The sequence below is a fragment of the Acomys russatus genome, chromosome 32 (genome assembly GCF_903995435.1).
Source record: "Acomys russatus chromosome 32, mAcoRus1.1, whole genome shotgun sequence".
NCBI classification, from domain to species: Eukaryota; Metazoa; Chordata; class Mammalia; order Rodentia; family Muridae; genus Acomys; species Acomys russatus.
Window position 1 is genome coordinate 43,476,919 of NC_067168.1, and position 144,179 is coordinate 43,621,097.

Consider the following 144,179-nt stretch of genomic DNA (forward strand, 5'->3'; position numbering starts at 1 on the left):
GTTCATTGTGTATGGTATCATACTTGTTACATAAGTTCACTTTTATACTACTAAATATTTTGTGCTGAGCATGTCCCACCTCATAACCTTCAACCATTCTCTTCCTTTTCACCCATTCCTCCCTCCTTTTAGCCTCTTTATATTTGTGTCACACATAAATTTATAATCTTACATATCTGCATAAAACCTAGGAACTATGAATCTGAGAAACATATTTTTCTGAGACTGCCTTAATTCACCTGGTATGATTATCTCAGCTACATACATTTTCCTAAAATGATATAACTTCATACTTCTTTATGGATGAAATAATTCCATTGTATATAAATTCCAGATTTTTCTTCTCCATTTCCCCACTGTCTCTCCGTTGCTGGAATCTAGGTTGGCTCCATAACTGAACTATTGCAACCTCTGCTACAATACATATCGCTATGCAAGGATCTCTGTGATATGCTGCCTTGGTGTCCGTAGGGAAAATATCCAGGAGTGGTATAACTAGATCATATGGAAGACTTAATAGTTTTTTTTTTTTAAGAATCAACATACTGATTTCCACAGTGGCTGTACTAATTTACATCCCCCCCCCATGCATTGTACAAGGGGTCACATTGGTCCACATCCTCACTAGAATTTGTTATTTGTTTTCTTAATGACTGGGGTGAGATAGAATCTCAATGCAATTTTAAGTTTCATTTCTCTGATAGATAATGAGGTTGAACATTTTTACATGTGTATACAAAACAACTTTGTGTTTTATTATTTGAGCATTATGTGTTCATTTTGCTAGCCCATTTACCGACTTGATTGGATTCTTAATTTTTTTAGTTCTTTGTATATTCTAGATATTAATAATGTTGCATTTATAGTTATACTAGATTTCCTCCTGTAGGCTATTGGTGAACTTTGTTAATTGTTTCCATAGCTGTGCAGAACCTCTTTGATTTCATGATTTGTCAATCATTGACATTATATCCTAAGTGAGTAGTCTCCTGTTCTGGAAGGTCTTCCACTACCTTTGTCTAGAAATAATTGCTTTTTCTTCTAATGGTTTCAGAGTTTCAGGTCTCACATCCATTTGAAATTTATTTTTTAAACAAGGTAACAAATGGGGATCTAGTTTCATCTTTCTATATTGTGAATATTTACTTTTCCCACACCATTTGCTGTAAGGATGCTATCTTTTTTCCAGTGTACTTTTTTGGTATTGTCAAAAATCACGTGACTATAGATATGGGGCTTTATATCTGGGTCTTTTATTCCATTGATTGACATATCTGGCTTTGTGTTTATACCATGATGCTTTTGTTAATATGGCTCTGCAATATAATTTGAAATTGGTGATACCTTCTGCATTAATCCTTTTGCTCAGGATTGTTTGATGTATATGGAGTCCTTTGTGCTTCTGCATGAATTAAATTTTTATTTTCTATTGCTATGAAGAATAGCATTAGGACTTTGATAGGGATTACATAGATCACTTTCAGTAAGTGCCATTTTCACAATACTAATTCCTTCAATCCCTGAACATGAGTCTTTTCTCTTTTTTCCTTTTCTTTTTATTTTTTTACTTTTACATATACATTTATATTATTACATATATATACAATAAACTACATAAAGAAAGAAGGACCATGAAACAATTAGGAATTATATAAATATTACATTTGTAGTGTTTTGCCTATTTGTATTTGGCAACCTTAGAGAAAACATCTCTCCTAGCTTGGTGAGTCTACAACTCTGAATGTAAATCAGTATCTATCATATCTCATCTCTATCAACCTAAAAACTTCTACCTAGACATAAAAACATCTTAACCCCTAAACAACTAAGCTTAATTGTAAAACTAAACTATATGGTCTTCAACCTCATCAAAGAATTGAGAAGGAATAAAATTAATTATCTGAGTAAACAGAAGTGCAAATCATCAGCTTCCAAAATAAGAAAATGATAGAGACAGTTCGCTGCCTAGACAGTCACCCAAATCTCTCTATAAAGTTGGAGCATCATCTTCAGCCTTCTGGCCCATTATATCTGGCAGACATATTTGTGAAGCAGGAACTATTGAGGACTTGCTTACTCTGCCTTGGCAGAATTTGGCCATCGACTACCTGTGTCCAAGCTTGCCCACTTTTAGGCAGAATTCTGTCTGAAGCAGAAACAAGGGCATTTTCCCCAGTGGCTGCTTTGCCACATTTGAAGCCATTTCCATAAGGAGGTTCTTTGATGGTCATCATCTTCTATGAGGTAGGCTGGGTCTTGCCAGGAGTTAATCTGTTTTATTGTCAAAGGATACTTTAAAATTGTAAAAAGCATCTTTAAATGCCATTTTCTGTATGTATGTGTGTATTCTTCACACATATTAAATATATTGCTACTATATTAGGAAGCAGTGTAGCCATACAACTCAATTATAACACAAAGTTTACTTCCAACACTTTGAAGGTCCAATTGCAGGCTGCTTAGAATAATTAAGTAATACAAGTTAATTGTTAGTTTATCAACTCATGGCCATGTCAATTACTAGTCTATTTTCATCACAAGAATATGCACCTAGATTTAACAGATAGATAGGATTCTATAGATAGATAAGGTAAAATAGTTAGATAAGGTCTTCAAAAACCTCAGAGACCTACAGAATATGGCACTTAAAGAGCATTTTCAATCCGTATCTACTTCAACCATTTTTCTCAGTGTTTCAAGTTTTCATCATAGAGGTTTTTCTATTCCTTGGTTAGGTTTATTCAAAAATTGTTTTGCTTCAGATAAAAGAAAATAGCATAGAGTTTGTTTCCCTAGTTTCTTCCTCCAAATGTTCATTATTGAAAATACAAACTCTATACCCCCAAGCCTCTTCTCTCCATTTCACATTTATGCCTTTTTTACTTAGCAGCCGGTAACAGGCTATCTCTATCCCATAGATGTTCAGCCCTAACCCATAACTTGCCTATTGTGACTAACAGTATGGCAGATATGGGTACACAGGTATTTCTATAGAAACTTGGCTGCATTCCTTTGGATGTACATCCAAAATTATATAATTGGATCAAATGACAGCTCTACTCTTAGTTTTTAGAGGAATCTGCATGATAACTTGTATTTTATAGTATGTTGTAGTTCATATTGCTACCAAGAGAGTACACCAGCATGTGTTGTCAGCTTTTCTTGATAATAGCCATTCTGGTTGGGTGAGATGGATAGATTTTTAATTTGTATTTGCCTGAGTCAATCCAATGTTAAATTCTTGTTATTCTTTCCTGAGATGTTGGAGCCTTATTCAGAAAGTCATTTCCTATGTCTATATTTCAAAATGGTTCCCCTATGCACTCCTCTAGAAGTTTCAAAGTCCCAAGTCTTAAATTTAGGTCATTGCTGAATTTTGTATTGGTTTTCATGGAGGTAGGACATGGTGACCTATTTCTATCTCCTACTCATGGACATACAGTTTTCCCTGCTTCTTTTCCAACCTGTTTCTTGGTTGGTTGGTGTGTTTGTTTGTTTTGGCTTTTTGGTATAAGATTAGATGGGGGTGACTGCAAAGGTTAGTTTCTGGGTCTTCTGTTTTAGGACACCACAGGCTTGGTTTTATTGCCAATATCATACTGTTTCTATCACTGTTTCACTGTGTTAAAGTTTGGTATCAGGCACTGTGGTGCTTCAAGATAGCTTTAGCCTTCAGAGTCATTTTCCCATATTGTTTCTTCCTAGTTCTGTGAAGAATGTCAGTGGAGTTTTAAGGGGGATTATATTGAATCTGTACATCACTTTCAGTAATATGGCCATTTTCTCAAGACTAACTCTGCTAATCCATGAACATGGGATACCTTTTCCATCTTCTACTGTCTTCTCCAATTTATTTCTTCAGAAAAGGACTGTTTGTTTGTTTATTGGGATGTTAATGTGGTTGTTTTTCTTTCAGAAAAAATATATTTAAGAAAATTCTTGATTTTTGTGTGTTGAGTTTGCATCCTGATATTCTAATGAAAGTCTAAAAGTTTTCTTGTAGTGTTTTAGGGTATTTTATATAAGAGACCACATTTTCTGCAAATATAATTTGGCTTCTTTTTTTCCTTTTGTACCCCTCTTATTTCTTTCGCTTGTGTTAATTGTTATGGCTAAGATTTCAAACACTATCCTGAGTGTTTGAGTGAGAATAAATACACTTGTCTTACTCCTGATTTTAAGGGAAATGTTTTCAGTTTATCCACATTCAGTATAATGCTGGTTATATATTTATTGTAAATGACTTTTCTTACATTTAGATATGATCCTTCTATGTCTAGTGATCATTTCTTCAGGCCGGTTGTTGTTGTTGTTGTTTTTCGAGAAAGGGTTTCTCTGTGTAGCCTTGGCTGTCCCAGACTTGCTTTGTAGATCAGGCTGGCCTTGAACACACAGCAATCCACCTGCCTCTGCCTGCTATAAGGGCTTTTTTTTTTTAAATCATGAAGAGACATTAAAATTTGTTACAAGCTTTTTTAATGCATCTATTGAAATGGAATGTGGTTTCTATTCTACTAATGTGCTGTACTTTGTTTACTAATTTGCAATGTAAACCATTCTTGCATTCTTGAATTAAACCAAATTTATCATGAAGAATTCATAAATAAAGGTATTCCTTCATTTACTGTTTTATGGAACATACTGAGGAGCACTGACGTTCCTTCTTTAAAAGCATGAAAGAATTCAACAGACACTCCAAACAGGTGTGGGACAGTATTTGTTGGGACCTTATTATGGCATCAGTATTACTGCTTGTACACATTTGGGGTTTTATACATGCTTGGCTCGATTTTGGTAAGTTACATATGTATAGAATTTTATTCACTTCATCTAGATTTCCATTTTTTAGTATAAATTTTCAAAATATTTCCTGATTATCTTCTGAGTTTCAGAGGCCTCCACTACATATGTTCTCTTTATCTCTAATGTCATTGGTTTGAATGTTCTTTCTTTTGGATAGCTTGGTTAAGGGCTTGTATATCATTTTTATCTTTCCAAAAAGGCAATTCTTTACTTCAGTGAATCTTTGTGTTCTTTGCTTAGTCATCATTTTATACCTGCCCTGCTTTTTGTCTTTTCTCAGCTCTTCAGATGCATGGGTAGTTTATCTGTGTCTTCTCCGTGCAGATGCTCATGTCTATACACGCCCCTCTTAGAACCAACTGTGTTTTCTTTAGCCCAAAGATCTGGGTGTTTCATTCTCATTTGATTCTAGGGGCTTTTATTTTTCCTATGGTTTCTTTAATGACTAATGATTCAAAGGAATATTGCTTAGTTTAGAAGTGTTTGAATATTTTCTATAATTTCTTTTGCTTCTTATAACTAGTTTTATCAAATTATGATCCAATAAGATAAAAGAAATTATTGTCAGTATTTGTTAGTATTTATTCAATAACTCTTATCTTAAGCTTATACTGACCTCTGAGTCGTTTACTTTCACTGCTTTCCCAAAACACTGATTCTGAACTACTGGAAATCATGTCCACCACACTGAAAATCCTAAAGCCCCAAATCAACTCTTTTACATCTTCAGTTTCAGGCAATATAGATTGACAAAATATAAAGTAACCAAAAAGGTGACACCACATTTGTACAATAACTAGAACATTAAGTACATCATCACAACTTCAAACTTTTATAAGCACTGAACTCTGTTTTAAAATATTCTTAATATTTCAGTTTATAGATATTGAAAGAGAAAATTATAGCCATTCAAACTTAGTCCTATTAAGCTGATTCAGCTATAATTAAATGGCTGATATAGCAAAAAGGGCTTTAATACCCTTCTAGTTGCATCCAAATTGCCTTCTGTCTCATTAACTTTGCCTTAATGCTACACTTTTGTTTGTTCTCCTTATTTTTCTTTAGTTTATTGAACATATTTATTTTTTGAATGCCATGTCAATAATAATGGGTCAGAACTGACCAAATACATACCGGAAGGAATACTCAGCTGGTTCTAAAGGAGAGAAGACAGTTTCACTTTGCAATATAATAAAGCTTTCTGAAGAAGTAGCATGGCTTCAAGACTGACTTGGCATTTTTCTGTCCTTCATGGCTTCAATTATTTAAAGGCTTTTATTAACAGCTTCACCTTCCAAACATGATCAAATATTTAATTTTCCTAATTATTGATAAAAATCTTTCTTGTCTTTATGCATCCATGAGCTAAATTACTCACACATACTACATTATCTGCATACTCAGGTTTCTAATAGAGACACAGACTCTTGTGATTATGTTGCTTGGTCTCATAGATCTTCCCTGATGGCAGCATATCAAATCATTTCACTCCTACAGCAAAACATTAAGTCAATGCAGCATGCAAAGTACGACTGACGAGTTTAGTCAGAAGGGCTCTGGCTTGTTTGCTGTTGTTTTTCTTTTCTGTTTTTGGCTAGTAGAAGCAATACTATAGCAAATACCATTGCACAGTTGTCAGTCATGTGTTCAGTCATATATACCGCACAACAACAATACCACATAAAAAGGTAAGCACACTTTTAAGGAGACGATTCTGAAAGAGCCTCTAGAAAGCTATTCTACGTTTCAATTTCCACTAACAGTTTATAAGTACCAATTTCCCCATTTGTGTACCAACAACAGAAATTAACAATGACTGTTTTCAAATCTAATTAACAAAGAGAGTTATCTTACTGTAGTTTTAATCTACACTTCCCTGACCACTAATTAGATTTTATTGATTATTTGTGTTTCCTTTTCTTGGAAAACCTTGTTTCTATTCTATACTCAGGTTTTACTGTTTTCTCTACAGAGACTTGGTAGCACTCATGATGTACTATGGATATTAACTCTGTTTCATCTGTTGGAAACATTTTCATATTGTTAGCCACATTTTTTAACTTTATACATTTAATCCATAAAACTTAAATTTATGTTTATTAAATACTGTGTACTTTCCTCAAAATTTCTAAATAAAAGCTTCTTTGTATTTTTCTCAATTGCTCTATTTCTCACATTTAGAGATTTAAGCCATCAGCAATGTTTGTGTGCTAACAAAACTGAAGTAAAAGACTTTACCTTTGTAGCTAACAAATTATCCCAACAACATACATTTAATTGTGCATTATGTTAATCGTTAATTTGAATTGTTTTATTTTTATATATACATATGAATCAATTTCTGTGCACTGTATTTTATTTCTTTGGTCCATGTGTCTTTCCTTGTGCCAATAAAGACCATCTTTCTTTTTTTCCAATATCTGACAGAACTATTCCACCTTGTTTAGTCTAACTTAAGTCTCTTGTATTTTAAATTGATATATTTTATCATGGCTGGTATAATTTATAATATAAACTGCAACATGCTTTTCATTTTCAAAATAATTCCTTCCATCTTCAACAATGACTTCATTTTGAAAATAAGTTTTTATTCCATCCAGTATAGTTATACAGTCTATTTTCTTTGGTTCTTAATATTTCTAACTGGGTTTTGAAGTCTCTTAAAATTTTCAAACAACATGCCTCCAAATATTGACAATGCTGTTCATGTTTAATACTAACAATGTATTTTAAAGCTTTTTACATTGGCTCAATGAAGAACTTAATAACATCAACACTAGACATGATTTTTCTTGCTGTAACTTTGGGAATACTAGGCATAAATCTGACCATCAAAACTAGAAGATATTAACTTATTTTTGCCAAGATCTTCTTCCAGTTGTAAGTCCAGATGTTACCATCCATCTTTCTTAACCCCTCACAACAAGGTGAAGCAAGGGAATAGAAGGCTACAGTGCTAGAAAGGAGCTGCTAACTCAGAAATCAATATTAAGATAAATACAGAAGAGTCTAGGTGTAAAGCAGATACTAGGAGACATTATGGCTAAGTGAACTGATGGAAACACATTGGGATACAATTCTTGAAGGACTAAAACTATCAAGTTGATTCAAGAGATTTCTGTGTTATTTACTTCATGTGTGTGAATGTTTTGTCTATCTGTATGCATGTGCACCATGTGCGTGTCTGATGCCTCTCATAGGTCATAAGAAGGCAACAGATTCCCTGGAATCAGAGTTATAGATGGCTGTAAGCCATCATGTGAGTGCTATGAGCCAAACCCAGGTCCTCAACAAGAGCATTTAGAGAGATGGCTCAGTGCTTGATCACTGCTTCTCTTGCAGAGGATCTGGGTTCAGTTCCCAGCACCCACATTGTGGCTCACAACCATCTGCAACATCAGTTCCCTTTTCTGGCCTCTGCAGTCCCCAAATCAGTGTGGTACACAGACATATGGGCAGGCAAAACATCCAGATACATACAATAAAAACAAATAAATCTTAGGGAAAACTTTTAAAGAAAAAAAATAGGCCTTTATTAGTATTGAATGTCAATTAATACTTGAATCTTATGTCTTGAAAGAGTTACGATGTCATCCGCCAGCCAGACTGGAAGTGTCCTAACTAACAATGTTCACAGACATCCATCCCTCCGGTCACTCACCTTTTTCACTCTGCAGTGTATTGAGCTGTAGTTGACTGTAGAAGAATGTTAATTCAGAACATGGCTATTCCGCCAAGAGATCACATCCAAAGACCTTCTAGGTCTATGTGATCCAGCGGAAATACAATTATGCCTTTAATCCAGAAGCCAGATGCAAACAGACCTGAGTTCAAGGACAGCCTGGTATAGAGTAAGTATGAGGTACAGAAAAGCTTAGATCCAGGCGTGGTGGTATATGCCTTTAATCCCAAACAATGGTAAAGTTAGTTTGAAGAAGGAAGCACCCATGCTTGAAAGTGATGTCTAATTGTGAGACAGAAAAAGTGACAAATCAGACAAGATTTGACAGAATAGGATATACCCAACTCTCACGAGAAGAAAGTGGAAAGGGAAGCTACTTAAGAGGCAGTTTTTCAGAGAGAGGAGGCATTTTTACCAAGACAGTTATAGAGAGATGGGTTGCAGAGAGAGAACTCAGGTGAAGACAGAATGAGCCCCAAAATAGGAGGAAGCCAGAAGATTAGAGCAGATTGCTGAGTTAGTTTGAGGCCAAACTGAGCAATTCTGGGCCAAGACAGAAGCCAGATTAAATAAGTCAGGGGTTAGGGTTAGGAGAAGAGTTTGAGCCAGAACAGCTGAGCTGAACCAGCTGCCCAGAGCTCAGAAAGATCAAGAAAGGGTGAGCTCATTAAGCAGTAAGTCTCAGAGGCTGAAAACATTCTAGGCCTAGGTTAGATTGTACCGAGGCCAGAACCTTCCAGGATTAGGTCTAGGTTAGCAGAAGGGGGCAGTTAGGCTCCCAGACAACAATTAAGCCAGGAGAATAAAAGTTACTTTTATAATTGACCAGTGAGTTTAACAGAATTATAGACCATATTAGATTAGAACATTCCTCACTAAACAGAATACAAAAAATATTTACAAAGAATCAGCAATATTGGATGAAACTAAATAATATTAATAAGGCAAGCAGAGTGGGGGAGACATGAAAAAGTCATCAGTGTGCTTAGCTGCCTTGGATCCGGCACAGGCAGCCGGTGCCGGAGCAGAGAGCACTCTACTTCTGCAGCAGGACATTACTGCAGAGCTTGTGAAAATCTCTACAATGCCTATTACAAAACGGAAGAGGATTAAAAGATTACTTTTAAATGGTAGATAAAGTTTCTAGATTTTCTTAGGAACTTCAGTCCCATAATGGATAATACTAAGAAGATAAATTAACACTAAGAAAATATCACTATTACTTGGTGGTAGTTTCAATTGCCTCTTGGTAATTTAGATTTGATACATTTTTTATCCAGCCTAATAGAATTCATAATGGCGATTATAAAATTCACCATTTTTTCAAAATATATTCTTACTGTTTCTGTTACCTTTTCTCAGACATTTTGCTTGTTTTCCAACTTACTGCCACATCCAGAATATACAGTGACAGAAAAGAAGATAAAGTCATCACAAGAATGCTAGATACTTTGAAGTCTAAAGTCGTAGCTAAATAATCCACACTTTAGAGACCTTCACAAATGCAAAGCTACACTAATCACCTTTACTTTACCAAACACATTTTTAAAGTTTCATTTCCCATTTTAACATATTGAACTTGATAATTACCAAAAAAAAAAAAAAAAAAAACAAAAAAAAAAAAAAAAAAAACTTACAGTTTAAAAAATAGTAAATACTGAGTGCCTATCAAAGTTCAGCCACAAGGTCAGGTTTCTGTGTAAATTTTTCTACTCAGGGTGCCTTGTAAGCTGACATATTTATAGGGTGTCCCACTGAACCTTGAGGTCTGACTGGGCTAGACAGCCTGGCCAGCAAGCCACAGGGTTCCTGTCTCTGCCTCTCCCTTTCCCGGCCCAGCGCTCATGTGGGCTCTGTGGAACGCAGCTCAGATCCTCATGCCTGGACAGCAGGGACTTCACCAATGGTGCCATCTCCCCAGCTCGAAACTGCTTTTATGAATGAAGATGTTTTAAAAATTCCTTTATTATTGGTTTTCTGGGATTTCAGCTAAAATCAAGTTAATTCCTTACTCAGCTCACTTCATTTCTATTTTCCTTATTATGTATACAAAGAGAGATGTAACACTGTACGCCAAAGACCATTTAAAAGGACTTTTAAATAAGTCTAAAACATTTTTAGAAATTAACACAGTGTGTAGTCCAACTCAGCAATTTTTCTTTTTTGTTAAGGACAGATAAAATAATGGCAAAAAAAATATTGCTATTTTAGTGCTATTTGCTATATGGCCTAGCAGGTGCTAACAACACCTCTACATTTGTTCATGTTTAAATATGATTGTAGTGGGAGGTGGGGTCTTTAGGAACTTGTCGTAAATAGGGTAAAGGCTTCATGATGGAATTAGTGGCCTTACAAATAGAAACAATAGTTTCTTTCCCACTGCCAGCCACCTCACAATGAGGAAACGAGCCCTTGCCAGATAAGGAACCTGCTGCCACCTTACTCATATATTTCCTACTCTCTAGAACTGTACGAAACAAACGTGTGTTGTTTAAGCCACCCCATGGATGGTAATTTTCTACAGCAGGCCAAACCGGATAAGTGTCATATAGTCAAGTTTAGTGTTGCAAACCTGCAGCTCTTGATCAAAAGTCTGTAAAGTACAGAGAAATTAGAAGCTAGCCAATCAGCTGGTAAGATGACTACTGCTAAACTAAGCACAGGTGAACAGTGACAAGAACTCCTCTGAAACACAAGAAACGATGCTGTACACAGAAGCAGTGAGGAACTTGCTAAAGGGACAATGGCGACAAACTGATCGTGCACCACGTGAATGCAGCCTCCACAGAGGTGTGTTTCTCTCGCCGCAGTGTGATTGCTCTGCCTTCCCATCAGGTTCTCACAGCACTCTGCTTTACATGGCTTAGTGTGTCCTACCTCCCCCACACCACCAGGCCACAGGCTGCCTGAGAGCACAGACATTATCTCTCCTATCTCCAGGAAAGAATGGGCTGACATGACAGACATGCTGTTCTCTGTGCCCGGACCCTTAACTACCTTAACAGGGTTTTATATCCTGGGATTCGCCGAGTTTCGTTCTCCCACATTTCAGTGCAGCATCTGGAATTGGCTAAACACTCTGACAGATGGGTAAGAGATCAGGAGCAATTTTTTATGTGTTACAAGCATTATTAGTTAAGCCGAATTTATTAAGGAGACCACCCAAACCTGCAGAGTCACAAAACAACTCAACTTAATCCAGCATATTATAAATATTTACAGCTTTCAAATGAAATTCATGAGCCAAAAATGTCTACATAGATTTTATTTTTTTTAAAAAATCTCCAAAGATTTCTGTATTCCACAAACATTATTTTTAAAGTGTTATATTGCAGCAAATTTGAAAAAAAAAATCAGAAAATACTGTATTCTTGAGGTGAACTATTATACAGTACTATTGTTGAACTGAACAAGGATGTTTTAAGATGGAAACTTGCCAAGAAAATCTAGTGAAGCATCAATTTTTATTACAATATATAGGTATTTTCTGACTGATGTATCCCAGATGGTGAAATTACAACACACCTAAGGAGTTCTGAAAAGCATCAGAATTTAATGAGACAGTGTGAATAAATACATACAGAGTAGGAATGAAGATAAATGGCTGCTCATAATAGAAATAGTTTTATTATTTGCGTGTGAATGAGAAAAATAATGATTGTTCTTTCAAACTGAAAAAAGAAAAGAAAGAAAAGTGTCATTATACTGTCCAGCACTGTGGTTAGAGGAAGTGTAGGTGTTTTAGGTCCGGTTCTTATGGAGAATGCAACTCTTCTGAACTTGAGAAAACTGCAGTGTTCACAGCACTTCAAACTGCGACTGTCTTTTAGTAGAGGCTCCGTATGTAACTCAAGATGCTTACTGCTGAGGTCGCAGACATGTCCTCTCCAAGCACACAACTTTTCTGAATTTTCATTATTTTCATTTTCTGGAAAATATCTTACTTAGAATAAACGCCATAGTTCTAAACACATAATGTGTCTTCAGTCAATCATTCTAAAATATGCAGATCGTGTCATTCAGAAACCACACGCAGTATTAAAGGTTGTCTATTTGTGTCCTGCCTACCTCCAAAGAAAACTTAATATGATGAATAAGATACACTTAATGTTATGCATTAGATTTTATAACACATTAGGGACAGCAGAAAAAGACCAAAGATTTGGGCAAAAGCATAAATCTGACACTGAATAAAGAGAAAAACACCTAAAATATGCAAACTCATAAATATAGAAAGGTCTACAGGACTGCTAGGCCTATAGGCACTGCATAGTACATACAGAAGAGGTCTAAAACAACCAAGAATGTGAGTGGTTGGCATTTAGAAGTCACAGATTCAAGGTCTGCATCCCTCATTGGCGCAAACATTAAGAAACAGGGACCAACAGAGCCAACTAACCAGGGCCCAGAGGGGCTTGCTGAGACTGAAGCACCAACCACGGCCCATACATGGCTTGGACCTAAGCTCCCTACACAGATGTAGCCAATGGGCAGCCTGGGCTTCATGTGGGTTTCCTAGTAAGGGAGCAGGGGCTGTCTCTGACGTGGACTCTGTTGCCTGCTATTTGATCACCTCCCCTTAGTTGGGCTGCCTTGCCAGGCTACAGGGGAAGAAAAGGCACTCAGTCATGATGCTGATGAAACTTGATGTGCTGGGGTGGATGGTTTGTGGGGGTTGGTGCTCCCTTTTTCTGAGGAATAGGAGAGGAGGAGGGGGAGGAGGGAGGGAGGATGGGACTGGGAGGACAGGAGGGAGGGGACTAAGATTGGGACGTAAAGTGAATAAATAATTAATTATAAAAAGAAACAGGGATGATGGCTTTTGTCAAGTTGAAGCAGAGATGGTTGGTGTTGGGTTATGTAGAAAGATTAACCAAGGTCTTCAGAGAAAGCAACAGCTGTAGTTGCTGGAGAACTTTTACATTCAGAAGCAACTGCCTCTGAGAGTTCATGACACAAAGTAAACAAAGAACTCATAGACAGGCTGACAGTGACTCTTAAATACACAGGTGACATCTGGTAATAATAAGTAAAAACAAAACAAGTAATGAAAAAGAGGAAACATGAAAGAACTCACACCCTTTAAAACATGGTTTTAATAGGGAACACTGTAGGATATTCATAATTATATAACCTCAATATAAAAAAAGAATGCAGTATTGTGGAAATTTTAAATCAGAACATTAAAATTGTAAATCTATTTCCATGTTATTGAAAGAGTAAAATAAGCAAAAGTCTTATTAAGGAGCTTAAATTTCAGTTATAGGCCAGCAAAGAGAGATTAAGTAGGTAAAGGCGCTTGCCACTGTTCTATCCTCAGGGCCAAGATGGTTGGAAAGTGAGAACTGACTTTTGCAAGATGTCTCTCTGACTGCCACACATATCCCATGACATACATGTGCCCACACACACATACATGCATGCACATACAAATAAATAAATTTTTAAATGTAATTTTTAAAATGAAATTAAGAATTTTTCACAGGACATATCCCAAACTTGAGAAATGGATTTATGAAAGAAATAGGAAGCAATCAAAATGCAGAGAGCCAATAAGTTTTATCAGTATATTGGCCTATGATGGCCAATGTAACAATCTTCTATAGAGAATGTTACTTCAGTAAGAGAAATGTCCTTTTGACAGTAGTATAGACTAGTCTAAGACACAAGTTCTAACTGGCTGTTTTTCTGGTAAAGATTCTCTTGGCTAGGAGACCGAGACTTGTTAATTTCTCAAATGGCATTTCCTTGGTGGTGGAGGAGCCTGCTTATGAAATACTGACCCTGTAAAAATTTTTGTACTGATCTCAAAGGCTGTTGGAGAATTCATTCACTTTACTAGGTAGTGCATACACATGGTGGTATACAACCTGCCTTTTTTTTAGGTAAATAACTATAAAATTAGAGGTTACAAGTTGGGCGTGATGGCTCATACCTGCAATCCCAGCATGTAGAAACCTGAGGAAGAAAGATTTGCTATGAGATCAGATGAGGCATAATAAATTTCAGGACAGCCTGCACTATAGCATGAAATCCTGTCTCTTAAAACTGAAAAAAAAAAAAAAAAATAACAAGTAATGGCTGCCCATTTTTCAAAAATGAGCAACAAGGCAAAATTTTAGGTAGTATACCAAATATTTTTCCTCCTATTAGATATATCTAAGAGCTGGTGATTTCCCCCCTAAAACTTTAGGAAAGTAGAAATGATGGGTTTTCAGTTGGCCTTTCATAGGAGAGGGCTTTGTGAGGAACCCCAGCACTCAGGATCCACTAGCCACAGAACGTCTGCATGACTAAAGGAAGCAACTCAGCACCAGTACACATCTCCTTGCTTCTAACAGAATTTTCTTTACATATAAGGTGAGGGGAGAAAACAATCCTTTAAAACAAGCCAAAGGCCTGCTTCACTCAGGTCAAATCCTCACAAAGACCAACTGACTCCATAGCTAAACCCAAATCATGCAACTTAAGCATAATCACCAGCTGTAAGACCGTAGGCAGCTATTTACTCACATGGAACGTCATCTAGACACATACCCCAGGAAACACTGTCCACTTCCTTTTCCCAATACTGTAAGCTTTTTAAAGTGTGCACAGCTACAGCATGATTAGTGCTGGGCTCTGTGCACCCAAGACCCTTGACATTCAAAACCTATGACTATATGGTTTGCCACAGTCCCAGGATAAATTCTGGTTTTTCTTTAAATCATCTGTGAATTGAACATGTAATACAATATTACATGAGAAGGGAACATACAATGCCACACCGCCAAGTGACGTGCTTGCTATTTAGGAATTAATTCTCTCCTTTATGGTGTTGGCACTATAGCGCAGTCTGCCCTGGTGAATATTTTGGTAGTCAGAAGAGTGAGTGAGCAGAACTCCAGCAGACCGTAGCTCAAGACTGCCAGCAGCTCCAGGGTGTGGCCCTGCGTTTGAGCTGACTTGTCACTAGGGAGGAAAACAGGCCCCTGAAGGATGCTTCAACAACAGCATCTCATTACAGAAAGTTACACATGGTTTGACATTCAATGGATCCTGTTTCTGCGCCTGAATTTCATTTATTGTCATTCATTAGAAAAGGATTTTAAAAGACTTCAGAGCATTCTACAGCAGCAGCCAGTATTTCTTTAAAAATATTCTATATTTTTAAACTAGACACTAGCTTCATAGATTGTGAAAATGGAGGGGGAGTCAAAACATTGTAGAACTTGTTATTATCAGAATAACAGGCCAGAAGCAAGGAAGCCATGTCTGTGGCCTGAGCTAGACCCCCAACTTCCCATCCGCAGCCACCGAACTCATATATGCTCAGGCACCAATAACTCAGTCAGGGCTTTTAAAGAGCTAATTAAATGTGGGTCATCAGGGTGACCTAGATCTGACTGGTGTCATTACACAGAAGAAATCAGAACACAGACAAAGGCATCAAGAACAAAGTGAGGAACCAGGGCCGAGATGGCCACGCACACCAAGCAAGGTCTCAAAGACATCCGAACCTCCCTGACACCTTCATCTCAGCCTTTCAGTCTGTACAGCTACTTTACATGTCAGCTGGACTGGGCCATTGGATTGGTTGGATGTAGATACATACATGCATACATACACACATGCATTTAGTATGTCTGTGTAAATATTTCAGAGGTCATCAGCATCTCAGCTGGAGGGATGGATAAAGCAGATGGCCCTCCCTAGAAGGGTGCACATTATCTGATCTCAGTAGCTCCAATAGAGCAAAATGTCAAGAAAGGGCTGAATTCAGTCTCTCAGTGTTCGAGCTGGGACACTCACGCTCTGCTCCCATGTCTCCTGATTTGGGGCTTTCCTCACCTAGAATGAAACCTGTAACACTGGCTAAGTGGCCTTCAAGTTACACTACTTCTACACTGGCTTTCCTAGGCTCAGGTAAAAGTTGAACTACAGTCCAGCTAGGCCACGCTAGGTATATAGCTGGAGGAATGTACGTCAGCCTACAACAGAGATATCCACACAGCCATGCCCGCTGCAGCGTTATTCACAACAGCCAAATTACAGTCAGCCTGAGTGCCCACCAACAAATCAGTAGATAAAGGAAAAGAGCTATAAATACATAGTGCAGTATTATTCTTCCATAAAGAAGAATAAAATTATGTCATTTGCAAGATGTTTGGAACTGGAGGTATCTTACAGAGCAAAATGGTTAATAACAAAAACAAATACCATGCTTTCTCTTACATGCAGCATCTACATTTTAGAAAAGAAAACATGAAAGTAGAAACTCAATGGAGACCCTAGAGGGAGGGTGGTTGGGGCCAAAACTGTCTGCTCAAAGTGCACAGCACACATGTGTGAATGTCATGTTGAAGTTCATTGTTTTGCACAAATAATGTTCACCATTCAAAATAAAAACTCTTAACTATTTTGATTAATAAAAAAATAGAGAAAAAATCAAGGAAGACATCTGACATAAACCTTGAGCCTCCAAACACAAATGTGCATACACATCCAAGTGCACCCACCCAGACATTCACAGTTCTCCATGTGAACATGCGCAAACAGATACACACGCAAAAAACACATTTTAGTGCTTGGCACACTGAAAATACAACAGTGTTGAAATTTTTCTTTTTTAGACGCCTTTTAAGTGTAGTTAGATAAGAAAACTGAAATATGCAAGAACAAATGAAGAACGAGAGCACTTTAATTATCTTGTCTTTTATGATTTTTTTCTCAAATGATGAACTTAAATATTTAGTTTGCATCTAATCTTTAAAGTGCATTTACCCTTAATCTCCTCTATGGTGCAAATTTAACATTCACTGTTCATTCATTTACCTAATTAACAAATTTGTGCCTATAAGTCAACTTTTAGATTACACTTAATGATTCAACAAAAGCTTATTAACAGCCTATTATCTGTGTGGGGCTATCATTTAGAGCCTAGTTTATGCAGATGCTGCTGGATAGCTTCGAGCACAGTTCTAAGATGCTTAATAATAATTTTTCATCTTGTTCAATAGTGAAGATCACTGGTGGATTCCATTCTACTTGAGAAATATAAGTAGCAGGGAAATAAATTTTCCTGGCATGATTAAAGGCTAGGGTCTCTTACAACAACTACATTCTGCTGCTTCAGAAGTTGTTAAGGCAGGCTGGAGAGACGCTCGGTGGTTAAGGACATGCGCTGCCTTTGCAGAGGGCTGCAGTTCAGGTCCCAGCACCCACACTGAGCAGCTCCTCGCCGCCAGAATCCCTCTCCTGGCCTCTGTAGGCATCCACACTCATATGCACGTGCTCATGCACACACATCCAGACAACCGCAAAATAAATCTTTCAACTTCTTTTCAAGGAAAAATAAAGACTAATAAAATTAAGAAAATAATCATAGAAATTTTTAAATTTTAGTGATCCATCTCTATATTATAATGTACATGAGACAGCTGTTAATGAGGGACTATTTTGATCTCACATAAATCAAAGCATGTAGGGTTGTCTGTCAGTGCACAGCTTACTTTAAATAACCTAATGTTGCCCATGTTCACCCATTCTGTTGCATCTGACAGGGTTTCCTTTGATAGACTAGACAATATGTCTATTTCTGTATTACACCACATTTTCATTACTCAGTCGCTGTTGGCAGACCGTTAGCTTGTTTCCACATCTCAGCTACCAGAACACCAAATGAAATAAACATATCTCCTAAAGCCCCCATTTTCAGTCTTTTTGGGAAAAACACTGTACAGCAGGATTACCTGACCATGTGTTATTTCTACTTTTGTTTGTTTGTTTGTTTAGTCACTGGTTTATTTATTTAGAACTATGTGGTGGAAGGAGAGTGGGCTGGAATGCACTATGTAGCCCTGGACACGGCTCACCCTTCAGGTCAGCTGGATGGGATTCAATCACAGTGGAAACTGGCAGCTGGCCAGGGAGTCTTCAGATTGGGTTCACTGAGGAGGGAAGACCAACCATGCTTGGCGCCATCTCATAGGTGAGCGTCTTTGACCACAGAAAAATTTAGAAAGTGAGCTAAGTACCAAACTTCACCTCTGTTTCTCTGCCTCCTGACTGTGGACAAAATATGAACAGCTGCCTCAAGCTGCTACTGCTGTGACTTTCTTGACATAATACCCTCAAACTGTGAACTAAAATCTAAAATAAACGTTTTCTTACGTTGCTCTTGTTGGGCACTTTGTCACAGCAGTGCATACAGAGGCTGTTGTGACTGTGGTTCAAGAGGTCAGGTTACATCTTAAGCTGGTAGGAGAATTTTGCAGTGTTTTCCATGTGGTTCTGGTTTCAGAGGCATAAAAGATGCAAAATTGAGGGGGACATCTCAGAGAGCCCCTGAGCACAGCATGAAGCTGCGAAAGTGAAGCCTACACCGCAATGGACACCCGAGGTTGTATGACTGTCAGAGGGTTAGGTTGTCTTTTGAGGAAGGCTGCCAGGGCAAATTAGAGAAGAAGCAACAGAGAGGCCATATTGCTACAGGCAGTAGAACTAGCTGTGAATACTTAAGCCCCGTGGAGCACAAAGGAGTCCATCACCAGACCCAGATACTCGTCATGGAGATGAAGGACCCACTGTTTACCCTACTGGATTCTGTTCTCACTTTGGTGTGACCTGTCCTTATTTTGCCCCATTCCCCACTTTTGGAACTGGACTATTTCTTCTGTACCATTGTATGCGAGATGTTTTGATATAAAGGGGATAGGTATCACAGCTATATGACTCGGCCCCAGAAGAGACTATGTCCTTATATTTTGAATGATGTTGGAACTGCTAAAGATGATGGAGACGTTGGAAGGTAGAATAAGTGTTTTTGTTTGTTTGTTTGTTTGTTTGTTTTCATTATGAAATGAAAAAGAAACACTAGGGGACAGGGATGGAGTGTAATGATTTAAAGTAGCATGTTTGTCAAGTTGGCAAGGAATGTGCTGGTTAATCTTGGTTGTCAACTTAATGGGATTTAAAATCACCATGGAAACAAACCTCTGGATTTGTCTGTGAGGGAACACCTAGACTGAGTTCAACAAGAAGGGAAGACCTGTCCTAAGTGTGTGTTGCACCATCCATCGATGTGCTAGGGTACCAGACGGGATAAACATGGCAAAGGGAGCAAACACCAGCATTCCCCTCTCTCTGATCCCTGACTGTGGACACAATGTGATCATGCCGTCTTTGTGCCTTCCCACATGATGCACTCGCTGCACCCTTAATTCTGAGCCAAAACAAACCCCACCTTCCTGAATTAAAAGTGCTTTGGCAAGGGTTATTTTTTTTTTTTTTCCCAGCCACAGCAATGAGAAAAGCGACGTATACATCAAGTTTTCTTATGTACCAAGTTTTCTACTTTTGGCAATATTTTATAAACTGTTTCAATATTTAGTATTTTTATTAAAATTGTGCCCTCCCTAAAGAACTTGGCCTGTGCATGCGACATGTAGAGAGAACCACACTGATAAAATGACACTGGAGGTAACATTAACACAAAAAGACTGTTATTGCAACAGCCATTTTGACACCTTAATGCTGACTGGATGACATATAAGAATCACATCTAACAAGGTATACTAAGAGTACAGTATTCAGAAAAGTGATTCATGAAATTTCAGGATACAATTTAAATCTAGAAACTTTAAACTTTATTTCTCTAAAACTATATTGTTACTGATTCATACTACAGTATTCTTCACAACGACAGTACTTTAAAAAGCAAAAATAAATAAATAAATTAATTAATTTTAAAAATGCTGGGGCTAGAGAGAAGGCTCAGTGGTTAAGAGCAATGCCTGCTCTTCCCAAGGACCTGGGTTCAATTCCCAGGACCTACAATGAGATCCAGGGATAGGACTCTTCCGGCCTCCTGGGTACTACAAGCACATACATATATATGCAGGCAAAGCACTATACACATTAAAAACAATAATAAGCTTTAAAAGTTTTTCATTGCTCAAATAAGCTAATTAATCACAACAAGAATTGTAATAGCCCTAAAAATAACTATTGTCTCCCAAAGAGAACTGAGCCACAAATTATACCAGGGTCCATCAGTTCTGCTTGTTCAAACCCAAATCTATTCCAGTGAAAAGGGTACCTACACATAGGCAATATTATATATTGAAAGACCTTCCACAGAACACTGACAGAATTTAAGGTTTCAGTTGACAAAATAGTATTGTGCCAAGAAACATGACCTTTCCTAGTTGCCGGTAAATGAATATTAATTTTTCTGTAACTATGACTCTCACATTTAACCAAAAATCATCTAGCGCTTATGGACTTTCTTCTGTCCGTAATCCTCTAAGATTGTAATTAATTCATCTATGCCTAACCATATAGTGCAATGTCTTCAGGAGAGACAGCCAGGCTTGCCCGGGTTCAATCCCAAGCACTGCATAGTTTGGTAACGCGTATAAATCCAGCACATGGGAGACAGAAGCAGGAGGACAAGAAGTTCAAGAGTTTGAGGCTAGCCTGGGCTACTTGAGGCTCTCTCCCGAATTAAAAAAAATATATATATAAATAAAAATAAAGAATTGGTCAGCTATAGACAGCAAGAATTACAGATACTTAGAATTCTTCACCAGGCGATGAAAAAAAAAAGTGTGCTCGTGCCCATGCTGGGATGCATAAGACACTGTCTAAAAAAAAAAAAAGAGGGATTATCGCCTAGAAACAACCAAGAGAGGGGACAACTCTAAGGACACCAGAACCCGTCAAGAGTTGGCCACGCCCCCCTCTTCTCCTGCTACGCTGAAAGAGAATCCCGGAACCCCAACTGAGTCAGTGGGGGGCCTTGGGCAAAACGCAGCGACCTTGCTTCAGAGAATGCCCAAGGCGACCGCCGCCACGCGACCCGAAACACGGGGCCTGTGTGGGTTCCAGGCACCCGAGGCGCGCATCAGCTCTCGGTTAGCAGCCTCCAAGCCGAGCCGCGCACCGACCCACCTCACGGAATCCCAGTGACGCGCTAGAGGGCGCCCGGCACGCGGGCCTCAGCCCTGCAGCCTCCAGCAGCGACGCTTTACACAGCTCCACTCCGCCTCCCCGCGGCCCCGTGCGACGCCTCACCCGCCGCGGAGCCCACTGGGACTGGTAGTACGACCCGCCGCGGAGGCTCACGGGACTGGTAGTACGCCCCGCCCCGCTAGAGCGCCCACTAGCGGCGCCCTCAGCTCCCTCAGGTCCGGCTTCCGGTTTCGTCGTGCTGCGCTGGCGCACAGCCTGTGTGCAGCGCCCGGCACCTTTGTGGGCAGCGAGGCGTTCGCGGACCCTTCTAGAACCCTCTCCGCTCCGCCGTCCCCGAGGAGGGAGGCCCCGGAGCTGGCGCGCGTGCTGCTGGGTAACGGGCCTGGCCGCCCCTGCTTGGCTCATCTGTGACCTCCAGGGCCCCTGATCCTGGCCCGCGGGAGCCGCGGCCGAAGACATGGGACTCCCTCGGAGCACCTGTGACGGCCACCTTGACGGGGGAAGCGACGGTGTCTTCGAGGAAACCGGAAGCCCATGGTGACCCCTGGCGACCCGGTTTGTTTTCAGTGGGTTTCCAAACACTGGGGAAGCGAAACCCGGTGGCCTTGGGGACGGCCCTACGTAGCCAGGGCTCAGGGTGAGTGGATCGCTCGCGCTCGCCTGGAGGGTGCAGACATCCGGTGGTGGCTGTCGCCAGGCCAGACGCGTCCCCGGCGCCCCTCTGCGGTCCCTCGCCCCTGCCATCCCCACAGCCTCCCTGCTCCGGGATTGCTCAAGTGCTCTTCCGTGCTCTGATTCACTGGGAACGCTTTCAGTTTTATTTCCTGCACTGAGATGGCGTTTATATCAGAAAGGCCGAGAGGGACGTGGGTAGTGTCGGTGGCGTCTGGGCAGTAGCCGCCAGTCTTACATGTTCAACCCCGTTTCTCAGCTGTGTGGCAAGGAAGGTCCTGCTCATGAGGAATGCGAATGCTCAAAAGTGAGATAAAATACCAATGGAAGCTACTAAAAATCGTAACACAAATTGCTCAGAACAAAGTATTGTGTGATGCTCAAAAATATTGGCGACCTGGGGTTGAAATTGCCCTCTATTCTTTAAATACAGAAGACAACACACACACACAACCATTTGAATTTTAAGTTGAGCTGAAGAACATCTTAAAGTGTAGTTTCATTTCTAGTTCGCAGAAAAAAAGTTCACGTCACCCGGTCCGTGGTGATCACTCCATCTTCTTAAATTGGGAGATTGGGACTATTCGCTGAATAGCTGCAAAATGCTGAATGCCCTAAGGTTTGTAAGTGGTCGTTTTCATGCAGTTGTAGTAGTTTAATATCTAAAAGCCAGCAAGCTGTCATGGGACGTGGCAGTGGATTAGATCAAAAGCACTGGATGTAAGCACTGACTTTTCCATTTATCCACTTAACACGTGTAAAAGGTTAAGTCTCTTACTCTTGCATTCTCCCTTCCCCCTTTCCTGAAGTACAGTGCTAACTTACTTTCTAAGGCACCCAGATAGTTTCTAAGACCTGTGCTGGCTCCCAAGTTGGCAACCTATTTGCATGTTTAATTACTTTACCTGTAAAATGAGGCATGCTTACCCATCTCACTGTTTTTACATTGATTTAATGAATTCTTAAGAACTACCTAGTCTCTTCAGAGGTGAAACACAAGTAGGGAATGGCGGCGCTTTGCCTTTAATCATCCCAGCACTATGGAGACAGGCAGGCTGATGTCTGAGTTCCGGGTAAGCCTCTGCTACACAGAGAGACCTCTTCAAGTAAAAAATAAGGTGAATCACACAGTGTCTAGTATGTAAGCGCCTACCAGAAGTGCTTCTATAATGGTAACACAGAGCACTGCCACGATTGCTGAGTAAAATAGTAAGATTAAAAAATACAAAAATACTGAATAGTATCAGCATAACTTTAAAACGGCACTTACATTCCAAATTAAAGTTGTTTTTCATTGCCAGGAAATAATTATTAATAACATTTAACGTAGGTGTTTGGATGCATTGAGATACGTTCTTTTAGAGAAGGAAAAAAAAAAAAAAAAAAGATGCTCTTTTTACTGTGCTGCTGTACTTGAGCCTTAGAGTTCCTTGGCCATAGAACCTGATCTCTAGACTTACTGCAGCCTGTGAGTCAAGATCATAAAACTGAAAGGGACATTTTTCATATTACATACCTGATACTGATATGGACACTTAATGAATCACAGAGCATTTGGTTGCTGAGGCACATGGATTTAAGTGTTGGCATCTTTTTTGAAAGGGCACTTACAAATCCCTTTAAAGAAGCAGAAGCTATTCCTGCCCCTAATTATTTAAAGTGAAAAAAAGAAAAGGAAAAACTTGGTATTCCTGGTTCTCTGTAAGCTTTACTCTTCCCCCCCCCCCACTATTTCATAACTGACCTTTATGAAGTGGGCTCTTGCATATCCTGGCTTTCAGAGATAGAAAGCCAGTAGAATTTCTAAACAAGATTCACCTCAGAAGGTAAAACACAATACACCTTAATTCAAAGCCCAGCTCTGTCACATGCCACAGGTGTGGTTAGACACCAATACACGCACCTCTTTAAGCCTTAGTTTCCCAAATGTGATGTTGACAGTGCCTTTCTTGCCAAGTTTGGTGTAGATAAGAGGTACTGAACTTACCCAGTTCCTGGTGTATGTAACTGTGAGTTTCATTGTTCAGGTTCCCATTCTGTGTTTGTATTAAAATTTTGCCTTTACAGTACCTGGAGATGGAATCTTAGTGAACGCCACTATCCAACTCTTTCATGCATACATGAAAATCAAGATTCAGAGAGCTGAAGTGAACTAGTGTGTAACCAAGGTGGCAGATCATAGACTAGCATTTGAGTTTCTGAAAACCAGACCATGTACCATAGACTTCTGCCTTGTCTAGATTCTTATTAGGAACGATTATAATTACAACATTCAGAGTATTCTATGAAGAGCCTAGATTTGACCTGACCACCGGGTTCAACTCCCACCTCCTGCCAAATTCCTAGTACAGGCAGGTAAGGACTTCACAATTCTAATCCGGCCCAGAACACTCAACTCAAACTTTCCCAGTCAACCCTGATGCTGGCGTGGACAGATCTGGTCTGATCTCAATCTTGGTCAGAGAAACTTCCTTTTACAGGGGTCAACAGTCACTGGAGAGACGTGTACTGGGTCAGAGTGATAAGAATAAGAGACTGAATGCTCAGCCCTGAATGGGACATTTATATTAATCTCAGCACCAACAAGGTGCAGAGAACATCACAACAGACAAGGTGAAAAGAATCTAAGATACACAGGAAGGGGACAGTGCTGTGGAATGCTGCCTTCTGGGTACAACATGGCCTTCACCGTCAGCTTTTCTGACCTTACAAGACTGTTATAGAAAACAAATATGACATTAGACTCAAGGGCTTCTCCACACTGCCTAGCTTCCACATAACTCCTTTTGGAATTATAAAAGCTTTAAGACACAGTAACTGGGCAGATATCAACTTTCTAAGCTTTTTGCCACTTCTCAACTACACCCCCAAGTTACTTGCCGTAATAGTTCCTGCCTCATTCACTTCTGTTCCATCAGTCTGTCGTCGTGGCCACGTGTTCATGGTCCTTGCTGCCCCATGACAACTCTTTCTCTCCAGCTTCCTCTCCTCCTGCTACATCTTCTGCTTCCTCTTTCTCTCCCTCCTCTGCACCCCTCCAGCCTCATGGTCTCTCCCAGAACCCAAGTCCAGGAACCTAAACTTCTCTCTGCCCAGCCCAGGCTGTCAGCTGCTTTATTAACCAATCAACTTTAAATCAGGTAGAGCCTCTTTTTCTACATATGCCACTCCATCAGTCATAGACACTACCCACCTTGTCTGACCAACTGCTGTGATGTCATTGCTGGAATTTTTCTGTTTCAGCAGTAGTAGGCAGTATTATTTACCTCTATCCTATTTCTGTTTTACTTTATATTTAATTTATACTTTTATAAATTCTTTTGATCTATATTCTAAGGTATGACATTGTCAAACAGATGGAATATTTGTACACACACCTATTTTTGTAGCATTTAAATATTATTAATGAAATGATAAAGTTGAAATACTTCCTGAACTGCTATCATCTTCATTCAAAAATTAGGTGGCTACTAGTTGATAACATAAAATGCACTTTGCCTGTAGATGGTCAAGAACACAAGTCATAATTTAAATTTTATGAATCATGTAATACACTTTAGCTCTGTTGTATCTTGTTAATGGTTCTCAAGTAAGAGTGGGACTCAAGGGCTGGAGAGATGGCTCAGCGGTTAAGAGAACTGGCTGCTTTTCCAGAGGCCTGAGTTCAATTCCCAGCAACCACATGGTGGCTCACAACCATCTATATGTGATCTGATACCCTCTTCTGGCATGTGAGTGTATATGCAGATAGAGCACTCAATAAATAAATAAATAAATAAATAAAGGGGGGACTCAAAGTAACTTGGAATGCTTATTGTAAAGTGCAGTTTTCTGCCCAGATATTCTGATTCACATGGATCGACAGTAAAGCTACAATGACTATTCTTAACAGGACTACCAGTAATTCTAGGCAGTAAGTCTCCACTTTGTCAAACACAGGGTTAGACTGTCTCTGCCATACTCTTGCTCTTGAAAAAAAAAAAAAAAACTAAACTTATTTATAACATTCTCTGAAAAATATTACTGCTTTTATGATTGAGAGGGGCCCACTTAAACTTGTCTTTGGAGAATATGTTTATATTGGCTAAGTTTTAAAAGTGAATATAAACCAATTCTTGCTAGGGCGTATTCATTCAAAACATCATTGAGTCTTTCAGTTAATCTTTTTTTTTTTTTTTCCTTGCTGGGAGGGGTGTCTCTTTTGTAGCAGTGGGGATTAAAGCTAGGGCCTTCTATGTGTTAGAAAAAAATGCTCTACCATTGAGCTTCAGCAGCAGTCCAATAATTTCCAGTGACTATATTTTCTATTAGTGAGTAGGTAGGAATAAAATGGTACATGTTTTCCTTGGCTTGGTCTATTTAAGTATAGTACATTTACCAGATGAAGATCAAACTGGCCGGCCAGCTGTCTAGTTTTGTGAATGCATTTGTCACAGGGCTCCATACTGTAGCTAGCACAAGATTGCGTGCAACTCACTCTATAGCCCAAGCAGCCTTGAGCTGGTAGCAATCCTTCTGCCTCAGCCTTCCAAGTGCTGCGATTACAGAGTGAGCTACTTCACCCATTCTCTAAGGTCTTGATGAATGTAAGGTTTTCTAAAGAAAAGTTCACTGTGGAGGGAAAATATTAGTAATTCTGGTCCTAAAATCAAACAGCCTTTGCTGCACACTAATCTGACCTGGCTACATTTATGGCCCAGTTTTCTTGTCTGTAAAAAGGCGTTAATAAGATTTTATACTTCCTAGGGTAGTATAAAATGGATGTTTCTAAGAGGCACAGTGCCAAGTAGTTCATTGGTGATTGTATAAATTGGTTTTGTATTGCCAAGGGAAATGCCTATGAATGGGCTATTTATGAAGAAAAGGAAAGCCTTTAGGTCACAATTTTAGAAGTTCAAGTCTTAAGATTTGGACCCTGACTTTGGGCCAGCTAGCAAGGCTAAGTGGCCCATCATGGCAGGTCACTTAGGGATAAACTGCTCATATCGCAAGTTAGGAAGAGAGGTAGAGGACAGACCAGGGTCCAAGAGTCTCCTTTGTAGACATTCCTCCAATGACCTAAGGACCTTAATGTCCCATCTCTGAAAGGTTCACAGCAGCAACATTACCACTGTGAGCACAAGACTATTCATTGTGAATATTCTTAATAATACTCCTAGTAAGTTCAAGTGTCCTGTCCGGGCTATCTTTTAAAAGGTTTTATATAATAAAGGCCAAAATTGATACCCTCTTCATCATAAAGGATCGTCTCGCTCAGTCTCCAGTTACACCTTTACCTCCTGTCATTTCCCTCCAGCTCCTCCCTCCCCACACTTTCTCGGGTCTTTAAAGGTGTTCTCCTGCTAGACGTTAGCAGACTGGAAAGGTCTAAGTGTGATGGAGTCAGACTGCCCTCCTCACTTACTAGAGTGAGCTGATGTCATGCCAGTACCTAACTGGAAACCACCCTTGTACTGTTTCACACCTATGCAGTATAATTGTTTTTCTGGACACCTGTCTCCTACACTGCATTATGGAGGTTTTAATTTTTATTTTTGCTTAGACAATGATTAATGCTAAAAATGATACCGAAGGGATCCAGCCCAGGACCTGATAAATGCTTGGCAAATGAATACCGCTGAGCCATACTCAAAGTCTTATTTTACACTTTGATAGAACTCTATAGTGATGAGTTATGGGTCTAAGTGTTCTATCCATAGTTGTTTTTCATTATTTAGACTACAAAAGTAGTAATTAGTTTTCCCACTAAGTCACACAGACACTGAACCTTGGATTAGAGCCTGGGTAGCTATACTTATACCAACTCTGCTGTGTTGCCTCTGAAAGAAAATAGTTTTAAAGTTGTTTTCAGTGTTTACATTGTACCCTGCTTACTAACCAAGTGTGACCCTCACCCTGTTTGTTCTCCATAGCTGCCATGGACACACTAGTGGAAGATGACATCTGCATTCTGAATCACGAAAAGGCGCACAGAAGAGAGGCAGTCACCCCACTCCCAGCCTACCCCGGCGATGAGTCTGTCGCCTCACATTTTGCCCTGGTCACTGCGTATGAGGACATCAAGAAGAGACTTAAGGATTCCGAGAAAGAAAACTCCTTCCTAAAAAAAAGAATAAGGGCTTTGGAAGAAAAGGTAAGTTTTTTCTCTCTTTATTATATTTTTGACATAAAGAATTTTAAATATTTGAAAGTCAAAATATTTTCTACTCTGTCTTCCAAGAATAAGTAAGAATTTCTAAATTCCTCTGCATTAAACTAACTATACTGCACCAGCCATAGCACATTTTCAGTGATACATAAAGGTTTTGTGGTCCAGATTTTTCTTTTCCTGTTTTTCAGATTGCCTACTGTCTTTGCAATGGGTTACCAGTTTTTTTCCTTGCTTTTTTGCTTTGTTTTTCATTTGTTTTGTTTTTCATTTGTTTGTGAGGCACACCTGCATATATTTAAAGTCCAGATGTCAACTCAGGAAGTTCTCTTCAGAAGCACCTTCTGGTTTAAGACAGGATCTCACACTAGGTCATAGAGCTTACTAATTGGACTCGGTTGCCTGGCTAGGAAGCCTCAGGGATCTTCAGGTCCCTACGACCCTATTACTGGGGTACAAGTACACATTACCACACCTGGTTTTGATGTGAGGATTGAACTCAGGGGTTGCAACAAGCAATTTACCAACTTCTCTGTCAGCCAGCCCCATATTTGTACAAAACTTAGAATTTCCAAGTCGGTTCAAAAGAATGAGATACCAGTAAAGGAACGTGTCAGAGGGGCCGTCTCTGATACTGCTTCACTGTGTTAACGAGCTCTTCACCAGGACTGAAGCCTTCACTTCTGCGTTCTTTTTTATTTTTTTCACAGAGTGGAAATAACATTTTGAGCTAATAATGACATGTATTTCTCCATTGTAAGCGTTGCATTTCTGAATTCTATATACATAGCTAAAATACAATCTAAATAATCAGATTTAACTAATTTTATATGTTCACATTTTTTCTTGGTTGCCCATTTATTTATGGCATTTCAAGGTTTTAATTAGTTTGTTTATATTTCTTCAACTCAAATTTTTATTTATATCTTACAAAAACAAGAGCTTCCACAAATGGCAAAAGAAATGAGTTTTTATCAGTCAAAGAAAGAAAATTTCCTGTACTTAAAACCTTAAGGATGGGGATTGGTAGAATTTAATTTATTTGTTGGAATGGTAAAACAAGGAAAGTTGTTTATTAATATTGTCATAATTTCTTCTCATTAAGTTTAACTTACTAAGAAAATTCTTATATATTGGGATAAATTACTAATAGTTACACTTTTAAAATTAGATAGAAACATGGAATTTAGTTCATAGTTAACATACAAAATCTGTACTTTGTGATCATCAATCCTATTAATTCCTGGAATAATGCAGGGTTTAACGAAGTGGCATGTCTAGTCCTTAAGGAATTAACTAAGTCTGATTGGATACGTTTCTGATATTAGATACTGTAGACTTGGAAAATACTCAAACATGTCACAAGACAATATACTGAACTGCAGTGTGATGACTTAAGTCTTATTACAAAGCAGATAGTACAGAGCACAGGTGACTGATGAGTTTGTGTGTGTGTGTGTGTGTGTGTGTGTGTGTGTGTGTGTGTTTACTGTCTGTCTCCGTAATGAAGATTGTGTGGCAATAAATATTCACTTAATTATAGGGAAAAGCAGGCTTTATCCTTGTGCTGCAGTGGTTAGGGTAAGATGGAGAGCCATCTGAAGGTGGACATACTCAGTTCTACACAACACTCGCTGAGGATTTCTCCCCTGATTTCATACTAGCTTGTTGGAGCTCGAGCAGATGAAGAAACCAGTCCTGTGGGACGAGAACAAGTGAATAAGGCCTATCATGCATACCGAGAGGTCTGCATCGACAGAGACAATTTGAAGAACAAATTGGAAAAAATAGTAAGTTGATTTGAAAATAATACTTTATATTTTAATTGTTTGTCATATAAGAGGTTTAGAATTAAGGGGTTAAACAATTGTTAATTAAAATATAGAGACTCATGGCATATGGAAAATTTTAATAATTATATTTTCCACTAATATACAAAAACAAATACTTAGTATTTAATGATGTTAAGGACTTAAAGCCATGTCAGCGCCACTAACTTACTTTGACAATGTCATGGCAAAGTTGAATTACTACTCATTGTAGGCTTTTGTTTTGTTTCACTTTTAATACAGTGAGCAATGATGTCCTAAGAAAGAAACAAGACAGTGAGAATCAGGCTCCTTTCTCCATCTGGCTTTTAACAATTAGAATGAGTTTTATTCGGTGTTGACCTAAAAATTAAGATATGACAAACCTAGAGATTTATTGACGGTAATTTGGCATTTTCCCTACTTAACTAGAATAAAGACAACTCTGAATCTTTGAAAGTATTGAATGAACAGCTACAGTCTAAAGAAGTAGAACTTCTGCAGCTCAGAACAGAGGTGGAAACTCAGCAGGGTATGCCACTTACTTGTTATGAATATTCTAATAGAATTAATCAATCTTTCCATTTATGTGATATCTATAATCAGTTTCCTGTATCTGTATGATAAAGCCTTAATTTTTTTCTGTTCTTTTTTATACAGTACACTGTTAAACTTTTCTTTAGCTGAAAATTTTATTGTTCCTACAGAAGATGTGATGTTTTTATTAAAGGGGTAATGTGTGATGGAATAGAGGAGAAACAACATAAAACCTCATCTCCACTAAAACTCTTACCCACTCCATCTCCTGACCTTATCTTTCATACTAAACTTTTGCCCACAGCTAAACACACTGTCATGGGGTAGCTTCAATCACTGTTAATTTTTTTTTTCTTCCTTAAAATTAATAAAATCTACAGATGAGATGCTCAAATTGAAAGTTTTTCTGGGAGTTATAGAATATAGTCTTGTTCCCATCAACAGTCTCATGCGATAAGTAGATGAATCAGCTATGGAGAGACCTTTTAATAGAGAATTAACATGAGATCTTTCCAAGACATTGGTCGGAGCTTTTTGGAGATGGAGAAATGAAGGAAGGAAGGACTAAGTCAGAGACGATGTAGGATCCAGCTGTATTGTTTCCACAGTCAGATGTTTATGAATAAAATTGTTTTGACATGCATTGTAGACCTTAAGTCACATTTCAAACTTTGATGAAGTACATGGCATTGAGCCTTAGTATTTTTGCATGTTTTGTACTAGTTATTTATTGGCATTTTCTAGTGTCACCTGGGAACTATGACTAGTATAAAAAGCACAGATGTTTGTTCTGTGTCTGTCCTTCCTAGTGATGAGGAACTTAAACCCACCCTCATCCAGCTGGGAGGTGGAAAAGCTAAGCTGTGACTTGAAGATCCACGGCTTAGAACAAGAGCTGGAACTGAAGAAGCAAGAATGCAACGGCCTCAGAATGGAGCTGCAGAGAGCTAAACAGACGGTACCTGAGCCTTATTAAATTGAGAACATCTGTGTACTCTGTGATCATATATAGGGTGTGTGACGAAATACTAAATCATAAATTCATTATAAACATAGAACATTCTCATTTCCTGAAAAATCCATGTTTACCTTGTAATCATTGCTGCTAATATTTCATGTACCCTATACGTTCACTCTCACACCAGAATATAGTTTTAAGACTTGATTTAAAATGTATATTGGGTTATGTCTCAGTTACTTTTCTGTTTTTATGACAAAACACCATGACCAAGGCAATTTATAAAAGAAAGCATTTAATTTGGGCTTACGGTTCCAGAAGGTTTGAGTCCATGATTGTCGTGTTTGGGAACATGGCAGTGGGCAGGCAGGCCTGGTGCTGGAGCAGTAGGTGAGCATTTACATTTGAATCACAAGTACAAGGTAGAACTACTGGAAATGCCATGGGCTTGTTAAGCTTCAGAACCTACCCCTCGGTGGCACACCTCCTCCAGCAAGGCCACATCTTCCAGGCCTTCCCAGGGAGTTCTACCCACTGCAGACTGAGCATGCAAATGCATGAGCCTATGGGGACATTCACACTGACACCACAGCAGGTTATTTCAATTATTTCTCAACCTTCCTTTCCTTCTGGTTCCTCTTGTTGTGAATGTGTCTGAAAATTTTAAAGAGAACTTAGTTTTAACTTTTCCATTTATTTACTGTATCAATTTGGTTAGTTTAGACACAAGAGACAACATTATAGAATTATTTAGAAAACAACAAACCTGTCATTAACAAAGGAAGCCTGACATAGCCTGTTTCTTTTCAGAAGACTGATTTTTTTTTAGCCAGCTTGAGAATGAATTAGGAAAATCAGCGACAAAAACATCTGCAAAATGTGCCACGGCATGATTAGCCTGATGTCATCCATTCACACAGACTGCCTCTCGGTTCCTCTCTAAGAGTCTGTTTACCACTACTCTACTCTGGATTTAAAAGAAAAAAGAAAAAAAGCTGAGCTTTCAGATGAAGCAGGGGAGTATGAGAACGTGGCACCAAAATACTTTATAGTCATGTAATGTAACCTAGTTATAACAGGAACTCAACCATTCGCCCATCAAAGCCTTGCACACTGCTGAGGGCTCCTCCACGTCCCTCTGGAAGCCACCATTTGAAAGTGGAGCCACTTGCCATCCTCTTACTGCCGGCCAGGACTGTGTACCTATATCCCAGACAACTCAAATGCGGTTATACTTTTCTCTACTGTAGTCTTTATCAGTGAGCACCTGCTGAGAATGAGCTACATGTACGAATACCACAGCAGTCTGCTTCCATCTTCCTAGTTCACCTGCACTGGAAACCCATATTAGAAACCCTGGACCTCGTAAAAGAAAACACCACAAAAATTGCTGTCTGGTTGGGCTAAAGCCTAAGTGATTTTTGTTTCTTTGTTACTTGACTGCAGAACTCCACTCCCTGTCTTCAAGCGTGTAGTTGGCCACACACCACCATTTCTTCAGACTTCCAGTATCCTATTCCATAAGCCCAGTTATCATAGACACCAACAAAACAGCTGTTTGCACGAAAAGATTTGTGCTGCAAAGTTCTGAGTAACTGTCAATGTACATACTCTTCTTGAAATAACGGTACCTTTTATATATAATGTAGTTTACATTCTTTGTATGTTTACATTTTCTGCATAGAATATTTCACTGTAGAGTGAGAAACAGTACAATGTGATTATGGGAATCTATTTCATCAGTGTGTGTGTGTGTGTGTGTGTGTGTGTGTTGTTTGTTTTTTGTTGCTGTTGGGTTGTTGTGGTTTATTTTTTGGAGGGAGGGGGGTCTGAGACAAGATTATTTGTCCTAGACTTGCTTTGTAGACCAGGCTGGCCTTGAACTCACAGCAATCCACCTGCCTCTGCCTCCCTGTGTGTTGGGATTTCATCATTGTGGTTTTTATTAAATTTGAACATTAGGACCATCATTTAACTTTCAGGGAATTTAATTCTATGGACGTTAAGTGCTTCTCCTTTCATAAACACTGGTATCTGGAGAGAGTATATTCAGTGCATCATTAAAGTGAGCACACTTGTTTAGAGCAGTCCAGAAAGGCAGCGCTGCTGGATGTGCCCAGGAGCTGGTGGGGATGGCGGGTCAAGTTGTGGTTCTTACTACTTACTCTTTTCCACTAGGTGGTGCTAGGGAACAATTATGCTTTTAGTGTACCTCTATCATAGGCCAGCCGTTCATAGAAACAGATTATTGGAAGAACCATCATTTAAGAGTTTTATGTGACATAAGGGAGGAACATAGAAAGAGTGAGAAAACTGAGTTCTACCTACTGTTATAATCATGTATTACTGATAGCAGGAGGCTGAGAAATGCCCACAATAGATACTAAGAAACAAACTAAAAAGAATTACAATGGCATTTTTTTCAAGGTTTCTAAGTTAAAACCATGGTGTTTTACCTACTCTTAAATCTGGTTAGAAGTCTGTGTTCATATTAATAATTCATCTGGATCTACTCTGGCCATATTTTAAAATACTAAGACATTACTTTATATACTGGAGTGTGTAACAGCATCCCTTGTGGTCATATTGGTGGCATTCTGGTTTTGACTATTAGCAAACTTGTCTGCTAGTGTTGTTGTTGGTAGTGTCCACATTGCAGAGGCATTTCTGCCAGGCTTTCCAAGTCCATATCTTAGCCTTTTACATTCAGATTGATTGATTTTGAGAGTTCAAACTCAGCCCAAGTGGTGTAAGAAACAGTGACTCAAGGTAAATAGCCCGGTCCTGGTGCTGTGCAGTGCATGTCCAGGGAGGCTGCAGTGCAGGCCCTGTAGAACCTGAGTCAACTCTAATATACAGCCTTCAGCACAGTGCGGCCTGCTTACTTGCCGTGAGGAATTTTTACATGTTGGGGACAATCCTTTGAGGACTTATATTTTTGATGATTTACATTCAGCTTTTCTGAACTATCAGTAGGTGTAAAACATTTTCTTATTCTAACAAGATTTATTTTCATAGTTGGCTTTTAAGAGATTTCTAAAGGTGGCCTGGATAACTTTGGAAAACAGTAAAGAACAGTACCAAAGATGCCTAGAGGGTAGTTTTTAAAGCACAATATTACTCTCTAGCCTGGGTTGGCCCAGAACTCACTCTATAGCCCAGGCTGTCCTGACTTGTGGCAGTCCTCCTCAGTCTCCCACTTATTGTGATTAGGGGAGTGATTCTATGCCCAGGATATAATTTAGGTAATGCTGAATAGTAAAATTTTGTTTTTTCAGCTTATACCAGCAGTTCCCACTTGTAGAGTAATTCTTACCTGTGAGATTAATGCTACAGACTCTCAAGTAAGCCTGCATTGTGAGCAGATGTGATACAAAGGATCTTGAATATATTAGATGTAAAAGTATCTTTCACAGGTATGGGGGTTGGCTTTTTTGTTTTGTTTTGTGATTTGAGGGAGTTGTTTTTGTCAAGGCCACACCTTGCAATTAACTCCCATTTCCCCATGGAATTCATGCAGATGTATTTTAAGCAATAATATGATGGATATGTTCAAAATGTTTTATGGGACTCCAAACTTGTGAGAACATGTTTTAACGGAAAATTGAAAGTGTGAGCACTCCACATAACTGAAAGTAATTTAGACATTGCAGTGATAGGTGGCAGTATTTCATTAAAATTGAGTCTGAAATCTAGTCTTATACTTAATACAATTGTAGATATTGTCCAAGAATGTTGAAACATCTGTAATAAATAAAGAACTGAAAACACTGAAATAACTCCTGTCTTTTCCTTTTTAAACACATGACAGGGTCCATCTCAGGAAGACTTTCTGCAGGACAGAGATGTCGTGAAGCTGAGCTTGTCCAGGAAGGAGCATGCTCCACACCAGGGCCTTCTCCACAGGTCTCCTGCGCACTTACACCTTTTTGATGTGGTTTAACTTTAGGAGCAGCAAATACTCTGCCTGCGGCTGTAATCTCTGGTTATTGTGTGTGTGTGTGTGTGTGTGTGTGTGTATGATTTAACAGTTACTTACCAGCAGTCTTAACCTCCTTTCAAAAATATTTGAAAGACATTTGTTTTAGAGATATCACAGTTGTCAAGGTGTGCACATCTTCTAGTTCTGTAACAAGTCACATGTTTTTATTCTCGTTCCTTCAAAGCAGTGGTTCTCAGCTTCCTAATTCTGCGAACCTTTAATACAGTTCCTCATGTTGTGGGGTGACCCCCAACCATAAAATTATTTTGTTGGTAATTCATAACTGAAATTTTGCTACTGTTATGAATTGTAAAATAAATATGATATGCAGGAAATCTGATGTCAGAACCACGGCTTTAAGGGAATATAGTAATTTTTCAAATGCTAAAGAAAATTATGTCTGGAGTGGAATCCTAGATAGGTAGATTTTTCTTTCACAAAAAGGCTGGTGCACAGCATCAGTCAAGAAGACTGCACAGTACTTTCTAATGCTTTCTCAAGATGCAAAAGAATTCCACAACAAAGTATGAAAATGTATGCTGGTACTAAGCACATTTGTGTGGCCATCATTCACAGTAATGATGAGGTGTGGATATGATGACAGTGCCCATGAAACGTTATCCTCCCCTAAGATGGCAGTGTGGCCCATACAGAGTGGACTGGTAGCAGAGTTTTGAAAAAGCAACCTGTGTGACTTTTGAACTTGTCTCCTCATGTGCAAGATGTGATATCCCGTTGTCCTGGTTCCTCTGATGAAACATCATGACCACAAAGCAAGTTGGGGAGAAAAGGGTTTGTTTGGTCTACATTTCCTTATTGCTCTTCATCATTAAAGAAAGTCAAAACGGGAACTCAGACAGGGCAGAAACTGAAGGCAGGAGCTTATTTGTTTGCTTCCCACGGCTTGCTCAGCGTGCTTCCTCTTTAGAACTCAGGACCTAGGGATGGTCCCACCTCAATGGGCTGGGCCCTCTCACATCAACCACTAATTAAGAAAATACCCTACAGGCTTACCTACAGCCCAGTCTTACAGAGGCATTTTCTCAACTGAGTTTCTTTTCTTTCCAATGATAGTAGCTTGTGTCAAGTTGACATAAAACCATCCAGCACAGCCATTTTGCCAGGCTGGTGTGAGAATATGGGTATCGTGCCTAACACATAATGAATGATCAGCCAAAATTATTGTTTTTTCAGGGCTCACAATTGGATTAGGATAATTTTAGTACTCAAGAAACTGCTATAAGAGTTGTTTGGAGGCAACCATATACATGAAATATATTTTATGTCATTTAAAACAAGTTTAGGTTTACACTCCCACTTAAGAAAGAAGGGGAAAGTGGTTGGTATGTGTGATCTGCGTTGAGTTGATGGGGATGGGGGTGCAGGAGCCCATGGGAGCCAGAGGAGGGTATTAGACCCCTGGTACTGGAGTTACAGGAGTTGGGTGCTAGGAACTGAATCCCGTCCTCTGCAAGAGCAGAGTCCAGTCTTGAACTACTGAGCCATTTTTCCTGCTCAATTGCAGGTGTTTTTTAATCTGTAGATGACACTAAGAGCAAAGGACAAAAAGGTAATTTTGATGATGTAGTTTTGTCTTACCTTAATTCTTAAGCAATCTTCATTAAATTGAACTTTTAAAATGCACATTAGATATTGATACTACTTAATCATATTTTACTTGACTTACCTAGCTATTTTGAGTGACTACATGTAGTTGGTGTTTGAGCACCCAAGTATTCCTATGAGTAGTTTCTTTTTTGTAAGTCAAGTATAGATTCACCATTTTATAACAATAATAAACTATTTACAAACTGTATTCATCCCCGTGTGCATGAATTACCATATGTACAGTGCTCATACTTGCTGCTTTATAATTTGAGTGACCCTTTGAAAAACATTGAATTCTCAGAATTGTATCATGAAACCAGCAATTTTCTTCACACTGAAAACCAGTTTAATTATGAAAAAGTCATTGTAAAAAGCATCTCCAGCGTTTACTGGGTCTGAAGTAGAGCTGGCTAAATACACCAAAGGTTATCAAAGTATTTAAAATACTACCTTTATCTCCAAAGCAATATAGTTTGCAGTACTGTTTATAAGAATTACAGTCCAAATAGGGTAGAAACACTTTCAAAAGAGGTAAAATTTTACATCATAATTTAACCTACTTGTTTTTAAATATTTATTGCTTCTGTAATTAGATACTAGATTCAGATTTCAGGGTTACCCCTTTGAAGTTTCAATTTTATTTTTTGGAGAGGTTAAAAACTGAAGCATGAGGTAGCATGTTTAGTTTTATTTCCATACCACTTAGTTAGTTCTCTGACAACAGTGATGGTTCTAATACTATGGAGTCAGCTCTTATACTGGCTATTTCATGTATTGCTGCACAGCAGGACAGCAAAGTGTGCTGAAGACTTCAGTTTATTTAGTTGACAATTAAGAACCTAAAGAAAATCATGAGCCTGAGAGGATTTAATGGAAAATAAAAACTTTTAAAATTAGATATAAAAAGTTTCAGATTCTGAAGTAAAATCCTTTTAATTATAAAACTATGGAAAGGCATTTGGAAGTTTTGTTCCCTGTAATCTGCTTTTCTAGCTGCTGCTTCGTTATGAAGAAATCATGTGACTCCTTCTGACTTGCGCTGTCATGTCACATTGGTTTAGAACCAACAGTATGAGACAGCCCAGTCAGACATAAAAAATGGAATGCATGAAACCTCCATTTTGTCTTAATGTGGTCTTGGGTATCTCCTCATCACTTCATTTCACAGTGTCGGAACAATCCAGAAAGACTACATGAATGAGTGCAATTTTATTCTTGATCAGATTGACAAAGGAAGAATATATTCCTTACTAGTTACTAATTAATATTAACAGTACTGTACATTATTGGCTAAAAGCAACCCTTGGTTCTGAGAAGAGCCAGTAAAAAATTCACAGTATTTATCACAATCTGCTTAATACAGTAGTTACTGTTTGAAATCAGGGCAGTGCTATCCCTAGGTTATTCACTTATAACATTCCAATTAAATACCTTTTAGTTTCACTGATATTGTCATAAAAAAAAAATAAACTGGCTTGTTTGTAAAGTTATTCCCCTTTACCCATAAAAAGGGCCAGTATAACTTGTTTTTAAAATTCTATTTCAGTGATAATATGCAACATGCATACTGGGAACTGAAGAGGGAGATGTCTAACTTACATCTGGTGACTCAAGTGCAAGCAGAACTACTAAGAAAACTGAAAACCTCAGCTGCAATCAAGAAAGGCAAGTCACTGCTAGCGGGAAATGCTGACTCCAGCCACACTGTGTGAAGAACAGCTAGCTGCTCTGTCTTATCCAACTCTTAGAGATGACGTTGATAAGCCAGGCTGTGTGCAGTGTATCCGCTTGCTGCTTTGGCTTGGGTCTCTAGCTGGTCAGTGTCACACATAAGGTGTTGCTGGTGGTTTTTCTTCAGCGCTGTGTTCTTTTCCCCTTGTGGCTTTTCTCAGCCAAGTGTTGCTTGTGTGTGTAAGGCCAAGGTGTTAGGTTTGTGCTAGGGGGCCTTTTACCACAATAATATAGTTATATATTTAAAAAGAGCTCCAAAGTTTCATTTCAATGTGATGAAATGTACCAAAGACCTAGCTTTTTATTTTCAAAACAACAGTTCTTATTCTTTTAGTTCCTGATATCTTTATAAACTTTTCACTTCCATACAGGGTAACTAAATTGAAAGCAGACTCAACCCAAATTTTCCATTGATTTCTTTTTATATCCAGTGAGTTTTATGTTAGCAAGTAGGGAGTGCTTTTGTCAATGCTATTTTTATATCTTAAAAAACCGTCTGTATGACCTTAACATTATATGATATGTTTACATCCAAAACATACAGTGTACATTTTAATGCCTTAAATTTTACTTTTCAAAGGAATATGATTGACTTTGAAAGGTGATCAGCATCTAATTTAAAAGTGTTACTTGCATTTCTTATTGTCCTAAAGGAGAGCAAGAAAATTGTGTTATAAATATTCTCAGGAGTGCTTATAAGAGAAAATGTTTCACATTGGGGGAAAAATTGAAGTCGATGTGTCTTTTAATTTCTGTGGAGTCCAGTACTGAAGAAGCCAGGCAAACGATGTGAGCAGACACAGCTGGATTTACGGCTCACCTTGCCCTCATTCCCAGTAGTCAGGGTTATGTAAGATGCCATGGGGATGGCAGAAATAAGACTTCTCCTTAAAGGGACTCAGCTCCTGTGGAGTAAGCTGTCAGTACAACTACCTGCATCATAAATAGTATGTCCCAAAGAAAATAAAGGGGAAGAGCACTTTTCACTCCTGTGTTCCTTCGTAGTTGGCCGGTAATACAGCCTTTGGATGTCTTTATATCAGTTTCTAGAACATTTCCTTGGAATGTTAAGCAGTCACCAGTCCCTACAGCTCATTGCTTTAGTAGACAAGGTTATGGCTCACTTATCCCTAGCCTGCACATCTTTGTAATCAAGAAGAATTAATTACTTCCAGTTCCTTGGTTCTAGCCACCCACTACTCCCACTACCCAAATGTTTCTATTTGTTTCCTCTAAAATTACATGAGTTGGTTGGCCTAGCAGGATGATGGCTCAGTTAAGAGGAAGGGCTCACCGGCAAGCTTAAAGACCTGTGTGACCTGAACTCACAGTTGTCCTCTAACCTTATGCTCGTGTGTGTATGTGTGTGAGTGTGCGCACGCACATACATACACACACATAAAAATAAAATATTAGGTTATATGGAGCCAAGCTTTAGATAATACTTGGTCATCTTTATTATATTTTTTATAGCTTTCAGTTTTGGCAGATTGAAGAGAATAAAAGATGCTACTGTTGCCAATATGCTGGCTGTAGCTAAGTAATAACTTCATAGTAGTCTTTTCTCAGCTACTATATGTATGAAACACCTTTTTATTTACTAAGCTGACCTGCTTGTTGACCAAAGCAGAATTGTGTTTACCATTGTATTTATTATAAGAAACTGAACTTACAGCTTCTATTTTAACTATTTTATCCACAAAAGCTTTTGAATACATGTCAAAATTTCATTGACTCTTAAGAATTCAAAGTATATTTGTAAAAATAAGTTACTTTTGGACCCTCTCCCATGGAGAAGTTTCAGTAAGCAAAAGAATATGTTTTATACCTGCTAAGTCTTCATGACTTTCTTGATCTCCACTAAATATGGCCTAAAATCTTCACTAGCCACATTAAAGGTCAAGAAATTTACTTGTCTTTGCCTTGTAAAAAGGTCATACATTTTTACAACACGTCGATTCTTCATCAGCAGGACGACACTGGCGGGAAAGGATTTCTACATCCATTTTGCAAACAAAGCAGTTGAATGAATGACCTTAAGTCAGTGTCCATAAGTAAGTTATCTCAGAACTCAGGTCTGTTAAGTATCTCTAAGTCAGTTTCAAATGATCGTACTAAATTGAAAATACTAATTTTATTGTCAGTTGCAGATTTGGTCTATAACTTGTTTACAGTCTCAAATGCTAGAAGACTGACACATAGCTCTGCTTTCTTTTTAGCCTGTACCCCAGTAGGATGTGTTGAAGACCTTGGGAGAGACAGCACGAAATTGCACTTGACAAATTTCACTGCAACTTACAAAAGACATCCCCCTTTGTCACCAAATGGCAAAGCTACTTGTTATGTTCCGTCTTCCCCTTTGCCAGGAGATAGAAAGGCTTTATCAGACAAAGCAGTTCTTCCGCCATGGACAGATAACGAGAGGTTGACTCCTAATGACGGTGCAGACTTTCAGGAGCACAACTCCTATGGCAGAGACTCTCTGGAAGATAACTCCTGGGTATTCCCAAGCCCTCCTAAATCCAGTGAGACAGCATTTGGTGAAAAGAAAGCCAAAATCTTACCTTTACCCAACATGCCACCACTGCATTACTGATCAACATAGTCAGAATTGCCTTTACAAAAGTTAATTTGATTTGATCAGGAGGACACTAACTCACTGGTTCTCTCAAGACATTGTTCAAACGTGAAGTGGACTTGATTAAAATCCTCAGAGTTCTCCAATATGTAGATTTGTACATTCTGTACAACATGATGTCTGTAGTTGATTTTCCAGTATGAGAACGTTCATTTGTACCTTTGATAAAAATTACAAAGTTTTGCTTCTTGGATAAAGGATGGAAAAGGAAAATTTGACATGGTTTTATAAAAATATGTGACCTGCCTAAATACCCATTCATTAAATAAACAGCAGTCTTTAATAAGAGAAAAACCATGTCTGCTGGTTCCAGTTGTATCAAGAAGCAAATGGCAGTGTGAATAGGTTGTGCTATTGTGACTTCCTGATGCATAAGGATTTGAAATATCATGATATAGAAGTAGGTTATTACATCTCTATGCTATTGTGTTTCAAGTTTTAAGATTTAAAATAATTTTTAAGTAAAATGTTTGTGTATACAATTTTAAAGTACAATTTGAATTCTAAAACTTGAACTAATGACTAATGAAGCCGACTTTCCCCCAATATATTCAAATCCTAAATAGCTAAACATGATGTGGAGTGTGAATACACTATGATAACCTTACATAAAACCCAGCTGAAGCAGGAAGGGCATTTCACAGGGCAGTGAACTCACTGATCCATAGTGAACTCACTATATGGTCATTTTCAGCAGAACAGGTATTTGTTTTACACAGAGCAGCTTATCCACAGTTAGATATGGCATTTGAGAAAGTAACGTTTAATTAACTGTATCTAGAACTAAATTTTGTGCTGTATAATTATAAAATATCCCCAAACTTATTCTAAGTGGCCAGTCACTTGTAAATAAGTAAAGAAATAAAGAAGATGGCTTTATGTGGAGATTGGTCTAAACTCTTTCAGGGTCAAAGCATTAAAAGTATTAGTAATCATGTATTGCCTGTTTGGTGTAAGAAGACGTTATCCTTCTACGTGGCGTCTCATATATCCTGAGTTTAAAGGGTCTCTGACTTCTATGACTGAACACCATACGTAGTCCAGCAGCGTACACTATTCTGTTGTCTCACTCACTTACTCATGCCTGCCCGTGATTAATGGAATTGATCTCAGATACTGGATTGTGTTCTGAGCAATGAGCACAGCTGACTCAAGGGAGTACGGACTCCTGCCAAGTAATACAAGAAGACCCAATATGCATAAAACAAATATGAGACTCCAGGCTGTAGCTGAAGGAACCAACTACCTGTGTAATAAGAAAGCAGAAACATTTCTCATGTGGCTGTGGAGGCTGCTGTCTATCATTTCATGTCTAATGTAGCTTACTGGTTTGCCTTTTTTAAAACCAAGATTAGAAGTTTTCTTTTGTAAAGAGAATCTTAATAATGTTTTGCACAATACCAAGAAATTGTTTTAATTAAATTATTTTTATTTTTAAAATGGAATTGGATGTGAAATACTGTCCTTGCCTATGTATATTTCCAAAGTCTGGTTTTAATTTTATTTCTCAAATATACTCTGATTGGAGCAAATTTCTTGTAACTAGTAGTGACAGTTATCAAAAAGGATTACTAGAACAGTCTGATTGATGTTCTTAACAGTTGAAATTGAAAAAAAAAAAAACAGTTGAAAGTGTTAATGACTTGTGTAAGACTCCTTAGCTAAAAAAAAAAAAATGAACCCTAAAATATTTTTACGTAGTCAGAAAATATTTAAGTATATACACTTAGTCACTGGTTGAAGAGATGGCATGGTACCATCTGTATTTGTTAATTCATTAAAATTGACATTTTTGTTGGTCCTTTTATACTAGCTAACACTCCAAAGAGATTCCCTTGAAATTTCCTGTAATTGGTGTATTTGTTTTTGTAAGAAAATCCAGTTAACCGCACCTGTAACTCAATAATACAAGGACACAACTTACAAGACACCTGCTCCTTCCTCTTGATCTCTCATTGTATTGAGGCCAAAGTAGAGACACCTGCCCTATGAACAAGCCACCACAGAAGCACAGAACACCAAAGGCACATCTGCAGCAGGTACACTAATCAGATAGGAGGTGAATTTGAACATCGTTTGTCCAGAACCTATTGGTTGTGTGACACAAAAGAAAAATCTTGTTACTGTGTCACTGACTTCTGCACCTTTTCTTTGAGTCACTGAAAACAGCTGTCACCTGTGCATTATGAACTGCAGCAGTGCCAACAGGCCAGTGCAGGGATAATAGGCTGCTGCCCCCTCCCCACGCTACAGTCTCTAGACTTACTTTTGCTGTTTGCTCTGCTGTGGCCTGTGGCCACCTTTTATTAATAGGTGGTCTGGGAGCATGGGTTCTTTCCTGAGTACACTGAAACTTCAACATGAATTCAGTGGCAAGGTTCATTTCATTTGAATGAAAAATTTTCTTTCATGAGATTGGAGCCAAAGTTAAATCTTGCCTTCCTGTTTAAGAAAACTGCCTTTAATACAAAAAGCTCAGCCTAGGCCCAAATTAACACACTGGAGCAGAACCTTACCACAGTTCCTCCCAAATCTCCAGTGTTACAAAACAGAAGTTCACACTTACCAATGACAACTTCTTAAAATTAAAGATTATACAGTGTTTTTAGTAGCCAAGGTGAAAAGACCAAGAAACAGTGCAGAAACTTTTCCAGCAAAGGTTTCAGTAAAACTAGTTCACCTAACCTCACCCATGCTTTCAAATATGCCCACAGAATGTCTGAAGCCGTCTGGCATGCCTATACTGGCAGTGCTGGGTGAGCCGGCATAGTAACAGACTGACCGCCACAGAGGCAAGGAAGTGGTAAAGGAGCGCTCTAGTTCACAGCTGCTGCTGCCAGTATTGAGGCTGTCCCGTCCTTCTTTGCTTTAGTACTCTTCATCCCACACCTGCCATCAGCCTACATAATCAGAAGGTAATGGACATAGGAAACTCTGAGACAATTAGCACTGGGACTGCAGTTAAGAGTTATAAAAGAAGAAAAAAAAAAAAAGAGTTATAAAAGAAACTGGGTTTTTGTTTAACAAAGAAAAGGGGCCAGGAAAAGGATATGTTTAGTGTTTTCCCTATCCCATAATTAATAAACCAGAACTCTGAAATAAGGATTTTATTTCATTTTTTTAAAAAATCAGTATCTTCATGATTAGGCTGAGCAAACATTGTTTCAGTTCATCACTTCTGGTTTATATTACAAATGGTTTCGATAAGACATGACTTCCTGACTCACTGTTAGCCTACATGCTTGTAGGAAGCTTCTGTAGCCTTTTCTTGGCAGGAATTCCGGTTTTTCTGAATTCTTCCCTTTCCTTGAGATACTCCAGTTTGCATTCTTCATAGAAGGCTGGATCGTTATAGCTATAAGGAATAAATTAATATATTTCAAAATAGATACAATATAAGCCTATAAAAGCGTTAATAGTATTCAGATATTCATGAGGTTCAATCTTGGAAAGTTTACTTTCAATAATAATTAACACAATAAATATTAACAAACTAGTGAGAAAACCAGAATTAAAGTTTTTTAAAATTTTGTAATTAATAAAGTATTGCATAGTAATATAAAGTCTTGAGTTTAGTCTTATCACAGGATGGAACGATGAGTGATGCTACAGTCCAGGAGCCCATGGTTCAACAGGTAAGGGCTGGACTAGACCAAAATATAAGAAGTTTAAGGATGGACACAGAAACATGAGGAAGTGGAGGTGTCACTGGGACTTTGCAGGGCCACAGAAACCCACTGAAAAGGCAGCTGAAAGGCACATGTGAGGGGAAAGTGGGGTGCATGAGACACTGCAGGTGGGCTGATACTCCCAGAGTGGATTATGCACACAGCAGAAAGAACCCAGGAAACACTGAATGCACAGGGACCGACCAAATCATTACGGGCCACTTACACCACACTACAAGAGTCTGAATGACTGGCAGTGTGTGGCAGATAGACTGAAAGGGAACAGCAAGGTTTTTAAAGTTGGAATCTCTAATAATATTATTCAGGCAAGAAAACGATGAGGGCCTAAACTAGCCCAAAGGAAGAGATGTAGGATGCAAAGGGAAAAGGCTGATTTGATAGCTAACTAGAGTTAGGACACAGATGACTCTAGATCATAGAAAACTAATTCAAGCCACATGACACAGACTGAACAAAAACATTCCCTCTAGAACATGAAGAAAAGCAGAGAAACGGGGTCTGTAGTGATTTAAGCTATGGGTATAAGCTACACTTAGAGTTAAAAATTGTAATAGAACCCAAAGAAACCAACTTTAAGGAATAGCTTAAGGGAGACAATGTTGAGGAGAGGAGAAGCACTGCCAGGGGAATCAGAGCTGTAGCTATCAGGCAGGTTGAGCCAAAGAGAAGGGGATGCTTTTTGAGTTTGGCCATCACCAAGCCCATTAGTCTTTGGCAGTTTGGGAGGGACCAGAAGCAGGTCACAGTATAGGAATGAAAGTGACAGGCAGAAATAGAGGAGCACAAACCACTACTGCTTCAACATGTTCCTAAAAGGAAGCAGCACTTGCATGCATGTAATTAACCTGCCTGCCACAGTAATTAACAACACTTCTAGGACTTTATGTCAAAGAACAATTCCATAGCTTTCCATTATTCTTCAGCGAATGTCAAATCCATCTTATTTCTTTGGTTGTTTTTCTCTCTTCTAAACCCACAGCAACAGTTTGTGTCCTCCTCCCCCACTTATTTCTAGAGGGTAGGAAAAGGATATTCAAATAGTAACAGTAAGCACCAGTCAAGTAAGAGTAGATCAGAACATGTCAATGTTGACTTACTCTACGGTGCACCAGGCACTCTGGTCAATGTGTTCACACAGTGCATCACAAACCACTTCCAGAAGAACTGTCCCTTCTCACAGAAGGACAGCCCAAGGTTGCTAGGCTAGCTAAGTGCTCACTGGTCCAGGTGAGCCTAGGCTGCCCTCTCTGTAGACTGTTCCTGCCACTCTACTCTAGGGCTACCCCACCTAGAGAAGGCTCATGTCCAACTAAAAACATACTATTTTAATTAGTGAGTAGAGGTAAGCAATCATGCATAGCATTATAAGTAGAAATCATAGACATTTGGGGCAAATCTTCGTGAAACTTGCTTCTGTCTTCAGGACCAGCTTGGGCCAAATCCTATATATATAAAACAGTCCATGTGATAATGGATTGCTGCTGTGTGTGTATTACCTTGTGGCTTGGAGGGTCAGATCATGTTGCCTAGTTCATGATGGCCAGATCAGGTTGCATGGTAACTTGGTGGCCCGTTATCAAACATTCAGTGTCCAGTAAGGCCCAATAGCAGATCAAGAGCTGTCCCTCAGTGGGAGAGTAAGTGTCTTCAAATGATAGTAGAACCTTGCTCCCAAATTCCAACAGGGCCTGCCAAAGGATCCAAACAGCATCCCTATATGCCACTGACAACTCAAGTACCATCAGGTCTGCTGGATCATACGGTCCAAGTGGGAGAGCTGCCTGCAACAGGACCTGTTGAAGAGCCTTCTGTCCCGGCCCTACACAAAGCTAGCAGCTTTCTGTGTTCCTTGGTATATGGGCAGGAGTAACACACCCAAGTGAGGAGTGTGCTGTCTCCAGAATCCAAATAGGCCCACTGAACACTGGGCTTCTTTCTGGGTAGTAGGAGGGGCCATGCGCAATAACTTGTCCTTCACCTTAGAAGGAATGTCTCTGTATGCCCCCACACCACTGGACTCCTAAAAAGTCTACTGAAGTAGAAAGCCCTTAAATTTGGTTGGATTTATTTCCCATGCTCTGATGCACATACGGTTACCAAAAAGTCCAAAGTGGTTGCTACCTCCTGTTTACATGGTCCAAAAAGCATAATGTCATCAATTTAGTGTGCAGTGTGCTATTTGTATTAGAAACATATGATCAAAATCCCTTCTAAGTTATGACACAGGGCTGGAGTTAATATGCTGTTGAAGTAAAACTATAAAGGTATACTGCAGGCTTTGGCCAACTGAACACAAGCTGCTTCTAGTGGTCCCTGTGGACAGGTACAGGAAAAAGGCATTGCTAGAACAGCAGCTGTGTACCATGTACCAGAAGGTACAATCACTACTTGTGGTGGTTCGAATGAAAACAGCCCCCATAGACCCATGTATTTGAATGCTAGATCCCTAATTGGTAGAACTGTTTGGGAAGGATTAGGTGTGGCCTTGGAAAAGGTATGTTAATGGGGGTGGGCTTTGAGGCTTCAAAATCCCATGGCAGGCCCTATCTGTCCCTGACTTGTTTATTTGTCTCTCAGCCTCCAACTTGCAGATGAGATGTAAGCGCTCAGCTACTGCTCCAGTACATGCCTGCCTGCCTGTGCCCCTCACCTCTGAAATGATAAACAAGCCCCCTAATTAAATGGTTTCTTGTATGAGGTGCCTTGGTCAAGGTGTCTCTTCACAGCAATACAAAAGTAACTAAGACACTGCTTGACTACGTTTTTGTAGCTAATTGTCACTCCCCACTACCCATCAGTTCAGGCCAGAGAGCAGAGTCCTGTCACTATCCACAGTCCAGACAGGAGAGTTGGAGGACAAGGGGGTGAAAACCACCACCCCTTCATCTTTCAAGCCTTTGATGGTGACACTCATTCCTGCCATTCTTCCAGGGATGTGATGCTGTCTATGGCACGCTACTTTCCGTGGTAGAGGCAACTTAATGGTTTCCATTTAGCCTTTCTAACAATAATAGCTCTCACTCCACAGTTACAAACCAACGTGGAAATTCCTGCAATTTCTAAGTTATCTATCCCAATTATACACTCTGGAGCTGGGAAATAACTACAGGATGATTCTGGGAACCCACTGTACCTACTATGATTTGGGTGTCAGCCAAATCACCAGCCTTCCACAAGTCTGTTCTTTAACTGGAGGGCCACAGTGCTTCTTGGCTCCCCAAATCAGTGTCAACTCAGAACCTATATCCAATAGACCCTTGAAAGCTTGATTATTTCCTTTCGCCAGTCAACAGTTACCCTTTTAAAAGGCTGTACATACATGTGGAAAAGGATGTGAGAAAGGCTAACAGTAAAACTCTTAGGTATTTCAAAATCTATAATGTATTTGCTGTTGTACATGGGATAGTTACATCATGTTAAATGTAATTATGACTTGTTTTTGTTTTCATGTGGAAACTAAAAATTACACAAGGAGATGTGACTATGTGTCAAGTTGACAAGAGGGGGACTTACGAAGGCTAATCTAGGTTGTCAACTCATATAGACTCATTCCATCAGTTCTGTTCCTCTAGAAAACCCATACTAACATAAATATGTGAACAATATGGGAATTTCAAATTTGAGTAACAGAGTTTAAGACATGTACCTATTCATCATACGTCTCTACCATGGTCAAGTAGAAGCCCCCACTTTACTAAACCGCAAGTCTCATAACTAAGATGTGGCAAGCTTGTTTTGTCTTAATCAACAGTGTTTCCAACAGCTATTCTAACCCCACCTGCTCTCCATTTTTCTGTCACCATGGCTATCCAAGTAGCACTCAGAGTGGTTTTGTAGTAGTCAAAACAACTCCTGAGGTAAATACTCATTTTTGTAATTTCCAGAATAAATGTGTCTCATGACTGGCTTTCCACATACCTTTTTTTTTTTTTTCCCCTTTTTGCCCTCCTCCTCCCCCTCCCCCCATGAATCTCTATATGTAGCCTGGACCAAGCTTGAACTAGCAGTGATCCTACCGCAGACCTCTGAATGCTGTGATTACAAGCATGCATCATCATGTTCCACTCTCCAGCATTCTTAGTGTACTTTTGAAAAAAATCAGAGATTCTAGGCTGATCAGGCAAGATGGGATGACTTCAAACATGGTTCCTTCTCTCCAATGGCTCACAGCAGAGATACTCCAGGGATCACAAGCATCATGTGTCCAAGGCAATGTCACACTCCTTCCATATTCGCAGCATACCTAGAACGGGCACTGTGAGAGACCGGGCAACTTACAGTCCTATGTGACATGAGGAAGAATGGTCTCATGGCCAAGGCAAAACTTTCATGACGGGAGCAGATCTTTAGTTTTAATTTCCCGTAAAAATTCTGGATTGGTTAGCTAAGGCTTTCAGGGGCTGGCTTGTTCTGTGACTGCCGTCACCTGTGAAAACTGGCAGAGGAGAAAAGTGGTCCTTGACTCTCACATTGCTGTGCATATCATCTGAGGGAGTCTAAGAAAGGCAGCTGCAGTTTGGAGAAAAACTGTTGGTTTTCACAGGCATCACCTGCAGACTTAAGAAGGTGGTCTGCTACTGCAGGAGAGGTTTTTAATGTGCTCCTCAACACCTCTTCCCTCCCAAGTAAAGGACTCTGATGACTTTTATAAGGCCACACAGGAAGCATATTCTGGCATTGGCAGTCACCAGAGCAAGGGAAATTGAGGTTCAGAGAAGGAATTCCAGCTGGCTTGTGACCAAAGTTCTGTGCTCAGACACAGTGCTGAGCAGATGGTCTCCGATACACAAGAGTGGTAGTGTGCTTGTCACCAGGACTCCACACGTTTCAGTTTTCTCCAACACTGCTCAACAGCTTCCTGTACACAGGAAGAGCCACAGTTTCTCTCAATGACCAGCAGATGAATCAGGCTAGGTCAGGATGCTTTCTAGGCTCTACAGATAAGCAGATGTCTCATCTGTCCAGGAACTTTCCAGGTTGGGAATTCAGCCTGAGAGCCTAGGCCTGCCCCCCAGGCAGAGAGCACAAACCTGCAGGCTGTTGTGGCCACTGAAAGCCTGGGTGGGCTGAACTTCAGTCATTTCAGGAGGACTTCTGTCACCCTCAAGGACAGTGCAAAGCAATGAGGGATTTAGGTATGCATGCAGTATGTGGCTCTGGCCCCTGAGCTATGACAGGAGGTGGCTGTGTTTTGAGGAAGAAGAGACACAAAGATCTCCCTGTCCCAGGTTTCCTAAAGATTCAAGCTGGACAGTAAAGCATCAGGGGCAATAGAATTCAAAACAGTCACCTGTCTCCCATCCCCAGAGCCTCTGTGGGTCTGGGTGGCTGGGAAGGAAAGAACTATGCACTTTGCTGGATGTGATGCAGAAAGGCAAAGCTGTACCCCTCTTGCAAAACTGAGGCACTCAGGATGGGGAGGGGCGGGTTGCTTACTGCACTGGCTGATTTTATGTCAATTTGACTTAAGCTAGAGTCCTCAGAGAGGAGGGAGTCTCAGTGGAGGAAATGGCCCATGACATTCAGCTGTGGGGCACATGGAGGGCGGTACCATCCCTGGACTGGTGGTCCTGCATACTAGAAGAAAGCAGGCTAAGCAAGCCATGGAAAGCAAGCCAAGAAGCAGCAGCCTAGACAGCTTCAGCAGCAGCTCCAGCCTCCAAGTCCTGTTTAAGTTCCTGTCCTGACTTCCTGTCACAGGGCAATGAGGAAGAGTAGGCCAAATAAACTCTTTCCTCCCAACTTTTTTGACCACAGTGTTTGTCACAACAATAAAAACCCTAACTAAGACACTTATTTTCGTCTGCCCAGAAGCTGTGGGTTTGTGTGCTAGTGAAGGCTGTGTCTGTAGAACTCTGGGCAGGTAGCCCTCCACACTCTAGATGTAGCACACTTTGTTCTTCGGTTGGTTGGTTGGTTGGTTTCTTTGAGACAGGGTTTCTCTGTGTAACAGAGCCTTGGCTGTCCTGGACTCACTTTGTCATCCATCCTGGCCTTGAGAGCTCCACCTACCTCTGCCTCTAGGATTAAAGGTGTGTGCTACCACACCCAGCGCACAATTTGTTCTTACAGGAAAAAGGCACCAGTCTCAGACTAACTGGTCTGTTTAGCTGGTACTTTTTCTGTGAGGCTTCCCCCACACCCTGCTGTGTTCTGGAGGACTCAGTAGGCTGGCCAGAGCAGACCCTACTTGATACTCATGGAGTCTCATGTGAGAGACTATGGAGCTTCATTAACACTTTTATCAGGCACCCCAAAAAACTGGGACAAGTCTCACTCTGCACCTGGGGTCCCTCCTAGCACTTCTCACTGGACCCCTATGGGGGCTGGGCTTTCACTTCCCTCCCTATAAACTCAGTCATTTTGGCTGCGTGCTATTTAGGCTCCTGGCTTGCTCCTCTCCTGGATCTCTCTTGGTCCACTCTCAGCCACAACCCTCCTCCCATGGCCCAGTTCAGTCTGAACCCTTTCAGATGCCTTATGGCTGTGCTGGCGCTCCTGAACTACATTCATTTCTATTTGTTCAAATGTGTTTGTTGCTTTATCATGTTTCTGTAAAATACGTGCATTCCTACAAAAGCCTATGTTTAAGAGGAAGAGAGACTTATCTGAGGCTCACTAGGGAGCAGGGCCAGAAGCCATCCTCCACAGGGAAGAAGGGCTTGGGCAGCTCCTGGCCAGCAACCTCCTGAAGCTGAGGCTGCCTCAGAGAAAAGCATGCATGCTCGCTCATGGTGGGTTTCCTCATTTTAACTCCCCACTGTGATACTCTAGCCTGTAAGCTTACATATACACCACTGTTCTTATAAACACATAAGGAAGTCATAAAAGCGTTACTTTTTAGTTTACTCTCCTAAGAAATATCACACCACAGTCACATTTATGTTTTACCGGCTGCATTTGGAAAAACATAAGAGGGAACAACAGCTTGGCAAAATTAAAATCTCATAACTACCAATTAACAACATACTAAAATATTTTGTGATATTATCTGTCAATAATGTATATAATAAACACATATGGAGGTGAAAACAAAAGCACCTGCATTCAATTAAATCTGCTTACTTTCTTCATCTTTTGTTTTTTCCTAGACAAAGTTTCACTATGTGGCTCTGGCTGTCCTGGAACTCACTATGTTGACCAGCAGGCCTTGAACGCACAGAGGTTTCCTGTCCCAGCCTCCTAAGGGCTGGAATTAAGGTGTGTGCCACTACATCCGTATACTTTCATTTAAAGAATTAAGGGACTAAGCTGGGACTAATGGCTCCTAAATGTAAATTCCAGCCCTCAGGAGGCAGAGGCAAGAAGATCAGGCCAAGCTCAAGCCCAGCCTATACTGCACAGTAAATTCCAGGTTAGCTAGAGCTACATATCCAGACCCCATCTCAAAACCAGCAACAAAAAGAGTTGAGGAACTACAATGCTCATCACTATAATATTAAAAAGAATGATTAGGTACCGCCAATTTGGAATCAATATGGCGTTTTCTCATAAAATTGGGAATTGATCTACCTCAAGACGCAGCTATACCTCTACTAGGCATAGACCAAAAGGACTCTCCGTCATATTACAAGGACACTTGCTCAACTCTGCTCACAACAGCTTTATTCACAATAGCCAGAAACTGGAAACAACCTAGGTGTCCCCCAACCAAAGGATGGGTAAAGAAAATGTGGCATTAGCACTTGTAGTCGTGGCCAAGTGGTTAAGGCAATAGACTAAAAAATGCGGCATGTTTACAAAATGAAGTATTACTCAGCTGTTAAAAACAATAACATCGGCCAGGCTCAGTGGCGCACGCCTGTAATCCCAGCACTCCGGGAAGCAGAGGCAGGCAGATCTCTGGAAGTCCGAGGCCAGCCTGGTCTACAAAGTGAGTCCAGGACAGCCAAAGCTATACAGAGAAACCTTGTCTCTGAAAAAATAAAAATAAAATAACAAAAAAACAAAAACAGTGACATCATGAACTTTTCAGGCAAATGGATGAAACTAGAAAAAGATCATCCTGAGTGAGGTAACCCAGACCCAGAAAGACACACATGATATGTACTCTCTTAAAGTACAGGATAACCATGCTACAATGCACATGCCCAGAGAAGCTAAGTAACAAGGAGGAGGGCTTGAGGGCACTATAAATCTCCCCGGGAAGGGGACTAGAACAGATGCCGTTGGTTGGGAGTGAGTAGTGGGGTGAACAGGAGCAGGAGGGATCAGGTGAGAGGACTGGAACTGGGGGGAGGTGTGCATCTCCAGAACGAGCTATACAGCTAGCACAATGGAAACTCCCAGGAATCTGTAAGGGTGACCCTAGCTAAGGTTCCCAGCAATGGGGGATACAGAGCCTGAAATAATCATCTCCTGTAACCTCCCTTCTAGTGGAGGGACTGGGACACCAACCCAACCACAATGCCTTCAACCTATAATCTGAACTGTCTACAAAATATGCTTGGGAAAAGGGAGTGGCCAAGCAATGACTGGTCCAGCTTGAGACCCACTGCCACGAGAGGAACCCACCCCTGACACTGCCTGGAGAACCAGGACCCAGTGGCTGGATAGCCAGAGACCCGGGACAGAACCAAACGTGAGCAATGGAGTGATTCCTGATATTCTGCTATACTCACAGACTGGTACCTAACCCAACTGTCCTCACAGAGGCTTCAGGCGGCAACTGATAGAAACAGACAAAGAGACCCATAGCCAAACATTAGGTGGCGCTTCGGGAACCCTGCAGAAGAGGCGGAGAAAGGCCTGTAAAAGCCAGAAGGGTAAAGGACACAAGAAAACACACAGAATTAACCAACCTGGGCTCATAGAGGCTCTCAGAGGCCGAAATGACAACCAGGGAGCCTGCACGGGCCTGGTCTAGGCCCCCTGCACACATGCTATGGTTGTATAGTTTGGTCTTCTTGTGCGATGCCTAACAGTGAGAGAAGGGGCTGTCTCTACTTCTGCCTGCTCTTGGGACCCTTTCCTCCTCCGGCTTGCCTCACCTAGCCTTAATAAAATATAAAGGGAGGTGTCTTACTGCAACTCAATATGCCGTGTTTGGTTGATGTCCACGGGAGGCCTACCCTTTTCTAAATAGAAACAGAGGAGGAGTAGATGGAGGTGGGGGAGGTGGGAAGGAGGAACTGGAAGGAGGGGAAACTTCAGACAGGGTATTAAATATATATATAATTTTTTTAATGAATTGATTAGGCAGACAAGATTGCTCAGGAAGTAAAGGTACTTGCTGTACAAACCTATGACCGCAGTTCAGTCTCTGGGTCCCACAGAAGAAGGAGGGAAAGAACTAATTCCTGAGAGATATCCTCTGAACTCCACATACATGTTGTGACATGCATGTACAGGAAAACACATATCATAAACATACAATAATATTTTTTAATTTGACAAACCGTCAAAAATCAAATTTCCTAGAAGGATCCAGAGGGTCCTAGAAACCTACAAGAAGAACATTATGACGGGCAGATCTGGGCCCAGGGATCCTGCTCAAACTATGGCACCAGCCAAAGACAATACATGCAGTAAACATCAAACCCCTACCCAGATCCAGCCAATGGACAGGACATTCTCCACAGTTGAGTGGAGAGTGGGGTCTGACTTTCACACGAACTCTGGTGCCCCATATTTGACCACGTCCCCTGGATGGGGAGGCCCGGTGGCACTCAGGGGAAGGATAGCAGGCTACCAAGAAGAGACTGGATACCCTATGATCATATACAGGGGAAGGGGGTCCCCCTCAGTCACAGTCATAGGGGAGGGGAATAGAGAAAGTGGGAGGGAGGGAGGAATGGGAAGATACAAGGGATGAGATAGCAATTGAGATGTAATATGAATAAATTAATAAATAATAAAAAAGAAAGTAAAAAAAATTTTTAAAAATCAAATGTTACTTTTATAGCTTTCATATCATATTATTCGCAACAACTTTTCTAGGAGTTGAAGCAACAATTCAGCAAGTGGCCAGGCTGACAAGTTCCTGGGGAAGGTCTAGCTGAGCTGCTGGTCACTAGAAGATCCAAAAAGCAGACTCTACTACATTCTATAAACCAACCTGTAGCAGGAAAAGAATATGTTACACCATATGTGAAAGCATACGTACAAGTCTGCCAGAACTAGCTTTCTTAAAAATCCCTTCCTAAACGTCTTTCCTTTGGAATAATCTGTAGCATACTGATGTCTTAGGCAGCGACGTGAGCCCTGTGGCTGGGGCAGGTACAAGCCCACTGCAGGTCCTGAGCTACTAGCGGTCTATCACTCTACCCCTGTGTGTCACTCACTAGGCGGTCAGGCAGTCTTTCAGTGCAGAGTTCTCTCTCCGGCATTTCACTACCATAAGGATTCCAGCGTCCTTGCAACATCGGGTAAAGTCTAAAAATGAGAAAGAAAGACATGATATTAGCATGATTTTAAAAGCCTAACAGTCTTTCACTGAGAATCCATTATCCAGCCTGTGCACGCCCCATGTTCGATAAACTGCACTGCTGAAGGGCCGCCTACAAGCAGTGCTCATTCTGTAGACACGGACCTGAGAGGAGGCAGGAAAGCTGCCTGCAGACACGCAGACCAGCGAGCTCACAGCATTTCTAGTGGGAAAGAATGCATTTCAAGGCAGGTAAGTAACAAGATGTGTGGTTTGAATGAAACAGACCTCATAGGCCCATAGGGAGTGGCACTATTGGGAGGTGTGGCCTAGATGGAGAAAATATGTCACTGGGGGTGGGTTTTGAGGTTTCAGATGTTCAAGTCAGGCCCAGTGTCTGTTCCTGCTCATCTGGATACAGAACTGTCAGCTCTCTCTCCAGCACCATGTCTGCCTGCATGCAGCTATGCCTCCTGCCATGACAGTGATGGACTGAACCTCTGAACCTCTAAAACAGCTTTCCTTGTAAGAGTTGCATGGTTAAGGTTTTCTTCACAGCAAGAGAAACCCTAAGACAGAAGTGGGGTACTGTTGTGATAGGCACTGACCATGCTTTTGTTTGGAGGAGTGAGGACTTTGGGACTTTGGATTAGGAGAGCAGCTTATGTTTTGAGTGGATCTTAACGGGTCACACTAGTAGGAGCATGGAAGACAGTGGGGCCGGGGATGATTGGACTACAAGCACCCAGGCTCAAAAGGTCTCAGAATTATGTGGCCTAGAGACTGTTCTTGTGGTATTTTTTCAAAGGATGTGGCTGCTGTCTACTCTTGTCCACAAAATCTGCCTGACACTAAATTGAAATGTTATAGATTAGCAGCTTTGACAAAGGAGATCTCCAGACAGCCTCGTATTGACTGTGTTGCTTGGTTATTGGTGACCACGTTTACGCAGATTTATAATGAAAAGAAGCAAACTAAACAAGCAGAAATATAAAATACAGTTTGTGGAGAAAGGGGGTACCAGGAAGGGTAAGCAGATTTCTAAAAGACTGAGGGTAAGTGAGTCGTGACTGAAGAGCAGGACTCCACCCAGCAAAGCGTCAAATTTGTGAAAAGGAATCAAAGAAAAGTGAAAAAAAACTGAAGAAAAGCTTAGAACCTGCCATGCTGGTGCACATCTTTAATCTAGCACTCAAAAGGCAGAGGCTGGTGGATCTCTGAGTTCAAGGCCAGCCTCACCTACAGAACAAGTTTCCTGACAGGCAAATTTGGGCAGTGAAGGAAAACAGAAAGCTAAGTAAAGATATAATTGAAGGAGAAGGCGCCATGTTTCAGCCTCTACAAGCAGCCGAACTTGACAGCTTCGGCCATGTGGTTCTAGCTTTAAAGTCAAGAAGAGACTAAAGAGGTTATGAAATCTCCCTCCATAGCAAAGGAAAGCTGCTGGGGCCAGGCATGTGTCAAGGGTGTTCCTGCACGGAGGCCTGAAAAGGCCATCGTGTGAAGTCTGGATTGCCTCTGAGACTGAAAGATGTTGGAAATGCCAGCACTGTTGGATTCCTGCCAAAGAGAGCTACTAACAGGAAGTGGGACCAGTCCAAGAAAAGAAGTGTGCTACAGTCAACAAAGCTGAAAGGAGTTGGAGGTCTGAAGAGCACTGTGACATCTGATACGGGGATGCAGAGTTTGGAGTGTGCCCAGCTGTTTTCTGGTCTTGTTTGGTCCAATATGTCCTCACTATGCTCCCTTTCCTCCCTTTTGGAATGCTAAGGTTATATGTTAGGGGTATGTGATCTGATTTTATTTTGATTTTATAAAGCATCACAGTTAAGAGATCGTGTCAGTCTCTGAGATGATTAAGTCTGAACAGTGCTGATACTGTGATAGACTGTGAGGACTTTTGAAGTTGGACTAAGATATGGCTATAAGCCCATGGGAGCCAGGGAGTAGAATGTGGTGGTTTGAATGAAAATGGCCCCAACAGGCCCATATACAAGAGTGGTACTATTAAGTGGCCTTGTCGAAGGAAGTGTGTCACTGGAGGTGGGTTTTGAGGTTTCAGATGCTCAAGCCAGGCCCAGTGTCACTCTCTTCCTGTCGCCTGGAGATCCGGATAGAGAGCTCTCAGTTCCTTCTCCAGCACCATGTCTGCCTGCATGCTGCCATGCTCCCCACCATGAGGGTAATGGACTAATCACTGAACCTGTAAGCCAGCCCCAGTTATACCTTTTCCTTATGATAGTTGTTACGGTCATGGTCACGGTCATGGTGTCTCTTCACAGCAATAGAAACCCTAAGTGCTAAAACTGTTCCCAGGCCCAGTTATCTGGCATCCATCTCTGTTTCCTCTCAGCACATGACAGAGCTAAAGACGTCCCTCTGGTGGCAGAAAAGCCCCCCCCCCCCTTTTCTGAAGAACCTTGCAATGTGCTTTAACTGCTGGTGACAGGGCTCTCATTCTTTACCAAGTCTTAAGATGCCAAAAAATTACAGCAAGTTTCCTGTTATGCTTCCATCCTGCGAGCTCACCTTTTACTCTGCACGTTTAGTCTCTGGTGCCACGTTCCATGTGCAGGCAGGCTGCTGGCACTGCCTTGCACTTGCTCGGGGTCAGGTCCAGCTGCACCGTGTCCTCCCCACAGCCCAGTGTGCATCCGGGCATCTTTGCAGCCATCCTCCCAGCCACTCTGCTGCTCAATTCTAGTAGTCCCAGGCTATGCTCAAGTAACCAGCCACTGCCCCCCCCCCGCCAGGTGTTAAACACGACGCCAGCCTCACAAAGAAGCTGTAGGGCACAGTCTCAATGCTTTTATAGTTTGTGTAATAGAAACGATCATGGATCCCTCTTCCCTGGAGCATGTGCTGCATTCCAACCACTAAGGAATATGCTACTCATAATTTGCTTAAAGCAAGCAGTAATTTCACGAGTCTCCATACAGCTACACACCGTAACGTGACAAAATACTTTTACATCACAGCAATCAAAAATGATTGAAATAAATTAAATGTGTACAAAATTTACTAGGAGAGATTTGGCCACAGCAGACAAACCTGTATCCTCCACACAGCATGGCTTCAGTCTACAGAGAGCTGGCAGACTAGGAGCAATGGTGAGAGATGAGATGAACTTAACTCACGCATGGGACGTGGTCTCACTAAGATGCGCTGTCATGCTCCATCACAGCCCATGGACCGAGTGGTTTGTAGCTCTCAGCCTTCCCACCATCCCAACTCCACCTGTTTAGTCTGAACAGTATCCAGTGTTTGCTTCATTCCAACTACAAATACTTCTATTCTCTATACCGATGAGCTGGGCATGGGGTCCCAGTCAAGCCCAGTGAATTTAGTTTGTGTCCCTTGGCCAAGAACTTCCAACTCAAAACACAGAGTTCAGGTTAGCCTACTATCAGGGGGTACACTGAAGGGCAGCCACATGGATAACAAGACAGCCTTTATTTTTGATTTTGGAATGCCTATTTTTCTTACACATTTGTTCTTGTGCTTGGAACCTTGTGTTAACAAATGATCACAAATAAAAAGACATGGGCAACCCTCAAAGGGAATGTGTCCATAAAGTTAATGCAGAATTGACCACCTTCACTTCAGGGTTCTTTAAGAGACCTGCCATGTTCAATAGTGGTGATGAGGAATGAGCTCGAAACCGTCCACTGTGCCCGACGGTGACCTCATTACACCTGTGCCAGACTGGTCCCCTCAGATAATGGCTGGAAGAAGATCACTGTCATCCTGAGTTCTGCCTGAAGACAGCATGCTGGTTGGCAAATTCCCAGACCCTCCTGCAAAACACAGCAGCTACTATCAAAAGCCTAACTATAAACTCAGCAAGCCCAGCATTCTACTGCCTTTAGTTCAGCACATGGGCACAGCACTGTTTAACATCCATTTGCCCCACAGCAGCAGAAGTGTACTGCATGGAGAACTGACGGAAACAGTGCTTCTACGTTCCGCTCACATAAGAGGTGCAGTCCCCAGTCGTCTTCTCCTGGCCCACATCTCTTCTGGAGTAACTGCCACTGCCCTGAAGCCTCAAGGTATTCTGTAAGGTTCTGTCACACACCTAGAACATGATTTCAGGGAGGACCCTTCTCTCCACCTGCATTAGCATTCAGCACGGAAGAATAATGCTGCTAATCCTGCAAACTGCAAATATCTAAAGGATATTCTGAAAGTATTAAAAGTAAATAGCTTCTACCTATCAATTTTATGCTAAATGTTAGAATTTGCAGAGCCAATTCTATCAATCTTTGGATATTAATGAGCATTATAAAAATAGTTATAAGACCCAAAAAAGAACTAATAATTAAAAACTATTAAAATAAAAGTATGAACTACAAAAATAAAACTTCATTTCATTACATTTGTGTTAAGGTAATACAAATACAAATGAACAATGAAAGATTGAAAAGACTAAATTATTCCAAAGTTTAATGAGATGTGTATTCAAGACCATTTTCTAGAAAAATACCAAGAACATGAAACTTTTTAATCTCAGTACTCAGAAAGCAGAAGCAGACAGACCTCTGGAAGTCTAGAGTCAGCCTGGTCTATCGAGCAAGTTCCAGGACAGCCAGGGCTACATAGAGAGACCTTGTCAAAAACAAACAAACAAAACAAAAAATAAAACAAGACAACAAAAAAACCAACAACTTGGAAACCCTGTTTTGTACAACTTTCATTCTTCCCAAGAAACTACCTAGCATCAAACTAGAACACATTTCTGATGAAACAGTTTTGTGTATGATAAAGAATGCATCAAAAATATCTAGGAAGATGCAGAAGCTTCAGCCTTAGCGGACAAAGCAATAAGTCAAACTGGAGCTAATTATTAGTAGGTACAGTTTCTAGTTACTGTGAGCTGAACAAACTCTGAGGGGGCTTCTAATAAGTCATCCAGTGGGAGGAACTAAAAATAGAAGACACTTGCTCTTTTACATTTTTCTCTTCACTTAGTGAGTTTCATGGAACATAATATTTTACAAATACAGTTATGCAGTTACAGGTATTTACTGAGAGATAGAATCATTTTAAAAGATACATTTTTTAAAAATCTGTTATTGGTGGCTGGAGAGACGGCTCAGCAGTTAAGAATACGTGGTGTTCCTGCAAAGGGTTCAGTTCCCAGCACCACACAGTAGATTGCAATCGCCTGTAACTCCAGTTCCAAAGGAATCCGTGCGCTCTTCTGACTTTTTTTTTTTTAAGATTTATTTATTTATTATTGTGTATACAATGCTCTGCCTGCATGTACACTTGCAGGCCAGAAGAGTGTCAGATCACATCATAGATGGTTGTGAGCCACCATGTGGTTGCTGGGAATTGAACTCATGACTTTTGAAAGAACAGTCAGTGCTCTTAACTGCAGAACCATCTCTCCAGCCCTGATCTGACTTCTGGAGGAAGCAAGCAGTCACAGAGACATGCACAATATTATAGTGTAATAATAATAACAATTATTTTATAATCTCTCTTAAAGATTTTTTTAAAAATATACTTTATCTTTAAAGTGTGTGTGTGTGTGTGTGTGTGTGTGTGTGTGTGTGTGTGTGTGTGTGTGATGGTCACAGAAGTGCTGGTACCCATGAAAACCACAAGAGAGCAACAGATTCCTCAAAGCGTGAGTTAAAGGAGACTGTATGTCGCTCAGTGAGTGCTTTTTGTCTGTTGATATTGTTAATCATCACCTCTTCAGTTTAGTTAGAAACAGATATATAACCAGAAACTCAGTTTTGTGGAAATTACAAAATTCGAGGGGAATATTCACATTTACTTATCTGTTTGCCAGACTATAAACATCATGAGATGGTAATGTGACTTGTAGAAGAAGCACTGAGTGTGTGCTGCTGGTAACACATATGGTCTGCATTTACGGGAGGGCACAGGTCAAAGCTGTATTTGTGGTATTAAGTAGGGGCTTCAAATCATCCTTAATTCATTTCTCCATTAAAATAAACTGTATGACCTTAGGTGGCTCTTCCACATACTTTCATCATTATTTTCCTGCCAAGCACTTAAAGTTACTGATCCGCAAACAATGGCTCTCCGTGTAGCTGATCAGACACATCTACACCAACTCCACCAAATCCGCACCACTGCTACTTTCAGTGGCCAGTTGGGAAAACTGAGCTTTAAACAGGTGATGTCACATCTTTAAGACCATACAGTGTGGCACAGACTAGATTAGAACCAGGCTTTTTTTATCTTTAACTCCCAGACATCACTTACTCCTTTCTATGATCAAAACAAGAGTTGAGGAGGCTCGCTGTACTAGAGGAACGTTTATGTTTAGGCCAACAGAACAGACTCACAGGCCAGGGTTCTTAAATGGACTCAGAAGACCTGAAAATGGAGGAGCAATGACCTAGTACAACATGTGCCACGGCCACATGAGCAGTCAGTCGGGGCTGCTTGCTGGGTTCTTACTGAATGGCAACTTAGTAGCCACCAATAATAAAACAGCATCAGGTACTTCAATTCCCAAATCCATATCCTAGTCTGTAAAATTCTTATAAATATTTTAAGTGAGAATTTTACACATTAAAAAGAAGCTTCTCCAATGTGACTATAATGAATGAGCTACTTTTTTTATTTAATTACTTTTCCCATGATGTGATGAGTTTAATTAGAGCTCCTGATAGAAGCGCGGGTGAAGGGTTATTCATAGGAACCGTGGCAGATACTTTTATTGTCTATTTGAAGAGGCCACTGAGAATAAATTCACACATGCAATAATAAAGCCTCTTTTCCCTTCCATAAGCTTCTCACAACAACTACAGAAAACAATAAATTCTGCATTTTAGATTTGAAGCATGTCATGCACACACTATGCTACAAATACAGGTGTATTTGTGTCTTTCCACAATGCCAAAACCATTATTTTAAAGAATAATGACAAATTTACAAGCTATATCATCAGTATATTGACCACATTTGCCAACTGGTCTCAATTTCCCTAGATAGCTGGCTGATGATGAGAGATTAATTTCAATCTTAATTACTCATATGAACTCTCAGATCACACATCATATAGTAATTATGTATGTCTCCCTCTCTCTCTCTCTCTCTCTCTCTCTCTCTCTCTCTCTCTCTCTCCCTCTCTCTCTCTCTCTCTCTCTCTCTCTCTCTCTCTCTCTCTCTCCCTCCCTCCCTCTCTCTCTCTCTCTCTCTCTCTCTCTCTCTCTCTCTCTCCCACCCTCCTTCCCTTCCTCCTTTCTTCCCTCCCTCCCTCCTTCCCTCCCTCTCTCTCTCTCTCTCTCTCTCTGGGTATGTTTATATGTGGGTGTGGAGTGGGGGTTACAAAAGGGCTAAAGAGGGAACAAAGCTCAAAAGAGGTGGCTGTGGACTCAGACACCAACAAGCTCAGAGTCACTGCAGGTAGACCACTAACCAAATCAGTTGAAAACCTAGCTCAGAGGCTCGGGGTTGAGTGGAGCTGCAGAGGTAAGGTACATACGACCCTGGAGCCCATACTGCTGAGGTGCACAGCCAGGTCTGAACACACCAACAGACACAATCACTGGGCAAGTTAAGATGGCCCTATCAAGTGAGCTGGCCACACACTGGGTTCTCAGGTGACAGATAGGCTCCCGTGTCCACTCCAGTGTTAAGAAGCCTCCTGTCTGTGGAATGAAAGTGAGGCCGTACCTTCCTACCATCTGATCTGCTCAGGAAGTGCTTGGCCTGGTATGTGTTTAATATGTCTGTGTGCCCACGTGGCCCCTTTTATTTTCAGGAGTAAGGTATTAGCAACCTGTGCTTCACAGGCGGTGCTGGTACCGGGACACACAGTGACATGCGTAGTCATCCTTTCTCTGTGTTTGACTTAAAATGGAACCAAATGCTTTGTGAATGGAGTCACCAGAGCAAGACACAATCTGAAAGCCAATGTTCCACACGATTTGGAGTAACTCAGCACAGTGCAGGGCAGCCAAATCTCAGCAAAGTGCTACGAGAATCTGAAAGGAAGGTCTGAGAACATGCAGTGTGACCAGGAAGGCGCCTGGCCACCAGCTCGTCCCTTCCAGGGTCACAGGTGGGAGACGCTCAAATGGCTGCATCCATGATGAGCACTAATGATGAGAGGTAGAGGGCTGAGAGAGTAGCCAACAACAGTCTCTTTCCCTTTCCTTACATAGCCCATTTCAGGGCCTGACACACAGTCCACTGACAAATCAGGATGGCCACAACTTCTGCAATGTGCTGGTGTGAAAAACACAACACGAGCTGCTTCTAGCCAGTTCAGTGCGCATAAAGAACCTCCCAGTTAACCACAGGAGCAGTTCCATTCACCTCGTATTAAAATAACTACTACAAAGCAGGGTGCCTCAGAGGGGTAGAGACAGGGTTTCTCTGTGTAGCCTTGGCTGTCCTGGACTTGCTTTGTAGACCAGGCTGGCCTCAAACTCACAGAAATCACCTGCCTCTGCCTCTCCCAGTATTAGAATTACAGGTGTGGGCCCCCGCACCCAGCCAGATCTAACTCTTATACCGCCTGCCAAAATGAAAATACAACACAACAAAATAGCGCGCTGTTACAAACAGCACACTGGTAGGTGTTGGTCTTTTCTTTTTTGAGGGGTGTTACCATCCTCCTTTTGCTGGGCTCAAATGATCTCCCGCCTTTGCCCTGCCCCAGGAGCTGTGACCGCAGTATGGGTGGGTCATATACTAGCAGTCCCCAGGCCTCAGAGGGATGCCAGTAAAGCACCTCAGAGCAGGCTGCAGAGTATTAGTGCTCAGAACACAAGCACAAGCGGAACGTGCAGGACAAAGCTGTGGTCCTCTCCCAGGAGGGACAATGACGGTCTGGGGGACAAGAACTGAAAATTCTTTGTCTGGGGTTCTGGCACTCTATAAGCATGCAACAAAATGTTCACTTAAAATAAGAAAAAGAGGGAAGAAAAGAAGTAGCTGTAGGCTGGGAGAAGAGGAAATGGAAGCGCGGCTGAGGGAGTGGCTCGAGGAAGCCAGCCATCTCTCCGCACTCTTCTCCCCGGCTCAGTGTAGCAACAACTGGTGAGAACCCACTGATCCACTAAGCTCTCCCCGCTCACCATGTCCCAGGGCTGTTTCAGGTATAGCTTCTTAATTCCCTTAAATACTAATGGTTCTCAACCACAAACCTAGAAATTCATTTTTATGAAATGTATGTCTACATAGTCACGTCAAGCGAAAGCTTTATCTCAGGGTAAAAAGACACTCTCAGGAGTCACCTGTAGGCTTTCTTCTAATCTAACACGGTCACACCAGCTGCCAAACTGAAAGAGACCAGACAATAATATGTGCTACCTTCCTGGTAAATAGATCCAAATTCTCAGTTTTAAAGAGGGGGAAAAATGGGGGGAAGGGGCTAAAAGACATGGTGCCCTAAATTTAATTAGTCATTAATAAGTATACTGTCCCTGGTTAACAAGGCAAATGGATCCTTTCAGTTCTAGCTGCAGTTTATTTAAAGACTTTACAATGTTACTACTTAAGATCGGGTCCTATGGAGGTGTTATCTCACCATTTATATTTTCACAACACTTATGATATTGCTATCACACTCTTAAAATAAATGAAAAGCCCATGCCACATTTCAGAGCAACAAAATGCTGCTGACTCTATTTTTATTTCAGGACATAAACATTAAAATAATTCTATACACTGCTCACTTCTTTCAATGTTGAACAATTATATAAAATGATGTTTGGGTTTTTCTTTTTTATGTTACAAGCATACTTCAAAAATAGGTATTTAATCACTTGGCTTTAAAATTCAGTTCTAGATAATGTATTACAAAGTGTGACAACAAAAGCATTTTGTGACAAAATTATTATGCTTTTAATTTTCTATTAAATTATGGTTTATTAACATTCTACACTTTAAAGATTAGTCTGTGTATAGAATGAATTTAGTGGTGCATTTAATGAGACAAGAAGATAGAAGGATGAACATGAAAAGATTATTCTATATTGTAGTGCATGAGCTGTTTGACAATTCCAACACAGTCCAACAGAAAGCTTCTCCCTAAATTGATCACGGCTCAGTTAACAGCACTGAATATCTAATACCTCCAACTCAATTAATTCTCACCTGATTAACATCAGACTGGTATTCAAACTAAATCATCTCTCCAGTCAAGCAGAAATCAATATTTCTGATTTTACTTTTAAATTACAATAGAAAATAAAATGCATGCATCTTCAATATGCCAAGAGTAGCTTTCCTAGTCTACCATGGCATGGGTAGCACAGTTGATTAAAGTATTATTCTAATTTGAGCTCCACTATGTAGCAGGATCTGATTAATCTGAACACAGAGATGGAGTGAAGTAATTAAATATATCTTATATGGGGCAAATAGAAAATTGACATAGAATAAACTTGACTTCTTTAAAACAAACCTTGCTGTTTATCAGCTCAAGTAGTTAAGAATATAGTTTTATTAGAGATTGATTACTCTCAGAAATTTTTAAAAAAGACATGTCAGACATATTTACACTGGGCTAAGAAACAGCGCCTCTTTTCTAGACCACAATCTTTCTATAACTATCCTCTCTAAAAGGCAGTCACATACTTGAAACCAAGCCAATTATCTCTAAGTGCTCTTTGCAGAGAAAAGAAAACATAGTGGCTCAAGCTTGTTGAGTAGAGAAATCACTAAATCCCCAAATAAGAAAATCCTTATGCATTTGTAACTGTTATTATTAAAGAGAAGGCAGAATTGACTTTGACCTTCATTTCCTTTAAATTTAACATGAATACAAACTGTAAAGCCTCATTATTTGTTGTGTTAATTGACCAGAAATGACTGTTTTGCTTGTCAGCAAACTAAAAAATTTAAAAGAAAATTAGAAAAACTTAAAATTTTTGGAACAAAAATTGCAGCTAAATGTATAGTTTACTGGAGTTGAGAATAATATAGTTCCAAGAAATAAATGTAAGCCAAAATTTTGCTGTATATACAATACAGATATATAACTTTGTGTCATAATATAACAATAGTGTGCATTTTACATATAAACAATCTTATATATAATGTAAAAATATACATTTTTTGTTTCTATGCTTCACAAACTTATATTTGTAGATGGGGAATTCAAAGTACCACAAAACAACAAGCTTTACATTTTTATTCTATTAGTCTATCAAACATCATCATGCTAAGATCTAATAAGTCAAGATTCAGTGCCAAGGAAAATCTTGAATACCTAGAGACAGACACTACAGAGAAATATTTTATTTTTATTCTGTTTTATTAAGAACTTTATTAGAAAACTAAGAAGGAGCAAAACTATGGTTTACCATAGACTAGGGTAGAGAAAGCAGCTGTCACAAAGTCTTGTTTTGTTAGACTCCACAAAGAATATTTTTAATTTTAAACCAGAATGTCAAAAGGGTCGATTGAAATAAAGAGAAATAAATTAATGCTAAATAATTACTAAGGAAGTTTTGTTTATGGAAATGAATAATTCAGTGTTTCACAAACTAAATTCAAGCAGCAGCTGCTTTGCTGACATTAAGCTAAAAAGAGCTTCCTTAAGATGTACAAGCTCGAACACCATAGGATCACCCGTTTCTCATGTGAAGCAGAGCATGCTGTTCCCAGGACTTCTGGGTTTGGTGTAAACTATTCCACAGTTGCAGTACTAGCCAGCCAATCATCGAGGACTCTCAGCATCACCGTTTTCATGGGAAGACTCTGTCACATCCTACTTAACTGAATGTATGCATAATTTTTGGCCTGTTACATCTTATAACAGCTGGGAAGAGAGACTAATTCGGATTTCTAACAATCTGTTCCCGGCCTACTTGGTCCTAGATTTTATTGTAATCCCAAGATGAGCCCTTGACTGCCTTTCAACCCAACACAGCTCCAGTCTGTCTCCTATTCACCAAAAAATAAAAAAGCAAAGAAGTGGACTGAAGTTAGCCTTCTGGGGACACTGCATGCTTTATTCTCATTACATAACTCCGTGAGTCCTGTAGGTCTTACATGTGAGCAGTCACATGTGAAAATGTTTAAACAGTTAAAATTAGCACCCAAAATCAATCTGATGTCATAATAAGACACCAACGGTCACAATGGAAACTAGAGCTCATGCTTATGTAATTTTTTTATCTGTTGTACTTGGCAACTAAAGCCTGCAACTCTTTAGTGATCATAAAAATGTGGTGGACTGGCCTGGAGGTGGCACTCAGAGGAGGCAGAGATAAGCTGATCTCTGTGAGTTCAAGGCCAGCCTGGTGTACAAAGCAAATCCAGGGCAGCCAGGGTTACACAGGCATCTCCTCTAACCCTGTCATGTCTTTGTAATGAACCCACTTTTCTCTATGTCTCCCCCTTTGGTTTTATGAGACAATCTGACTACATCGTCCATGTTGGCTTGAACCTTGCTGTCGGGTCAAGATCCAAGGGAGTCAAGATCCGAGAAGACACTGGTCTAGTGCACGCTACTACTTCTTGTCTTCTTCAAACTCTACTTTCTTAACTAATTCTTTTGTTAAATATGTACTGAGCATATCTCTCCATCAAGCTGTATGCTAGCTATTTGGAATGTACATGTGAAACAAAAGCAGACAAGAACAAAACACTATTGAACTGTTACAGTGTCTTATGGGAGATGGGGTTACAGAAGTAGGGACAATATGCCCAATATGATGCATTTCAGTAGGGCTGTCAAGGGTAGGATCTTATGAGGGAACTGTCAAGGGAAAGACTTAAAGAAGCAAGAAAACCAACAAGATAACTTCATAGTCCATGATAAAATGTCTAATTATGTACATGACAATCCAAAAAGTAAAATATTTACCTCCCCCCCAAAAAAACATGGGCATCAAGAAAGAAGAACAGTAGAGGAGACTACCAGGTCCCTAAGCATGGCACAGGCCACTCTACCAACCTTCTCAAAGGCCCAGCTGCTAATGTTAGTAACGCCTTGGTCATTCTTATGGGAACCAGCCAGAGTTTGAGTTTGAGCTCAAGTGCAAAAAACGAAAGTAAAAGGGGAAGACAAGAGACTCACATTAAAGACGCCACATGGTCAGCCCTGAGATCACACACAAAGAGGCAGCATTATACACAACAAGCAGGTTTTGTGTATGTATTTAGGAATGTATGAGGGGACACACACACACACACACACACACACACACACACACACACTGCTATAATTTTGAGAGAGAACAAATGAGATACATGGGAAGTGTTGGAGGAAAGAAATGCATGGAGGAATGATGTAATTATGCTATAATTTCAAAAAATAAAAAATTATTATTAAAAATTAAAAGTTTGTAATAAAAGCAATCAGTTGGAAAAACATTATTCACTAAGGATATTTCTGGAGTAGAAGAATGCAGAAACTGAATCTTATTTTGCTTTAATTTTCTGAACAAAAAGCAACAAAACCTAAACATCAATGCAACTTCTCCGTGGGAACAGAAGAACTAAGAGCTAGGTTCAGAGCCGTAGCAGCAGCGCCCGACCCCTAACTAGGTGCTGGCTGATGGGCTGGAATCTAATAGGTACAGTCTATTCTAAGAACCTCTGTTTTACCCAAACCAATGATCACAAATATATTTTCTAAAGAGAAGTCGAGGGCTGGAAACAGCTCAGTGATAGAACACTTGTCTAGCAAGCATGACGTCATGGATGATACTTGCCAGCACTGCAGAACAGAGATGGGTGGTAGATGATAGATTTATAATAGACAGTATAGAAGATGGATGGAAAATTCTGATTCAGAGACTTAAGGCTAAAGTGATTTGTTAAATGTCTAAAAGCAACTGGAATGTTCTTAACAAACCCAGGGTTTCTGGTATTGTTGCTTTATGCTTTAGCTTGTTTAACTCCAGTAATTTCTTAACTTGCAATTAAAATTTTTCCTTGTACTTATTAAATAAAAGCAGATTAAGTCCTAATTTCCAGTCCTCAGTGTCTATATACAGCCCCTTAGTTACCTTTCAGTTTGTTCATGTTAAATAAGTACTTCAGAAAACACCACATCTGTGAAGCATCGCGTAGCCATGTGACTTCAGAGCCACTGAGGGATTATTTGGTAAACAGCACACTCACTATTATGAAACAGGGTTCTGCACATTGGCTGTGTTTCCTTTTACACCTGATGTTCAGCCTTTAATGTGTAGGTATAAAACTGAGACTGAGAAACATTCCCAGCATATTCCCACTAGATTTAGCTGATTCCAACTCCAAACAGTGCTAGGCTGAGTACTACCATTGCTTTAAACATCTAAACTTCTCCACAAGTCTTAACTTCCATACATACAAATTAGGAAATCTGGTGCACATACTAAGTGCCCAAACTACTTTAAAAACTAAATGCTTTCTCTTATAAAGTGTATCAGAAGGAATGTTTTCTAGACTCAAGAGTCAAAATACACATATAATAAGACATATAATTCAACCTAACCCAGTACAACATAAGCCCAGTTATACGCATAAAGGATACAAGTTCAGGTTTATAATGAGAAGAGCAACTGAGCACTCTACACAGCCAGGAGCAACAGAAGGGAATATTTCAGGGTTAGACCGCAGAGGAAACCAAAGTTACTGGAGCTGTAAATAAGGGCTTCATGAGCATGAGCACTGTAGCAGAGCACGGGGCCTCTGCAAACAAAGCGTGTGAGGCGTAAGTCGCATCCACCAGCCAAGAACAGCTAGGAGTTCAGAATCATTTTCACAGGAAAGGTTTTCTACGCCGTGTTGTGTAGTAGCATATGCATCATATCCTTAACTATGATGCAATCTTCAAATTTCTAGCAAATTCAGCTTGTCGTGTTTTCAGCCTTTAGAACTTGGATTGCCACGTGGTGTCCCTGAATATCCAATGTTCAAGCTTCTGGGTTAATTCCTCGTTCTCAACAGTGTACAAAGACAGTTTCAATTCCTAACTTAGCATCTAAAGTTCTTAAAATCTCAAGCACAAGCTACCCTGACCACTGCTCCAGGTTCTCCCTCTTATTTGTAAATCCCATTAAAACATTCACCATGCCGGGCCTGGTGGCACACGCCTTTAATCCCAGCACTCAGGAAAGCAGAGCCAGGTGGACCACTGTGAGTACAAGGCCAACCTGGTCTACAAAAGTGAGTCCAGACACCCAAGCTACACAGAGAAACCCTGGCTTGGAAAATAAAGAAAAACAATAACTCCAAATCTACCTAATGACACAAAGCATTCACTACTCTGTGAGCAAATAAAGCAACTGAACAAAATTGCATACACAATAAGAAAGGAAGAACATTTTCTCTCTTCTATGTCCACAGCCACTAAGACTCATGCTGCAATGCTGCCCACCTCACTATGGACAGCTTTGGTTCCTCCCACAGATGATCCTGACATCACTGTTTCAATGCACACACACTGAGTTATGACAGAGGAAAGTCGTGGGGCATGACTACACACCTAAGTCAAATTTAATCCTATAACCAAATTCAACACCTGTACTAAGAAGAAAATAAACATGGTTTTGGCAGGATTGAATAGACTCTCAAGTTAAAGAAGAGGTACATTTGGTTGGTTGGTTGGTTTTTCAAGACAGGGTTTCCCTGTGTAGCTGTGGCTATACTGCATCTCACACTATAGACCAGGCTGGCCCTGAGCTCAGAGATCCTCCTGCCTCTGCCTCACAAATGCTGGGATTAAAGGTATGCACCACCACCTCCCAACTAACTTTTATACTAACTATCTAACTATCTAACTAACATACTGGCCAGTTAGCTGGTTCTATCTATAAAAGTGCCTGTTACCAAGTCGGATGACCCAAATTTGGTGTTTGAAACCCACGTGGTAGAAAATAAGAACTGATTCCTACAAGTTGCCTGCTTTCCTCCACATAGTCACTGCCCTCCCCTCCCCATACATGATAAATAAATGCAATTTTAAAGGAAGTTTTATGTAAAGACTAGAACCTAATGCTCAAAGTCATGTTTCTTTGCAGGCTGCCTATCTCCTCGGCTAGGGGACAACCAGCCCCTCACACGTGCCATGCCCGCGCTCGCTGATCTGGCTTCTCACAGCTCTTCTGCCACACTGTGAGGCTAACGCTTCTTGTAAAGCTTTTCGTTCCCACCGCCATCGCTCACAAAACAGGTCTTCTACTTGCAGCTCCGTCAAGGAAAAGCCTCTCCGCAGTACCAACTATTCCATCCACTCAAGCCCAATTGTATCATGAACATGAGTTCAATCTCATGGCACTGAGAAACCAGAAGAAAATTATATACATGAAATTGAAAGATGCAAAAGTGAAACTACTGTGTTTCCCTTCCCACAAAGTTACTATTTGCATTGAGTCCTGGAGGACGCCACTACATGCATAATTAGCATGACTTGAGACTCAATCCTAAAAGTGAGGGAAATCCGGCGAAATGTAAAGCACAACTTCTCAGGGACAGTACAAATACCTAAAAGTTTAGAAGTGGGGTGTCACTTGACACGTCCAACAAGATTCGACGTGTTATGACACCTAACGCACAGGATCCCAGGATCTGCAACCCCACCATCTCTGTCAATTCCTGGGAGGCGCACAGCCATCTGAGCTCACTTCTGGAAACACATTCTTATGTAGATCTGGACAGGAAGAAGAGAGTCCTGCAGAAGATGGTCTGTGTTTGAGAGGGCAAGCACCCACAGTGGGTACTATGAACTAAACAGGTCTTGCGATCCTCACAGGGCATGTATGGGACATGAGACAGTGTTTAGCCAGGAAAGGAATGCAACTGATTTGTGCCTTTAGAGATAAGAGTTCAGGCTTGATCCTACACAAACTGGTGGATGCCACTGAGCTGCACACCCAGAAAGACCTAATCAGCAACAGAGTTTCAGCAGAGACTAGAAGACTAAGGAAATCTTCCAGATAGAAAAAGGCAGTCTGTGTGCAAACAGAGCAGGTAAGTGAAAGATGACAAAGATAGTTCAGAGTAAAAACTGCAGGATACTAAATACTAACCTTTCCTGCGGGGGTGGGGGGAAGAGCTTTTAAACAGCAAAAATTGGCTGCCTGCCACTGTACTAAAAGGAGAGTCCCTTTTCACAAACCTCAAAGAGCAGTATCAAAAGACAAATTGTGGGCAGAGTAGGCAGAGCAGAGTTCTCAGCCCCAACCCCACTTGCTAGGATGCACTAACACCCTCCCAACCTCCAGTGTCAGCACTCCCCAGTCTCAACAAAACACTGAAGGCACGCATATACGAAGTCTCCAAAAACAACAGAAGGAAACAAACCAAAGAAAACCAACCCCTCAGCACAAGAGGTTCTACTCACCGGCACCTTCAGGAGACTTCGCCAGGACCCAGCAAAACCAGCAGGGTATGTCATTTTTCAGGGATCCACACTTCCTAGAGAGGATAAGCCAAACACAACCTCATGGGGAAAGAAAGCCATTCCTAAAGGCTACTAAACAAAAACACTGGGCTGTCCCCTGCCCCTGCACCCCTTAGGCTCCAGGAAAGGACACAGAACACCAGAGCCCTCACAATAGCAGCCCACAGGGGGGGCCAGGTCACAAACTTCAGAAAAAGGTGGCAAAATGTTCAATGCTTCAGAAGCAGCAAGACAACTCTGTAAAGATGCCTTAGGAGAAGAGGAAGCATCTTGGATGACATATAAGTATTTATTAATAGCATAAATTCAGGAAAACTACATTTCAAAGAAGAGTTGACAAAAGTGAGATTGAAAAAAAAGATGAAGAAAAGAGACTGAAAGCCAAAATAAATCCCTAACCGTGCTCACAACTGCAGCAGAGATACAAGAAGTACAGCAAAGACATAGGTAAGATTCAAGTGCAAGGTTCTATAAAGATGAGTCAGAATAATTTCAGTAAACAGGAAAGAAAGAAAACCAGGTGTGGCAGGCAGCTGCAAAGGCAGACAGCTTCTGAGCAGGTTCCTAGGTCCCAGCTACTGGTGTCCACAACCAGGGCAAATGTCTCCCACAGAGAAGAGGGAGAAGTCAAAACTCCCCGCTGGCTCCCTGCCAGGGAACAAGGCAGGGTGGACACGGCCCCTTCCATGATGAGGTTTCAGAAGATGGCAGCTGTCTCTGTATGTGCTCTCCTCAGCCAGTGGGTTTGGGTGGCATATACTGCTATGTGGAAAGACCTAACTGACAAGGAACTGAGGAAATAAATACTGCAACCACCAAGGAGTGAGCAGCTCCTTCCCAGTCCAGGCTTGAGCAGACAGTACAGACCTGGAGAGGGTTAACTGCAGCAGCTTCAGAGACTGAAGAGTCCTGAGCACCACATCAGTTAATGAATGGCTGCAAGCCAGCACCTTCCAGGCTTCAAGTAAGAGCCTTGTCTCTGTGTCCCAAGGATGTCTGCCACCTTTAAGGGAGAGAATTCTAAAGCAGAAGAAAAATGCGCTGAAAATCACAACTAATGTTAAGCACAATTAAAAATTAGGAGACGTTTTCAACACAGAGAACTGGTACCTACAAACCAAAGGGACATATGTGGCAAAAAAAGCGCTGGTGCAGTATACTTCCTGATCTAGTTACCACACACCACGATCTGGAAAGGAGCCGCATTATGTTTGAGTTTAGTGGTGTGTAGTAAGGAAAATCAAACTGGCCTTGAACTTCCCAGAGCAACATTCACTGTCGCAATACTCTGATGCGATGTGTACCGGCCTCAGAGCTAGAGAAAACAGAACCTGACAATACCTTGTCCACGCTGACACAAAATGGAAGGCAGCGAGCTAGTCTCCCCAATGTCAGAGATAGCAAGCACACTGCAACCATTGTTTAGAATAAAATTGGTTGGTTGGTTTGGTTGTCAGATGGTCTTTTATTGAAGTATTTTCACGTTACTTATTTCCAAATGTGTGCAATAGGAATATGACAAGAGCTCAGTTCAAAATTTTAGCAAAAGGGTGAATTTTACTTCAAAAAAAAATTTTAAAACTATTCACAACAAAAGTCAAGCAAGATAGATCAAAAAAATAGTAAGCTTAAGATGGGATGAGCAATATATTTATGGCTTCAAAAAATAATGTAAATATTAGCCAGACTTAATCAATACTGTTCAAAATTAGAATATGTAGTTAGAACAGACATAATGACTCAAGCTTACTATTGGCTTTCATAATATTTTCATGGTTGAGGTCAGTTCTATACTTTAAATAAACACAAAAATGTTAAAATATTCTTTCATAATTCTTAGAGCAAGTTTTATATTTTTTAAAGATTTTTCGGAGTTCAATGAGAAACTGAAAAAAAAAATACAAGTAGGAACTTCACATTTTTTTTAATGTTGTACCAAAAAATGAGTAGAACCAAGAGTTAATGAACACTGTCACATGTTTACACCGCTATATAGTTCATATTAATTCTCCTCATCAAACAGGAAGGAGGTGGCAATTTAGGGAACAAGAGAAAACCAAAAATGTTTCCACAATTACTTTTCTACACATGTAGGCTGTGCTCACGGAGATGACTTCATTTTCTTCTGTATGCAGGAATTCAGCTGTATACAAAATGAGCCTGCTCACCCGCTGAGGCAACCTGGAGATGATGGGCCACAGCCTGCTGCACTGTCATACAGGGCAGACAATGCTGCACCTACCAGCTTGTCATGTTTAGGGACTGCAAACAAGGCTTTCTCTTGAGGCTGAAGCAGAAACAACCTCTTCTGTTCCCTGGCTTTGTGATTTGTGCAAGAGGATTAGAGGGATCTCCACCAGCTACCAATGCAGTCCTCAGTCACCGAGTCCTGCAGGGCTCCATGATGACGACCCGGTAGCTCTGTCATTAAGAGTTTTAGTTTTAGTTTCAGTTTTAGTCTTCTCCTGGGTTAAGTTCACCACCAGGCAATTTGAAGACAATTGTTCCCAGATGCTACAGTAATGTATGCTTGTGTACAGTCAGAACCCCTTCTACAGTCCTTCTCATCCCAATTTTATCAAATTCCTCCCTCCTGCACTGAAATCTGGCTGCATCAGGGCCGTCTGTCCCAGAGGAGCCGTATTGTACCACAGGTACAACTGGTAAGCGGTACGGGTTAATGGTGCGATCCGGGTGAGGGGCTTGGTCTGTGGATGTACTTGTTGCCAACTGGTTGACATGCTTAACAGTACAACACTGGCCAGGGCGCTGACAGCTGTTATCAGTATTCCACTCAGACACTGCCCGCCATTAACAGTGGCAAATTTTATATTTTAAAAACTTAACTCTACAGTTAACTATGCTATAGATTATATCTGTTTAAACAAACAAAAACAAAAACCACAACAACACCGAAACCTTAAAGCCACCTCAAAGAATATAAAAATTATAAGTGGCTTAAATCTTTTTAATTGAATAAAGGGCATTAAAAGAAAATAAGAATGATAGCAGTAGCCAGCTCTGGAACACAATATTTTTTTTTACTTTTTAGCTTTTCGAGACAGGGTCTCTCTGTGCAGCCTTGGCTATTCTGTACTCACTTTGTAGACCAAGATGGCCTTGAAATCAGAGATAAGTCTGGCTCTGCCTCCTGAGCAGGTGTGCGCCACCACACCGGCGCGTGGAACACATTCTCAAGCCAGGATTCTCTGACAAAGCCCCATCACTCCAAGAGCTAAGACAATGTGTATCCATAGCTTGCTACAGTTTATGACCTACGATGACGCTTCACGAGCAAGCACACTTAAAATTTGGAAACTATAAAACTGGAAAAAGCAAAAACAAAAACATATGAGAAACTCCTTGTTGGGGACTGAACGCAGCTTCACACATGCTTAGCCACGTACCACTGAGCACCAGCTCCCCCTTCAGCTCAGAGAACTGAAGATTACTTTGAAAGCTGGCATACTAAACTATAGCAACCAGTAAGAATGGCTTAGAGACTCATCATGGAGAAGATTCATTGCAAATCTTTTAGCACAAAACTACTTTTCCAGGCAGACAACTAAAGCTTTATTTTTCCTCTTAGCCATGACTAAATTGTTTACATGCCTTGTTCACTATTCCAATACATATGTGGGATGTGGCACCTGTGGTTCAATATTTCTTTTTAATATCAATTATAAACCTTAAAATTATTTTCAATTAGATCCTTGAAAAGATCTACAACTTTCCAAATAAATTCAGTATCTAATGTTCAAAGTACAGTGATGAAAGAGAAGGGGCAAGGGAGGGCACGCAGCACAGACACTGACAGTCCACAGGCCTGGCCACGGCTTCCACCACAAGATGGAGATAAAGCAAATTCATGTATATACTGCGAAACTATATAATACTTATTAAAATACTTAATATCACAGCTTATAATCAGAAACAGTAAAAACCCACTAAATAGCTTCCTTCCAGGGAATAAAAATTTAAATACATACAAATTAACAAAAAAAAGTCTTTTCCAAATATTAATAACCACATGAATTTTCATACCCAATATAGACATATGCTTAAATATCAAAACATTAACATGTCTGCATACAATCTCAATATGCATCCCTAACACGCCAGAGCTTAGCTAATATCTTCAATAATGGAAAAACAAACTACTTCGCTTACCAAACCCTCCAGCTGTGGATGCTGCAGCGTGTGAGCACTGACAGGGGTGTGTGAACTGGAAGCAGCACTCTCACAAAGTGAGAAGAAAATGCCGTGAGAGCGCCTGAAAGCAAAGGACACGCTTCTTGATGACACCGCCCACCTCAATCTTACAAACCTAAGACCCTGGTCTGTTGTGGGCTATGGACAGTACACTAAAAATACTAAGTGATGGGTTGGTCACCAAATAATTCTTGAAAGTGCTATCTGGTTTGTTCAGGTGCCCTAACAAAGCATTTAATTAAAACATTACAAAGTCTTAGGTGCGCTTTCACTTGTAATAATTACTGTAAACTAGTTTTTGGTGTTAACCGGTGACACTCTATAGACAATCAGCGTTCTCAGCGCATCCAACAGAGCTCTGTGCTCAAAGAGCGTACTAATGAACCTTGTGTTTTTAACATGGCTGTTAACACTGAGCCCCTAGAGGGCAGCGACGCTCCACTTTTTACTCCGCAGCATACTTCCGCTCCTCACCAGTTATAGACGCCACGACCTACTTCCTCACATTCTTGGACCTTGTCCTTTAAAACAAAAAGAAATGGAAAGAAAAAAGCGGTTTTGTCTTATACACTAGTGAAAATACCAAAAGCCATATTCTTTAACAATGGTAATTGATGAATGAGGAATACAGTACACAAGCCCTATTCCTGAATACACATCACAAATGAATATTTGAGTATTAACACTCAGTAGGAATTGGGTGGCAGATAGAAAGGATATACTTAACAAGTCTTTTTAATATAAATGCTTTGCATAACTTTACATTCATTAAATAACATGTTAAAATTTATAGGGAAAAAAGTGAAGAATCCAATTCCAATAGCAATTAACCCTCCATGAGCTGCTACCCAAACAGAACTAGGCATAGAGGTCTTCCTTCACAGTCAACGAATCGAGTCTGCTGACAACTACCAATGAGACAGCAACGTGGACACTCAACACACCACGGAAGGAGGAAGCTGGCTAATCACTATTAACGTGCAGCACGGTGTATTTTATAATGTAGAAAGAACACCACCCAGAAAGATCATCAACCTACACAAGATAGCAGTGGTTTTAGAGACTACCTTTTTAGACACACTCTTAAAAGCTGGGCTTATACAAACCTAAAATGTATGTATCAATAGAGCAGCGCAACAGAATGAGCAAGGAACAGGCCCTAAGAACTGGTAAGAAAACCATACCTTGTTGTTTCCTGTGTTTCTGCAGTACTAGGGCTTGAAAGGACGTCCTTACACATTTAGGCAACGCTGTCATTGAGTTATATCCCTCACCCAGTTTTCAAAGACAGGATTCACTTTATAGGCTAGCCTTGAACTCGGGACCCTCTGCCTCAGTCTCCAAGTGAGGGGTGGGAGGAGATCCACTCCTTGTCTTTCCTTTCCGGGGATCTCACCATTTCCTCCTTATCTCCAAGGATAGGACCATTTATTATCTTGCAAAAGACCAACAATGCACAGGCTGATTCAAAACCCTTCCTCTATGCCCCAATAATTTTCTCCACCAGATTGATAAATTATGTTCTTACATCCATGTATATCCTGGATACACAGGAACTAAAATAATTAGAAATCAACCTCTGCTCACTTGGATTAGAAGCCATAGATAAAACCTGGGAAATCGAAGAACCGAGGAGGCTGAAGAGGGCGAAGTTGGGTGCTACGAGGCTAGTAAGAGAACACAAGACGTGTAAGATAAAGGATGGCTTACGATTTTAAGAGTGCCTTTGGCCAGCTCACTTGCTAAAAGAACTTAAACGCTGACCTAAATGGCCTGTAACTCAACCTCCATGATGAAATAAGGGACAGTCAAACCCCAGGAATCTAGCAGCTCTACGCACACCAAAACTAACAGCAACAATCACAAGAAAAACAAGCAAAAACTAGTGTGTGTAGACAGAGCCATACTGAAACTGGGTCATGTGAAGACCATGACGCGCCGTGGCCTGCTGCTCCATCGTGCTTTAAGGAGAAGTGCTGTTCCTTTCACACACTGCTGTATTGCTTCTCACTCACATCCCCCTGACATCTTCCTCTTGGTGTGCAAAGATGCTATTATATTCACTGATAGGTTTTGCTGCTGTTGGTTATTTTTTTTTTCTTTTTAATTTCCAAATAAAGTTTATGTACAGTGAGGGATATGGGCCGCTGATCTAACCTGGGTGTATGAGATCATGAGGGCCGAGTAAGTTCTACGGCATGGATATGACAAGTTGCAGCTCACCAGTTAAATGCAGGTCATCAGGAAATATGTGGGAAGAAAGTATAACATGGAAAAGAAAATCACACGGTGTCTTCAACCTGAGCTACTGAGCAATGAGACTTGAAAATCATGGGGTATTAATGAAGTGAACTATAACTTAATCGCATGTAATGGGCCAGACTGAAGTTCCGTCAGGCCACGTCACAGAGACAGGACTGAGTCGTGCTTCTACAGCACCAAAGCGCATGATTACTGAGACTCTCAGTGAGATAAGACACTCTTAACTTTCAGTATTTTAGTTCCGGAAGCTTAACAGAAAGTATATCTGTGGGTGATACGGAAAAGAGCAAGTGCAACACAAGCCCTTAAACTCAGGTTTATCTCTTACACTAACATAACCCAGGCTGCGGAGATGCCCCACTTCTCTGACAGAGGCCTTCAGATCGCCAAATGCAGCGCTGACTTTTCTAAGTCAACTTGTTAACTGGTTCAGTTTGTAGGATTAAAAAAAAAAAAAAAAGCAAGGCAGACCCATGTGCCCAGTGAAGGTGTGCTTTCCAAAAAACTGGGTTCAAATTTTGTTCTTTATATTAACCCACAGTTTTACCTAAGTCTAGTAAATTACCTGCCTTTTGTATAAAATCCACTGGAAAAAGCAATAAAGACTCTATCCTTCACTTTCATTCTAGACAAGCCTTTTGAGTTAGGCAGTATCACACTAAAGACGTGTGAGAAAAGGGCTAAACCAGGAAAAGTCTTTGTAATAAGCACAGGGTAAAGTTCACAACGTCAAGAGGAACTTGACCCTCTGTGTGATGACCTGGGATACTTGAATCAAGTCACATCAGATTTTCTTGCCCTCTGTTAGTACAATAGTTGAACTGAGGCAAGATATCTAAGATAGAAGTTGAGTTAATTTGTATGTGTGTGTGTATGTGTGTTTTAAACACAACTGTCATTAAAACTGAAGTTCAATCTATAAAGGTTATTCATTTATTCACTTTATGCATGGGTGTTAAAATACAGATTAAAACTAACATTAATCAGTGGGGACAGCATGAGAATGTGGATTTTTAGATTCTATAAATAGAAATCAGCTGTCAATAACTTAGGAGAATAGTGTAATCACACCCCCCTCTCTACCCATTGGGGACAAGTTCCAAGACACCTGTGGATACCCATGACTATGGCTAGAATCAAAACCTGTGAGATGGTTTGTTTTCTCCTATAATGTCCCGAGCGCTGTATATCAGAGTTAATATGCCTCCCGCATATGAAGCATGGTAACTTCTTTGCAGCACCACTCTTGCACCCGGGGCCATTATTAAAGGAGAGACTTGAGTACAGCACTGCTAGTCTGTCAGTGCTTGAGAAGACTACTGAGTAACTAATGGGTGGGCAGCTTACAGAGCATGACTACATCAGCCAAAGGGGTAATTCATATCCACTTGTATTACTGAATTGTAGCTATGCTAGGAACTTAAACTCACAAGTGATACCATGAATAAAGGACTTTGTGTGATAATGTTATTTAGCAATTCTTATGCCTAGAAGACTTCTTAGAATTTAAACACTTAAAATGCTTCATTAAAAAAATCTGACAAATATGGCAAATCCTGTCTTCAGAAAGGATAAAGAACAATGCACACCTAAAACAGATACAAAATAGAAGGAAATTTAATCCAGCAACCTGGCTGCTCTGATCACATGCGGAGACCTTCTAGATCTGTGTGATCCAGCTGGAATGCAGACACGGCCTTAGTACACACCTTTAATCACAAACAATGACAGCAAAGTTAGTTTGTAGAAGAAAGCACCCATGTTTGAAAGTGATGTCTAATTGAGTGGGAGAAAAAGTGACAAATCAGAGGAGATTTGACAAAATAGGATACGCCCAGCTCTCACAAGAACAGAGAGGAAAGGGAAGCTACTTGAGAGAGCATGGGGCGTAGGGGGCAGTCTTACTGGGCAGTCTTACAGACACAGGCTGTAGAGAGAGCAAGCTAAACATAAGCGAAGACAGATGGGCCAGAAAATGAGAAGGAGCCAGTAGATTAGAACAGATTGCTAGAGTTAGTTTGAGGCCAAGCAGAGCAATTCAGTCAGAAGCTGAGAGAAGCCTATTTGAATCAGTCAGCTCAGAGAGGAGCCTGAGCCAGAACAGCTGAGTTGAACCAGCCAGGCAGACTTCAGAAAGAGCTAGAAAGGGTGAGCTTATTCAACAGTAAATCTCAGAGGCTGAAAACAGTCTAGGCCTAGATTAGATTGTACGGAGGCTAGCCACTTCCAGGACTAGGCCTAGGATACCAGATGGAGGCTTAAGTAAGCCTCTGAGATGACAATGACAACAGGTGAACAAAAGCTACACTCACAGACCACATCACAGTCAACATTACCTTGTAGCTAAAGCATCTATATGCATCAGTGCAACACTTTTCATCTGAGAAATGAAACACAGCCCTGACAAACAAAAACCACTGCCGGACACTACTAATCAACAAAATCTAGCTTTAAAGGAATGCACTGTGCCTAAATTTAAGGAAACGTTATAAACATCCTGCATTCTGCTGTAAAATTAATCTTCTACTCAGTTTACTCCTAAAGTCTAGCTTGGTGGTGCATGACTGTAGACTAAGCACTTGGAAAGCTGAATCATGAGGACTGTAGTTCAAGGCTTCCCGGGCTAGATAGCAAGACCATGTCTTTAAAATCAGTTCCATTTGTATTTAAAGAAAAACAAACAAACAAATAAATAACAGAAGACTGAATAAAGGAAGAAAAAAGAGATTCCAGATGTTCTTGGTTTCTACTAATCCAACTTCTTATTTTTTTAACAGTGCTCTGAAGTCAGCCTTTCCCTCGGCCTCCACCTCTAACTTTTCTCACAGTTCACTGCTGCTCTTAGCTCAGGCTTGACGGCACCTAGAGAAAGCATGCCCACGGCTGCCTTTGCAGAGCCCAGAATCTACAGTCTGAAATGTTTTTTTCCAGCTTCCCTATACTTACCCAAACCACTAGAAATACTTCTAGGCAATACTTCTATCCAGACCCTGACTATTCAGAGTTGCTCTGGCTTTTATTTCCCTAAGTGTTCTATGATAAGTTGTTTCATGTGGTACAGAGCTAGTTAGGTATCTAACTTCTGTCTTATCAACCTGACCACAACATATTCAAAAGCCAATTTCATGTTTATTTTACTTTCATGGCATTTCCCATTAGAGTCAAAAACTGGTAGGTAATTCAAGAAATTTTTTTTTATTGCTATTAAACTTAGTTTTGGGGAACTGATGAGTTGGCTCGGTACATAAAGTGTTTGCTGCACAAGGATGAAGACCTGAGTTTAATCCTCCGCACCCATGTAAAAGGGGACGTAGATCCTGGGGTTCGCTGGCCAAATCAGTGAACTCCAGGTCAAAAAATTAGGGGAATAATTGAGAGATACTCAACATCACCTTACCTCCAGATGCACGCATATCTAAACAAGTACACACGTTCGTGCATACACACACACACACACACACACACACACACACACACACACACACACCTTGTTTGTCTAATTCTGTGAATTAAAAGCAACATTATGATTTTTAATTTCTAAAGAAATGTTTACTTATCTATTCAGCCCTTAATACTTTTTTCCAATAAAAAATGATAAATGTAAAAACACTTCTGGAAAATTTAGAAGAGAAGATTCCAGAACATCAGTATTACCAGTACTAAGAAGTAACTACTGTCTCCTCATGACATTACTATTCATAGCATTTATCATAACTGTAAGTATTTATTTGGTAAGCATCTCTTGCCACACTGTGTACTATCTTTTGCACACTACAGGAGAATAAGGATTAAATCTCTTTAGGCCATATTTAACTGGACATTTATAGTATACATACAGCTGGGTATATAATAATGTTCATTATTAGTTATTTTACTAAACCCTTTTTGAACTCTTAAATTAAAAAAAAAAATTGATGAAACTATGGTTAGGAAATGCTTTTCATGACTAGTCTACATGTCTTTGGCTTCATGAATCGTGTGATCACCACTGCAGGCGGGTGGCATGAAGAATGCATGAGCCATAGAGCTTCATGAAGGGGTAGCAGCAGAGCAGACTTCACCATCAGTGTCGCCATATGTCCGATCCTGAATGACAACTTATTGTTACCACTGGTCTCACCAACCAATGAGACTTAAAATACACTCACTGTATACAAAATTCCTACCCCTACGTATGCAACAGGCAAAAGCCTGTTATACACGATATATAATCTTATACACGATGCCATGTTAGATCTTTATGAATATTTTATGGCACATTCCCAGGAAAGATAAAATTCTATTAAAAAAAAAAACAAAACTACTAGGTCAGGGAATGAGCACATTTGTGAGTTTTTATTTTTGCCCTAACTTTTTCCATAATGCTGCACTGACAGTTCTTTACAGTGTGAACATGTTCCTCAAAGCTTCGCCAACATTACTCATTACATATTTTTCTATCCACAAAAATGTCACCATGTGTGATTAAATACTTTTTCATGTTTTAACTAGATAGCGCTAATGTTCAAGGAAACGAACAAATCTTAAATGTAAACGCTAGTTGGTGAGACACAGCCTGTTGAGTACCAGTCACCGACAAGACAGCACTGAAGTCAAACAGCAAGATCCTTCAATGTTCCCCTCCATCAGAACCTCCCCTCCCCACCCTGTTTACAGTAGTCCTGCATGTGAGTCCTGCCTGTGCTGGACCACGCCGTTTATAAAAGGAGCATTCTGGTGTTTATCTTTACATTTCGCTCAGCCAGACGGTTCTGACGTGCAGATCAGCAGTGCCCTGCTAAGCAGCAGCCAACTATAAGAGAGCACTACAATTAGTCAACTCGCTAGGCTACTTGCAATTTGTAGCTGTTAGGGATTCCTGCTATGTGCTCCTGCCTCCACCTTCTGCTCTGTCCAGGGTGGAGGTGAGCAGGGTTAGGGTTCGGAGCTCTCACCTACAGCCAGAGGAGCAGATGTGCCACTCGGGCTACATGGGCTCGGCCTTATCTTATGTGCTACCCGTCCTAAGGTTCCTTCATTTCTTAAATCACATTTTACTATCTGTTTTTCTTTTTTAGATTAAATATTTCTACAGATTTTTAGGCTCATGTTTCTTGTAATTTCCATTCTGAGTTTTTTACATGAGATATTTTTTCAGTTTCTAGCATGCCCATTTTTTTTACTGTTTTACATTTTCTGATTAAAAGTCCTTATTTTATTTGTTGCAAGAATGTTTTCTTTTATAATCTTCATTATAACAGCTGCTTGTCCGCTAATTTCAACATCCAAGTTCTCTTGAAGTTACCCGTCTTCACTGAGTACACCTGAGAATGTCTCTGGCTTCCCTGTGTCTATGTGCACTGGATCATTTCATTGTGAATGGTATGACATAGGAAGATTTTGAGCTCTTTAGTTGTTTGTTTGTTTGTTTCATTCAAGCAGACAATATTGTACTACAGACACACACACACACACACACACACACACTTTCCAGGGGCTGCAGTTACACAAACCCTAGCCCCTGGCTCTTCAAACTGTTCTATCAAGGCTCCATGCTCTTTTGTTGCTGCTGTCCATCTGGGGCTCGTCACTCCAGCCCCCTGGCCAGTTCACGAAGGAGCTATCCACCTTTCCTGTTTGGCTGCACTCTCTTTTTGGTTCCTGCTAGTGATGAAGGAAGCAGGAATTCAGCTTCTGGTGCCGTCTACTCCACTCAACTGTGACTATACTGAGCCATTCACAGTCCTAAGTCATCAAGATATATACATAATTTGTCCATGTAGGACATAATTAAGGAAAGTAACAGGGTTTCATTTTTCAACACAAAAAGTAAACGCTACATAAGAAAACAAATCATATTGTGTTTTGGGACCGGATCTCAGTACATAGCTCAGGCTGGACCTGAAATCTCAAGACAAAGGCCTTGCATTCAACAATCCTCTCTCAGCAGCCCAAGTGCTGAGGCTACAGGCACACAGCAGGAGCCGCTCATCTGTGTGATTTAGATTTGTTCTATAATTCATGAAACTCCCTCTTCCCACTCCCTAAAAAAAAAAAGAAGAAAACCACAAAAAATAATCTAGAAAGAGATACTGGGCTGCAACTACAATCTGTAACTTTCTACTCAAGATCAGTTTGTACAAGTGAGACAACCCCTCTTCACACACCTACCCTGTAAGGATAACACAATTAACAGTCAGGCACTCCTATTCATGTTAGGCACTATGTTTAAGGACCATACAAAAGGGTGGTTTTTAAGTGGTTCTGTTTATTCTAGTCAACACATTCTAGAGTTTTATAAAAACCCAAATAGTCTCTTTATCATTTTCAAACAGATAGACAAGATTTCTACTATACTATATTTCAGTCAAAATACAAAGTTTACAAGTACTGGGCTCTGGTTCCCTGGGAAAGATGCAATCACTGCAGGAGATCAGTAGGTAGCTTAAGAAAAGTGTGATCTTTAACAGATTTTAAATACAAGGGCACAGTGCTGTTTAAAGACTATAACTAATTTTGGATTAATTTCTCGTAAGATAAAAGGATTTAAGTCTATTACAAGAAAATAATTAAAAGTTGATGTTTAGGAATACCAGGATAATAAAAACTTGTTAATGAAGCAGTGGCATAACAGTGACACCGTATTTTATAATGATGTTTACTCATTTTAACAATGCTGCTAAGTCTTAAGATCTGCATGTCTTTGCTGCTGAGTTCAAATGTTGACTTTCCACACTGATATTTATCTTCAAGGATTAGCTGCACACATCATTTGTTTAGAATACTGTGTTCATGGCTGAGAGGCAACACAGTCAGTAAATAACTTGCTGTACAAGCATCAAGACCTGAGTTCGGATCCCCAGCACCCACATTAAAAGGCCAGGGTATGCTCACACATGCCATTAATCCTGAGAAGGCAAAACTGGGGGGCCACTGGTACTTGGAACCAGCCAGCCTTACCCAATTGGTGAGGCCCAGATTCAGTGAGAGATTATATATCAGGAAACAAGGTGGAAGCCACCTCCATTTCTGGTTTCCGTATGCACACATATGCACAAATCTGCACACATCAATGTACAAACTCCTTCACATAAACATATACATGTATACACCATATAAACACAAATACAAACAAGTAAACAAAAGATTAAATTCAGTTGCTTGGACAAAACTCCCTTGTTAATATTCTCATTCAAATAAAATTATTAAAAGGTATCATTTACTTCTGAAACCACATTATGCAAGACTATCTATGTCTAATTACATATGGCAATCGCAGTAAGCCATAAGACTGACAGTAGAAGCTTGAGTTTACGAATGCAAGGACTAGATCAATGAACAATGATTACCATTACCTCTCTTTGGTTATTATAAAAATTGAGTTGTATAACATTAGGTCTCATAAGCAAGGCAAGAATGATGGTAATTAACTTTTACTACATCCATTCACAGAACAGAGGTAACAGCACACCTGCCTGACACTGCAGCATCCCTGAAGGAACTCGCTGTCAAGGCTGGCTCTTAACTAGCATGTGAGAGCCTAGACTTGGGGAATGTTCCCACCACTATGAGCTCAAGTCGTCTGTGCAAACACTATGGTCTGTGTTGGGCCACTTTCCTTCTGAGAATATGAAACCATGGTACCTGTTAGGCAGCAGCTGCCCACAGAGCCAACTCCCAGTAAGCATTCTTTGGATGGAGTCTTTAGTAAGCTTCCCTCGTGGACAGCACCTAACCTCTAGTGTGCCAATCCCACACTGGCAAGGTCAGGATCATGCTAAGTGGTTCTTCGGGGAGATTCTTGGAAATTGTACATAATTTTCATGACCATGGCTATATGCTGAGTCCTTACAGCAGATCACTGAGTCAGGGGTGGTCACAGGGACCCCAACCCTCTTCAGCGTAAGGGTCACGAGCACCAGCAGGACTCTGTGTCTATCTGTAAGATTTAAATTCACTGTCATATACAAAAAGATATTCATTTTACTGGTGATTTGACATTTGGCCCTCTCAGGACATCCAAGCCAGTCTGAAGGTCTGCTACATCTCCACTCAGGGTCAGTTAAGATGGACAAACTGATGGAAATGGCAAAAACATGGTATGGCATGTGGCATAGATCAAACCACAAATAAAAGAAAAAGTGTGGGCAGCTTCAAGCAGCGCAGCTGGGAAGAGTCGGTTAATCACACACAGTCTTGCTTCAATGCTCTCCTGGTTGTTCTCTCCCTGCAAACCTCCTAAAGAGCATCGCACGCTCCTCCTTGTATCTTCTTTTCTTTCTTTCTTTTTTTTTTGGTCTGCTTATATACCACCAGAGTTTGGCATGTGTTTCCGCTGCATGTGGGTGACAGCAGAAGACAGACATTTTTGAGCTTTTCCCTACTTGCTCTCAGCTCTGTACTGTTGCAGGCACACAAACAGGACACGCTTCTTGGTGCACACAAACAGGACACGCTGCTTGGTGCACACAAACAGGACACGCTGCTTGGTGCACACAAACAGGACACGCTGCTTGGTGCTCTGTGTTTACTCCTTTAGAGTGTACATCTACTTCCTGGCCAAAACATCAAGGAGACTACCACACAAACGCAGGCTAGAACAAGGTAAAGAAGACCTACGGCTCAGCTAGAGAACATTTTAGGCCACTCCAGAGAACAAAATATTTTCTAATCCCGGTAGTAAAAATGAAAGTCTTATTATTTTTAAAATAAACATCATGCTGCAACATAGTAAATTTGTATCACATGTCAACTATCCTGGAAAAGCCAAGAAACAATAAGGAATTTATCCATCTCCTTAAGCACAGTTAGCAGCTCCTAGAACCATGCATGGAAGAGTAACAGGCCCTCCTCACAGAAGTCAGGAAGGGACTTCTGCTTGGGCTGGGGGTGGCGGGGCGGTGTTAGAAATTCAGCCACTCTGGGGTTTTCCACCAGTCCCATCCTGTGCGCTCAGTGAAGTGAGGCTAGCTTGCAAACTGCAGGCATTTGTTCTAGTGTGCTTTTTCAGAGACACAAATGCTATGGGAAGAAAAGGACTGCTATAAAGTTGAGTTTTCTTTTTATATAAAAGTTTTACAAACTTGTCAAAGTTTACACAAATAAGATCAGAATTCTCTGTGTATCTAACCTCCGTACCAACTCCCCTCACATAATCAAATCAAAGCTTCAAAGAGGGTAACTAGTACATTTCTAGAAGAAAAATGCTTTTGTGCTTCTTATTTTATATCTGTATATCTGCACATGCACACACACACACACACACACACACACACACACACACACACACACACACAGAGTCAGGGTTTCACTCTACAGCATAAGTTAGTCTCAAACTTTGGACACGCCAGCTTCTGCCTCCCAAGTCCTGGGATTACAGGCATGCACCATCATGTCCAGCTTACAAACAGTTTATAGACAGGCATGGTGACACACATCCTTGATCCCAGCATTTAAGAGGTGTACAGAATCAGAATTAAATGACTGCATATTAAAGTTAAATTTTATTACTTGGAAATGCAATAGTGAAGCATTTTAAATGTTACCTATGGCTTAAAGGTACTTTTATTGCCCTAAACCTCAGATGAAATGTGCAACTTAGAATAAATCAGGGTAAAATAAAACCCCATAAGGCGTGCATAGACAACAAAGGTGCTGGAGAAGCTGGTTAAAACCCATACTGGAAAGCACTAGTGAGAGCACAGCAGCCGGCCGACACTGATACCCATTAGGGTACTCTTCACAGCAATAGGGCCATGTGGACTCTGGTCGTTATCAGTGGCCCAGCTGGTAATGGGTGAAGGTTAATGCCTTACCCCATTCTGTTCAATTCTCTACCCTAATTAGCCCTCCAAATCTATAGCTGTGAGTACCAAGTGTCTGGGCTCAAAAGAAACTAATTAATGCTAGCAAATTAGATCAAGTCCAGAGATCCAACAGCCAGACTCTTAGTTAAACGCTCCCTGTTAGCAGGAAGTGAAGCTGTCCATAGCTGCTGCTCCTGACTGTGACAAGGCACCTATCTCTCACTGAGTGCTTTCAGCTGACCCGGTTCTTACAACCAGCTGGCTTCAAAAGACATGGGGGAAAAATGAAAACAGAAAAGCTTTCTTATGTAGCAATGTTTCAGACATTTAGCAGAAAGTCAGATCACTTGTTATAATTCCAGTATCTTTATCCAGGAGCCATACAGTTAGTACACCTAATGCTCTTAAGTGAACTCCTACAGTTAATAAAGCAGACTATAAACTTAAAGGGTAATGTCCTGCCTCCAAACTGTGACTTACTGCTCTGCCCCAGCACAGCCCCAGCAGTGGGACTAACAGTAGTGTACATTCCTGCCACAGGGAAAAATGGAGACTCAGGAGTATCATATATCCATAAAATAACATTACATTCTAAACACTATTTGGGAACATTCTTTAAAAAGTCAATACTCAAATATTCAGAAATCAATTATAGCATACTTTCTAATAATGGAAAAATCACTAAAATAACTAAATGAATCTCAAATTCTATGATGCTTTTAAAAACATCTATGATGTTTTTATATTTATTTACTTATTTATTGCGTATATGAATGTTTTTTGTGTGTGCAGGCGTAAGTGTTAAGGTGTGTGTAGGGTGGGGGTGAGCAGGTCAGAAGACAATTTATGGGACCTGGAGATGAATATCAGGTTTGGTAACAAATGCCTTTACCCATGAGCCACCAACTAAGATGCTTTTACTAGTCAAAACATTGAAAAAATTTAAAATCTTAACATGTTATTAATAACTCAATTTCTGACAAAATTTGAAATTGCATTATTTTCTGCATTATAATGTAGTCATTGTAAAGCAGATAGTTCAGTCTACTCCTTCATCTCAGAAACCAAAACAGTTTCACTCTCTAAAAAAGTTCAGTCTGAAACCAAAATTCACACGGCTTTTCTGCATTGGCATCAGAATCTTGTTCCAACACATAGCTAGCTTTTTTACACTCAAGGATCAGAATAGAGGGTTACAAAACAGGAAGAAAGGCAGTGTTTGCCACTCTGGACTGGTGGTTCTAATAACAAATTTCTCTAGTAGTGCAAAGTTTTACTCCAATAACTTTATTCAAGATCCCCCTCTGCTCGCCTGAATGAGGATGTGTTTTGAAAAGTCCCATGAGGCAAGTGGAAAACTGCCTCTTGAGATTATTAGTGTGACACCTGCCAATGCCAGATGTGCCCTGAACCCTGCAGGTGCCAATGGGCTAATTTCTCCTGACACCTGGGGTGGGAGAGCTGAAGGAAGGTGGCCTGATTAAACAACTAATTTCCAGTAAAAGCAAAAGCAATACCACAGAATGACTTTTAAGTTACTAAATGATAGAAGATTTCAAATAAAATAGTCATACAAATCACTCAATGCAGGAGCACAATGCTTACCACAGGGACTGTCCCTGTCTTATTGACACCATGGCATTACAGAAGTGAACTCAAGGCTTGAAGGAGAAAAAGTCCCTAGCATGCTAACTTTATTGACAGTCATAAAACTAGAGTTGACACAGGCTGATTCCCCAGAAAGAAATCTGCAGTGATCTGACAGTCCTCTCACTAAAACTTACTGTTCTGCTTGGACATAAGTGACTATGGGTAAAGGCAGTCGGGGGATGGGGAACGGAAAAATGTCCTAACTCAGACAAAATAATAAAAAAATAAGAATTTGTTTATCTCTTTTGTTTTGTTTTTTTGTTTTTTCCGAGACAAGGTTTCTCTGTGTAGCCTTGGCTGTCTTGGACTTGCTTTGTAGACCAGGCTGTCCTCAAACTCACAGAGACCCACCTGCCTCTGCCTCCCAAGTGCCAGGATTACAGGCATGTGCCATCACACTGGCTGATTTTATCTTTATTTTATGTATCATGAGTGTTGTGTCTATATGTACATCTGTGCACGGCATGCCCAATGAGACAAAAGAGGGTACCAGATGTCCTGGAACTGGAGTTACGGATGACTGTGAGCAGCCATGTGAGTGCTGGAACACCCTAGGTCTGCTGTAAGAGCAGCCAATGCTCTTAACCACTGAGCCATCTCCCCAGCACCAGTAGCAAATTTTTACTGTTTTCGTTTTGTTTTTTGATGGACATTCCAAGAGGTAGAGTATGCTTAAAGACATTTCTACAGTAATGTTCCCATCTACTCTTCTAGCAGCTACTGACCTACAATGGCCCCTTTTTTTCAATGACCACTGTCACTTTGTGCTTTTACCAGGGTGTTACATGTCAACCAACAGTGTTTGTAAAATTAACACACGGAAACGGTACTGCGAAAAATATATTCAAGGACATGTGTGCATTGGTGCCACTATATGCACAGGACAAAGCAGAGACCACACACAAAGCAAGCCCTGACACACTGCAAATTCAAGCAAGACTCCTCATAATTCAGCGAGGGGGACAGTAAGGAAAACCATCACTGAGTGTAATTCTGTGTGTGGACACATTACGACAGGCTGGCAGGTGCCACAGCCCACGTTAGATTTCATGTTTCTTCCTTCTCTTTCAAAATGACCAGATGAACTGGTTTCTCCAGAACACTCACATCAAGTCTTTTCTATAAACTTGCACTTTCAGGAAGAGGGGGCGGCTCCTAAGTTGGAGGGTGCTTTAAATTGTAAATGAACTGACGACTGAGGAGAAGGCTGAAGGCTGGGATGCTGGTATTTCAGTGCAAGTGAGAAGCAACTCATACATATTAATTCATTCTACTTGACTTTGAGGATAAGGATTAAATTCACATCGTATTATTACAAATGAGTTTGATCTTTGTATGAATATATGAATCTTACCTTCAACTTGTTCAGAACACCTTTCCCTGGCCTTTTCTCTCATTATCTTTGGGATCAGAACATCTTTTTCAACATGTCTGAGATGCTGCTCTGGAAAAAAGAGATTTTATGGTAAAGTCAATAACCAGATAGGAAAATGATATTAACATTCTACTTTATTTAAAATAAAGCCTAAACAAATTTGTTTTAAATAATTCTTTTACCACTAAAGTTGTGGTTACTTTAATTACTATAAAACATTCTAAGCTTGTTTATATAAATGAAAAACAGAGGGTCACAAGCAACATCTTTCTAAAAATCTCTGCAAATCTTACTGCAACACTTCACCGACAATGGATTCTACTCAGACTGGCACAAGTTTAAAGTCTGAATCTCATTTTTTATTAATGTAATTTGTGAATAAATGTTTTGATTTTCACAGATACTGAGATGCTGCGACAAATAAAAAGACACAAAATTAAAAGATACAGGAGAAGCATGCCACACCTTGAGTACAAGTAGCCTACGAAATAAATAACTAGCACAGAAAAAACAAAACTGCAGGGGCCTGTGAAATTATGTAAGATGTCTATACCCTTTAAACACACCGCCCACCATGGGCTGAAACTGCAAACTGAACAATTACAATCCCAACTCACATGCTTCCTAAATACTTGGAGCCCTGGAAAGCAAAGGACTGGTTTCCTTATAAAACCACAAGGAAGCCAAAAGACAAAAGGCTGGTGAGGTCTGACATCCATGAGTACCCCAGGAAACAGATGCCAGAGTGGCTGGTACAGCATGCAGAAGCTGCCTCAGGCCTGAGCAGAACCCACAGGTTACTAACCTGCTGCTGTCAGACCACAGAGTAAAAGAAAGGTATTTAACCCCTAAAAGCCCAGGAAGTTCTCAGGAACTCTCTAACAAGATTTAGAGCCCATCAGCACTTTCTGGTATCATGTCAATAGCTTTTGGGTGCAGGCATCTATGAACTGATACATATTTATAAAGAATACACACACCAGGCAACCAACACCAAAAACATGAAAAATACAAATTTTTAAAGAATTAAAGGTCACTCACAAATCTAGAACTGTAAATTTGACAATTAAAATTAAATGGAAAATATCTTGAAACTCAAAATCAAATCTCACTTATAGCAGAACAGATATCCAGTATAATCTTGTATTTACTGAAGAAACTAAATTTATAATTTAAAAAATTCTCAGCCCAAATAGCTTCTCTGCTGACTGAGCATTTTAGAAACTACTAAGTTCTATACAAATCCTTCCTCCAAAGTTACAAGAAACACACACAGCACTCTATTGCCCCTCTGATCAACACAGATGCAAAATTCTTAGCAATAAGAAAACTGAATATAACGATATGCTAAAACAAGCAAACATAAACAACAATACTTTATGGCCAAGTAGTATCTACTACAGGATTGAAGGTTACTGAATGGCACAAAAAAAAAAAAAAAAAATCAGTAAATGAAGTTCATGTGAAAAATAACCTAGGAGAAGACATTGTAATGGCAACAGACATTAAGAAGTTACCGGGCAAAAATACAATATCTATATACAATTAAAGATCTCAATAAAGGAGGAATAGAAAGTAACTGTCAACATGATAAACAACATCTAACTAAGGAGAAAGGCCCACACTTGCCCAGCACCCCAGTGTTCAATCCTGCCCTGACAGGAGTTAAGGTAAAGATGGGATTCCCACCCTCCTCCTATGCATGTCCCTAGACCTTCCATGGGGGGAGCCGGGTGCACAAGGCCAGCGTGGAAAGAAAGAAGTACATTACAGCTACCAAAGATAAAATAATTCTACAGAAAATCAGAAACAATCTTTACAAGAAAGCGACTAGGCTTATTAAAAGAATTAGCGTGATTGACAGACACAAACCAATATGCAAAAATCAAATCAAGGCAGCACAGGAAACAGATCCAGGGGATGAGCCAAGAGAAGTTATACAATTTGAAAAGTTATTCAGGATGGTAAGAGACTCTGAAAGGAAATTCAGAACAATGACAACGGAGAAAGCAACAGAAAGACTAAGTGGAGTAAATTGCTAAAGCTGGAGAGATGGCTCAGAGGTTAAGAGCACTGATTGCTCTTGCAGAGGTCCTGAGTTCAATTCCCAGCAACCACATGGTGACACACAGCCATCTATAATGTGATCTAATATTCTCTTCTGGCATTCCAGCGTACATGCAGGCAGAGCACTACATACATAATAAATAAATAAAAAATATTTAAGAAATAAAATAAAAATACTTTTAAACAGGAGTAAAACTGCTAGCACTCTCCATTCATGAAGAGGGATTCTTAAAAACAAACAGATCATAAAAAGCAATTTTGGTGGTGATTAAGATATCTACACTGGCTGGACGTGGTGGCGCACACCTTTAATCCCAGCACTGGGGAGGCAGAGGCAAGAGGATCACTGTGAGTTCAAGGCCAGCCTGGTCTACAGAGTGAGTCCAGGACAACAAGCGCTACACAGAGAAACTCTGCTGCTCATCCGAAGGTCCTGAGTTCAATTCCTAGCAACCACTTGGTGGCTCATAACCATATATAATGAGATCTGGTGCCCTCTTCTGGCCTGATGGCTCACATATGGGCATAATAGTATATAAATAACAAATAAATAAATCTTTAATAAAGGAAGAAAGAAAGAAAAAGAAAGAAAGCGCCCCCCCTCCGACAAAAAGGATGTCTACACTGGGCTGGAGAAATACTCAATGGTTAAGAGCACTGGCTGTTCTTGCAGAGGCCTATGGCTCTGTTCCCAGCCCCTACATGACAGCTCACAATCATCTGTAACTCCAGTTCCAGGTGATCTGATGCCCTCCTCTGGCCTCTGTAGGCACCAGGCACACACATGGTACACAGGCATACTTAGAGGCAAAATATCTACACACACACACACACACAAAAAAGCCAGCCTGGGTTACAAGTGATTCTCTCTCAAAAAGGGGGGGGGGGGGGAGGAGCAGCAGGATATAGGGAATAGTTTATTTAGTAATGTGCTTACTGTGCGGGCACCAGATCCTACCCCTCGAATCACATGCCAGCTATGGTGACATGTACTTGTAATCCCAGAGCTGGGAAGGGGAAGACTCACTGGCCTGCCAGGGTGGCCAGGGTGGCCAATGCGAGAGATCAGGTCTCAGGAAGTGAACAGTATTCCTCCAGATGACAACTAAGGTTGTTCTTCAGCTTCTGTGCACCTGCACAAACACACACACACACACATGCACACACACACACACATGCACACACACACACACACACACACACACACTTTAGGAAAAAACTAGATATTTACACTCCACTTGAATGATAAAACATGGATGATAGACCTTGACAAATTATACACACATTATAATCTATAGTGCAACCACTACAAAAAAAGTAGGACTTCACACACACACACACACACACACACACATACACATTATATATCATAACACAGATGTACATATCCTCTAGAAAATACCAGTGAATTAAACCCAGCAATACAGAAAAGGAAAACCACACAAATAGGTTAGATTTATCTCAGCAACACAAGGTTGGTACAATAGTTTAAAATACAGTAAATATGTATAATCCGTCCTATTAGTAACCTGAAAATAAAGCTATATATCAATGGATTCAGTTAAAGCACAAGACAAAAATCAAACGTACATTCACTAAGCAAAATAAGACAATAACAATGATAAAAGTAAATTTACTTAACTCAACGAAATGTTATCTAAATAAACAAAACAAGAAGCAGAACAGAGCAGAGCCTACGGCTAGTATCCTATTCAGAGAGGGGCATGGAGCACCGTCCTTACAAAAGTGAGAGCACAAATACTAACTGCCTCGGGCCACAGCTCACAGGGAGAGTGTCTGCCTAACATGTTCAAGATCCTGAGTTAGGTTCAATTTTGTGGTTTTAATATCATCTCACAATTATATGTCATCCCTACAAAAATCTGTCACAGAGATATATGAGAGTCTACATGGTATTTCTGGCTAACTTCATGTGACTCTACAGTTTCAAGATAAAGAAGTAACAATAAAAACTTCTAGAAGCAATCACAGAAAAAGTCATCAGGATCCAGGCTCAGGCAGAGCTGGCTTATATATACATCAAGCCTATAGGCAACGAATGGGGGAAATCAATGCATTAGACTTCACAAAAGTTTCAAACCTCTGCTCTCTGAAAGCACCATTAAGAAGGGCTCAAGACTTAGGGGCTGCAGGAGCACCTGGGGTCTAGGATCCCTATGACTTGGGACAGTGTGAGCAGGAAGGCTGTCGTCTACAGTTCCACCAACAGCTCTTCTGACCTGGGAACCAGTCCAGAGTGCTCAGTCACAGTAACCAGTGACCAAGGTCAAATGGAAGGTGGCCTGGAGTGTGGCTCAGAGAGACTTGTCCATTATGTGCAAGACCTTGCGTCCCATCCCCAGCACTGTCAAAATAAATGAACAGTAAGATAAAAGACACGTTATAGATAGAAACCATTCTTACAAATCTCATCTGACAAAAGACTTCTATTGAAAATATATGAAAAGTCTTTTAAGCTCAGCAGTAAGAAAACAACAATACAAGGGCTGGCAAGTGCCTCAGTGGGTAAAGGTGCTTGCTGCACAGCCTGGCACCATGAGTTCAAGCCCGGAGCCCAAGGAAAAGTAAAGGGGGAGGGAGGGAGAGAGAAGGATGAGGGGGGAGTGAGGGAGGGAGGGAGGAAGGGAGGGAGAACTGACCACAAAAGTTGCCTTCTGCCCTCCATGCCATCCATAGCCACATACCTACTCTCTCTCTCACACACACACATCATGCATGTGCATACACAAGCACAAACACACTGTGGTAACAATTTTAACTACTGAAAAACAAATCAAATTATAAATGGGCAAAAGACCTAAACAGACATTATACCAAGGAAGATACACAGATGGAAAAAAGCAGATGTTATTAGTTTAGGAAAAACTCACATTAAAGAGACAAGGAAATAGTAATAAAAGCACATTAAAATGGACACAATTTAAACGCAAAGAAGCAGACAAAGACATAGGACAAATGCATTGTCTTCGATGCTGCTGGTAGGCACCTCCTGTGCTTCACCTCTGGACCATGCTGGTATACTTCCTCATAAAGCCAACCACATCCTTACCAAAACTAAGCAAAGTCTTGTGGATTTACTCCAGAAAATTGCAAATTCACAACCTTGTGAACACCTGCACACAAACCTCACTGCAGGTCTACTTATAATTCATATGTATAATATATTACATGAAGCTCCTTCAACAGGTGAGTGGACATGCAACAGCTCTTCAGACCACAGAATACTACTCAGCAATAAAACAGGGTGACCTCTGACATGCAACAACTTGGAGCGTCCAAGGGCATCACAGGAAACGAACAGAGACCAAGCTGAACTGACGGGAAGCAAAGCACTGAGAGGCACAAGGGGTTCTGTCTATAGCTAACAGCAGATCTGCTTCTGATTGTGGCCATGTTCACTTTACTCTTTACACATGAAAAAGTGTCACACAGCTACAGACAGGAACACAAGAAACAGGTGGTTTGGATAAGCACCAACAGCATGGCAACAGTGTCAATCCCCAGCTTTTCCATAAGGAATGACAGCAGCGTGTTGATGCCTTTCCTGTTTGCTTTACTTTTTCCCTGAAGGGAGCTTTTTCTCTTACTGTGATTTTATGAAAGAATGAGATTTTGGTCTCCCCTCCAATATCAAACTTGGTCCTTTAAGGGACTATCACCAGCTGAGACAACATGGACTGGGATTACATAGCTAACATTAGGGAGAACTGGGTGAACGGTCAGTGGAAATTGTACTAGTTTATGGTTCTGTCTCATCATTCTTCTAAAAGTTCATGGAGCAAAGAAATAATTGTAGAATTGCATGGATAGCACTGCAAGTTTTCAATGAATGTTGTGTCAGAAAATAATCCTGTTATCCATACTTGCTCTCTCCACAAACACTCCAGCAAAGAAGTTTCTTTTTGCAGCAGATAGAGACCACTAGAAAGATGGACAGCAGGTCAAAACGCAGAGAGCACATGCCCATTGCCTATCCAGCCCCAACAGATAAATCTACACCAGAACTCTACACATACACAGAAGCCGCAGGGAGCATGAAGGAAAAGAGGGTGGAAGGATGACAAGAGCCAGAGGACCAGGATGCCTGCTACAGGACGACAACTTCTGAACACGACAGGAATGTGGCTCCTATGAACTCTCAACAATATGGCTGCCTGCATAAGACCTGCAAGGACCACACAGGCTGACGTATAAACACAGACGGAAAGAAATTTCACAAAGCCCTACTCCTAGACAGCTGCTGAGCAAAGGAGAATCCATTTTGGATTACACAATTGTCAGTGGTGAAGCCTAAACACATGCACATACGTACATATATATATATGTGTGTGTGTACATATACATGTACATGTATATTAAATATATATGCATATGCAGCACTAACTGGATTCAGTAGCAGTTTATGGGTCACAGGTGTGTGTGTGTGTGTGTGAGAGTGTATGTGTAACAGTAATAATGGCAGAAGGGGTTGTAAGTTCTGGATTGATATGGGGGACAGCAGAGTTGGAGAAGGAAACAAAGGGAGTAGCGATGATGTAAATACACTATATTCATGAATGAAATTCTCAAAAAATTAATTTTAAGTTTAAAATTTAAGATAGTTTTAAATGCATAAACTCTAAAAATTTTGTCATATGGTAATATATAAGCCATCATATCAATTATTAGTTATAATTTATAATTATTAGTTGTAATTTTGTATGTAGTATAAAACTATCCTCAATACTACAGATGTTATAAAAAATTAGAAACTTGCCTTCTGGTGTCAATATCGTGTGCCTAACTTATGCATTTGTATAAGAGCCTGCAAAAACTATCAAATGTATAGCTTGCTACAACAGTGCCATATAAATTTATACTAAGACATGAAACAGGATAACAACACTAGGAAAATTTCCAAAGCTCCAACTTCTCAGCATTCTATCATCACCTGAAAGTCAATTTTCACCTTCTCCGCCAGCTGCATTTGTTAGCTCTGGTTTTGTTTGGGGGCTCGTGTGTTCCTGCAATATGGTAGGACTAGATTATAAGCTACGGACAGCAGTGCTTGCTATGAATCCACAAGACAACACTGAAGTAAATCAGAGTACTGCAGAATCTTTCCTAGGAAAGGATACAGCACATGAAAAACCAGGTAATGGGAATATTCTAATTTTTCTTTTCCTTCAAGACAGGGTTTCTCTGTAAGTAGCCCTAGCTGTCCTGGACTTGCTTTGTAGATCCAGTTAGCCTTGAACTCTCAAAGATCTACCTGCCTCTGACTCCCTGAATTCTGGGATTCCAGGTGTGTGCCACCATGCCCAGCTAAAAAATATTCTAATTTAACTAACATTATTTTATTAAAGATTTTATTTAATTTCATGTATTTCAGTGTTTTGCATGTATGTACGTGTACATGCATGTGTGTATGTTTGTGTGCCATATGCATGGCTGATAGACACATAGGCCAGAAGAGAGCATTAGAGTCCCTAGAACTGGAGTTATCAATAGACAACCGTGAACCACCACGTGAGTTCTAGAAACTGCATGTGGGCCCTCTCCAAGAGCTCATAACTGCTGAGCCATCTCTCCAGCCCCCTAACTTAGTTTTTGGAGGAATGCCACATTTAAAAATAATAATAATAAGTAAATAAATAAACCTTACAAGTTACTCCTATTTGTGTCTGGAGGCATTCCATGCCGCTGTTTATTCTAGAGGAAAACCAGAAAAATGTCTGCAATAATCTGCTGAGTGACTTTGGTTTTTTTTATTTTGTTTTTTCCATTTGGTTTGGAGTTGTTTTTTCCCCTCTGTATAGCCCTGGCTATCCTAGAACTCACTCCACAGACCATGCTACCAGGCTGGTCTTGAACTCAGAGATCCACCCAGCTCTGCTAAGTGTTTAATGAGACAACACTTTCTATCTTTGGGATCCCCATGGACTGGCACCTAAGGAACTGACAGCCAAGGGCCCCAGCAGGTGAGCTCAGCTTCCTCACCAAGTGTGGACTAGTTCCCTCCACCCATAAAAATATGGATGTTCGCTATCTTGCCAGGATGCTCAAATTATATTCTTATGCTTTTTTTAAAAAGTGCAAAGTGACGAAAGGCCTTGGAAAAAGGCTTCAACTGGGAAAATCAAGGCAGCAAGCAGTCGCAGTCCTTATAGCGTCATCCTCTCAAGCTGCACCTGAGCAGACAACACAGGGGAGTTTAGCAGGACAGACTTCTCATAGCAGCCCTCTCGGTACTTTATGCCATTCTGCGGATGCTGAAGGGCAGGCTCACCAATGAAGTGGCCACCTCAGGGTCATGTGATCCAGTCCCCAATCTTCCATGACAGCGTCACGCACAGGGGGCAGGGCACTATGTAAGGATCTAGCAAGTAAAATTAAGTAAGTGTCTGTAGTTACAAAAAAGCCTGGAAACAACCTTTAGACAACAGGGTTTCATTCGGGAGGAGGCAAAATTGAAAACATCACAGTTCTAGGTTTGCTTTTGCTTTTGCTTCCGCTTCTTTTTTTTTTTTTTTTTTTAATCAGAAAGTCAAATAGAATTCTCATTCCTACAGAAGAACATTTTTTAAAAGTAAAGAATAGCAAGAGGAACAATTTGTCAATTAACTAAAAAGCAGAGGCAATAGCAAACATTCAAAGTGAGGAAATATAAAAGGCAGGTTAGCAGCAAGTCTGTTCAAAGCTCAAGCTTCTACAAAGCATGGAAACGGCATCAGTGAGGTAGGTGTTTCTCTCTGCTTAGCTTCTGGGTCTCCCACAGCACCACCCTCCATCTGATGTCTCCGTGGGCTTTCACACTGCCCTCACAACTCATTCAGTCTCCCAGGAGCACCTATTTCTCAGACCTCAGATCCGCAGACTGCCAGGTGTGAAGCTTCCTTTTCCCAGCACTGCTTTAACACAATGAGGCTACAAAGGACCATGAACCTAAGTGTACCTCGGCGGGAAACTGGCTTATGGAATAAGACGTCCTGAAATTAGAGATGCAGTCCTCACCGAAACCATGAACCCTTAAAGGAGTTCACAAGTTTTATCTGCTTCCAAAAAGACCTTTAAGACTCGCTTTGCCTACAAGTATAACTTCCTAGTGGCTTCCGGTGAGAAGGACATGGAGCTGTAGGGAACAGAAGGAAATGCTGGACAGAGGCAGCTGTGGCCTGTTTAACACTACACTGCCACATCACTTGCTGCTTCTCACAAACGCCGCTGGGAAACGGTAGACTATCCCCAACTCTGAATGCTTCTCAATGTCTCTGCCCACGTCTCCTCTGGTTTTGTTTAATTTTGTAAGTTTCCGTATGATTTCTGGGAAGAGCATGTAGTGCTCAGGGAAGCCCTGAGGGGTTATTTGCTTGTTTTACAAGTCCAGGCTCTGCTCGGATCACATCTCTCCTGGTGTGGCTTTCAGATGCAGGCTCCAGCATAACTGGACCCATCATTCGCTTGTTAACTCTTTTTCTGGGGGGAGGGAGTATGAGTGGGAGGAGAGGCACATAGCATTCCCCAGATAATCACCTACAACCTATATCAGATTTACCTCTGGTTAAACTGGCTGATTGACAGTCACCTTCAGAACCAAAACTTGCCAAAATGGTGACATTAAAATTAACTTTTAAGAATCCTGAAGCAAACTTTAAATGTTTCAAAACATCCTGAACAATGGTAAGAATACCAGAAAAAAAGTATTAAGGCTGACATAGTGATTAACTGATCTGATTCCTTCAAGGCAATCCACAGGATCAATTTCTTTCCTTCCCTTTTATATGGAATCTTTACAAGTTTTTGAGTAATCTTTGCACATGGGACCATGGCAGCGTCTTCGTACTTCCATTGGTGTGCCTGCTGCCAAGGCATCACCAGGCTGGTGCTGGTGCTGATAATCAGGCCCCAGTGCTCACCTCCTTGTCTCTACTCACATTCTCAACCATCTGTTGGGAATTTCCAAGTCCCATCAACATGTCAATTCCAACATAACTTTGAACCTCCATTGAGCCATTCTGAGTTATATTGCCCTACTTTCAAAAAAAAAAAAAAAATTTTTTTTTAAAGAGCCAAACATTTTATGTTTATATAGTATGCAAGAGCACAACAGTTTATTGCAGATGGAAAGAGGGAGTGGGAGGATAGTTTTACAGGTATCTCTTTATATCACACACCACACACACACACACACACTTAGAAGCAGGTATGAAAACATCTAACTGAAGGCAATCCTTTACCATTACCCAGCAATGCACTGGTAAGCACAAAGTGCAGCGCAAGCTTCTGTCTTGCTGTCTCTTATTTTTCACTATGGAAGTTAAATTATTTAAGTCTAAATCACCACTCAAGGTCCTTCTTGACCGTAACACCCAAAGACGCTCCTGCTTCCTCTAGCTGATGTGACCGTAGAACATATCACATCATACCGTGTCATCCTCCCAGGTAAGTGAACCCTGCTCTTTACTCTCCAAGTGTTCCTACACCTAGAGACAGTGCTTTTAGACAGTGACTAGGGTTAAGTGTGACCATCGGGGTTAGGGCTGGCTTTATAAAAGATACAGAGCCCTTCCCTTCCCCCATATGAAGCTCTATAAAGAGCTACCAGCAAGGCAGAAGAAGATCCTGACCAATACCAAGATCAAATGCCATCTTGGGTCACTCAGCCTCCAGAAAGGCAAGACACATGGTGCCTGTTGTTGAAGCTACCCACCTAGCTTGTGGGTCAGCCAGGCCATGGTACTTTCCTGAGCCAACTCAGGAAGGCTGTGGCACTCTAAGTTCTTACCCTGGCTGAACCTAAAAGCCACCACAGAAGGCAGTTTTTTTCTGATCCATCCATTTTTTCAGGCTCCATCCTGACAGTTATTTCAGAAGTGGAGAAGTATTAAAAGTGCCCCCAAATTAACCTAACACGCAGCTGGTCACCAAGATGCATGATTTATGTTTATTGAGGCCAGAGACTATAGTTGCTCTTTTTTAGCTACCCTCTAACTCACAACATAGCATACAGTAAATATGCAAGAAAGCCCCCTTAAATAATGTATAAGAAAACTTCAAATTTCTAAAGTCAGGACTATCTATTCTGTTAACAAACACTAAATAGACACCTCTTACCATGTTAGAGACTGCATACAGAATAAGTTACAGAGTAAACTTCCTTAGTCTGCAGAACAAACATTTGAAAGACCATGTTCTCAATTAATCATGCTTAATGTGATCTGTAAATACTCCCAATAACAGTTCACATTATTAGGGGAAAAAAAGTTCTTTACAAGTTTCCCAGCAATCTTATTCTTTAAATGTAATGATTTAATACAGCCTTTTGGGCTGGAAATTTCATTTGTGTATCAGTGTTTTTATCTAAGCACAATTTTATTAGGTTCGTTTATATTAAGTCCTGGCTATTATTTCTCACCTTTTTGGCATCTATAAACATATATTTCCACAAATATGCAGTTAAATAATGGTACTAATTTAGTTTAATGAAAAGCAACATAGGTTTTGCTCTGAACTGTCTACGCTGAGTCAAGAACCCCTTGCAACTGATGAGGAATATTCAGAATCATAAACACTTGGGCTTGAAGACCCCTTAGTAGACATCTGGTCTACCTTCCCCTTCTCCTGCTCATCCTGGAACCTCCTATGATGTCACCTATAGCTGATGACAACGCCTGAAACAAGAAATCAGTCCCTCATCTTCCAAATTTGGTGATGATTCCATGGCCCAGCATGACACAGGTGCCTTCGTGATGGACAATCTCCTAATGTCTGGGCCTTTCCAGTCATAAATGAAAAACAACTACTGTTTACTATGTGAATAAGCTTTACTTTCTGCATCAAGCTTTCCTTTATCTCCAACTACTTTAAACATATTACATTGATAGATTCCATATTATAGCGCAAAAAAAAAAAAAAAAAGAAAGAAAAAAGCTGGACTAGAAACACCATATACAGTCTACATTTTTTTTTTTTTTTTTTGAGGATGAATTTCAATTACTTTTTTTAAAGACTGAAGAGGGAGGACAATCAGGGAAGCTTCTTATGAAACTTTTGAAGTATTGAACAATGGAGAATGAAAAAGAATAAGACAGATTTAAGGATGAAGACTGATGAAGGATGAATACTATACTGTATGGTTTAGAGACCAAAAGAAAATAATAATATTTATTATTGTTATTGTTGTTGTTGTTGTTGTTGTTATTATTAGCAGTAGCAGCAGCAGCAGCAGCATGGCCAATTCTAGGTACATCTTAGGCTAATTGTTATTCAAAGTTTTTTAATACAAGCATGAAATATAAAATACAGTAGTTATGTAAATACCCCTGCATATCTGACCATTACTCTGCAAATTATGATTCCTGATAGTTTCAGACAAATTAGTTTTAGGATGGAGCTGGTATGTCTCACATAAAAGAAAATGTTGGTGTATTCACCCCTCTGCCATCTTCCTGGGGCTGTCCATAAGCAGGAAACCCTCTAGTTCTCCTTGCTGCTGCCTTCCTTTTAACTTCTGTGCTAACAAGCAACTGCAAAATGGTACCTAAACCCAGCTCCCTTGCCTCCACACCAGCACAGGAAAAGATCAGGCTGAGGCTAACCTTCCCAGAAACCGCACTCTCCTGTTTCTTCCATCCCTTTCCTGTTTCTCTTCTATTTCCCTTTGTAGCAGAATCACACCAATGAAGCACTAATATAAACCACCCAAGTGGAACCCACACCTCGTGACCTTCTTTCCCATTATCACCAAGTTTAAAAAAATTTTTGAAACAAAAAAGAACAGGCTGCTCAAAGAAATAACAAATTCTAGGAATCAGCACAAGATAAACCATGGGTATCTTGTGTGAAGAAAACAGGAAATATTCCAAAAACAACAGGACCAGATCTGGAAGAAGCAGAGGAGCAGAAACTTAGCTATGTAGTCAATTTAAGGCTAGACTAAAAAACATTAAGACCCTGGGTCAAAAACAAGCAACAAGCAACAAGCAACAAGCAACAAGCAGGGCATGGTGGCACACGCCTTTAATCCTAGCACTCAGGGAGGCAGAGTTCAAGGCCGGCCTGGTCTACAAAGCAAGTACAGAAGCCTGTCTTGAAAAACAAAACAAAACAAACAAACAAAAAAGCAATGATAAAATGGCAATTTTCCAGCCAGTGAGTAACCCTTCACATAACTAATCACACAGGGGGTGGGGAAGATGCTTCAAATATGCTTAAACATCTAACTTAATAAAAAGTAGCATTTTCCAGTAAATGTAAGTGCTAGCACTAAGTACAAGCACCTCTAGCGTCATCTGCCCATAGTCCAATAGGAGCCACTTACAGTAAGAAAAGGAAGCAGAGTAAACCAAGCACTTTGCCAGCTGTCACTGCAACCTTCTTCAGAGATACACTTTATACACCCACGTATACACGTTAAGCTCCTCACCTCACGTTCCACCCCAAGCCTTCTCACAGTCCCAGTCTACCCACTTCCCAGATTTCTGGAAGAAAACAGCAATGTAAGGACAGCCGCACAAGAACACCGACACACACAGACACTCACTGTCCCATCTTGCAAAAGTAAAAGCAAAGGAGGGACCTGCACTGACAGGGAGGAGAACCCATGGCCTTGGTAAAAAGGAGGTAAGAGAGAAAAGGAGGACGGCAGGATCACTCCTGGGTAACACAGAAAGCATAAAACCAGACTTCGAAGGGAGTCCAAGTGCCTGTGGTTGCCATCGGAACATGACCAGAAAAGGCAAAAGTTTAAGTGGGTGATTTACTGATACTTTTAATTATTGGGTATTTTATACCTTGCTAGAGGTAGGGACTACTTATAAAACTCTTATCAAGTAGAAATAAAACTGAATTTTTAAAATGTTAGCCCCAAAGAGTACCTGATGTAAATTAAAGTTCTATCTATGGCTATAGCCTATAAAACTGTCTACAGGTCTAGTTTCTCAAATGTTTTTGGACTAATTTTTATAACTTACTTGTTTCTTCACTAATTAATGAGTTGAAGAAAATCTTCAACACATTCATTTTTTGCATGAATCATAATTTTATCTTTTGGAAAGCTGTACTTAACAAGCATGAATTTTAATGTTTGCTTTTATAGCTGATCATGGCTTATATGTTTTTAATTTTTTTTTAAAGTTTTAATCACTAAATTTGACTAGATTTTTCTAATATAGACTGTTTATAGAAAATATTACAACTTTGCAAAGAACTACATAACTTGAAATAATATATAATTAAATCCTAGTATAGGAGAATGATCTGTGCTACAAACTCTTGCAAGATTATTGAGATCAAAGGTCCCCTTTATGACTGAAGGGTGTAAGAATTTCCTATAAGAACAGGACTAGACTGGAAAAACAAAATAAAACAAAACTGGGAACATGCAGAACAACTGTTTTCCTCCACTCTCTTTACATGTCAAAGCTTAACAAATATTTAAATGTCAGATGATCTAAGAGTGCAGCTCAGGCAGGCATCAGTGTGTTTTGAAAGTTCAGTCTCTCTCACAGCAGCTTTACTTGGTATTTTGTCCTTTCTCTAATCTTTTCCACAAATCACAGCAGGAAATAATGAGCATTATGTGGCTGATCAACCTTCAAAGAGTGTGCTATCAACTCTATGAAACGAAAAGTTAAAATGAAAAGACACACAAGAATCAGGATGCTCTCTGCAATTCACTGTTGGATTCAGAATTTGAGGAAAATCAAAGTGGGGGTGGGGAGGGGGGACCTAAATGACTTCATCATAGAATTCAAGGCCCTAAACCAGCTAGGTGTTCACCTCAAACCTACCTTCCCAATCTTTTTGCTTACGGCTTTCCTCTGTACTCTGCCCCTCGGTCATCTGAATTTTTTTTTCAAGCATTTGCCACTTTGAGCGCCCACCATTGTCCCTCCCTAGCTCTTTTCCTGGTAGCTTACTCTCATCCTTGACATTTTAAAGCAAATAGCACTTCTCCATAAAAGCTCTTAGTTAGCAAAAGTAGCTCTTCCCTCACAATCCACTTTCTTCATGTGCACCACAGTCTCTAAGTGTGTGTGTGTGTGTGTGTGTGTGTGTGTGTGTGTGTGTGTGCGCGCGCGCAAACAGGGAGAGGATATATTGGAGGAGGGGGTTCCTAGTTTGTTCTATATGTTACTGTTGCCTAGGTTATAGAACAATACATCATGTATACTGAGCTCCAACAACTTTATTTAACCAAAAAGTACTAAAATAAAGGCATGGCTAATAGCCTAAGTTAGGAAGGAAATCACTTGGTTTCTAACAAAACTTGGCCCTATCAGACAACAGCTATGTAGCCTTGAGCACACTACAAATTCTGAGTGGATTAAGAATAACTTGAAGATTAAGAAGCTGGTGACAGCAAGTATGAAGTGTTTTGGGTTTGTTTCTTACATTTTCTCATCTGCCTAAATAAAGACTTATGAAAGCTTTTAACCCAGTTGTTCTCAAATTGTGGTTCACAACCCCTTTGACAAACATCTGTCTCCAGAAACATGTGTATTACAATTCATAACAGTAGCAAAATTGCAGTTCTGAAGTAGCAATGAAGAAAAAAAAAAAAACTTTATGGGGGGGGGGGTCACCCCAACATAAGGAACTGTATTAAAGGGTCCCAGAATGAGGAAGGTTGAGAACCGCTGCTTTAATCTGAGGAGTCTCCCCACTCCTAACTGTGCGAAGTTTTTTTCCAGGTCATGAAATACCAAGATCATATGAACTTCGCCTGAACTTTCCTTCCCCACCCTTCACCTTCCTGCCTTCCACCCTCCTGCCTTCCAATCAAGGTAGCCACCCTCAACCTAAACATAACTCGTGGGATGTTTAATTATATCACTGCTTCCGCTGTTGTTTCAAGGCTTGTGCCTACTGCTTGCTAACTGCCTTGGAGTTACTTAGCCTCCAACTGATAGGATTCCGTGGTGTCCCACAACTGCTTTATTCCTCGGGTTATGCTCAGGCTTGTGATATAGGCAGATACACTTAGAGGCTGTGGTCTACTGCACTCCGTGGCAAGTGAGCAGGGTCCTGTGGTAGGTGGCAGAGGCTCGCTTCAGACAGTGGTGAGTGCTATGCGAAACTGTCTTGTGAGTTCAAATCTGATAAACACGAAGACCCCAGAGTGTCAGGAGCTAAGGGGGGGGGGGGGGTGGAGCCTACAAGCAGCAACAACCCCTCTGAACCTGTTTCCTACTTGGTGAAAATGGAGATGAAAATAAAGCAACCACACAAATACTACTTGGGGGCAACCGGATACATTTAGTTTGATAATAAAGTGTGGAGTTATTTGTATGCTAGTTTCATCCTATTTGAAGGCCACACGTGACGTTTCATTTCAGAATCTCCAAAGGTTTGGAAGTCTCAGACCTACCAATGGCCTTCAATTTTTCTGTTCATAAAACAGAGCAGACACGTTACTTTTCCCTCTCTACGTCTTCACCACTACTTACAGCAAGTGAAGTGCTGTTAAGTGAGCTTCTGTAAAACTTCCTGAGGGACTGAGCTCCACTACAAACCTAAGTGGAACCACACAAGCTTCAAATGACACGGAAGATGTCTGGCTAGCCTTTCCAAGAGAATGACTCCGAGTCACGGAACCTTCGTTACAGTGAGTGGGCTACAAGGATGAACTTGGGAGCAGGAGGCATAAAATTACCGGAAACAAAAAAATGTCAAACGGCATGAAACTTGACATTTTTCTGGGGGGGCAACAGTATCTACACCCGATACTGTTGAAAAGGAACCCGTGCCCCAACGGAGGGGGTAAAAAATAGACAGTGAAGAGATTGAAGAGATAATGGAAGTTGACACACGAACCCAACGCCCCTCACTGAGCAACTAGAGCTCCGGGAGCGACAGATGGATGGCCTGTCACGGAGGGAGGAAGCCCAGCAGCCCGGCTGAGTGAGGCGCTAACCGCGGAAGCCACGCATCCCCGGAACACCTGACCCGAGGCGGCGCCGGGGCCGAGACCCGCGCCCAGGACCTTGTAACCACGCCGACCCCAGTACCTGCGGGGTCCAGCGCCATCTCGGAGGGCGGAGAAGAAGCGAGCCACTCGCCGGCTCTGGGGCGGAGAGGGGAGGAGCCTGAGCTGGGCTGCGCGCGCAGCCGCCCGCCGCCGCTTTTCCCGCAGGAGGCGAGTGGGAGCGCGACCTCCGAACAGGCCACGCCCCCTTACCCTGTTTCCCTACTTCGGTTGAGCTCTACGCCTGCGCCTGACTCCCAAGCTCCTACTCTAGAGTGGGCGGGTTTCACATGGAATGGTCCCCAGGAGGGGCGTGGCTACGCATGCGTCCCCAAGAGGCGTCCCCAAGAGGCGGCCTGGGTTGTCCACCGCCTGGCTTTTCGAATTGGTACTTGGGGCTTGAGCCTCCTACCTCAAAGGTTCTTAATGTCTCGGTCATTCGGTCATTGGTCCCTCTGTCCGTGTCAGGTTTCATGCTCAGTCTTGAGTGCTAAAGAAAAAGTAACAGAAGTAAAGCCCTTATTCTCCACCTGCTTGTTACTTGGAGAAATGCCACCTGCAGGAGTCCTGCACAGGAAACATCTGTTTTGTGAACATGCGGACAGCCCAGTCTGGGTGATAGTATGGACCCTGATTCTCCGTTAAGTTGTAACTTGTTGCTGAAATAAGGGAAAGGAACAGTTACCCAAAGGCTTCCTCGACAGAAGTAGCTTTCTGGGTGGCACTTAGGCCTATTTCTGCTCACTGGCCGACCTTCAGTTGTTGAATCTTTACCGGATCGCCATTTAATAAGCTTAGGCCTCCAAAAGGTGAGTAAGGCCCGGGACAGATGTTTGGGGAAACATGGAGCAGCTGCCTCTCTCCTGCAAGGGATTTAAGGCTTTCAAAACGCTCCCCTCCCCACCTACCTGCAGTCCCCTCCTCCCCTGCTGGTGCATCCGCCTGGTCAGTTGGCAGAAAAGATACCACAGTTGAATGGGCCTGGTAAAACGGGTCTCTGCTCAGCAGGGCTCCCATTTAAGGGCCTGTTTGGACAGAACCAGCTCTCATTACAGCTGTAGGCTGAGGTGCCAAGGTAGAAAATTAAACCTTCACTCAGCTGGGCAGGAAATCAGTTCTTTACGTGTACGTGCTATAAATGTGCTTGGAAACAGACAGGGAATCTGCGATCGGTGCCCTTTTTATTTTGCTAGAAGTGAAGGATTTAGAAAGACCAAAACAGCCTTTGGTTGTTGCTATCTTTGCTTTTGGCAGTCCCTCATGTAGCCCAAGCTGACCACTGGACGTGTAGCAGAGACCCCTGAATCTTTTAAATAAGATTAAATGAGTTATAAGAACACAAATCAGGACCCCATATTCAAGCAATCAAACCAAATACGCAAAAAAAAAAAAAATTATCTTGATAAAGGGAGTAAATTTGGTCTGCTTCAGTCAGACAGAATTATGTCCATTCACCTGAGTCTTGTAGCCCCACTTAATGGCTTTGTGACTTGAAGTTAAGTTCCAGTGATTTTTCTGGACGTCAGTCTCATTTTTTCAAGTTCACTCTTAGTAATACATTAAAAACAGAGCACATCTCAGAGACTTTGAAGGATGCCTTGTATGTATAGGCTCTGCCTTGACTATCACTTGAAACGTTGTTATTCAGTATTTTCTACTTAAATCAACTCACCCGGTTCAGAATATCTAAACAATTCCTGTTTGCTTTTTCCTTATCCTAGACAATAATATTTTGGAAAATCTTGATTCTTTTTTTCTGTGTTCCCTCAAATTGACTCCTAGACATTTTAAACCAGGGAAAGCATAGCAATAAATGTACCTCTTTGCCTGGTACTTAAATGCCTCCCATTCTCATAGTGAATGGAATGATTTGGGGGAAACGGTCTTTACAGTAGAATTTATTCTTAAGAGTTAAGTCCTAGGAGATAAGTTGGCAACTCAAAGCAAGAAAATTCCAAGTTAACACATTATGACAGATAATGTCTTGGACAGTACAATAGGAGTTCAAAGAGTAAGGAAAACACAACCATCCTGAACATTTGAGACTGCACGGTACACAGCCATGTTCCTTAAGGCTAAAACAATGTCTGGTACCTCATAGCTCCCTGTAGCCTCTCAGAAGGGTTGGAGTACCAGGGTGTTTGGGAAAGCCATGAAAGATCAGTTACAATTATGCTTGCCTTAAAAGATAGTGGCCTGGGTAATGAAAAGGCGAAAGCCGCCCCAGTACAAAAACCGGAGCAAACGCCCCAGAGGCTTGAGCAGTTCTTGAAGGGCAGCTAGAACACGGAAGAGGTCGAGGCCTGTACTGATTGGATTCCGTCGACTTGACACAAACCTAGACATCTGAAAGGAGAGGATAGTTATTGAAGAAATGCTTCCTTAAGACTTTCCTATAGTCAAGCTCGCAGAACATTTTCTTGATTAAGGATTGATGTGGGAGGTTCCAGCCCCTTGGGGGCAGTGTTCGGGGTGGTATAAGAAAGCAAACCAGAAAAAAAAAAAAAAGAAAGCAAACTGAGCAAGCCATGAAGAATCAATCACGTAAGCAGTGTTCCTTCATGGCTTCCGGTTCAGTTCTTGCCGCCATGTCCCTGCCTCCAGGTCCCTGCCTTGAGATTCTGCCCTGATATCTCTCAGTGATGGAGTAAGAGTTGTGAGGTTAAATAGACCCTTTCTTTCTGGAGTTGCTTTTGGTCATGGTGTTTTATCACAGCAATAGAACCCCTAACTAAGACAGAGGCCAGTGACTAGAGTTATGTGAGCGACTACACAGATGTGCAAATAGAGGAGCTGACTGGCATAAATGTATGTGCGTGAGCACGCGCGTGCGCGCGCGCACACACACACACACACACACACACACACACACACACACACACACTACCTAGTGAGCAAGTCTTGCTAGGTGAGTCATTAATGTAGTTCAGGGGTTCACAGTTCGGTAAGACTGTGGGTACTTTTTTCCCTCCAGCAACCAGCCTAGCCCCTGTGGCACTGTGAGAGCTGGCCACCAAGGAGAAGGCTTCCAAGTCAGTACCAGCCTGATTTGCGAGCAAAGCCTATGGTGCCTTCAGCAATAGGCGTTACCCTCAAGTTCTGGTGGGTAACTTAATACAGTGTTGATAGCCTGTATTTTGGGGGGCCGTCTTGGAATGCCCCCTCCCAGCAGCAACTTGAAGGGATGTGACCTATACCTGTGACTGCCCTTTTTGTTCCACTGTGGTGTCCAGGAGGAGCAGTATTATCCTGTGTAGAGTAAGTCCAGTTAAAGTATTTTAAAAATCTATTTCACAAAGCTTACAAAATAGGGTTCCTCACGAAACAGCAATTTCCGTTACCCTAACTCCTGCGCAGTGATCTTTCTGTTCATTCTTCTGCTAAAGTGGGCAAGGGTCTCTGTTTAACCGAAAACTGTGAAGCCACAGAAAGAGGATGTAGCTAGGAAGAGAGACCTTGGAGTTACACAGGGCTACCTGGACAGGCCTCAATTCGTTCTTCCTCAGCAAGTTTACTTATATATATAGTAAAAACACAAGTTTTTATACAGCTGAATGAGTCATTACATATGGATGTACCATTGTGTATTAGTGGTCTAGAAGATTCTGCGACTTAACTTCCCAGTAATATCTTTGGCCACAGAAGTGACTATGTTACTAATGTCTATGAATGAGTATTAATTTGATTTGCTTGCTCTGGGTCTTATCCCAGTCGCACAGGAAAGCCTTTAGGATGGGCTTCACTTGCCCAACTTCAGAGCTGTGACACTCATCTCTATTTCTCTAACTTCCCACGTGGCACTTGGTAAATGATTTGTCCTCATTTTCCTCATCAGCAAACTTAAAACACATGCCTGCACAAATCATCTGCATCTCATGGACGACCCATTAGAAATCCTGACAGTGGTGTCTGGGACTCATTATCCAATCCATAATTTAGAGCACTTGTTACCATGAAATGTATCTTTTATGTCTTCTCTTTTCCATTTGGCAAAGTGTTCTTCTGAGCTACTGTTAGTTATACTGTGTACACCCTTTTAAAATTTAATTACCCAGCATTAGCCTGCCATCAGGACTAAACTCTAGGCACTAATATATTTAACTCAGTATTCTGTGAAACATGCTTCAAGTGAACAAAGGAGATTTAGCAGTGTGCCCTATCACTTCAAGTGAGAAAAAAAAAAGGTGTGACAAAAGTCGCCTCTCACTTCTGCAGAAAGCCTCCTAGGTTCGTGCTTTATTTGTTGTGTGCATTGTTTTCTGGGCTGCCTCCTTTGAGATAGACCACAGTTTTCTCTTGAGTCAAAGATTTTAGTTCATTTGGGAGAAAAAAAAAAACAACTTAAGAAGAGGAGCCTGCTGTGGTGGCACACGCCTTTAATCCCAGAACCCAGGACACAGAGGCAGGGAGATCTTTGTGAGCCTTGGGCCAACCTGATCTAGAGACCAAGCTCCAATTCAGCTAGGACAGCATAGTGAGGCCCTATCTCAAAATAAATAATAAGGACAGCTGCAGATATGGCTACGTGGGTTAGAGCAAATCCTGTTCTTGCAGAGGACTCTGATGCAGCATCAGAGCATCTCACACCCTTTTCTGGCCTCCCCTGGCAACTGTTAACATGTACACACACACACACACACACACACACACACACACACACACACACACACACACACAATGTAAAATAGAAAAATGAATCTTTAAAATTAATAATAACGGGACTAGGGATGTGGCTCAATGGTAGAGTACCTTAATGTATTCTCAAGGCTTGGGGGTCAATCTCCAGCATCTCAAAATAAATAAATAAATAAATAAATAAATAAATAAAAAAGATGATAGTAGATAATTCTGTAACATGTGTCTTACTGGATTTCTCTTCACATATGCAGAGGTCCCTTCCAACGTTTCTCATGTGAGCTAAGAAGCTTGACAAACAAAGAATAGTAATGCTTTTTGTTTTCTTCTGACCCTGAATTATCCGTGCAGTGACATCCTATTTCAGTGCCCAGCTGTACTGGAACCATCTCAGGGGACTTTATTCATGTAGAGGAGATGAAGCCGATGACCTATACTGAATATCCTTTCACTGTTACTGTGAAAAAGGACAAATGACCTGAATTCAACATCTGCTTCTCCCCCATGCTGAGTACTGCACTGAGTCCCGGGAAAGCAGCAGTCAACAAGGCCATGAAGCTCTTGCCTTAAAGGTATGCACTGTTCTCAAATAGTCATAGATTTAAATATGCAAATAAATAGTAAAAACGTGATAAAAGATTATGTGGAAGCCTAAAAGGAAAGAAATTAACTTAACTTTAGGAGGTTTTGTGTAGATGTTTATATTTAAAGTAGATCTTAAGGAATGGCTGGTCACTGTATGAAGCTGTGGGAACCTGCCCAACCACTGAGCCTACCAACGTATCTTGTAAATGCAATAGCTCTGACTGTCTTTGATCTCAAAATTGTTAAGATAATACATACTGGGACTAATCTGACAGTTTTGTATTTCTGATGGTTGACTTAGTAGACAAGATTAGCTACTGTTAAATTCATGCTTAAAGTCGCCTTACGTTAACTGTGTGTGAAAGGTTTAAATCATTGATGTGATATTTGATCACCCTAACTTCTTTTTTCAATTACTTATTTATTTAATTTACATTGGTGTTTGGTTTGGTTTGGTTTGGTTTGGTTTTCCTGCATGTATGTCTGTAAGAGGGAAATGGAATTACAGACAGTTGTGAGCTGCCATTTGGGTGCCAGGAATTGAACTCAGGACCTCTGGAAGAGTGGCCAGTGCTCTTAACCGCTGAGCCATCTCTCCAGCCCCATCATCACCCTAACTTCTTACAGAGTTCTTTTTGTTTTGTTAGGGTCTGGCCAGTAATTTTGGTTAGTGTCTTATTCATTATCCCATAGAACGCATGAATCTATGCCATATATCTGCCTTCTGGGCCCACCTTTCTGTATGTGACAGCTAATGTTTTTCTCATTTTGGCACATTTGGGAAGAGGGAACCTCAACTGAAGAATTTCCTCCACTATATTTGCCTGTGGACATGTCTTGGGGGTATTTTCTTGACTGATAATTAATGTAGGAGGGTCCAGCCCTCTGTAGGCAATTCCATCCCTAGGAAGGTGGTCTGGGCAGTATAAAATAGCTGGTGTGAGCCTGGGAGCAAGCCAATCAGTAGCGTTCTAGCTCTTGTCTCTGCTTCTGCATTGGCTCCTTCCATGACGAACTGTCACCTCAAAAGGAAGCAAACCCTTCCTCCATTTCCTTTGGTCACGGTGCAACAAAACCCTACTGCCATAGCTTTTCCCTGGCTCCCTTGCAGGCTTCTGTGATCCACACATCTCCTTCTTAAGGCTCAGACCGTGTTCTCTGGCCTTCCATCCATTTGTTTCCTTGGCTTCTGCATCGTGACAGGACAAGACAAGAACATTGTCTGGTCTGACTTGGCTCACTGGTCCCTGAATTGTGAGATTGGCTGTGCCCACCAGAAGCATGGCTTGTTCCGTTCCGGGACTGGTGCTCTGGGACCTTGCTTGAAGCTTCCCTCTCCTTGGGGCTCACCAGCACTTTCCTCCTGGCTTCAGCCCATTATCCCAGCATTCTCATTCTTCAGTTTATCCTTTGACTTGCAGGAGACAAAAAGCATGGCACCTTGCTTTGTGTTTCTCCTTTAAAATAGTTATTATACACTCTGAAATCATAAAGGATGAAAAAAGCTAGGCAGAAAAATAAATAAATAAATAAAATTTCAAACACAACCCATCTGTGAAATATTGCTAATGACAGCCTCTTCATCTTACCACTGCGAGGGCAGCATAGGCTGGACGCTCAGAGATGAATAACCCAGCTCTCCCTTAATTATCCCACAAGTATTCCAATTACAGGAATTATTAGCCCTGAAAGATTATATACTCTGTTTACTTTCAGGGTGAAATATGGCTTGGATTTGCATATTCTTTTTACTTTGAAGGTTGGGTTTAAGTATACATGACTGTCTATAGCCTACATAAGCTAAATAGGTTTAAACCAACAAAGAAAACCTGTCAAGTTCTGATAAAAAACAGATGAAAGTGATAATAGCTATGCCAGCATGCCGAGTTTCAGATTAGAAGTTTTAATTGGGCTTGGGCCAAGTAAATTGACTTTGCGAGAAATCCCTTACACCTGGAGATGATGGTATGTCACATGAACATAAAAGTTCAGTGCACTGTCTGCTAGGTCAGAGTTCCCATAATTTGTCGTTTAAGACACTCATTAACAAGCCAGAAGATGGCATGTGCCCTAACAAACATTGTTTTTTGTTTTTTGGTTTTGTTTTGTTTTGTTTTTAGAGCTGTTGTTTTTCATTTTGACCTTTTGATCTCTTTCTTCCAAAGCTAGACACCATTTTGGCTCTACAGGTATAGTGTTGCTGCTTTCCACCACTGAGAAGTAAACAGTTTTTGAGATACTATATTTCTAATGGGGGAAACTCCTAATTTGCTATGTTGCTCTCAATGTTAGAGGAGAAAAGGAATTATGGAATACTAGCCAGTGCATGGCTAGCGTTTGGTGGGCAACACGTGTGGTGTTCTGTAACTGTTGCTTGTGAGCTTTGAAATAGAAGCATCAATGGACACGGTGGCACACTCTGTAATCCCAGCACTCGGGGAAGCAGAGACAGGCGGATCTGTGAGTTCAAGGACAGCCTGGTCTACAGAGCGCAGGACAGCCAAGCCTACACAGAGAATCCCTTGTCTTGGGGGGGAGGGGGGACAAGAAATAGAAATGTCCATAAACGTAGCTTTGGTCAAGGAAATAATTTTCTCTTTCAAGTATTACCACGTAGAGCACTAGGAGGTGGTAAATGTCCAATTTCTCTTTGCCTAGTATCTTTCCAGTTTTAGTTCCTTGACCTGAGAACTCAGGTCTTCATTGTGGTCTTATTTTATAAGTTCTGGTTTCTCTCAAGTTTCAAGTCCACATCTCTAGCCTCGTTTTGATACTGGGGCATTCGAGTACCTTCTTGGATAGTCCCGGGCCTGAAACACAGAGAAGTCTCTCATAAGCAACATCTTATACAGTCAAGGACAGGAACAGCCAGCTCTAATTACTGACCAGGTGAATGAAAGCCCAGAGTCATGACATCCTGAACTGCCCAGAAGCCACCATGAGCTAACTCTCCACACTGCCTCTGGAGCCCTCCCTCAACAGGCTTACCACTGTGGCAGGCTTTCTGATGGAGAACAAGGGCACACCTGTAAGACTCCATCCCAATGGGCACATCAACCACGGGAGCAGGCCAGCATCCCTTGGGGAAAGCTGTTGGTTCTAGAGACGACATCAAAACTAATATAAAGCCTGCCTCAGATTTAGAACACAGTGGCATCTCTAGCCATTGTGCATTCTTACCCCTTGAGAGTTTCTCCTGCCCTTCATCAAATGATCCTTTCAGACTTTGTCCAGTCTCAACTCATGAAAGCATGGTTCTAGCAGTGCCCATTGCCCACTGTTCCACTTTTCCTACACTTACCCTAATTAACTGTCTCTATGGTCATTTTCCACTCTCATGCCTTTAGTGTATGCCGCCTTTACTCACATGCCCTGTGGGTCTCATTTGAATTGTTTCCATGGAGATATTGAGGACCAAGGAGCTGCAGATAATCCAGACCAAGATCTCTCTAACAATACCTTAAACTCAACACACTGGGTAAAGACTTTAATTCTTCTCGGTGTTTGAAAAACTGAACTGTTTTGACTATAACTCATGTTTGAACCTAAGTCCTGCACTTAACTCCCCAAACTCCAGATCATAATGTGTAATTATTCATGCTGTAGAGCCCTCTTTGCTACGACCATCCCTTCACACACATGAAACTTGCAGTGATCTACAAACTCTGCCATCTTTTTTTCTAACACCGACCAAACTTTTTGCCAGGAAAATAAGTAATGGGCAGAGAATGGGCAGTGACTTATCAAGTCATGTGTTGCTTTGATAAGATAACCCAAAATTCAAACAAGGGAAGGCACACACACACACACACACACACACACACACACACACACACACACACACACACGTTTGAGTTCATTTTAAATCTATAAGTTGAGTGTCTGTAAGTCAATAAGAATAATATTAAATATCGCTTGATAAGATTCAGTTTTGGTTTTAGAAACAAGGTGCTCCCTAGCCCAGGCTATCCTCCAGCTCTGTTTGGCCAGAGGATAAGCTCCAGCTCCTGGTCCTTCTGCCTTCATCTGCTGACCAGTACAACCACAACATCATCACTACGCCAGCCCTACCTGGTGCTGGGGGTTGAGCCCAGGGCTTCCTGCATGCCAGGCAAGCACTGTACAGCTGCATCCCTGCTGCACATGGCAACTTTGCTAGAGAACTCTCCATGTTTCCCAGACATCTTAATGGCATAAAACATCATTTATAACAAAATATATCATTTCTGATAGTTTTTCACAAAATTTAATGAATTGTTTAATCAACATGCCAACTGAAAGAGCATGATAATGTAATTTTTTTTTAATACTATACCTTGTGAATTTTAGTGAATTACTTGAGAAAAGTATAAGGAGATTACTGTCAGGGATATAATAAAATTCCTTCTTGCTATAAATGGTTATTTACAGAACTGAAAACTTATGAGTCAATATTGAAATATAACCTAGTCTCAATATGTATTCTAAAAATTCGTAATGTTTATCCACAGACACCTAAACCAGTGGAAGAAACTAGTAGCGTGATTGGATGAGGGTCTGCACTGAAGTGCTGGCTGTTATTAGGAGGTTAGCTCTCAGAAGAAATTACTTAGATTTGCTTAATAAGTATTTTTGGACATGTAATCTATCTGTATTATTTTTACTGGCTGTAATCATAAAAGTATGTAGAACAGAGAATAAATCTGCATGATATTATTTAATACTTAGATCATATGGTTACAGGAGATGAACACGTCTCAGCTTCTATGCAAGTTTTTGTTGAGGTATGATAGGACAGTTAGGATGAGATAATACATTTTTTTTCCTTCTACTATATAATTCTTTTTTTCCATTTTATTATTTTATTCATATTACATCTCAATTGTTAGTCCTTCCCCTGTTTCCTCCCATTCTTCCCTCCCTCCCACTTCCCGCCTTCTCCCCTCCCCTATGTCTGTGATTGAGGGAGACTTTCTCCCCCTGTATATGCTCTTAGAATATCGAGTCTCTTCTTGGTAACTTGTTATCCTTCCTCTGAGTGCCGCCAGGCCTCCCCATCCAGGGGACGTGGTCAGAAAAGGGGCACCAGAGTTTGTGTGAGAGTCAGATCTCACTCTCCACTCAACGGTGGAGAATATCCTGTTCGTCGGCTAGGTCTTGGTAGGGGTTCGAAGCTTACTGCCTATATTCTCCTTGGCTGGTGCCTTAGTTTGAGGAGGACCCCAGGACCCAGATCTGCCTGTCATAAAGTTCTTCTTGTAGGTTTCCAGGACCCTGTGGGTCCTACTATTTCCTTATTCTTCCATGTTACACTCGCCTAAAGTCTCAATAGGATGTCCTCTCCTCTGACCCACTTTCTTGGTAAGTAAAGTTTTTCATGGTACGTATCCCTTGGACTAGTGTTTTGATATAAGTGAGTATATACCATTTGTCTCTTTATGCTTCTGGGTGAACTCACTCATTATAATAATTACTAGATCAATCCATTTGTCCACAGATTTCGGGAATTCCTTGTTTTTAATAGCTGAGTAGTATTCCATCGTGTAAATGTACCACAGTTTCTTAGTCCATTCTTCTACTGAGGGACACTTAGGCTGTTTCCATGTTCTGGCTATTATGTATAAAGCAGCTATGAACATAATTGAGCATATGTCCCTGTTGTGTGATAGGGCATTTTCTGGGTATATTCCAAGGAGTGGGATAGCTGGGTCTTGAGGAAGCCCTATTCCCATTTTTCTGAGAAAGCGCCAGATAGCTTTCCAAAGTGGTTGTAGTAGTTTGCATTCCCACCAGCAATGAAGGAGTGTTCCTCTCTCTCCACATCCTCTCCAGCATGCGGTGTCACTTGAGTTTTTGATCTTAGCCATTCTCTTAGGTGTAAGATGGAATCTCAGTGTTGTTTTGATTTGCATTTCTCTGATGACTAACGAGGACGAGCTTTTCTTTAAGTGTTTCTCGGGCATTTGATATTCCTCTGCTGAGAATTCTCTGTTAAGTTCCAAGCCCCATTTCGCAATTGGGTTGTTTTGGTTTTGTGGTGTTTAATTTCTTGAGTTCTTTATATATTTTGTATATTAAACCTTTGTCAGATGAAGGGTTGGTAAAGATCTTTTCCCAGTCTGAAGGCTGTCACTTAGTTCTACTGACAGTGTCTCCTGCCTTATAGAAGCTTCTCAGCCTCATGAGGTCCCATTTATTAATTGTTGACATTAAGGCCTGGACTGTTGGTGTACTGTTCAGGAAGTTGTTTCCTGTGCCTATGTGCCCCAGGCTCTTTCCCACTTTTTCCTCTAACTGAATTATTGTCTCAGGTTTTAAGTTGAGGTCTTTAATCCACTTGGACTTGAGTTTTGTGCATGGTGACAAATAAGGGTCTAATTGCATTTTTCTACATGTAGACATCCAGTTAGACCAGCACCATTTGTTGAAGATGCTATCATTTTTCCATTGAATAGATTTGGCTTCTTTGTCAAAAATCAAGTGAGCAAATGTGTATGGATTCATCTCTGGGTCTTCAATTCGATTCCATTGATCCACCGATCTATTGCTTTGCCAGTACCATGCTGTTTTAATTACTGTTGCTCTGTAGTACAGCTTGAGATCAGGTATGGAGATTCCTCCAGAGGATCTTTTATTGTATAGGATTGTTTTTGCTATTCTGGATTTTTTATTTCTCCATATGAATTTGAGAATTGATCTTTCAATATCTTCAAAATATTTTGTGGGTATTTTGATAGGGATTGCGTTGAATCTGTAAATTGCTTTTGGTAAGATGGCCATTTTTACTATGTTGATTCTCCCGATCCACGAACAAGGTAAATCCCTCCATCTTCTGATGTCATCTTCAATCTCTTTCTTCAGAGGTTTGAAGTTTTCTTCGAATAAGTCCTTCACTTGCTTGGTTAGAGTTACTCCTAGATATTTTATATTGTTTGTGGCTATTGTGAAGGGAGTAGTTTTTCTAATTTCTTCCTCTGCCTGTTTGTCATTTGTATACAGGAAAGCTACTGACTTTTTTGAGTTTATTTTGTATCCTGCCAACTTGCTGAAGGTGGTTATCAGCTGTAGGAGTTCTCTGGTGGAATTTTGCGGGTCACTTATATACACTATCATATCATCTGCAAATAGGGATAATTTGACTTCTTCCTTTCCCATTTGGATCCCCTTGATCTCCTTTTGGTGCCTTATTGCTCTGGCTAGAACTTCAAGAACTGTATTGAAGAGATATGGGGACAGAGGGCAGCCTTGTCTGGTTCCTGATTTTAAAGGGATTTCCTTGAGTATCTCTCCATTTAATTTAATGTTGGCTGTTGGTTTGCTGTATATAGCCTTTATTATGTTTAGATAAGTGCCTTGTATTCCCGATCTCTCCAGAACTTTAAACATAAATGGGTGTTGGATTTTGTCAAATGCTTTTTCTGCATCTAAATAGATGATCATGTGGTTTTTCTCTTTCAGTTTGTTTATATGATGGATTACATTGATGGATTTCCATATGTTAAACCATCCCTGCATGCCTGGAATGAATCCTACCTGGTCATGGTGAATGATGTCTTTGATATCCTGTTGTCTTCGCTTTGCGAGTATTTTGTTGAGTATTTTTGCATCAATGTTCATAAGAGAAATTGGTCTGAACTTCTCTTTTTTTGTTGGGTCTTTGTGAGGTTTAGGTATCAATGTGACTGTGGCCTCATAGAAGGAATTTGGTAGTATTCCGTCCATTTCTATCTTTCGGAATAGCTTGAATAGTATTGGTATTAGCTCCTCTTTGAAGGACTGGTGAATTCTGCACTGAAACCATCTGGCCCTGGGCTTTTTTTTGGTTGGGAGACTATCAATAGTTGCTTCTATTTCTATAGGCGAAATAGGGTTATTTAATTTGTTTATCTGGTCTTGGTTCAATTTTGGCAAATGGAATCGGTTGAGAAATTTGTCCATTTCCCTTAAATTTTCGAATCTTGTGGCATAAATGCCTTTAAAGTAGGTTCTTAGGATTCTTTGTATTTCTTCGGTATCTGTTGTTATGTCTCCCTTTTCATTTCTGATTTTGTTAATTTGGATAGTGTTTCTCTGTCTTTTAGTTAGATTGGCTAATGGTTTGTCTATCTTGTTAATTTTCTCAAAGAACCAGCTCTTGGTTTTGTTGATTCTTTGGATTGTTCTCTTGGTTTCTAATTTATTGATTTCAGCCCTGAGTTTGATTATTTCTAGGCGTCTACTCCTCTTGGGTGTTTCTGCTTCTTTTTTTTCTAGAGCTTCCAGATGTGTTGTTAGGTTGTTTATGTGGGATGATTCCTTTTTCTTTTGGAAGGCGCTTGGTGCTATGAATTTTCCTCTTAGCACTGCTTTCAATGTGTCCCACAAATTTGGGTATGTTGTTCCATCATTTTCGTTGAATTTCAGGAAGTCTTTTATTTCTTCCCTTATTTCTTCCGTGACCCATGTGTCATTAAGTAGAAAGCTGTTTAGTTTCCACGTGTTAGTATACTTTTGTTATTTCTGTTGTTGTTGAAGTCCAGCCTTAGACCATGGTGATCTGATAAGATACAAGGTATTATTTCAGTCTTCTTGTATCTGTTGAGGTTTGCTTCATGACCAACTATGTTATCAATTTTAGAGAACGTTCCATGGGGTGCTGAGAAAAAGGTATAATCCTTTGCATTTGGGTGGAAAGTTCTGTAGATATCTGTTAGATCCATTTGATTCATGACATTGGTTAATGAGGTTATTTCCCGGCTTAGTTTTTGAATCAAAGACCTATCCTTGAGTGAAAGAGGGGTGTTGAAGTCTCCTACTATTAATGTGTGGGTATCGATGAGTGGGGCAAGCTTTGTTAGTAACTCTTTTACAAATGTGGGATCCCTTGTATTCGGAGCATAGATGTTCAAAATTGTGATGTCTTCTTGGTTGACTTTACCTTTGACGAGTACGAAGTGTCCATCCTCATCTCGTTTGATTAATTTTGGTTGAAAGTGTATTTTATTAGATATTAGAATGGCTACCCCAGCTTGTTTCTTGTGACCATTTGCTTGGAATATTTTTCCCCAGCCTTTTACTCTGAGGCAATGTCTGTCCTTGTGGTTGAGGTGTGTTTCTTGAATGCAGAAGGATGTTGAGTCATGTTTATGCATCCACTCCGCTAGTCTGTGTCTTTTTATTGGAGAATTGAGACCATTGACTTTGAGAGATATTAATGACCAGTGATTGGTAAGTCCCTTCATTTTTGATATTTGTAACAGTCGAGATTTTGTGAGGTTGTGATTTTGCAATGGTATATTTACCTATTTCCTATGTAGTTTTGGTTGTAGTTTGACCAGTTGGGGTGGAGTTTTCCTTCTAATAGCTTCTGTAAAGCCGGATTTGTGGCTAGGTACTGTTTGAATTTGGTTTTGTCATGAAATAACTTGTCTTCTCCCTCAATGGTTATTGATAATTTTGCTGGATATAGTAGTCTTGCCTGGTATCTGTGTTTTCTTAGGGTTTGCAGCACCTCTGTCTAGGCCCTCTGGCTTTCATGGTCTCTGCTGAGAAGTCAGGAGTAATTCTGATAGGTTTGCCTTCATATGTTACTCAGCCTTTTTCTCTTGCTGCTTTCAATATTTTTTCCTTGTTCTGTATATTTTGTGTTGTAATTATTATGTGGCGGGAAGATTTTCTTTTCAGGTCTATTCTATTTGGTGTTCTGTAGGCCTCTTGTATGCTCGTATGCATCTCTTTATTCAAATTGGGGAAATTTTCTTCCATTATTTGATTAAAGATGTGTTCTGGGCTGTGGAGTCAGCTATCTACTCTTTCCCGTATCCCTATTATTCTCAAGTTTCATCTTTTCATGTTCTCTTTTAGTTCTTGAATGGTCTGTGTTAGGAACTTTTCAGATTTAGCATTTCCCTGAATGGTTGTTTCCAGTTCTGCGATTGTATCTTCAAGTCCCGATATTCGTTCTTCCATTTCTTGCAGTCTGTTAGATAAGGCCACCTCCGAGATGTTTGCTTTCTTCTTTGATGCCTCTTGATCACGTTTTTCTTCTATGTGTTCCTGCATCATAGCTTCCATTTTTATCTTCATGTCTTGTACTGTTTTAATGATTTCCATCATCTGGTTATTTATATTTTTCTGAAATTCTTCAAGTCCCTCTTTATATGACTCTTTTAACTCTTCAGCCCTCTTGTTTGCCTCCTCCTGCATTTGTTTACAGATTTTATTTGTTTCTTCCATTATCATCTTCTTTACTAAGGACTTGAGGTCATTTTCTTGCCTATCCATTGCTGTTAGGTTCTCTAGATTGTTTTCATTGGGATTGTTGGGATCCGGAGATGCCAAAATGTTTTGGGTTTTGTTAGTGTTCTTTCGCTGTCCTCTTGTCATTTTGATGGCTCTGATGTTGGAAGGTATTTTGTAGTGACCTTCGCTGGTTGAGAGTGGTTAATTGATGACTGATTATAGGTCAGGTGCTCTTGCCTGTGGAGATCAGGGAGTATTTCTGTGGAACAGGTAGGTGATCCAGTTTCACTCCTGGTGATTTTCCTCTGCACCTTTGGCTCCAAGCTGAGTCAGCCAGAGTAGATATCTGTTTGGACTTTACTGCTGTAATTCAGAACAGCAGTTTTGGGACCTAGAATAAGATCCACACACAAATGTTCTGGTTGTGTAAGTTGATCCCAGCTGCCTGTCCTTCCTGTGGCTTTGTAGTCCACTCCCCAGGTAGTTCAGATCATCTGGGGGTATAGCTGTCTTTTAGCTCTGTCTCTATACCCTGTAGCGTTGTCCAACCTCTCCCAGAACTATATGCCTGGAGGGACCAAGGTCACTCTTGGTCAGCAATTAGACACTGCGAGCAAGACCCATGGTTCGTCTCCTGATAATGTGAGAGTACCTGCCTTGTTGGGGCCAGGAGCCCCAGCTAGGCTCTCTCGTTCGGGGAGTGCAGGGCAAGAGCCTTGTAGCTAGGAGGTTAGGGAGCTTAGGATTGCAGAGCTCTGGCAGTCGCCCGCGGAACCAGATCTTCCCGCCGGGCTATGGCACTCCTCTAACGCTCTAGGTCAGCAATTAGACACTGCAAACATGACCCACCCACGTCTTGTCTTCCTATAATGTGGGAGTGCCTGCCTTGCTCAGGGCCAGGAGCTCTGGGTAGGCTCCTTTGTTCAGGGAGTGCAGGGCCAGTGCCTTGTGGCTGGGTAGGAACAATAAGGTTGTGGAGCTCTGGCGGAAGCCAGTGGAACCTGATCTTCCTGCAGGGCTATGATGATCAGCTATCGCTGTAGGCAAGACCCACGTCTCCCGATAGGTCTGTGGAAGCAGTCCAAACTGGTTTCTCACTGCCTCTGTTTTCAGGCTCAGTCCGCTATGATCGGTGTTAGGTTGGGCCCCGGAAGGCCAGCGAGCTGCAGTCCCACTTTAGCTGTCTCTGTTGGGTCCCACCGCCTGTGTTTCCACTCCGCCTAGGCGGGTATCCTCTGCAGTTTGGGGTGGTGTGGAAGGAGGACCTAGGGCAGATTCACCCTCTTCACTGAGACTCCTCTGACTGGGGACTCCAGAAAATCCCTTGTCCAAACAGCGAGACTGTGCTTTATATACAGGCTGCAGTTTGCATGTGGATTCCGTTCCAGAGTTTGGGGAGTGCGTTTAGTACCTCCAAGATGTTGCTTGTCCCAGGGGGGTAGGCCCCCTGTTTGGTCTGCGGCCTTTGGGGCCCCACTCACCTACAGTTCTCAAAGTCCAGCAATCTGTTGCTCCTCTTATGTCTCTGGTCTCCTCGGAGTAGATCAGATACGTAGCTTATTGGTCGGCGCCATCTTGGAATCCTCCAGATAATACATTTATAAAGGTAAATATTAAAATATATATCTTAAGATAAAATTTGTGGAAAAAGTTAAATAGAAATGCAAATCAAGGGCAACAGGACCAGACTAGAGGAGGGCAGTGAAGATGTATAGAAAGAGATGAACCCAAAAAATAATTTGGAGGTATAATTAATCAGATATTATAAGAGATGAGCTGTGATGGTGTGAAAGCTGATGCTCAGGTTTCTGCTTGGGTAAGAGAATAAGTAGCTCCTATGTTACAGAGTGAGGCAAATACAATTGAGGACAGGGCTTTGAAGGATGCAAATAGATGTACGTATCTGTGTGTGTGTGTGTGTGTGTGTGTGTGTGTGTGTGTAACCAAAGCTGAAAGAGGATAGGGTAGATGTTTAAACTTGGCAGCCTTGTTAATACATCACAGAAGATCTCTGGAAATGCACACAGAGTCTAAAATGCAGTCTCCCAAGAAGGGATGCAGCGCATCACCTGGAACCAAAAAAGGGTAGTGCTTCTGAAAGGAAGGACTGAGCTGTGTCAGTGCTACTGAGAAGTACAGGCAGATGGGAAAGGCCTGAGCCTGGCTGGTTTCAGTAAAGAAATGGAGATGGAGGTCATGCTTAAGTAACATTTAATAACAGTTATAAGACTGAGTAGGCACCAATATCTAGTCTGTTACTAAGTAATATATCCTCATTTTTCTATATAGCAAAAAGCTATATGACTAATTTATTAATTTAATGCAGTGTCTTTAAGTTTTAAATGACCAAAATTTCCCATGAAAGTCTAACTTTGTAGTAACCAACTGTGGCTACTCTGTAGACAAAGATGCCTGCTTAGTCATGAAGCCAGATTTCAGCGCATTCTAGGGGCGCTAAGACATTCTTGAAATATACTAGTATAGGTCAAAAAATATGTGTACCACTATAACACAAACATGGGTAAATATTTTTATTCTAGAGGCTTTTGTTGTTTTTGATGTGTGTTTCTTTTGAGAGGCGGGGTCACAGGTAGCCCAGGCTGCCCTCCAACTTGCTGTATAGCTGAGGATTACCTTAAAACTCCTGATGTTCTTACTCCCACCTGTAGGCATATGCTGCTGTGAATACACCATCCATGGAGTGCTAGTCTAAGGGTTCAGTGAGTGTGTCTGCTTTCCTCCAATGGTGTCATCATTTCCCAGCCATCACTGACTTAAGAGAAAAATACATAGCTTTTTTTTTAAATTTACAAAATCAGGAAGATAGTGGCCCATTTCCCAGTGTGAATTTTTGCATATTGGATAATCTGCAGAGAATTTGCCATGATAGACAGTGTATTCAATTTTCTATTCAGGTCAGTTTATGTTTAAAATGGAGTAATGAAGTCCAGGGGGAAAGCTAACTGACTAGTCACTCAAATGTGATTCTCTTTTCTTGGCTTCTCCTTGCCTGTGGTCTTGAACTGTGCCCCTCTCTTCCTTTTTAACCTCTTGAGTGTAAAAATGCATAATTAGAGAGGAATCTGAAGTCATCTTCATTCTTTTTGGAGGAGTTGTGTAATTAAAAAGTTGAGAATCTGCTTGGATGTTTGAGGAGCAGGGATTATACTGAACAATCCACCCTTAAAAATTAAATAGAATGTTATAATCATAAATAGCTCTGCCTTGCAGTCATTTCTGTAATTCTATCTAACATTCATATTGTCGTTTGATTAGTTAATCATCCATTTTCAAAGGTGTGAATGTGTTTTCACACTTCTGCTAAGACAGTGTTAACTATGAAACTATAGATAGCAATAGAGATTAATTATCCATTGCACAAGTTCCCACACCTTGTGCTTACCAGACCGAGGAAGAGAGTGCACATCTTAACACAGGTGTGATTTAAAAAAAAAAAAAAAAACGGGGGAAAAATGCTTGGTCAAATGGGTTCAAGGAGTGCTTCCAGTTGACATGCCTTTAAATGTTAACCACTTCACACTTTTAATTCTATTTCATAAAACAATTGAGTAGATTGGGGCAAGTCTTCAGCTGAGAGTGAACGGAAGGAAGCATTCTACAAATGTCTCAGTCTTTCATGGAATTAGAAAATGGAACAGAAACTTTATTGCATTTTAACAATTGCTCTAGCTTCAGTAGAGCAAAGCCAGAAATTGGGAACTCAGCCTCTGAAAGATTAAAGAAGTGTTCCAGAAGCTGAGTAACTCAAAATAACAATATCAATAATTGGAGAGATTGTAATCATCATGGTTATAATAAGCTCTCTCCAATTGGCTTTTGATTTCCCCAATGATAAACTCTTGTTAATTTAGAACCTGGCTCACTGACTCTCAGGGGATCTGATTTTTCTGTTTCAATGAATTAGCATTGGTGTGAGGGTAGCATGCTAGAAGAGAGCAGCAGAACGCTGTAATGCATGCCTGTCATCCCAGCACTTGGTAGGTGGCAAGAGGATCAGGAGTTCGAGGCCAGCCTTCGTTCAGGTGGTCTTGGGTATGCATCTGTCATGAAAGTAAGAACTTTTGGGCTGGCACTAGCTTTGATCCTGCATCAACTTGGTGGGACTGATCCCTACTATGCTGTCATTCTTGTTTTAAACCAAATACTAAATGAGCTAAAATGTCCCCTTACTCAAACAATGTCTTCTCAACATCAATGTCTTCTTCTCACTGTAGCTGTGTGGGTGCAGGCACTCTCCCAGTGTAACTTTACATGAACTGGGCCAAGTTTTCAGAACTCTGAGCAGATCTTTCCTGTCTTCGATTATAAATACATAGCCCCAAACTGCTGCCTCTGTCCTGGTTTGCGTGTGACCCTAGGCAAGCAGATGCAAAGCGAGTACATTTTGTAGATGCAGGAAAATGAGATAAGAACCCAATAGTGGTTGGAGACATGAGGTGCTATCTAAAAACACCACCAAAAAATCCAGTGGTTGGAAGAAGGAGCCTATATCCAACTGCTCTGGGAGGTGGCCTCCTATGTGACATCATTGCAAATGGGCCAGCCAACATATTTAATTAGTCTTCCCTAACCTAAATTTGTGACTCCATGCTAGTGCACAGAATGGCCATCATCTATTAGTATGACCCCCATAGGTCAAAATGTCCACACATTAGGACGTGTCAGCTCTCGGGTGAATTGTGAGCTAGTCAGACTCTACCTCAGAGTGCTTAGGCCAGCAGTATTACTGGTATGTCCTCAGCCTCAAAAAAAACAGCAATGGATAAGAGAAGTTGGTTTCATTGAAATATGACCAAGGCTAGAGGCTCATTTCTATGAAAGAGATTTCAGAAAAGTAACCTTCATCTTCATTGGGCCTGCCTCTGGAGAAAGGGAAGTGCCATGCCCTCATGGGCTCACTACAACCCTACTACTTGTCCAGCAAGACACCTACAAAGGAAAGAGCACTAACGGCTAGAAGAAGAGGCATGAGCATGACACCTGGGATGTCTTCCCAGACATTCAACACGTTCATCAGTTCCAGAGGTAGAGAAGCCCACCACTCACATTTTAAAGTGCGCCCGGTACAATCAATGTCTACGGGCTCTCTAATATGGAACAAAAATATAACATTTTTAAGTCACCCTAAATCATAGTTGGTTCCAAAAAAAAAAATGATCCCCTGGAGTATTGGAAGGATGATCTTTCTCCTGTTCCCATGGTTCCAGAGGTGGAGCTCAAGACCTTAAGAGGGGCGGGCAAACTGTTCTCCATGGAATCCCACTTCCAGCCTTAAAGCATATCACAGTCTGGCAGGCAACTCAAAACTCTCTCCTCATCATCTTCAGATTATTTATTGCTGCCATGTGGCACTCTGGCTGGCCCTATTCTTTGTAGTAGTGTAAGCCAGTGAAGACCTTGTGGATGATACAAGCCCTGTGTTTGGAACATTCTCCAGAATAATACTGAGACCTGCTAGAATCAGGCAAAGATTTCGGAGTGAAAATCAGTGTTGTCCTAAAGTGAGCTCCCCATGAATTGGTGCCCTTTCGCACTGCTGTTCACCATGTACAGATGCCACTTACCTGGGTAGTCATCTGTCAAGCTACGATCTTTCAGTCACTGATGAAAATGCATGTGTGCCAATTGTCTCGTAAGAGTGCACTACCTCATGAGCCTTTGTAATGACCCATTTCTCAGAGCCGATCCCTTTGATAAATAACACATAACTGCATCTGAGGGTCAAGGACAGAATCAGATCATCTCAATAGATCTCAGTTTCATCTCTTTTGTTGTTATTGTGTGCTACAAATAAATCCTTTGTGTTAAGATTCCTCTAGGGCCAGGCATGGGGATGTATACTTTTAATCCCAGAACTTGGAGGCAGAGGCAGGTGGATCTCTGTGAGTTTGAGGCCAGCCTGGTCTCTGGAGTTCTAGGTCAGCCAAAACTACAAAGAAACGCTGTCTCAACTCAAGAAACAAACAAAAAATTCCTATAGGAGTAATGACAAATGCTATCACATATTTATATCAATCTACATATATATTATTATATTCTTACTGTGTGCTATGCTTCAACATCTGAGTTTCATCATCACATCAAAGTAAAATGAAATAATCAGTTTAGTCATCATATCTAAGTACTATTTTCACCATTTACAAAATGAAGAAAGTGAATTTCAGAAATCTCGAGTAGCTTACACAACACAGAAATGACTAATATTAACTAAAACGTGGGACTGGGAGGTAGTTCTCTGCTCGAGTGCTTATTTGGCATGCACAGAGCTCTGGGTTTGATTCCCAGCACTACACAGAACCAGATGTGGTTGGCTCTGTGTGCCTGTGATCTCAGCACTTGAAAGGTAGAGGTGGAAGGATCAGGTGTTTAAGATCACCCTCAGCTGCATGCCCAGTGAGAGAGGCCAGCCTGGGCTACATGAGACCTTGTCTCACCAAAAGCAAAACTAAACTTGTAATGGAAGTTTTGGGTTTTTTTGTAAACTCAGTTGTGTTATGTAAATATGGTTTCATTCTAATCCCAAGTTTGAGCTTTAGCTTGTCTGCACCTGTTGATTGTCTTGTGAGGGGCGTGGCTCTTACCAGCTAGTAAAGGCCTTCCTCACGAGGCACTGCGAGGGGCGTGGTCTAGGGCTCTGAGGGTATAAATAGGAGCACAGAGAGAGTGCAGTGTTGGCATATGTTGTGTGGTGTGTAGCATTTTGAAGAGTCCAGAAATAGACAATGTCCAGGTTTAGAGCAGACAGATGGAGAGAAATGCTTTGGGGATAAGCGACCTGGAGGGGATTGCTGGCTGCATCTGCTGTTGGCAGAGATGGGTATAAGCCCAAAAGAACCCAATTGACACCAAACAGCCAAGAGAACAAAAGGGGACTCTCTCCCCACTAACCTCTCTCCTATGTGGGGTTGGAAGGTTGGAAGGGAGGTGGAGGCCTAAACACCCCAAATAAAGTAGAGTGTTTTTTTTAAAGAGTCCTGCATAAACTAAGCTAAAATGGGGGAGCGCTCTAATCTGTGGTTGGATGGGGAATAGTGGCACTCCATTGCTTCTCACTATTCTCCATGTAGCATGCTACCTTGTACATGTATGGCGTCAAAGCCCGTAAGATGTAGGCCATGTCTTCCTACGCTCTCTGTTCCGTGTCTTGTACCCACTCATAGCAAACAGAATGTAGCAGGTGATGCTCACTATATCTTCAAAGCGAGGCCAGAAACTTAGTAACTGCCGCTTTGATCCACTGGAACTCTCTCTGGAAGTCTCAGTACGCTGGGCCCTGCCCAAGTTGCTCTGAGTATTATTGGGAGGCATTGTTTGGTGTAATTTTTTCCTTTTCTGAGACAAGGTCATATGTAGCCCAGGTTGGCTTTAAACTCACATTGTAGCCAAGGATAGCTTTAAACTCCTGCTCCTTCTGTCTCCACCTTCTGAATGTTGGGATTACTATTCTATGCTTCCATGTCCCGTTTATATGGCATTGTTTTGTGCATGCTCTTCAAGTGCTCCACCAACTGAGCCGCATTCCTCGCACTTTGATACACATTTGTGTGCAGCTGTGGTACATGCCCTTAAGTAACAACAATAACAACAACAAAACCATCCACACTTGATGTTGGCACTAGGAGCCTTAAGGAAATTATAAATGAAAACATGACATTTGATCTTCCTGTCTGTTAAACACACAGAAGAGAGAAAAACAGAGACAGGGAGACACATAGAGAATGGGAGGCAGACAGACAGAAACAGACAGACACTGGAAACAAAAACAGTTTTATCTTCAAGCCTTTACTTTCAAATCCAAGAATATTTTCTATCTCCTCTAAACTTTATAAGCGTTCCGTTTTCTTTCAACTTCCTCTTGAAGTTAAGAAGTCATGGTTAGAAGAAGCCACCAGCTGGCACTGTCTGCACTTTGTGTATACATCTCTGCAGCCAAGTCTCAAAGCGCCATAAATCAGCATCGTATCTGTTCCCTAGGTTACCACAGACAGCAGCACTGCCAAACTGTGCCACAAACAACAAAGATGCCTTTTTCACCCTCCTCCGACAGACCTTTCCTCACCACTGCAATGGCCTCTTGTGTCGGTCTGTCGTGCTTTCATTTATAATTACCTTAAGACTCACAATGCCAGCATCAAGTGTGTGTGGTTGTATTGGTCATTTGAAGCTGCCAAATGTCCTCAGAGTGACTATAGTGTCAAAAATGCAAAAGCTTCCGCGGGGAAGATCCAGGTGTTAGTGAGAAGAGCTTCCCGGCTGACAGTTTCCTCCTGAAGGCTTCCAGTCCTAAGGAAGGGCCTGTCTGACTGCCACTTGTGACAGTTGGAATCATTCACAGAATGGTTAAAGGGATGATTCTAACAAAGGGGCCTTACCCTGATTTGTAGTAAATCCCAATAAACAAAGCCACACACTTTTTCTTAGATGAATCTTCAATACCTGAGCCTGCTGTGGGATCACAACCTCAAAGTTCCCGAAGCCTTCCTGTTCAACAGAAAACTCTGGCAAAGCATTTGTAGACTCTAACAAAGGACTTTACACCAATATGAGTGAAGTAATTGCTCTGATGCTCCAGCAGCTACAGATAACCTATACAACCATGGTGACAGACATGCTCTAGTCACCACCACGACCACTGTGGACAGCCCGGACAGCACGTCCTATGGCCTTGGAAAGCCGCACCCCAAACAAGACAGGCTTTGCTAAACTCTGAATGAAGTGCACCGGTTGCCTCCAAGCCACAAGGGGGAGCACATCCCCTGGTGAGCCAGAAGGCTTGTGATTGGTGGGTATCTCAGTCCTTCACTGCATGAAGGGCTGTGCCAGCACATTTTACTTCCTCCTTTCTGGCCTTGTAAGAAGGTTGCTCTCATTTTCCCAGCAAGCTAAGTGATATTCTGATGCGCTGGTCTCTGGTTTTCCAACCTTTGACAAGTTTCTCTGGACTGATCTCCGGACATTTTTGGTCTTCCTTACTCCTGGAAAAAGATGACCTGTTCCATGAAGAAGATAAAGCAGAAATGTTAGTGGAGTGGTTAATGTTGGTAAAGCCATAGCTTCATTCATATGACCTTGAAATAGGAACAGTGTAAATCATTCCGTTTTTTTTGTATATGAGCTAAGAAGGGGCTGCATTGTTGTGACAGCGAGTCTCAGTACAAATCACACGATGTAATGGGTTTTAGAGCTCCGTTCTCACTTCATATCCGGCATCTGCTCTTGGTGTTTCACACTGGACTTTCCTCCACCTTGAAACCTATTGCTTTTCACCGTCACTTTTATCGTCCTTCCATGTCATCATTTTCCAAATGAAGCTTCAAATCATAGTCTGAACAAGTCATAAGCAAACTGAGCCACTCTTCACTTACAAGCACTTGCTGGCACTGTGCAAACTTGCTCTATGTAACTCCATCACTCTTATAACTTCAGAAAGGCACCTTGCCTTATATATTAAATTATGTTTCATTTTTAAATAGATAACTTAAGTTTCTTTCTTCCCTTGTTCTTCTTTTGCCCAAGATAAGTTCACTGCATCTTGCATGTTCCAAGTTTAAACTGACACCTAGTTAGAAAACTGACAAACAAGAAACTTCTCAAGGGAGAGGCTCTTCCTACCATGTTTGAGGCCATCGAAGCAGACCCCTTTCATGAAAAATCGCTTCTGACTGGGGTAAGAAAGAGTGAGACAGTCAGCCTGTCCTGTGATCTGTCATAATGTCTCCTCAGTTCTTGCTTTACAATTTGGTCTGGATCGAATTCTTGACTATGATTTGGTTCAGATCATTCACTCTTGTGTCTTCTGCCTGCAGACTTAGAAACCCAACACTATGCCAGGCAGTGGTGGCGCACGCCTTTAATCCCAGCATTTGGGAGGCAGAGGCAGGTTGATGTCTGTGAGTTCAAAGCCAGCCTGGTCTACAGCATGAATACAGGACAGCTAAGACTACACAGAGAAACCCTCTTGAGGGGAAAAAAGAAAAATAAAAGAAGAAGAAGAGGTGGGGGGAGAGAGAGAGAAAAGAAAGAAAGCCAATACTATTAATAATGACAAAATACAGACATTCTGCCTGAGCTTTAGTGAAGAATAATTATGTTCTCCTGTTTTCTTCATCCCTTGATGAAGGCGCCCAGTCAGTGTACATGTGGACAGGGAGCAGTACACATGTCTATTGATAAGGGGTGACCTTCCAGCAAACCCCAAAGTACAGATGCTTCCATCCCATGAGCAAAAGTGCGACATAGCAATAGCCAGAGATCAAGGCGTGAAGTCCAGACTCTCTGTTGGTAGCTTGAAGGCCGTCTCGGCATTTACCTCCTAATTAGCATCCATTCCTGTTATGAGACTAGTTCCTGCTTGTTATGAAACTCAACTATAGAGGAGTCAGGCCTCTCGCCCTCTCCTGGCCTTAACTTCTTCCACACAAAGTGACTTACGTCCATAACGATTTGGGAGGAGGGATCCTTCCATCTTCATGTATTTCTCATACAAGTACAGAATGTATCGGAGCAACAGATTTCTGTGCCAGTGAAGTTATGCTTTGCACATTGTTGCAGAAAATACCTCACAGTGTTATATGGATGTCTCGTTAGTCACTTGTTTGTGTCTTTAAACAATTGGAAGTAAAATGGTTGTGATTCACTTTTTTATTTTTCACAAATAAATTATTGTCACAATCAAAATTAAAATATTACAGATGGTGTTAAAGACCCTTTAAACTTATTTTGAGTTTCAGTTCTCACCTTCAAAATCTCTTGGGGTATGGGTGGGCAGTGAGATAGCTCAGTATGTGGCGGTGCTTGCCTGACAGGCTGAGCTTGACTCTGCATGGTAAGAAGTGAGAACCAACCCCCTCAACCTGCTTCTGGCCTCCACACACATGCCATAGTAGTGTAATGTGAGCACACACATACACATGAGTATACAATCAATCAATAAACAAATGTGAAAAAGTCTAAATAGCTTTGGGTCACCACTGCAAACTGCTTTGTAAATAAATACCCCAACTCGTACTCTGTATTTACTCATCACTATGTACAAAATCATAACAAGCAATTGTATTATTTTGCTTGATTGGTTTAAATAGAATCTCACTGAATATAATATTTTACCATGTTTTTTTTTAGCGCAAAAAGGCATTGCATAAGCCTGTGTGTTTAGTTAACACTTATAAACTTATATCAATTTTTAAAAGATTTATTTACTTACCATGTGTTCAGTGTTCTGCCTGTGTGTAGTGCCTGTATGCCAGAAGAAGGCACCAGATCTGATCATAGACGGTTGTGAGCCATCATGTGGTTGCTGGGAATTGAACTCAGGACCTTAGGATAGCAGCCAGTTCTCTTAACCTCTGAGCCATCTCTCCAGCCCATGTCCATTCTCTAACTGCCATTTTAGTACATTTCCTTTCTTTCCTTCCTCATTTCTTTCTTTATTAATATTTACATTGCCTATTTTTCATAATTATAAATAATGCTTTATACAAATCCCTGTACAACATAGTTCTTTGTAATAATAATTATATAAAACACCAGTTATGCTAATATGTATGTTCCTATAAAAGCTTGTGAATTTTAACTTGTAAACCAGGCTGTGTAACCACTGATAAAGTCACAGTAAAAAGGATATAACTTTGTCACTATATTGGACAAAGCAAAATTCTTTGTTTTGCATGGCAACAATGTAAGTTAGTGACAAGTAGAGTTTCTGAGCTGCAGATGCATAGAACTTGGGGTTTGGGGTTTTGTTTTGTGTTTTTTTTTTGGTTTTTGGTTTGTTTGGTTTCCTTTGTCAAGTAGCCTTTGACTGGCCTGGAAATCATTTTTTAGACCAGGCTGCCCTCAGACTCAGAGATCTGCTTTCCTCTGCCTGTCTATATGTGTGTGTGTGTGTGTGTGTGTGTGTGTGTGTGTGTGTGTGTGTGTGTGTGTGTTTGTTTGTTTGTTTGTTTTTTGGTTTTTCGAGACAGGGTTTCTCTGTGTAGCCTTGGCCATCCTGGACTCACTTTGTAGACCAGGCTGGCCTCGAACTCACAGCGATCCGCCTGCCTCTGCCTCCCGAGTGCTGGGATTAAAGGCGTGCGCCACCATCGCCCGGCTCGTTTCAATAAATACTGCTGAAAATGGCCTTCAGTCTGTACGGACTGCTGGGCTGCCTGTGTTATACCCTAGTTCATATTGTCTTCACTAAGTTTTTTTTAAAGTACCATATCTTCTACTCACAGCATAAATAGTTATGTAGAGAAGCAGCACTTTTAGTGTGTTGATAAAAACACCCATGTTGCGCTAAGCTTTACAAAGTCTATATAGACAGGAAAGATGTACTGTTAGTCTTTCTTTGCCACAAGTGATGGAGGTATACAATGTGTGTATATCTTACAATGCATGCCTTAAGGCAGAAATTGCTTCACTGTAGTAGGTTTGCATCTTAGCTCGGGTTTCTATTGCTGCGATGAAACACCATGGCCAAAGGCAGCTTGGGGAGGAAAGGGTTTATTTCACTCACAGTTCCATATAGGAGGAGGAAGTTATTACAGAAACAGAGCAGAAACCTGGAGGCAGGAGATGATGGAGAGGCTGTGGAGGAGAGTTGCTTGCTGGCTCGCCCCCATGCCTAGGCCAGCCTGCCCCACCCACAGTGGGCAAGGCTCCTCCTAAAGAATCACTAATTTAGAAAATGCCCTACAGCAGGCTCTTATGGAGATGTTTTTTCTCAGTTCAGGCTCTGGTGACTCTAGCTTGAGTCAGGTTGACATAAAACCAGCCAACACAGCATGGAAAAGGAGTCTTTACTCTCTGCTGTTGGTGGCAACTGTATATTTGGTGAAGGAAAGATTACATTGAATCTTTGTAAGCCCTGGTGACATTTAAGGTATGTCTCAATTTTGTGGAAGATTTAAAATGGCTACAAGTTATTTGATGCCACTCTCACTAAATCTGGACTAGCCTGTGACTGCTTGGACATATGTGCAGTGGTAGAAATGTCGTTAGCTTTAGGTCTAGCCTGTTAGAGGGCTGGCAGCTTAAACCTTGTTCTCTAGAAACACTGAGTCTCCAAGACTCCAAGCCTGATAATCTTGCTGGAAAATGGCAGAGGAGACATGGTGAGCCCACTCCTTTGGCTGTCATAGCCAAGGCTCCAGGCACGTACAGGAAGCTCTCCTGAGTGTTCCACATCAATCTTGAAGCTCAGTGAACAGCACTAGCAACCTTGCTTGAATCCTGACCCAGAAAACAGTGAAATGCACCAAACTTGTTTATGCTTTAAATCAGCAAGTTCTGGGATAATTTCCCATGCAGTGATAGGTAACTGGAACAAAAACCAACTTAAGGTGGTTTAAAAAGAGAAACATTTGAAGTTTTAGTATATTGATTCTCCAGATGAGAGAATTTACCTTATATATTCCTTGCGATGTGCATCCTTCATTTAATTGGCAACACGCACCGTTCTTTCACATGTACTTTTTGCTATGTCAGCATACTATTTTTAGAGTGAAAAATAAATCCTCATGTAAATCATCCCAAAATAAATGGCAGTGCTCTGTACTTGAAATAACTTAGCGGCTTTCTCTTTCCTCTCTCCCAGCCCCCTCTCTATAATAACCTCGATGTTACAGGGAACAGAGAAGGAAGACGGCTGAGGTGTGCTATAGCAGCCGAGCTCCAGGTCTAGAAAAAGTCTCTTCCTCAAAGGAGTAAGGTAGAAGATGGTAGAGAGAAACCCCCAAGGTCTTCCTCTGTCATGCACACTGGCATTCACGCTGTCACACAAGTCTATGTGCGCAACATAAACACAGACACACACGCATGCACACACGCACGCACACACGCATGCACGCACGCGTGCACTTCAGAGCTAAGCTTTCATTTCAAGGTAATTATCATGTTTGGGGGCTGAAACAAGAAAAGACATGACCAGGAGAATGGGACAAAGGAAATTCCTTACTGCCTCACAGTTTAGTGACCGGAAACATCAAGTGTTTTTGTAATGCAGCAATGGTATTTTGCATACTATTAAGATGCCTCTCTATATGACATTAGCTTTCCCTCCCTCTCTCCTGTCTCCTCTCCCTCTCTCCTTTCTTGCCCTGTATGTTAAGAAAATATACTTTTACACTTAATTGATACATATTAACTTTACATTTATATGGAGTGTGACTCTTCAACTCAGAAAGACTGGGAAATGACGTTTTATCCACTGCCTCAAACACTGATTAGTTCTTTGTGTTGGAAGCATTCAAACTCCTCTCTACTAGCAATTGTGAGCTACTCCCCTAATTATCACCAACCATAGCTATACCCACTGGACTGAGCAGGTAGGAGTCGTTCCTCCCACCCAGCTGCACTTTAACTTCCCTCCTTCTGTGGCCCCCATCCGTTCCGGGGCTCTGCACACCACTGTTGTGTCTTCGCTTCCACTCACAAATGAGACTGTGTCACATTTGCTTTGCTCTGCCTAGTTCAGCCCACTTCACATCCACACTCCCCACTTCTATGTTTGGAACACTCACTTTCATTTGTAGGTCTATTCTGTTAAAATGATAGCTATTATTAATATGCCTCTCTGGACCCATAAAACTACTTTTTGCTCCCTATTTCAATTAAGATATTTCATTTTTACTTATTGGTTAAACAGCAGTGTGTGGAGCGCTCACAGCTTCACCCGTATGAGAAGCCAAGATGGCAACAGGGAGCAAGACAGCCTAGCACCACATCCTTAGAGCAGTGTCCGTCGCCCTCGTTAGACAAACCTGAAACAAATGAGAGTAACTCATGAGACGATGGGACAGCACAAGGGGCACTCGCCTGCTGCATCTGTTGCCAAGGTGCTGAGACCTTTCCCTGTGGAAGGGAAATCTGAACCCAAAGCTAAAGGGTCAGCATTGGTCTCTCCTCGTCACTGTAATCAATTACCAGGAACATGGTGCCACAAATGGACATAAACTCATTTCTGACGAGTCTGGGACTCGGGTCTAAAATGAGTGAGGAGGACTGCATTTCTCTGGCGGCCGTGAGGAGAATCTGCTTTCCTGTTTTTCCCACTTTCTAGGAGTCACTCCCACTCTGTGTTCTGCTTCTGTGGTCATATCTCCTTCTCTGTCGCTGACCTTCTTCCCTTTTCCGTGCAGGGACCTGATGATTATCAACCCACATGCATAATTCAACATAACCTCTCACCCAGCACTCAGGAGGTAGAGGTTGCCAGATCTCTGTGAGTTCGAGGCCAGCATGTTCTACCTAGCAAGTTAACTATCCAGCCAAGCCTACACAGTGAGACCCTAACTCCGAGCATTGACAGGTTTTAGAGACTGAACGAAGACATCTTTGGGGATAGCATTAGATGTTGCAGAATTCAGTGGAGAAGAAATGTCTTTGGCAAAAACTGAGGTAAAGGAGCTCTGCCTTGGAGCAGTGACCTTAGCAGGCTAGAGACAGAAAAGCAATACTGAGTCAAAACAGACAGATAGGCAGACAGACACGCAGCCCTTCCTTAGAGTTACACCTGTCATTATTTTATGAGCCTCTGGACAAATCTCTGCTTATAGGGAAAAGGCCCCTAAATAAAGTTCTAAGATTGTGTCCAGCCCTGAGGTGCCGTGGTTTTCAAAATGTCCCAATTAAAAATCTGTGATAAATTAAGCCTTTATGAGGGAGCTAATCACAATTATCCTACTACACAGAGCTGACGTGAAGAGCTGACTTGATGAGTGCAAAGCACGTACAGCAGGGCCAGGTGGGTAGACACGGGTTACTACCTACCATGGAAATCTTCTGTTGTTAAGAAAAGAGAAGGCATTACATTAGAGTGGTGGGTTTTTTTTTTTTTTTTTTTTTTTTTAATGAAAAATGAGTGAGATGGTATTGGGTGGGGTATGTGACAATACAGATTAAAAATGAAATGGGATGCTAGAGAGAGCAAAGGGGGACATCAAGGCTGTCTGGTGTCACTCCCAGTGAACCCAGTTCAAGAGGACAGACAGACTGAGTGCATATGAAGCACATGGACCAAAATTTGAAAATCTCTGGGACTTCTGAGCTGTCTTAGGCTACCCTTGATGGAGCTGAGTAATGCAGTGAACAGGACTCTGGAGCCACATTGTATTGTGAAAAGACAGGGAATCATTTATGCAAGCTAAATGCTTAGTGTTGTCACACTGATATGACAAAGAATGACACTCAAGCACGGACATGAGGTCATTTTTGTCAAGATAAATATTCCAATGTGTTCAAGTCAGGTTGAAGGCTGGTAAGGCTTAGTCTTGTTCTAAAGTTAGACTTTAATGGTGACTTTTCTTTGTCTTATTAGAGACACTATACAAACTAGTAGGTAGCATTTAATTAAAACTCATTTGACGTTGCATTGGGTTTCCTCAGTGAAGACACCAAGACAGAGTGCACATAACCTCCTTGGGAAGTGATCCTAGGAAACCTGAACACACTAAATAGAATCAGAGAAATGAAGGAGAAAAAGGAGAGGTGGAGAGACGCCTTGGTAGCTAAGAGCACGGGCTGCTCTTCAGAGAATCCAGCTCAGTTCCCGGCATCCATAGGGTGGCTCACTGCTGCCTTTAACTCCAGTTCCAAAGGATCCATCGCTTTTTTCTGGCCTCAACATATGTACACATGTGTTTGTGTGCACACACATAATGCATGTGCACACCACACATGGGACGGGGTGAGGTTGAGATTTAAAAATAAGAAAATAATAATGTTTTTTAAAAAAGAAATAGGCAGAAGAAAACAGCCAGCACTAGATGAGCAGGAAATACAGTACATGGCTGCTATGGGAAACTGAGGCCAGTTCCACAGGCTAGCCCTGGGAAGCATAAGAATCTCTGTACAGTACCAGCACTACGGGACCCACATGTCCTTGGCTGAGGTATGCTGAGGGGGAAGAAGGCTAACATCTGTGAAACAGGCCTGTAGAAAGCGCTCATGCTACGCCTAAAGCAGCAGCCGTGTGTGAGTAGAAGGCGGAGAATACTAAGAGGCTTTGGGACTCTGCTGCATAGGTCTCACAGTTGACGTCATTGGGCATCCACTGTATACGTTGAAATACACGGGTATTGGCGTCAAAGTCATGATTCATTGATATCGCTTCTATATCATCACGATTTCCTGATGAACTTGTAGTCTGTGCATCTGTTTAAAAACCTTTCCATTGTGATTCTACTCCTGGTTAGTGACTGACCACCCCACTCCCCGTCCCTCCCTCCCTCCCTGTCTCTCTCTTTTTTTATATATATAACAAAAGAAAAGTACTGAAAAGAATGTTTTACAAGTTTACTACTATTACTTTACCTAGATGAGCTGATGACCTATTTCTCTTTAGAGGGCATTCACTGAAGATTTGTGGAGTGGGGTGAAGGTACAGGGATGAGTGGGTTGGCTCAGTGGTGGGTTGTGCCCCATGTGGAGTCATGTAACTGAAAGTGGGATGTTAGGAGGCCCTAAAAAAATCATTCTGAATGTGTATACTGGTTAGCTTTTATTGCTCATCTGGCATAATTTAGAGTCACTTTGGAAGAGAGAATCTCAATCAGATTGGCCCGTAGCCAATGTGTGTGTATATAGGTTCAGGGAGCCATGGGACCAGGGAGTCTGGCCCACTGCAAGAGTAGGGTCAAGGCATGTCCAAACCTGGAAAATCTCGTCTGAAAATTGGCAGGATTAAGAAGGCTCCCATCCCCCACTCCTACTCCCACCCCCATGCCCCAGGCCTGTGTGTCCCAGTGTTCATAGTCCTGTGCCTCCACCTTTGCCCACCAGGCAAGGTCATGTAGCCAAGCAGCCAGGTTAAATGTACTCTCCTCTTATAAGTTAATGTCCAGCAGCACAAGGAATTCCTCCTGATGCAAATGAGGCATCCCCAGCACACTGGCTCCAGCCAATGGTGTACACTCTTTTGTACATCCTACCCACTCACCAAAGGGTTAAGTAGCCTTTGTTCTCTCCATTAAACAAGCTGTCTCACTGAAGCCCTGTCTCACAAGAGTCAGTTCTCATGGTGTTTATTCACCACCTGATGTCTCCACTTTCAGCCATTTCTGCTTCTCTTCCCCAACCCAGGATCCACCAGTTGTGATCTAGGGCCAAACACGCCATTAAGGGCAAGGAAGCAGAGCCTGAACGACATGTGTATGACACTGTCTTGGTTAGTGACTGACATAGGACAGCCTAGTCCACTGTAAGTAGCACCATCCCGAGGAAAGGTCCAAGGTTATATAAGGAGCTATTTATGAGCCGGTCCATGAGCCAATAGGCAAACTAGAAAAGCTGGGATGGACCCAATCGTGTTGTTTTGTTAGAGGACTGTGGAAGTATTGAACGTTGAGCTAGAAAAGCCCTTCATTGATTGCTCAGTTTCTTGGACTGTTCTCTGGGAACTTGGAAAATAAGAATGTTGAGAGAAGTGCAGACAATGGGTGCCCGGCCTGTGGCATTTCAGAGGGAAGCACAGACAGTGTCAGGCCTGTTTGAATCTGTGTGTGCTGATTAGCTGGAGCTGACGATCAGCTGTGATTAACAAAACCAGCAATGGATGCTGGTCAGCTGACGCCAAAGAATACGCTGAGACTGGTAAGAAACCATCATCATCCAAGTGCAATATTGTAGGACAGTGGTTCTCAATCTTCCTAATGCTACGGCCCTTTAATACTGTCCCTCATATTGTGGTAGCCCCCAACGGTAAAATTATTTTCATTGCTACCTCATAACTGTAATTTTGCTACTGTTATCAACTGTAATGGAAATATTTTGGGAGATATACTGGGGGAGCTTTTATGGGCTCACCAGTGGTATAAATAATGACATAGCATCTTTTATATAGCTCACTGCTTTGGGCTTTAGCTGGGGTCATTTCCCAGCTACCGTTTAAACTTAAGCCAACTCTTCTAGCCTACAGCCCACCACATCGCTAGTTCTTCACCTCCCTCTATTATTGCCATCCATCTGCTCCCTTCCCTGTCTGCTTCCAAACCTCCCGTGCCCCTCTTTCTCTCTCTCTCAACTTCCTGCTCCAGCTATTTGCCCTTCAGATCTTGATAACAACCAATCATCAGCGAGACAACACAGAACATCTTTTAGATTGCCTCTAGGCATAGAGGGCTGTCTGACCTTCAAGTATCTGAGCAGGTGCGGAAGGACAAGTACTTACAAATATAAGGCCAGTGACAGGCCATAGAGATGACACTACCAAGATCCTGCCAGCACTTAGCTCTCTGCTGGCACAGCAGCCAACAATTGACAGCACAGAGACAACCTTCACACAATGTGAAGGAAAGCTACACGTTACAAGACCATCTACCCCTGTCAGTTCAGTAAATGCCTTTATCTCAAACATTATTAAACTATATGCAATAAGAACAATTATAAGAACCATCAAGTAAAAATTACATTCACAATGTCCAGTCCATTTGTATTTGACAACCTTGGAGAAAAGTATTCAGCTATCTGTCCTATCTTGGTGAGTCTTTCATATCTTTTTATCATCATTTAAACTTTCATATCCT

The 144,179-nt window shown here is 41.1% G+C and overlaps 2 protein-coding genes across 4 annotated transcripts; one reads left to right on the top strand and one right to left on the bottom strand.

Moving 5' to 3' along the window:
• The first annotated feature begins 21,824 nt into the window (after nt 1-21,824).
• On the top strand, nt 21,825-42,098 carry Azi2 (5-azacytidine induced 2). Of its 3 annotated transcripts, none has more exons than XM_051140814.1 (8): nt 21,825-22,076; nt 28,024-28,244; nt 29,924-30,049; nt 30,500-30,599; nt 31,414-31,562; nt 35,374-35,468; nt 38,699-38,817; nt 41,103-42,098. In XM_051140814.1, the coding sequence occupies exons 1-8, from the start codon at nt 21,974-21,976 to the stop codon at nt 41,477-41,479; spliced, it is 1,290 nt and encodes a 429-aa protein (XP_050996771.1). In that variant the 5' UTR covers nt 21,825-21,973; the 3' UTR covers nt 41,480-42,098. The 3 variants fall into 3 exon arrangements, with proteins under 3 accessions (XP_050996771.1, XP_050996772.1, XP_050996773.1); XM_051140815.1 differs by having other exon boundaries at nt 21,825-21,994; XM_051140816.1 differs by lacking the exons at nt 21,825-22,076; nt 28,024-28,244; nt 30,500-30,599 and having other exon boundaries at nt 29,922-30,049.
• Nucleotides 42,099-44,646: 2,548 nt separating this feature from the next.
• Nucleotides 44,647-109,442, bottom strand: Cmc1 (C-X9-C motif containing 1). The gene is made up of 4 exons (XM_051140168.1): nt 109,277-109,442; nt 92,178-92,267; nt 55,494-55,584; nt 44,647-44,876 (listed from the first exon to the last, which is right to left on the bottom strand). Exons 1-4 carry the CDS (start codon nt 109,293-109,295, stop codon nt 44,756-44,758), a joined length of 321 nt encoding a protein of 106 aa, XP_050996125.1. The 5' UTR covers nt 109,296-109,442; the 3' UTR covers nt 44,647-44,755.
• Between the last annotated feature and the right edge of the window lie 34,737 nt (nt 109,443-144,179).

Coding starts and splice junctions, on each gene's coding strand:
- Azi2 (XM_051140814.1), top strand. CDS start 21,974: ATGGTGACCCCTGGCGACCCGGTTTGTTTTCAGTGGGTTTCCAAACAC. Junction 30,600..31,413: donor AGAGGTGGAAACTCAGCAGG/GTATGCCACTTA, acceptor TGTCCTTCCTAG/TGATGAGGAACTTAAACCCA. Junction 38,818..41,102: donor CTCAGCTGCAATCAAGAAAG/GCAAGTCACTGC, acceptor CTTTCTTTTTAG/CCTGTACCCCAGTAGGATGT.
- Cmc1 (XM_051140168.1), bottom strand. Junction 55,585..92,177: donor GTGTTCTGAACAAGTTGAAG/GTAAGATTCATA, acceptor TCTCATTTTTAG/ACTTTACCCGATGTTGCAAG. Junction 44,877..55,493: donor AAAGACTGCCTGACCGCCTA/GTGAGTGACACA, acceptor TATTCCTTATAG/CTATAACGATCCAGCCTTCT.